This window comes from Scardinius erythrophthalmus (genome assembly GCF_964197995.2).
Source record: "Scardinius erythrophthalmus genome assembly, chromosome: 2".
Lineage (NCBI taxonomy): Eukaryota > Metazoa > Chordata > Actinopteri > Cypriniformes > Leuciscidae > Scardinius > Scardinius erythrophthalmus.
The window spans coordinates 44,942,038-45,057,352 of record NC_138222.1 but is presented as its reverse complement, the minus strand read 5'-3'; the positions used below and the strand labels follow the sequence as shown (position 1 = coordinate 45,057,352).

At 34.4% G+C, this 115,315-nt stretch overlaps 1 protein-coding gene across 1 annotated transcript; it reads left to right on the top strand.

Annotated features, from left to right (window-relative positions):
- Positions 1-33,628: 33,628 nt before the first annotated feature.
- On the top strand, positions 33,629-80,200 carry dok4 (docking protein 4). The gene is made up of 9 exons (XM_081348999.1): positions 33,629-33,945; positions 61,127-61,442; positions 68,626-68,733; positions 69,203-69,317; positions 69,560-69,679; positions 71,141-71,330; positions 71,761-71,899; positions 72,804-72,921; positions 77,476-80,200. Exons 2-9 carry the CDS (start codon positions 61,377-61,379, stop codon positions 77,616-77,618), a joined length of 999 nt encoding a protein of 332 aa, XP_081205125.1. The 5' UTR covers positions 33,629-33,945; positions 61,127-61,376; the 3' UTR covers positions 77,619-80,200.
- Positions 80,201-115,315: the final 35,115 nt, after the last annotated feature.

The window sequence follows — 115,315 nt, the reverse complement described above, 5'->3', positions numbered from 1 at the left end:
TTATTATTTGTATTATTATTGTTATTATTTTTATGGGTTAATTTGCACCTGAAGTTGCAACAATCCTTTAGATTCCAAATGTATTCTGGTTGGGCTGTCGTAATGTGGCATTACTTAATATGTGCTTGCAAAATAGCTTTAGTGGTCGTACTTGCAGATAATCTGATTTGCTTGAATGAATTTTCTAGTGCTTTTCATCCATGGTTAAGAAATAATTTTTATCATTTTCTTCAAGGAAATGAGTTAAGCAAAGACCCCCTGGTACTGTGAAACTTTGAAAATGACAAATTAAACCTTAAAAAAATGTTTTGCCTTTAAGATGCATGCAAATTTACCACCCACGGGAAGTTTTTAAATGTCACCATTTGTCCTTTTCGTGACAGTTCTTATATTAGCTGGTGTCATCTCAACTGAGACGCACACCTATGGTGAAATCCAGATGTTGTACTGAAGGCTGCAGGCTCACTTACACCCTTGACTCATTCACAGGATCATTTCAAGTAGGTGTAAGAGTGTTTACATAGTAAAGGTTACACATCAGGGCCATGAATATATTAAAGCCATCTGTGTTTAAGAGCCAGTGGACTGTGGTGCATTTAAAGAGACATTAAATGAATCCAGTGCAACCTAAGAGTCAACCATTATTAACTTCAATTAAATCGTCAAATAAGACGTCAAATTTTTACAACCCAGTAAATGACCTTGCCACAATTATTTACTTTGACTGATCCATCAAAGTGCATCCATCCATGATAAAAGTGCTCTACGCGGCTCTGGCAGGTTAATAAAGGCCTTCTGAAGTAAAGCGATGCGTTCGTGTAAGAAAAATATTCATATTTAAAACTTTATGGACTAAAATAACTAGGTTCCGGCAGACGGCCGTACGCAAGTCGTGTGTGTAAATATATATGAATATAAGCAAGTGTGTGTGTGTATGTATGTATGTATGTATATATATATACCCTTTCCAAACAATTAGAATATCATGGAAAAGTTTATTTATTTCCATAATTCCATTCAAAACGTTAAACTTCCATAGATTAAAGATTCAGGGCCCACAAATTAAACGATTTCAAGTATTTAGTTGTTTATTCGTACATAATTTGGGCTTCCAGCTTATAAAACCCACGAAAGCAGGATTTCAAAAAATTTGAATATTACATGAAATCACACAGTAATTACACAGTGATACCATGGTCATTGAACCAGGTTTTGGTTATTTTGGCAGTGTGGGCAGGTGCAAATCCTGCTGGAAAATGAAGGAAGCATGAAGTGCTCTGAAAATGTCCTGGTAGACGGCTGCGTTGACCCTGGATTTAATAAAGCACAGTGGACCAAAGTCCTCTTTTCTGATGAGAGCAAATTTTGCATCTCATTTGGAAACCAAGGTCCCAGAGTCTGGAGGAAGAATGGAGAGGCACACAATCCAAGATGCTTGAAGTCCAGTGTGAAGTTTCCACAGTCTGTGTTGGTTTGGGGAGCCATGTCATCGGCTGGTGTTGGTCCACTGTGCTGTCCACTCAACGCAGCCGACTACCAGGACATTTTCAGAGCACTTCATGCTTCCTTCAGCAGACAAGCTTTATGGAGATGCTGACTTCATTTTCCAGCAGGATTTGTACCTGCCCACACTGCCAAAAGAACCAAAACCTGGTTCAATGACCATGGTATCACTGTGTAATTACTGTGTGATTTCATGTAATATTCAAATTTTTTGAAATCCTGTTTTCGTGGGTTTTATGACCTGGAAGCCCAAATTATGTACAAATAAACAACTAAATACTTGAAATCGTTTAAGTTGTGTGCCCTGAATCTATAATCTATGGAAGTTTAAAGTTTTGAATGGAATTATGGAAATAAATAAACTTTTCCATGATATTATAATTTTTTGGAAAGGGTCTGTTCGTTCGTTCGTTCGTATATATATATATACATACATACATACACACACACACATATATATATATATATATATATATATATATATATATATATATATATATATATCCACTAAACAGTGTATATATATACTGTATAGTATATAAATATATTCAAAAATTATGTATATTGCCTGCAAACAAAAAGTAACTAGCCTACTAACTACTGTACTTGTGTAACAAAAAGTATTTTTTGTAACTTGTAGTCTAGCTGAACAGTTTTAAGGTAGCTTTCCAAAATTAGTCAAATTTGCTCTTACATTAAACCCCAATTCTAACCTAAAAATGACTCAATCTGTGTGAGCAACCTTGTTGATTATTTTTTGGAAAAACATGGTGGTGTTCTGTTTTTAATCTGTTAACTACTTTAGCATGTGCAACAGATCGACAGAATTAACCCACTGGAAACGGTCTCAAAAAGCTGAGATTCCATCAGTTTGGTTAAAAAAATGGATTAATTTACCAATTAAAATGAATCACTCTTAATTACTGATGCTAGGTGAATAAAAGCTCAGAGTGCTGCTATTGTTCTAGGATGTTAATGAGAAAAAAGCAAATTCAAATTGCTGAATTGCTTACAAGCCAAGAAGATTAGAGCTAGTAATTAAACTCTTGTTCTCCGTATTAGGCAGTTTAGTCCAAACAGCTTTAAACTGTTTTGTGGAGTTTATTCGTCCTTTTAGGGTTCCAATTATCATTTCATCACTCATTTTATTTAGGGAAAGATAGTCCCTTTTTCAGTGAATGAAAAATCTTTCTTTGTCATGTCTGTCAATGTACTGAGAGAGGCGAGCTGAAACAAGTGAACATGACAGGATCATCAGCTGGAATCTGCGTCATGACTCCACTAGTGAGTGTGTGCAACCCCTTCACTGTGCTGTCAACTTCAAATGAAGCACCTGATGCCAACCTTGTCAGTGTGGAGGAACAGAAAATAAACAGTTATTTCAGAGAACAGGACTTTAGTCCCCCATCTCTCATTTAAATTTCCTTCTCTCCCTTAACTTTCGCAGAGCTGTCTTTCCAAGCGGAGACATTTGACAACAGAGAGACACTTTTGTAAGCCTCCACTGGTGCAGATGCTATTTCCTCCATATCGCTCCCCAGCACGCTGTGAGAACTAAGAGATAGCATAACACCACGTCTGTGGGAGAAAGGAATTGGATAACAGATTCTCAAATATCGCTTGCTTGTAAAGCAGAAAGTCTTTTGATATTCATCTCACGGTCAGCTGTCATTTCAGAATGCATGTCTCTGGAGGCAGGTTGGTGTGGGCATAGTGTATCTACCCCATGTTTTGCTTGTTTCATATAATGGCTGTTCTCGGGTATCTGGGATGTATCTGTCATTCTATTACAGCTACACAAGCAATCATGAGAGATAATGGTTGGGACGCTAATAATTCTTACCTTGTTTACTGGAGTTATCTGGCCAAGCCACAGGTTTGTTCATTCATTGTTGCTCTCAACAGGCAAACCATTGGTGGTTCAGTTTCACTGGCATCAGATAACTGTCAAGGGGGGGAAATGTGTTAATGCATACATTCTGCGTATACACATGTATTTATCTTTACCAATGCCTCTGAAATATTATAGATTTATATACAGTGTTGGGGTAACGCATTACAAGTAACGCAAGTTACGTAATCAGATTTTTCCAAGTATTACTTCTGAATTTACGACAAAATATCTTTTTGATTCCCCATTTATTGACTGACAGCTCTCCTGCCCCCATGTTGAGAGAAATCAGAAGTAAAGGCGCAGAGGCGTTGTGTGTGCTGTGTAAATATGATGGCTATTGTAGTTGTAGTCTAAATGTGAGCATTAACTTTCTCATCTCAATTGCACAAAAACAGATTCAGTATTCCTCTAAATGAATAAAAACAGTGAAATACAAACTTATATAACGCAAACCTGCAATAATTAAACATGTTAAATAACACAAATATACTTAATGCATTTAATCTCACTTTATTACCCAATGTCTTTGCTGCTGACCTTCGGTGATACAGTTCAACCATATTAATAAGCAACAATGACTTTAGATAAACATCACATTTGTGCTTCATTTTTTGTTTTTAATGCTGAAGAAAGTGTCTTGAACTTTCTTCTCCTGCGTCCTATTCTTCTGAGGCCCTGTCCCAAATGGCACACTCCGGACTTGTGGACTTCCTCAGAGTCCACACTTTGGTGACGTCATGTAGTGCAGACCTATAGGGCCCTTGGCGCGAGTCCACGAGGGCGCATTGAGAGGTATTTTTGGGACAGACTCGATCGGCACGCCGGAAATAACGGCCTGGTTGTTGTTGGACAGGAGAAATCACATTTTTGCACTACGACGTCTTATCTGCATGTCCACTACACATCCTAATTTTACAGTTCTATATTTTGATATTGTGCATATCACCTGGGCATTAAACAATAGATATATCATGCTTATTTAAATGATGTATACAGTTGTACATAATAATACATATGTTCCATTTGAACTAAGATTACAATTTTAAAACATAATTTAAACATAATTTCAATTAGTAGTTTCAATATTCATACTGTTTAAATATATGACTCAGTAAAGCCCTGCCATTCGGTTCTATTTATTTAATGAATCATAATGCGATCGTATTATTAAACACGCTATTATTATGTTTGAGACATCAACCACTGGTCGATGACCATAATGTTTGTATAAACTGTAGGTAACAACTGGTAAAATGTACATTTAGGTCATAAAAACCGTAATATTTTCTTCTCAGACTTATGTCAACAATTATCCGTAAACGAAATCTCCTCCCATCCGTTGTCTGATTGGCCTTTCGCAAGGATTCCTGGGTAGTTAAAGTGCGTGAAGCCTGCTTCTATGCGGGCTTCGTGGAAGACCGCTTCAAGGGTGTAAAGGGGGCGCTGCTGAGCACACTTCAGAGCGTTAAAGTGCTGAATGGGACAGCCTACGGACTCGTAGACTCAGCGAGCACGCGCAATTCAAGTCCACGAGACCGAAAGTCCGCATGAAGTGCGCCATTTGGGACAGGGCCTGAATTTAGAATGGCAGCACAGCTGAAAGGTTTGTTTGAGCTGTGCCCTCTACTGTTCAGGAGTGATTTTACATTTCCTTCAGCCTGAGGCTTATTCATTTCACTTTTGGTGTGAAAGGGCCTTTACAAATTTACAACAAGCAAGCCCAGCCTAGGTGAGAAAAAGTAATGCAAAAATAGCGTAACACATTGCTTTCCATAAAATGTAACTAAGTAACACAATTAATTACTTGTTTAGGGAGTAATGCGATAATGTAACACGTTACTTTTAACTTTCCCAGACACAGCACCAAATCAATTAAAATGATTTCTGAAGGATCACGTGACACTGGACACTGGAGTAATAGCTGTTGAAAATTCAGCTTTGCATCACAGTAATAAATTACATTTGAAGTAGTCTACATATTTAAGTGGAAAATGGTTTAATTTGTAATATTTTTTTATATGTCAGTGTTCGTATAGTAGGTTTTATTTAAATGTTGATTATTATTATCAGCCTATTATTATATATCTTATGGAATCTGTTGCAGCTTTTTCAGGTTAGTAAATCTATATGAATAATTATTTTTACATAACACGTATTTACTTAAATTCCAATGTGTTGACTGGAGTCTGTCTACAGCTTTTAATGATAGTTGTATGTGGTTTTCAGTTTTCCTGAGCTAAGTTTTAAGACATTCTCAGATATCATCTTGACCAAAAGAAGAGCTAGAGCCATCACATCGATGACATGTATACAGTACTACAGAACTAACCTAATCATTTAGGTAAATGGACGGTCACACGCTGAATGATGGGCTTAAGTCAAGACACATTAGCATAAATGTTCTCCACTGTACAAACCAGATCTGACTGCACAGTTGCTGTGCTAGATTAGAACTACTAGAACAGTAGAATGCAAAAGTCTTTCTTGTTGTCTACCCACAAGCTAGCTACCTTTAGGTAGGATGTTTCTTTTTCATGTCAAATGCCATTTTTGTCAACAGCAGGAGTTTGCGCTGAAACACTGTTCTGGCTGAGAGGACTGAAGCCATCTTCTGTGCCTCTAAGCCCTTAAGCTCTCTACAAATCCTCAGGTATATAGTGCAGGTTTCTTGATGTTTTGAGCCTACACTGTTAGAAATTTCTTGTAATTTTACAGGAAATTCCTGGCTAATAGTTGCCGTAAATTGACTGTAAACGGTATACAGGACTGTTATTGTAAAATAACTACAACAAGGTACTGTACTTTTCCTGTAATTTCACAGGATAGAATACTGTAAATATTACAGCAAAATTTTATATTTACGGCAACTCAGTAGCCAGGAATTTCCTGTAATTTTAGGGATTTCCTGTAATTTCACAGGACAGAATATTGTAAATATTACAATTAAATGTTGTAACTTGGATAAATGTCCTCTTTCAGACTTCTGCAAAGAAAAACAAAACACTTAATATTTATTTTAATATATTTTTATTTTCTCTTAAAACTGATGAGAAAACAGAGTGCACAATGCACAAACAAGCAATCTATTACTGTACCAAACTGGTTGAACATGAGTTGTCAAATATATTAATGTCCCCTGCCCACTAGTGTCCCATAATGTCCCCTGCCAGCAAAATCCAGCAGTTTCCTCAAAAGTGTGCAAACTGGTGCGTTCAGCCCTCGTTTTTTCTCTGCCTTGCTGCCCGTCTGGGGATTTATGCCGCAAAAGGCTCTGAAAACAGGGGGAAAAACACACTTATCAGGTAACATTTAAGACTGATATGACATGGTCATAACCATGACATGAAACATTAAGGGATCTTTATGAATGAATGAGTGCTTGTGTGTGATACTGAGAGTCATTGTAGGCAATATGAGTATGTGTGTGTCTGTGTGTATGTGTCTGTGGCTTGGCATGATCGATGCAAGGGTCTGTGATGTGAGTGCACCCGTTGGAGTGATGTGGATCGGATAGAAATTGGACTGAAACCGTGATGCATATCCCTTTAAAAGCTTTGCAACGGTAAAATCTGATTTCCTATTTTATATAGGCCTGTATATTTTTTAATTATTATTTTCATTCAATTTACTTTCATAATTATCTCAGCCATTTCCCAAACGAGCAGACTATTAGATGCGGAAGGGATTCAGGTCTAAATTCATGAGCATTGTTTACAAATAGAAAGATCTCTAAACCGTGATTCTAACACCCGAGATTTTACAGATTTTACTCTAAAGCGCAACTTATGCGTACGTAATGCAGCGTACTGCTGATATTTACACTACGCCATGACGCTACTTCTGACGTTGTGAGTTGCGTAAGTTGAACTTTAAATGCAAGTAGACTGCGTATGGCCGTTCGGCCGTAAGCTAGAATTTTACTTTGTAACGTGCTAAATATGGATATTTTTCTTACACAAACTCTTCGCTTCAGGAGGCCTATTTTAACCCCTCAGAGCCGCATGGAGCACTTTTATGATGGATAGATGCACTTTTTTGAGCTTCAAACTTCAAGTTTTTTTTTTATAACTCAGATTGTATTTGTCTGAAAGAATGGCTTGAAGGCAAGTAAATCATGGGGTAATTTTCATTTAAAAGTGAACTACCCTTTTAACAAAATAACAAAATAAGGGAAGAATATACCTTGTACAATTAAGCAAGGAGTGCTTGGTAGGGTCTCACTCTGGATATCAGCAGCTGTGGCAGAGGGCTAGGGAATAAAAAATGTAAACATTACCAAATGTATTACCAATTACACAACAAATACCAATTACAAATCTATTATTATCTATATTATTATTTTAATATTCCATACAGTCTGCCAGGCAGCCACATATAATTTGAGACAAACAAAATGGTTAACTTGATTTTAATACTCCTGATAATTTGCTGCCTTTTCTGAAGACAAAGAGAGCAGTGAAAGCCTTTCAACAGAACCCAGGCTCCGAAAAAATATTTAATGACGATGCTGGTTGGTTTAAGTTGCGCACGCGAGGTTTATTTTAGATAAAGACAGATTACATGACTGCTCTTTCACCCTGGTTGGCCAAGCACAAAGTAAAGTTAACATCTGAACATACCAGATGCTATATTCAGCTTTTATCACAGTTATAGCTAACTTACAGAATTAAATGAAGAAGATACCTTCATTTAATTCTGTAAGTAACGTTATTCAGTGACCGTAAAATCTACAAGCTACATTTATGCTAGTGTGCAAACCACGATTTCAAGACCACCGATTACAAGACAGCAAAACAGAAGTCCTAATAACATTACAACAGCCTGTCCGGTAGCACACAATCAATAATAATAATAACCTGAGCTAAGGAAGCTTACCGGGCTAACGTTAATGCTTATTTTTCCAGTCTGGGATAACGTTATTTGAGCTATCGTCATTGTGGTGGTTTTTACGTTACAAGCTCAGCTCGACTCAATTCTACTCACCATGTTTGTTTTTCCATTGTGAATATCTAGTGTCTTGTACCTGATGTGGTAACTTACCTTTTTCCTTATGGATTGAGTAAGACGCCGCCACTTCACCGGGGTCAGTACAGGTTGTTTATACCGGGAGTGAGCGAGTCGAGTCTGGGCGAGTTGAGCTAACGTTATAACTTAGGGATCTAACGTTATATGGATCTAAGATAATGTCACTGAAATATACCAAACGAAAAATTGTGAATATCTCGTACCTTGCACCTGCATGTGGTTCCTTTTCCGTATGGATTGAGAAAGAAGACGCCACTTCACTGCGGTCAGTTCAGGTTGTTTTTAGTCGACTCGGGGCGAACGTCACTGAAGCTAATGTCACTGAAATATACCAAACGAAACAATCAACAGCACTTACTCATATAAACGGTATTAATATATCCATATACTTATAAAATAGATTTCGTGTTAACGTTTCATACCTGAGATGTGTTCTTCCAAAAATGTTTGATTCTCATGTACCGTTGGCCGCGCAATTTCAAAATTCAAACAGCAACGATCCCACAATGCTATGCGGTGGCTGTAAAATAATGCTTCTACAGTGTAGTTACAATAAAATTACAGGACTGTCCATAAATTTCCCATCATGCATTTGCATTTACAATAAAAACATGAATACAACATGTTGTTGTAAAATTTATTGTAAAAATTACATCAATTGCTAACAGTGTAGCATAACCCGAGTGAAGATGTTTGAAATTATGGGTTCTGTCACTGAGATGTCTGGGGTTTTAGCGCCCACAAGGTTCAGCACACTCAACAAATATGGCTGACACTTGCATCACACATGCAAACTGTCCAGTATGTTTCTGTCTCTATGACGATGGAAGCACTCACTTCAAGTAATGATCACGCATGCTTTTTGCACCATATCATGTGGAGATACCAATCAGACTGTAGGGAACTGTAAACAGCCGTAAGAGACACAGAACACAGTTCTCTTCAATGGACCTCATCCACTCACCAGGGTCGCTAATGAGTTAACCATGGCAACCACGCTGCTGAGATTATTTCAGAATGACAGTAAAACAAAGACAGCTATTAGGTGCGTTTGTAAATGTTCCCTCTCTGCAAAACCAGTTGTCTGATCTCCATGGTGATAATTGCAGGCCGTGTCACCTGACACCTGGTCATTACAGCCCGTGTGGAGCTTGGCACGGCATCGCATTCAATATTGAAGCGACAGAAGATGAGTGTTACCTCTCCCTATCCCCACCTTCCCAGAATTAATGACAGCTCTATTGGTTCATTAGGAATTCTGCAACCTGTGCAAGGTAATGGAGTCTAATGGAATACAATCACAGCTCTCTGCAGCTGTAATGAAATCTAGCCTCTTGGTGCATGAAGATGCATCGTGACCTTGATATTGTAATTGAAAACAGCAGATACAGATGGAAATACAGACAGAATTAGAAATAAATGGAAGAGTATGAGTACACTACAAAGACTTGCACTATAAAGAAAATGCATTCAGATTTTAAAGGTCTTAAAACATGATTTTATGTCAATTTGTTTGTTCAGAAAACTGTTTTTGACTGGTCGGTTTCATCTTGTTTGTCTAACAAGGAACTTACATTTCTTAGTATTTGACTCAAAAGGTCCCGTTAACTGGAAAATATGTACAGTTTTTTTTTTTTTTTTCAGTGTGTGAAAACTTGAAGAGCATGAGAGATCTCTTATGTTAGAACAAATTTTAAAAAAGGTGGTTTTTTTGCCTTTGCTTAATCAATTCACATTCTTCCATTCTCTCCTCCCTCACTCCTGAGGACAGGGTGAAAATGACAAGTGGAGCTATACTGGAGAGTTGCTGGAGAGAAGTGGTTATGGAGTGGCTCTGAGTGTCCATTTACAGACTATGTCTCAGAAAATGCACTGCAGCCCTTAAGAAACTGTTGAGTTTTTTTCCTCTCCCAGGAGAAACCAAGCATTTCGTTTCTTAACGTTCCAACATATCTAGGGGAACCAAATGTGATCAATCCTAAAATGTAGTTTTCAGTACATTTGGCCAATCTATAGAAAGTTCAAAAGAAAAGTTCTTGATAGCAGTAGATAATGATCCCTTAGAGCATAAAGGACCGTTTCAATCACTACTGTTTCTGTGAGTGAATTCATAGTTCAATTTGGCAATTTTTAAAATACATTTCTGATTTACGATCTGAGATTCATATCATGTTCTGTTTAACAGACAATTAAACTAAACCAGAAGCTAATGGGAGAATCTATTCTGCACTTAGATTCTTGCTGCCTCACCATCTGTTACATGCAAAATAATTAAATATTAGATGAAATAAATGCAATTTACTGTTTCTTATTGCTGGCGTGGGCCTGTGTGGCCCAAAAAAATGAAGGGAAAAAAATGCATCTGTCTCTCTGTTTACATCTAATTTGCACATTAAATGGCCAGGCAAATGGGAGGCAATGCTAATGAAGTTGTTAGACTGTTTCCAAGCTCTGACTAATACTGCCTGTTTGTTAAGGTGGGATTTTGTATTAATGTAACTGAGCGTTAATTGTGTTTGGATACAATATGATAATGTTTTCTATGCCTCATTCACTGTGACATGACCAAATGAAATGATAAAATGGACAGCAGATTAAAATCAGAGAACAGAAATGTTTTATTATGTTATCAAGCTTGCATGAACAGGCGTAAAGGTTAACAAAGAATATGATAATAAAAAAAACTTTTTAAAATTATATATACGTATATATGTATAAGCATAGCGTTTTGTTCTATTCAAGTGATCTAAAAAAAAATAATCTGGGTTTAGTCTGAGATGTGGACTGGCTGACCTGCACAGGTTTGAATCTGTCATTTCACAATTTCATTAGTAACAGTAAATTTACTTTATGGAATTGCCTGTCTGATAACCCTGTTTAAACATCACAAATTCTGTTCTTCGTTATTCCTCATCATTCAGCATCTAAATTCTGTTCTGAGAGGATCTATAGACATGTAACTGTGTTGGCAGAAAATCAGCGTAGAGTCTGATTTCATCCAGTGTCTCAATCGTGTTGTTCAACTCAAGCAGGTCTCATGAGAATCTGGCTGGATTATAAATAAATACAGGCTCCATATTACTGGGATTTTAGAGCACTTCTAAACATATCTTTGTACTAACTCTGAGTAGGCCGTAGCGAGGCCTGTTCCCTGTGTTTTAATGGCTTATGACAGGCCGGTCTGCAGTGGATTAGAAGCTGTTCTTTATTTTGTGAGACTCACCCCTGTGTTTTCGAAGCTTCAAAAGCAAATGACAAATCTTCATTACACTCATTTTGGCTTAAAATAAGTTATTGCAACATAATTCTAGAACATTTGTACATTTGTGTATATATACAGTATATATATATATATATATATATGGTATGTTGTATTAATATTTTAATAATGTGTCAAAGTAGAATGATTTGATCTAAGCATAGGCAAAATGGTTGAAAAGGTTTTATTTATTTAAACTGGATTTATTTAAACTGTATAATAAAGTACATTTAATGGGTTTATTTAAACACTTTAGATACTTAAAAAATTGGCCTATTTTGAATTACAAAGAGAAAAATATCTCACAAGCAGATGTTTTCTTTAGGACTAATTGTGAGATTACGATTTCTTTGAGCTTTGAGAACATTTCAGCCTTCAAAAACTATTGCAAACAATCAACTGGAACATGCAACTGCACAGAAAAGAGAAGTCATTAAAGCACAGAGATGAGATAGAAGCACGTTTTTAACTGGCAGGAGTTCAGGGGAGTTGCTTGTGTCATGAATCAGAGCTGTCAGAACTGGTCCCTCTAAACCAGCAGTGCTAGAGTAAGTTGAAATCGATGCATAATTAAATATACGACTCACGTCTTTTGTGATGCCAAAAAGCCTGCATACAAACTGAGGAATTACAGCAGGGAAAAAACAGCAGCTCTTTTTTTCTTTTTACTTTGCTTTATGTGAGTGAAAAGAACAAACTGGATATTAAATGGAAATGCAATGAATGGAAATGCACAGAAGGACAAAGTAAGATGGAAAAAATGGTTGAACGGATATAAACTGAGAACTTTGCTTTGCGTGGGGTGTTTGAAAGGATGAAATGATGCAGTCTATTCTCCTGCACGATGGCCACGCTGACAGATGGCAGAAGGCCACGTCAAGAGAACCATTTGCCACGCAAATAAAAATGGAAGTGCAGCTCTGCATCGCCGATAAAAGCACGTTTAAACTGTGCTTAGAGGGCCCTTAAAGTCTGGCACTATCCTGAATGGCACAGAGGAAGGCTGAGCGAAATCCTAAAACTGAAAATTGAATAAGAAAATATTCAATGGACATGGCAAATGTACAGTATACCACTATAGGATTATGAATAATTTCAGATGCATTCTACATCCATTGTTCTGCTTTTTAATTGACTGATATTATTTCCCGTCCTTTTAAAACTTCTTAAGGGGATTCAAAAAATCCAATTTATGGTTGGTTTGGTCAGTGACATTATTTATGTTTGGTTTCATCTTGTGACAACGGTCATGAAAATCGACACTAAAATGTAAGCCTACATCTCTCTCTAGAGTTGGGGCTGTTGAATGCTGCCCTCATTACATGCTTTTTATTTGAGAGAAACATGTACTAGAAATACACATGAGACAAGTGGGTAAGGAAGACGATGGTTTAATGTCCTCCAACAATCTGAGAATTATATTTATGATGATTTTACTCATAGCACACACGTCTGCCGCCCATTTGATCAAAATTGTATTTGAGAGCACTTTTTCCTTATGCTGATGTCAAATGCCAAAATATATACAATGAATGGTGGGAAAGAGGTAGAAGGGCTGAAAAGCGAAATGACAGAGAGCGAGTTATACTGTCCCCAGTGAGTTCGCTTTCTAAATTGCTCTTTTCATTCCAGTTATTGTGGGTTTATTAATGTGGCTGTCTTGTGTTTGTGCCGCGTGTGTGTGTTTGGAGGCTCTGACAACTGTTTGACTTTCTGCTAAATGTTCTTGGTATCATTACTGTCTTTTATTCCCCGTGCAATTCAACAGAACAGTGTTTTCTTCAATTAACAACAACATTTTAATTTGAGGTCTCTTAGGTTTTCATGTCATTGCTTGTTAGCATGAATGCAGTGTTTTAGGTAACTAACAAAAGTATACAGAAACATCAACCCATTGTTTTGATCTTTTGTCATTTTTCTTTTGTGGTCACTTTTGTGGTAATTTGTTTCCCCAACAGCTTTTGCAATAATTCTGATGTAATTTATGTTTTAGTTTGTAGGGAAAAGATCCCCCAAATTATGCTAATTTGAACCGCATTTGAAACCAACATAAGAAAACAAGGACTTATGAAACTGAAAACATTACACATATATCCTATAACCTGTGTGACAACTAGCCCCGGTCTCATCTGAGTGCATGGCTGTTATCTGTGGTAAAATAAGCAAACACGGTCATTGTTACAGTGTAATTATATATTTAAGTACTGGGTAATATTAATTAACAACATGTACTTACTAGGGTTAGGGTAGGATTAGGATTTGGTTGAGGGTTAGTTGCATGTAATTATGCATAATTTACTGTTATCACTGGTAAGTATATGTAACAAGGACACTGTCAAATAAAGTGTTACCCAAACACTTTTACACTCATCTTTGAGATTTACTATAGCGACACAACTAATTTTTAGCAGTATTACAGTAGTTCTTATTGTTTTGAAGGAGCAAAAATATGACTCTAATTAAATGTTTAATTATATATAGGCTATATATAATTGTATAGCTATTAGCTAACTACTTTTTAGGAGTTTGATTGTGTAGTTGGTTACATGATTCAAATTAGGATTAGCTATAGCTTGGCAAGCTACACATCTAAAGTCCCCCAACACTATATGAGTAATAAAGACTTAAAGGGTTAGTTCACCCTAAAATGAAAATTCTGTCATCATTTACTCACCCTCATATTGTTCTAAACCCGTAAGACTTTCGTTCTTCTTCGGAACACAAATGAAGATATTTTTAATGAAATCTGAGCTATTTCTGTCCCTCCGTTGACAGCTATGCAACTACCACTTTTGACACATCAAAGAGTTAATAAAGAGATAGTAAAACTAATCCATATGAATCGAGGGGTTTAGCCCAAATTTTCTGCAGAGATACGATTGCTTTATATGATGAACAGATTTTTCTATGCTTTTATTCACAAACAGTATAAATATTGATCAGCAAACATAAACAGAAGCTCAACCGAACCTGCCTGAGGCATTAGAACAAACCTCATTGGTTCTTGGCTTGCGGAGCTTGAGCTTCCGTTTACCACAACTGATGTGTGCTTTGGTGAATGTTTATATGTGAATTAAAGCCTAAATTAAATCTGTTCGTCATATACAGAAAATGTTTACTAAACCGCTCGATTCATATGGATTCGGTTTACGATCGCTTTATGATCATTTTGAAGCTGGTAGTTCCATATTGCGGAGCGGCTAAGTGATATAATCGTTCAGTTTATGATACAAGCGTGAAAATTGGCATGAGCAGTCTCCATGGGTCACTTGACAAGAAAATTGTCCGAGGCACTTGAAATTTTAAGATTTTTTATTTTTCAAGATGGCCGACACCTTAGTGGAGCAGTTAAGTGATATAGTGGTTTATTTGGTGATACAAGCATGAAAATTGGCATGAGCAGTCTCTGATGGTCACTAGACAATAAGCCACCCACAGCTACTTGAAATTTCAAGATGGCGGCCATTTTTCAAGATGGCCGACACCTTAGTGGAGCCTAATTGCTCCACTAAGGTGGTGGCCATCTTGAAAAATTGAAATTTCAAGTGGCTTGGACAATTTTCTTGTCAAGTGACCCATGGAGACTGCTCATGCCAATTTTCACGCTTGTATCATAAACTGAACGATTCTGCCAAACATAAGCACTTAGCCGCTCCACTAATAGCTGTCAATGGAGGGACAGAAATAGCACAGATTTCAGAAAAAAATATTTTCATTTGTGTTCCGAAGATGAACGAAAGTCTTACGGGTTTGGAACAACGTGAGGGTGAGTAAATGATGTCAGAACTAACACTTCAATAACATTTAAACAGCTGACTTGGCCATCCTTTTATTGTTAATATTGTAAAGACACAACTCTGTAGCTTGTATAATGAGCTGTAAGTCTACGCTGCCCACCATTGTAATGTCTAATTTCTATAACTCTGTTTCATTCAAATTTATTCTGCTTTCAGACAGACAATGCAGGATTTGTGGAATCAGCTTGTCAGGTTTAATAAACTGTATTGTGTCTTTGGGAGGGATGCAGTTTTTACCCTTCTGAGATGATTTAGGCTCCAGTCTGAATACCTGTACAAATACGTAATTACTCTATAAGACTGTGCCATTAGAGATGGAATCATAATAGCCATGTATCATTATTTCAAGACAAGGAGCATTTCTTACTGGCAAATGAATTATCACAGTGAGCATTTGTTTATTAAAAAGAATGAATATTTTTAACATGCTTCTCAGTTCTTAACACTTGTGATTAGGTGAAACAGCATCTTAAAGGTTCCAGGTTCAATGTAAGCATCCAATGAACGCGTCCAAGCTGCAAATTTGAAATAGTAATATGTAAACAATATCCTCTACACTAAATCCGGCAGCAGAAACTCCAGCACAATAGAGTTTTTGTGAATTTTTGTAGGCCAAAACCTAGAAACGAGTTCACATTTTGGTACTTCTGGTTCCATTGTCCTGAAGGTGAATGAATTCCTAGGTCTGTGGTTAACACAAGCTCAAGAAATTTTCATGTTTTATTCTATTACATAATATACATCAGTAATACCCTCTACTGATCTTTAAGTTTTTACTTGTCTTGAAAAAGGTGGTTGTCAGGGACATTCAATGTCATCATGCCAAACAGGTACTACTCACTAGTCTTTTACAGCCTCATTGTGTTTATAATCACGCTCTTGCAAACTATTCTAACTCACATTTTCAGGGATTTTTTTTTTTATTTAAATAAAGACTGAAAGAGTTGTCTGAAGCTTATTGGTGGTGATGTTAAAGTCATACTACTGTGATGTAGGTAGTTTATAGTCTATATTTTTACTTCTGAAAATTCAGAAAAGTTGTGTTAATTTGTGAACATTTATAAACAAAACATGTAAGAATCATAAACTTGTATTGGTCACAGAACTCATTTTCTGCACTAATCCAAAATCCAATATAAAAATCCTATTCGTTTTTTGTCGGTTAAAGTCCACACCTCACAGTGATTAACCTACCTGGTGTTTTTCACCCTGACATTTGCATAAAGTTGAGCATGTATCAACCTTTGCACATGTGAATCCCACAATTGACTGCGTCAGCGTGTCACTCGGGATGAATTGAAAACGGCCATTCAGATCCGCTCACTCCGTGCAATTGGGCACATATCGTCACACAGAATTCTGCGATTGACCAATCAGAATAAAGTATTCAAAAGAGCTGTGTAATAAGTTGCTCTATTGCAGTTATCTGAAGTCTAAAACCTGCATGTTTTTTTTTTCTTTCAGTTTTATTTTCGTTTTTGGTTATATTTTGTGTATGTACGACTTTGACTAACGCCCCTGTTAGTCCACTGACCTTCCTCATGACAGCTATTCTCTGTCTTCTCCCTCAGTCTCCCTCTCTCTCTGTATCACAGGGGACCTGTTAACCAGGCCCGAACTGCGTAAAGGCTGATGTTCGGAAGCCAAAGCACACTGGCTTTGTTTCATATTAATCACCAGGTGCCTGGGGTGCAGTTATTCTATCCACACAACAGCACCCGGCACTGTGCTCTACCCGGCCTGACACAACCCCACAGCAAGTTGCCAATCACTGACAGAGATTGAGAGAGAGCGAAAGAGGGAGAGCGAGGGACTAGGAACAAGTAAATGACAGGCTGATGCACTCCCTTAGCTCATGTAGCAGAGATATGAGGGCTGTCTGTTTCGAATAATAATAGAAATCAGCAGAAGAAGCGAGAGCGTCGGCACACTGATAGGAGGGTACAGGGAGATGAATGAGAGTTGCCATCAGTGCAGGACATTCATCTGGTTTAGCCATTTGGGTGTAAAGAACACATTTTCACTTAACTCAGTTTGAAATTGCAGGTTTTTAAAGGGTTTTGGTATAGGTAAAAGATGGTTCAAGATCAACATGACAAGGCATCTTCTATCTAAAGTTAGAGAAGGGACAGCTCTCGGTGATGCCAGTGATTGGTAGACGTGCTGTTGGACTGTGTCCATGCAATAGGGGACAGAGACAGCTGGGGGCTAGTAATAATGATCTGCTGTGGAATCATTATGTCGGACAGTGGAGATGGAGCAAAGGGAACAGCACAGTGGCAACAGCACACATGTAGAGAGGCAATTACGTTATTTCCAAAACTTTACTGCAGAAAACAGTTTGCCATACTCCCCAAGACTAATGAACTATAAAAATCCACTGTACAAAAAAAGATTTGCCATTATGATATTTAAAGCTGAACATTACAAAAGGATGGATGGAAATTGTGCTTCACGTGGAAACATATAGATTTCAAACAGAGATGAACATTATTGTAGATTTTGCATACTGCAAATGTGCCCTTTTACATTGTTTTAGTTTTAAAAAAGTTACAAAAATGTCTACTGAAGAGGCACTGAATATAGAAAGCTAGATACTTCTGCACACCTCTTACCATGTGCAATTTTCTTCAGACAGGGCAGCCTGTGGTGAGAGGTGTTAAGAAAACAAACCGTGGCCAGAACCTAATTTTCTGCTGGTAAAATAATAATGTGCACCTCTCTGTATGCATGTGAAAGTGTGAATTTGAATCCGTATGTGAATGTTAGTCTCTTTGTGGAGAACAGCAGTTTGCTCTTAATGAGAAGCGAGAAGGAAGAGAAAGATTCAGTGCCAGGATCTAGCATTGAAGCCAAAAGGGCTTTACCCTGATTCATTCAGCTACAGGAGTTGCTTTCTTTTTTACTACTTCCATCCATCATGCACACAGATAATAGATGCTCTTATTATCACTGTGAAATGTGCTATCTCGCTACAAGATTACCAGAGACAATGCCAAGATACAATAAATACATCATAAATATCCAATTTGAGCTCCATTCTCAAGACAGTTTGCACATCATTCGGCTGGCTTTTAGGTGCACCTCATCCCATCATTTCTGAACAGCACGCCAACTGATATGGCAACATTAACCATCTGGCAATAAATGAGGAAAGAATTCTCAGCTAATTTATCAAGCAGCGGGGATGTTTTTCTCCCCATTGATCCACTTCTATTCTTTCTTCATTTGCATTGGAGCTGTTTACAATGTTTTCTCTCTCACCTCTGAATGGTAATTTAGGAGAATTATTCTAGCAATTAATGTGTGCGAAACACATCCTCAATTCTTTTGAATTCTTCTTAATATATATCCAAAAACATCCCATCTCTAGTTTGCATAAATGCTCAAGTTCAAGTTTATTGATTATTCCATGGAAAAAGTTCATGGATAATGGATCCCACAAAAAAATGTGAAGTGGGTGTGCTCTTCTTGTGTTTTTGAATTCTTTTTGTTTGTTTCCTCTTTAGAATTCATTCACACTATTCTCTCTGACATTATAAACTATTAATTCCATAACCCAGCAGCAGTGAACACATTTGCGTTACATGCAACTTGCAGCTTTTGTCTTTATTCAATATTTATCACGCTTTCCAATTCATTTGCAAATTAATTCAAATTTGATTTCCACTCAAACTGAATCGGCTCCAAACAGCACGATCTCCATCTCTGCGGAAGCATTATGCAGTGACATCAGAGAAAATATTGAAACAGAGTGTTCTGTGAAGAATCTGGGGACAGATAGTGAGGAGGAAGCTTATGACAGGTTGCTGGAGACTTATTAGTTTGTGAAGCGGGATGGAAGAGAAAAACATGTCAAAGTATTGCACGTGCAGTAGGATCTCTATTTAAAAGTTACTGAATTGAGAATGGCTTTAAAATTCCAATTCACTTGCTGAATTTGAACTGAGGTAGCAAACAGAATGCAGGGTTGTCATTTTAATTAAAAGGAATTATTGTAATTTTAACTACAAAAGCTCATTTTGCCATGAAAAACTTTGAATGATGGCTTTACTAGCTTACGGACAGATCGATATATAGAACAATAGAACTTATTTTCCCCGAATGCATCTTTCTGTCAATCCAATTGAATCCCTGATCCCTGATTTGAAGACAAAAGAACAACATTAGATAGTAAGATTTACACAAATATTATAATATTATCCTTTTTTCCCCCTCTATTGCCTCTGTTCTGAAGACAGAAACAGAAAGAGTGAAGGTAGAAAAAATAGTCTTATGCTTAAATGAAGATACCTCGCTGTTGTTGCACGGAACTGCTTCTTTTGTTTACAACAATGGATTACAAAATTCTTTATATAAAAACACTCCTCTGATGCCTCTGTTTTTAAATGAGGTCATAAATTGCAAGCCGCTCTGCTTTATGGTGATTATTATTTCAATTTTGTACGCCTGCATGCAGGTTTTTTTTTTTCTTGATAACGTTGAGTACTAAAAAAGACCGCAAGTTGCGAGGCTTGCGAAAACATTGGGCTTGGACCAGTAAACAGTACATTATAGGACTGCTGTGACTGATGGCATAATTAGCAGTGACATGAAACTCACTGGATCTATAGCACTCCTATAAAAGGTTGTAAATAATTACGCCATGCTAAAGGCAATGAAAAGAGAAATATGTTATTTGAGAAGAATACAGAGAGAAGAAAGGCTTTGATAAAGATTGTATGGAATTGGTGTCAGAGGATTTAAGACATGATGCAAGATCAGGGCATTGATTTTTCTTCTTAAGTTTTGGTCAGCTATATCAAAAGAGTGGCGGTACTTCAATCAAAATCTATTTGTTCAATATTTATTGAAAATGTAGGTGTGTGTTTTTTTTCCACTGTAGACTTTTTTCAGCTTGCTCACCTTCCCACAATCCCATCTGCAGTTCTAGCAATTTACTATTTTATACAATGTTTTATTTAAAAAACACATGTAATCCTATGTGTGCGCGTGCATACGTGCACACATGCGTGCGTGTGTGTGTGTGTGTGTGTGTGTGTGTGTGTGTGTGTGAGTGTCTGAATTTACATACAAATCAGGCATGCTGTGATGTGCAGAAAAACAGGTATTAAGTGATTCAGGAGAGCTGGGCTGGCAGAGCTGTGTGAAATGAGGAGTCAGTGATATTTTTTCCAGACATGTGGTTCAGGCTCTCAGAAGCTGCCATATGGCCACGATTACACTCATTTATGAAATGTCTTTCACTGGATGCTTTTAGACTGCTGCTGTGTCTCCTAAGTGTTTGTCCTCTGCACTCAATTAAACTATAGAGGGCTGTGTATGTGAGTTTGTGAAATACAGACAGAGAGAGAGAGAGAGAGAGAAAACATAGAGGCGTGTGGAGTTATGTAAAAAAAAAAAAAAAACACTATGTAAAAAGACAGCCAATCTCTGTGCTTACGCTATTGTTTAGTCTTTCTGCTTATTCTGAGGTTTACTGTCAGCTGGATCCGGGCCGTATCCAGATCAGATGGTGGACCTGCGCCTAGACACGACCACAATGCATGATGTAGTCAGCCGGATCCGGGCCGTATCCAGACCAGATGGAGGAGCTGCACCTAGACAGGACCACAACGCATGATGTAGTCAGCCGGATCCGGGCCGTATCCAGACCAGATGGAGGAGCTGCACCTAGACACGACCACAACGCATGATGTAGTCAGCCGGATCCGGGCCGTATCCAGACCAGATGGAGGAGCTGCACCTAGACAGGACCACAACGCATGATGTAGTCAGCCGGATCCGGGCCGTATCCAGACCAGATGGAGGAGCTGCACCTAGACACGACCACAACGCATGATGTAGTCAGCCGGATCCGGGCCGTATCCAGACCAGATGGAGGAGCTGCACCTAGACAGGACCACAACGCATGATGTAGTCAGCCGGATCCGGGCCGTATCCAGACCAGATGGAGGAGCTGCACCTAGACAGGACCACAACGCATGATGTAGTCAGCCGGATCCGGGCCGTATCCAGACCAGATGGAGGAGCTGCACCTAGACACGACCACAACGCATGATGTAGTCAGCCGGATCCGGGCCGTATCCAGACCAGATGGAGGAGCTGCACCTAGACACGACCACAACGCATGATGTAGTCAGCCGGATCCGGGCCGTATCCAGACCAGATGGAGGAGCTGCACATAGACAGGACCACAACGCATGATGTAGTCAGCCGGATCCGGGCCGTATCCAGACCAGATGGAGGAGCTGCACCTAGACAGGACCACAACGCATAGAACTGAGCTGGACGATGACATCACGGTTTACTCCAGAGTGGCTATATTATATATATATGTATATATATATATATATTTATATATATATATATATATATATATATATATATATATATATATATATATATATATATATATAATGAACAACAATAACTTTTTTAAAACAAAAATGAAACATCACTGAACTTGCTTAAAGGAGAACTCCGGTCAATTTTAACATTGAGCTCATTTTTTTGTAAATGTGGAGTGCTGTCAGTACAGAGAACAACAACAAAAATCGGTGTTGCCTACACCGTGTTATCCTCTTTTTAAAATTTTGAAAACTCGATTGCCGAGTTCACGCACGTGATCATACTGTAGGTAACTAAACCTATGCGCGTGAACTCGGCAATCGACTACTTTGGACTTCAACCGAAAACAGGATGTAAACACAGGTATTTGCGCTGGCTTAAATAACATCATTTTTATCCATTTCTTTCACATCTACTGCAGTCAGATTGACCCGCGTTCACTCTAAAGGAATCACTCACATGACCTGTGCACTTGTAATGACACATCAAGGATGTTAAGAGGCTAAAAGCAGGTTTAGTACTTGCCCCATTGAAGTCAACAGGGTGCAAATTTTAAAAAGAGGATAACACGGTGTAGGCAACACCGATTTTTGTCGTTGTTCTCTACTGACAGCACTCCAAATTTACAAAAAAATGAGCTCAATGTTAAAATTGACCGGAGTTCTCCTTTAAGCTAGACTGTGGCGCTATTTTCTTCTGGAAACAAACTTTTTTGCATTATTTTCCTGTTATCTCTGTAAAGCTGCTTTGAAACAATCTGTATTGTAAAAAGCGCTATATAAATAAATGTGACTTGACTTGACTTGTACTAACTCTGACAATATAAATTTGTACTAACTCTGACAATATAAATTTGATCATTAACAGAGTATAATGATATTTGCTGTATTTCTGTACAGTATTGTTGTAATGACTTCTACATTTACATTTAGTCATTTAGCAGACGCTTTTATCCAAAGCGACTTACAAATTAGGACTAAAGTAAGCGTTCAGGCATTATTCAGAGTAGCATAAGCCTCGATAAGTGAGGTTTTAAAGGGAAAGTGAAGTTTTTTTTTTTATGAGGTTAAGTGCTCACGGAAGAGATGGGTTTTCAGTTGTCTTTTGAATGTTGTCAGGGATTCTGAATTCCAGATGAGGGTGGGGAGAGCGTTCCACCAGCATGGAACTGTGAATGAGAATGTTCTGGAAAGTGATTTTGTGGCTTTCTGTGATGGCACCACGAGACGTCGCTCTTTGACCGATCGTAGGCTTCTGGTAGGGATGTAGGCTCGTAGGAGTGAGTTAAAGTAGGAGGGAGCTGACCCTGTGATAGATCTGTAAGCAAGCGTCAATGCCTTGAACTTGATGCGAGCAGCGAGAGGTAGCCAGTGCAGAGAGATGAACAGAGGAGTGACGTGGGCCCTCTTGGGCTCGTTGAAGACAAGACGAGCTACAGCGTTCTGAATCATTTGTAGAGGTTTAGTTGCACATGCTGGAAGTCCGGCCAGAAGTGCATTGCAGTAGTCATACCTAGAGATGACCAGGGCCTGGACGAGAAGTTGTGTTGCATGCTCAGTTAGGAAAGGCCTGATCTTCCTGATGTTGTGCAGTGCAAACCTGCATGATCGAGCTGTCTTTGAAATGTGATCTGCGAAGGTCAGCTGGTCATCAAACGTTACTCCAAGATTTCTGACCGACCTTGATGGGGTGATTGATGATGATTCTAGCTGGATAGTGAAGTTGTGCTGTAGAGACGGATTGGCAGGGAGGACGAGAAGCTCAGTCTTTGCCAGGTTGAGCTGCAGGTGATGTTCCTTCATCCATGTTGAGATGTCCGCCAGACAGCTTGAGATCCGTGCAGCTACTGTGGGATCATCTGGTTGAAATGAGAGGAAGAGCTGTGTGTCATCAGTATAGCAGTGGTAGGAGAAACCGTGTGCCTGTGTGATGTGTCCCAGTGATGTGGTGTAGATGGAGAAGAGGAGGGGACCAAGAACTGAACCCTGAGGAACATTATCATGTTAATGTATAATGTTCTAGGACATTATCTCAGTTGGACAACACAGTGGATCAATTTAATATCTATTTATTTGACTCAACCTTACAAAATTAACCAAGGGAATTAAAAGGGGGACAGTTTGATATCTGTATTAAAAGTCAGCAATTTCTAAGTGAATGTTATTGAACTTATTGATTTATTTTTTTATTTTTTTTTACCTCATAATTCTTAATCAAAATAAGTCATAACTCGATCTTCCGTTGAAACGGCAGATTTATGTCTGGTTACGTATACCAGACTTCTCCAAATATTAAGGGTACTACGTTTACATGACAAAGTTTTTCCAAAGGGATACCGTTGTAAAAGAAATCCCACAAAACAAGAATCCGCAAAAATGACTTAATGCTGCATTATGCATGCCAGGCCAGTAGTTGGTGGATGTCATGTAAAGGAAAACTATACTACTGAACAGATTTATAATATAGATATAATAGATATACAGATATATATATAGACTGAACACGTATATAATACGCATGCGCATGACGTCACCGGTTTCACAAATTTGCGTTTTTATAGTTACAACGGTATTGTTTTCAAAAACGTGCACGTTTTCAAAAGTCATGTAAATGAACCGCCAAAACGCATACAAGGTTTTCCGTTTTTTGTTGAAAATGGTGTCTTGTTAAAGGCCCCTTAATCTGCTTAAACACAGCCCCTTTCTTAAAATCAGGTGGAAACTCGCATTCAGATTTATTTCCATACAATCAGCAACCGATGGACTGAGCCAGGTCTCTGCACAATGGAAGAAAGAATCTGTCGCTACTTCCGTTTTATTGTCACTTGAAGGAAAAACACATTGCAGGAGCATCACAACTGGGGTGACCCTGCATGTGCAGTTATGTAACCCTGTCAAAATAAGAAACATAAACCATTATTTTCACGTTTTACACTACTCATTTTTCATTTAATAAAAAAAATGTCAGTTGTGAGAGTATAAAAACCACAATATAGACACTTTTTAAGCTTTAGAACATAAGCATTATGTGTGAGTTCATGATCCATAGTTGGAAGGAAATAATGTACATGTCTTCATAGTTCTTTAAGTTTAGTTGCACAAATGGTATCTGCACTTCGTTTCTGTGTATGTGAATAAATGCAAGTGCATGCGGGCATGAGCCTCTGCTTGTCATCACTTGCCCTCATGTCTGCCTCTTGTCCCCTCTGTCAACGTTATCACAAACTCTTATCAGTGTGGCGGCACCATTTTTTGGAACAAATTCCGGGCCTCCCGCTCCTCCCCCATTCATGGTCCTGCATTCTCAATCACCTCTCATTTACTTGCTTTTCCTCTGAAATAGAATAAGCGATGTATGAGTTTCTCTTATACATTCTCAGTTGGCACCAGAAATGCATTGTTATTTAACTTCTGGCCGATAAGCAAAAATTATTTTTATGTTAGTGTCGATAACGGATAAATGGCCAAAGAGTTTTGGTCTGCGATCTCTAACCCAGAATAAAACCATACTCCGGAGCAGGTTAGCCGTGTAGCGTCAATTACCATGGCGATGAAACCCGCTAAAAACCAATCCACCTTCTTAAACCCGAAAAAACAAAGTTTGCTCAAACTTACTTTTTACTAGATTGCTAGAGATTGCAAACTAACAAACTAGATTGCTAACAATCTAACAAACTTGCCTGGGTAGCTACTGAAGCCGGCTTTATGCAATAGGCCACTGAACTAAAATAAACAATATTAATTTAAAGCCAAATGTGCTAGTCTGAATTAGCACGACTGATGTTGCCAAACGTACAATGAACCAAGAAAAGCTTAAAATTGTATGGAACGGAGAAGCAAATCCAAGGAAAACAATGAGGGCAGAAAAAAGACTGCAATCAAAAAACTTTACAGAACAAAAGAAAACTCATAGCAAAGAAAGGCTGCAGACATCATCAGTGGAATCAAAGGAAATCTATTTGTTATTAATTCAATGCAAGTTAACACACTTCTACATGAATAATACAACAATTTCAGATAAAATTGAATAATCAGCTTTATTACCTTTCTGTTTTGTGAAATCTGTGGGTTGACACTACAGTAGCTATGGAAGAATATAAAAATAAACCACAAAAATGACTGCTGCTGGCGCCCCGAAGAGAGAGGTTTAAGACTGGCGGAGGACCTGCAAAAAAAGATACTGACCAGTTGGATGAAGAATTACTGGCAGGTGTAAAACTGAGAGCCACAAACTTTGGAGAACATACCAGATGACCATGATTTCTTGGAGGAAGACTATACCCAGGGGCCGGTTGCACCAGCTGTGCATGAGTTACAACTTAGCTTAGTTTTGATGTAAATGGACTCTAAGTTACTGCTTGCACACTACAAAATATTTGTGCGTTGCACCATTAAACTTAGTTGAAGCGCAACTACGTATAAACTAAATATTTACGGAAGCCTCCAATCAGGAGTAACGGTTGGACTAAAATAGCAGACAGACTGAACTGCATCAATAAGCTCTTCTTTTACCTGACAGACTTCAATTCTTTAGACATATGATGATGCTGACATTTACACTCGCTTACATTTTAAGAGAATGAACATTATGTGAAAACATTAATTTGTTAGCGGCTCATCAACACGAACCCGTCCTAAACATGGACGTGCATGTCCAATAAAATCAGTCATAATAAAGAAATGTAATTTTTAATTTTTTTTTATCAGTATTTATTTATTGATCCTGATTAATTTTGTTTCAAATACAGTTTCTGAATGTTATTTAACCTAAATATAAAGACAAATTATGTTATTCATGTCTAAGTGGTATCGTATTTAAAGGAAACTTATTTTTAGTTACATGAGGCAAAAGAAGTTAGAATGAAGGATACATTTAAATTCACAGCATTTAAACACAACATCTGCTCACGTATTTGAAGGCTGCTATTGGAATTTTGAGGGTGAAATGCGGAGAGTTTAAGGCCTACGAGTTATTGTGCCTTAAGAACAAATGGTGCAACCGAATAAAGGGCAGAGTTAGTTACAAACTAGCTAGTAGTTACTTAGCCTCTGTGGATTTACCTTGGACTAAATAGAGGCTTAAATGAAACCGATCAGGAGGCAGGCTTAACTTCAGATTAATGTTGTGTTTCAAAGAAGAACACCTACACACACACACACACACACACACACACACACACACACACACACACACACACACACACACACACACACACACACACACACACACACACACACACACACACACACACACACACACACACAATACTGTATGTAGGCTATGTGTGTGTGTATGTATGTGTATTTGTATATATATTGATCTGACATAGTCCTAGTAATCCCATGGGCCTGGTTTCACAGACAGGGCTTAGATTAAGCCAGAGTTAGACCTTAGTTTAATTAGGACATTTAAGTAACTTTTATAAATGTGCCTTAAAAAAAACATCACTGGTGTGCATCTTGAGACAAACCAATGGCACTGACATATTTTAGATATGCCAGTGCAAGTTGCTTTCACTAAAAACAGCTCAAACTTGCATTGTAGTTTAGGAATAGGTTTAAGCCTTGTCTGTGAAACCGGGGCATGTGTCTTTAATCACACTCCTGGGACCCAAGAATAGACTTTTGTCCACTGTAGTGGACATTATATTTTAGTTAATTTCTCTGACATCATACATGTCACATGACACAACCTGGGTGTCCTGTAAAGAGCACATTCAGGACTTTTCAGAGATACCAAATGTTTGGAGGTTTCACCATGAAAACAACTTTTCCTTGGTCTTTAAAAATGTCTGACATTAATTTAGTGATCAAATGTAGCATTTTTATGGAAATATGAAAAAATATTGTAATTATAATTTAAATTGGACTACTTTTCAAATTGTATTTCATGAAACAACATCTCAGGAAAATGTTAAGGGGTTTCAGAACAGGGGCATTGATTTCATACATGTCCACTGTAGAGGACATCAGGACTTAAATCATGTTTATCAGGCATTTTGTGAGACACAACAAGTGAATATGGAAATAAATTATACAGATATCATTAGATATCATTATTAAAATGTTGCCAATTATTACACTTCTTTTTTCATTAAATGTTGCTCCAAGAACACATTAATCTGCAAATTATACAGTGTATAGATACATTGCATTGAATGGGAATATTAATTTATGGCCATTTTACCCACATATTGCATAAATTAAAAATGGTGTATCAATTCCTTCCATTATTTCTTTCATAACATAGTTGAGAATCATCTTTATACAAATTTTGGTAAAAAAAAAATGTTTGTTTTTTTGCAGTTACGCTCATTAAGATAATAGGGACAACCCTTTTAGACCATGCGCAGGGCACGCCGACCATTTTCCCGTCTTTAAACCAGCAAAAATGGATTCGGACACGCCCTTGTTGCACTTCCGCCTAATATGCTTAATATGCTTTAAGACAAACTCACAAATTCACAATTGTGCAAATTCACAAGTCAGCGATATTGCTGAGCATTTTCTCCTTAAAACTATGTGAACCAAAGAAAGTTAAAAAAAACCCGCGAAATCGGTTTTGTTTCTGACGTCACAAACAACCTTGTAACCAGGGCTGCGTTCAGCCCTGACAAAACGTTGCACAACGTTTTTTAAACAGAAACGGTGATGCATTGAACACACTGTTCTGATGACGCAAGAGTTGCAACTATGGCAGCTGAGAAGGCCATTCTTTGTGTTCTTTGTGAAGAATTTTTGGAGCCTGATGAAGTCGGTATAAATATGTGTTTAATACTACAAAATATGCCCGATGTTACGGTTACTGCACTTGCCGCCCAGAACAAAAGAGAACATCCCAATCAAGTGAAGGGATTGCTGAAACTGAAATGGAAGCACACATCTTACCTAATTCAGACTAAAACACATCTATTTAGCCTCACATACTGACTTTATTTGTAGTTCATACTGTTTTAATACCCTGTATTTTCTTTCTCATTTTTAGGAAAAGCACTTAATTACCATTGTTTATTTCTATACCAAATGTCATACACTTGCAATGAAGCTAAAAATGTAAACAACTACATCATTGTTGATATCCTATATTTTTACAATAAAACTTACGACAAACATGTCTTCTAATATCCTCAGTTGTTGCGTAGCCTATACCGAGCTGCATCGAACACATTTGTAAATTACTTTCTGATTGGACTGCAGTTCTGACACACCGGTGCACGCCGTTTCCAGGAAACATGACGTTCAACCCGGAAACCGTAGCAAAACGTTGCGTACCGTTTTGAACTTGAACGTGCCCCAGGTCAACGTGTGGATCTCTGAGCTGGTGTGAGTGAGTGGAGGCGGGGCTAATTTACATATTCATAGGACCGTTTATACTAAATGAGGCAAGGATGTTACATTCAAGTTATTTTAAGACATGAAGAAAAAAATTTCTCGGAAAAAACTTTTAAATATGTCATTTTGGTGATCAAAGATGAGAGTTTTAAGCCATACAATTAATGACTACAGGGGGACTTTAAATTATCAGTGTTTTGAAGGTTAACTTTAAAGTATATTTGACAATAACAAAGGTAATCTAAATGTTAAATAGTGGAACTAAGCAAGCACAAATCAGTATCCAAAATATTTTCAATCTGATGTAAGTTGACAACCTGATTCTTTTGCAACTTGCTATAATAGCGGTTTATGCCTCACACTGGTGCGTAATCCTCCGCTGTCATTCTTCTCTACTGCTTTGCTGTGCATCACTTTTCCTGACTCTGTTTCCATGAGAACCGAGGACATTTTTTTGCTGTCACAAATCTAAGATAACCCCAAGTGGTCCATATGCGTGTCCCACTTCAAACCAGCTGGGGGCAATCAATTCTGACATCAAAACTTAAAATGACACATGATTAGAGACTAAATGTTTAATGCTGCTTCTTAATGACTTAGAACTGTGAGTTTCAACATCACCAAAAAATATTTGGTGTTCAGATACCGTTTTCTCAAATGTTCATAACTCATTTTTTAAAAAGACTGATCAGCATTCATTGTGAGTGATGATGATGACGTATCTAGCCTAGAAACTCCAACATCAGCAATAGCAGACTCACTTGAATGCTCCCACCAATGATCCATCATTTACCCTGCAAGTGAGTGGCTCTCTTGGGCCTCATGCAGCACCCGAACGCCTCTATCGTGAAGTCTGTGAGAATGCACAAAACATCCATATTTCAAATTCATCATATCCACATAATATTTTGATACCAAGAATGATTGCACTGATCATTTGAATGCAAATAAAAGCAGTATAATGGCAATGGTTTATACTGAAAGCTTTTACTAGCAAATAGATTCATTTTTTTGACACATCACAGCATCTTCTACAAGCAACTTAATTGGGTTTATGTGCCTTGCTTAAGCGCTCAGTGATGATAGTCTCAGCCTCAGTCTGACCGTTCAGTCGACTGAATATTGCACATAAAAACAGAATGCACTTTTTCAGTCAAGTGAACTCTAATCTGTTTGGCTGACTTTAGGCAATTTCCATGAGTACATGAGTACAAGCACACAGGTTTTCTTCTCAGTTCCAATGGAAACAAAGATGTCTACAAGGTACCAATCTGGCTGATACACTACAATTTGCCTGGTGTCAAATATTTGAAAGTTATTCATTGTTTGTTTTTTTCCACAGATTATAATAATAACGGTTCCAAAAGGGGGCTTTTCACAGTGATGCCACAGAAGAACCATTTTGCGCTCCCAAAAGAACCTTTCAGTGAACAGTTCTTAAAAGAGTGGTTGATTATGATTTAGTTAGTGTGTAATGTTGCTGTTTGAGCATAAACAACATCTGCAAAGTTACAAAGTTCAAAGTTCAAAGCAAAGGGAGATATTTTCTTTTAAAGAAATAGCTTTTTAAGGACTACAACAAACGGCTGGTGGGAACTAACATTCCTCCAGGGTTAGTGACATCACCAACCCTAGAATTTACATAAACCCCGCCCCCTGAACACAATTTATAAATTATCAAGACAGAATATGCTAATCAATGACTAGAAGACAACTACACATAAGCTACATAAATTCATTAACTAACCATTCAGAAATGTCCTGTTGTATTCTACATGTTGTCACTTCTTCTTGAGTCTCTCCATCATACCTGTCATCACTCCCGTTTTCCCCGGGAGTCTCCCGTATTTCACACCCATCTCCCGCCCCCCTCCCGTTTTGTTATTTCTCCCGTGAAACTCCCGTTATTTGTATAGCCCAAACGTCGTTATATGAATAATCACATCAATATATCAACACATCATACAAATTTCAACCCATTTGTGAGCTCAACCTGGCAACCTACAACCCAGTTGTGCCGTCGATATCTGCGCAGGTAACGTTAGTAGGCCTAGACGCGGGAAGTTGAATACTGGTAGAAATGGGAAAAGACTCAGTAAGGCTATGTTCACACTTAACGTCTTTTTTCAAACTGCCAGCGTCTGTTCTACATTATAACCCTATGGAGTAAACCTTTTTTTCAAAAAAGTCCTGAGCGCTTTTTTAGACGCCACCGCCGGCGTCTTTTTCTGCAGCTCAGAGCGTCTTTTTAAGTTGAAAAAAGTTCAACTTTTCTGAAAAGAACGCCCTACGTCAAGCGCCTTTTTGACAGCTGACCAATGACAAGCGAGTAGCGAGACCTGTCGTTTCCATAACAACAAGAACAACAAGAAGTTTACAGTTACAGTTTAACAGTTTCCTTCCCCGTATAATGTCGTGCACCCACAAATGTCTTTGTGAACCGACATTCTCCTCCCCGTTAACTTCAAAAGCCAACGCAAGAGCCAACTTTCTCTTTCTTGACATTTTTTTGCATCACACAGCACTAGGCTACTGTTGCAGCTGTTGTTATAGCAACAAAAGACGCGCTCGGCTGCTATTTGTAACCGAACGCTGCCAGCGTTTTTTTTTTTTGCTAAAAAAACGCCGTTGTCAACTTTTTCTTGTCAAAAAAGACGCTAAGTGTGAACATAGCCTAAGTAAATATTTAACGCAATTAACGCAGCATCCGTTTTTTTCTGTCATCCTTTGGCTGCATGGCGTTACATTATATGATGCGCTTTTATTCTTGCTAATGCTTTTAAACCATTCAAGACATAGCCTATCTTAGGCTACTTATTTTATAAAACTTTAAAAGCGGAAAGCGCATCACTCACTCCTGGGAATACATTTGAAATCGCAGCCTGACCTTGACGGAAATAAATATCCTACGCCAAAAGTAGGCTATAGGCTAGGCTACCAGAGAAAAAGTCTCAGCTGTGCTCAGATTTGTAAACCGTAACGTTACAGTTAATATTGGTTTTTCAAACCGTACCCGTTTCGCCCCGTGGCTCAAAAGGGACACAACAAAAATAGGGACACACAAGAAAGCCAAAATAGAATGCAAAATTTATTAACAAAATAGAACTATACAGGAAAAAATAAAAAAATACGTACAACGGTAACAGTGAACAAATTCATAATCCGTGCACGCTTTCTCAATCGTTGTTTTGTAAATCGTCATTTCACAATAGTTGTTAGTAATATTCAGTTCCTGTGAAAAATTGTGAAATACTGTTCCAATAGGTGAAGTTACACAACAATATGCTGATTGATTACATAACAATATTTGGATGTAATATTCAGTTCCAGTGAAAATCTGTTCCAGTTAATGGAGTATAGGCTACACAGGTGATGTGTAATATTCAGTAGCCTACCAGTAAACTCCACCCGCTGGAACAGTTTCTTACAGTAACTGAATATTACACAACATCACCTGTTCAGTTTTGAAAACTGTAGCCTACTCACAGATTTGTGGCCTATACCTTATTTTAGATATTAGTTTTTCTGAATATTGATTTGTTGTGTATTGTTAAGATGAATACAACTGTCTTAACTGAAATTTTCAGTTAAATTTTAAGTAAACCCCCCCCCCCCCCCCATTTGACATATTATGCTCTCCATCATTGTCGGACTCCGGTTTGAACATAAAAGGCTGAACGTTTTTGAAATGTTCAGTGCATGTCTGTGTGAGGTAAAAGGACACAAGCTGTTGAAGCTCCGCCCTCTGTGCCGGGAGCAGCAGCTCATTTGCATTTAAAGGGACAGACACAACAGACAGACACTGGGGACATCAAAGACTTATTTTACATGTTGTGAAAAGGGCATTATACCACCCCTTTAAAAGAACCATCCTTTCTCAATTGTGAAGAACATTTTAATTATCTAAAGAACCCTTTTCCAGTTCTTTATTAGTATCTATGGTTCTGTTGATATCTATTTTTAAGAGTGTATGTCTCCATAATGGCCTTATAAAAGAGATTTCTCCATTACAGATTTTACAGTTCTCTCTCAACATTTAATTTATCATTAATACATTTGACCAAACTATAATTTAAAGAATTATAAATGATAAAAAATGTATGTTACAATAAGGTTCCATTTGTTAACATGAACAATGAACAACAACTTCTACAGCTTAGACAGGCCCTATTGCAGCATTTACTAATACATTTTCAAAATCTGAAATTGTATTTGTTAACATTTGTTGTAGGCTACTGTAAAAACTAGCATTTTTTACGGACATTAATAAATCCTTTAAAATATAGTTTGCCCTTTGTTAGGCTTATGTTAGCTAATGCATTAACTAATGAGAACAAATTAGACTTCATTGTAAAGTGTTACCAAATTATGAAATGTTTCTTGATGGAGACAACTAGTGACAACGAATAAATAAATAAATAACAGCAAACCCATTCGTTATTTTGTGTGCGCTCTTCTTCAACACACTACGGTAAAGGGTGGACTTTTGTTGTCTGCGAGCTGGAGACAGACAGCTGAGAGTGAAACAGCCGTGTGTGTGTTTAGAGCTTGAGATTCAGACGCGCTGCACAGCGTCTCGTCCCGAAACCCTAGACGACAACCAAGAAGAGTCACTTGGAATACTGTCCGCAGGTCTAAATGTCCGAACACATTTCTTTTCTAAGAAAACTTGCGTTTGTCTTTTTTTTTCTTCTGTTAGGGCACAAGCAAAAACATCGCATTTTCACATTTTAAAAGCAGCTGTCTTCTCGGAAGGGGCCGCACCTTCAGCTGAACATCATCCAGGTAGGTTTATGAAAGTTCATGCGCCGTATCGAAGCCGAGATCATTGCTTCAGTCACACAAACAAAATACTAGAGAAAGAAAGGGGTAATTTGGAATGGTGTTGTTTGAATTTGCAAATTTTTTATCTGCAAATTGCTTATTGAATCATGTTCATCACTACATCTTTACTCCTTTGATCAACTTTTTGTGCAACAACAGCATCCCATTTTTTTTTATGCTGCGTTTGTCTGATGTGAGTGTGTTTGAAATGAAGCATATAGTTTAGTTGAGAAGTGCATCTTCAGACCCAGGATAGCTAACTAGCCTGCAGGTCCATTCAACTACTCATATGATCTTGCTTTTTATGTGATAATCCCAGGTCTTTAAATGGCAATTCTGTTTTTGTGTTATGCACTGCCTTTGTTGTTATTGACATTTTTAATATATTACTAGTTTTTAGTTATTTATTGCATGACTCTAGAATACTTCATTCTGATTGGTCAATGAGCAGTCAAATATGTAATCTATATTTTATATGCCCTACCACTAAGCAGGTGGTGAAGAGTCCCATTGTTTATAGTTAATCTGTGCAAAAAAGTCTTTCATACCAGTGTCAATTAATATTTTTAATTGTAAGATTTATTAATGTTAAATAATAACTGGTAATTATCTGCTGTAGGCTACTAATTGTTATGTGTTGTATTCCACTCTGTGTGCTGTCATTTGTCCAAGACAAATTTAAGTAGACTAACTGGATATTTCACCCTTACCTACGACAACACACTAGCATTACTTTCATGTCACAATGTCACTCCTCAGTCTCTTTTCATCATAACAAAAGTTAGAATAGTTAACTAATGTCAAAAACAGTTTCTATCAATATGTGCTATAATAAAAATGGCCTCAGAGACATTATTAATTTTTTTATATATTTATGCTGCACATAAAACTTTTGAGAGATAAATTAGCTTAGAAGTCCAGATGAAAAAGATAACAAGGCATCATCTTGGCTGGGATAACAACAAACCGATTAGAGAAGAGCTAGAAGAAAGAAAACCTAAAATATTCTGGCTAACTAATCCATATGAAAAGTAACTTCAATTAAAGATTAATAATATATAAATTGCAATATTGTTGCAGTGCTGGTGTTCATGACTGATTGTTTTCTACGTAGCAATGGGCCATTTTTCTTGATAAGCCAATAAAAGGCATTCATTCATTATTTTCTAGGGTCATCATCAGGTAGCACTACTCGACTCACTCGATCATGGCTACATCAGCATCCGAATTCATCAGCATCCTTGCTGGCATAGTGCACATAACCACCACATACTATGTAGGAATTTGTGGATGGATGATTTCAGACACAGCTTATATCTCTAAATCTAGTGATTTATATTTTGGGTTTTATAGGCGTGTGCGGGGTTGGCTCAGCTGACTCATCTGGTGCCTAAAAAGCTGTCTAGGTTGACAGAACAGTAGATTTTGAGATGCAGCTAGAGGTAAAAAAGAGCTCTGTTCCTGGATATGTTCCCATTTACTGTCCTTATTGTCCATATTTTCACACGAATGTCTAAGTATGGAAAATAATTGCCTTGCACCTTGTCTTCTGGGCAATTAATTAATTGAAACAGTGTCTTTTGAATGTGCTGCATGCTGATAAAGGACAGCGTTTAATCTGAGCCTTATCTCTCTGAGCATAACCAGCTTCACTAAAGCTCATAATAAATTAGTCTGCAAATCCTCCTTGGCTGTAGAGAACATAGAAAGTAAAAAAAAAAAAATAAAAAAAAATCATCCTATCGGTCAATGTGATAGCTTATTACCATGACGGTGTTATCACAGGTAAACTGCTTTCGAGCACAATAAAGATTACGGTGGATAAACATTTATTAACCTATAACCCCTTTAAACTAAACATGACTCTGCTGATTTAATGCTTGGTAGTGATTGAATGAAGCCCATTAGTTAAATGTCAGTCTTGTCACTTGAGTCAACTGAAGAGGTTACACTTCTTTTGGATTTTTGTTTGCAGAATTTTTGCTGTAACATTTTTGCAACAGAAGCATTAATAGGCTATAATCGTATTTAGAAAAGACATTAGCAAGTAAGCAAACCATGTTTGCATGAGACAGCAAGTATTGGAATTAGCACTTCATCTCAGTGAATGAGGTCTGGCAAAACCTCATGTGCAAAACAGTTTGTCTTCCATCCTTTTCTCTCTGCTTTCTTAATTTTAGTCTCGTTCACATCTAAAAAGCTGTGACGTTGAATTTGACCACTGAGGGGGTGGATGTTTCCCTAAGTGAGTCTAGGCTCTTGTCCTGCTGACCTTGGGTTTCTCCAGTATAATCCAACTCATGTAATTAAACGCAATACCATTAGTGGGCAGAATGGACACTGTTGGTGTGGAGGTGCCTAGTACACAATGCATATGTGGCAGAATTTAATACTTTTGTGTGGGTTTGCTTCTTTGGTAATGGGAGTGTGCTTGCATATGTGTGAATAATTGAGACACAAATGGATGGATTTCAATGAATTCGTTCACTATGAAGAAAGGCATCAATACACATGCCATGACTGGAGAGATCTGTGCCATCCAAGAGAGCATGCTATATGACCTGACCAGTAGCTGCTAAAAAAAAAACATAACATTTGAAGATTCCAGTCAAGAGAGATGAATTGCCTTATAAGTACTGGCAGTCCATTTCCAGTGGCTTTGTAATGGGGTCTATTACAATGCTCTTTACATACTATTAAACCTTTATGTGGGCTTTTTGTAGAGTGGATAGTCACCTGAGTCATAGATGTTATCCAAACAGCTGTCCTGGTGTGTGTGTGTGCGTGCACTTCTGCATTTTGTCTGAAGGTTGCAGCTGACAGCGGAGCAGTGTGGGAGTCGGCTGGTTTTGGTCGGCTGGCTCACAGTCAGAAAGAGAGAGAGAGGGAGAGATGAACACTCTGTAATTAGCACCCGCGGCTGCATGCTGCATTCCACCTCTGTAAATTACAGAGTGGCCTGCCTGCACTGCCAGACCCAGCAAACCTGCCTGTGTGAGTCTATCCAGACCCCCCTCTTCCCCTCCCTCGGCCTCACGCACATGCAAAACTACAGCTATACCTGCTAGCAGCAGACTTTGCCTTCTCTTCCAGTTCACTTCCACTGTGTTTGTTTCTGCGCTGCAGTAATTGGCGGTGGTGGAGGCTCCCGTCTCTCCGGGGCACGGCCTGCATTGATTTGTTTGGATTTCTGTTCCCCTCCCCAGAGCTTTGGCATACATATGCGCCACAGACTCCCTACACTGCTGTTTGTCATGTCTGAGCGGCATATTTAAAGAGTTTGGTGGTGTTTATCGAAGTGCACGTACTCTGAAATGCACGGCATTTCCATAACACAAGGGATTTCAACATTATGTTTTTTTTTTAATTAAGAATTTAAGCTTTTGGGTTTTGAAAATATGCTTTGTTTTGAGGGTTTAACAGGGTTAAAGGTGTCAAAATATGCTCTGAGACTGCAAAGGGGTCTTTATTCAGAGTTTATGAGTGGGTTTCGACAGGGGGGGACGAGCCCACCCCCAATAATCATATTTGGCTAAATTGTACCTACCAATGGTTACTATGCTGCACTCCATTACACACTGCTGTGTTTGTTGTTATGATCATAGATATGCATAGAGCCTTATTAGCAGCAACTTTTTCTATGGGCCACCATACGTAAGCTATCCACCATATTGGAATGATCAAAGCTAGTCCGTGAGCACTTCAGACAAAGTTAACACGTACGAATATCTGTATTTTCAGCAGATGATTTTAATAGGATTTAGTTTATCATCAGTGTTAGATAATTCTGCACGTGCTTAATATATTGGTTAAAGCTCTTCATAAATATTAATACATTTAATAATAAATAATTGATAATCAAAGAACCTTACAGCCAAATTGCTTTTAGTCTCAAATCAAAGAAGGCGGGATATGTATATATACTGTTCACTCAAGCTGAGCAAAAATACCAATCATCTTATCGGTCATCTTACCAGAAAGTGTGCGTGGTAAGATGTAAGCAGCTAAACATTTCATGTTTGACAACTGTTTTACGATAAAAATGGGAAACGACCAACGGTAGTATTCAGTGATGCAAACTACTACTTTTTTGCAAAATTTCGGTATTTCATGTAATTCATAATTGAATTAATTCAACAAATAAATGTTTCTACATGCGAATGTGTTCATTGGTGTTTGTGAGAACATATCTGAGGCTAAGAGCTGTGTGTGTTTGTGAGGGTCGGTGTGTGCGTAACGATCATGTGTAGTCTGTGCTGATGGATGGGACCGAGTAAATGGCTGTGACCCTGACAGAGGTGAGGGAGCTGAGGGACCAAATGAGCTTTGTGACATTGTATGTGTGTGTGTTTGTGTGTGTGTGTGTGAGAGAGAGAGAGAGAGAGAGAGAGAGCGATAAAATGTAGGTTTGTGATTTTGTGCCTAAGTACAGCACACCATATAGGACAAGTGGCCTCTCTTCCCCTCTCCTTCTGTCTTGTGCCTTTTGCTGATTTGATCTTGATAGATTGATAATACTTTTTTTTCCAAATTTCACCGTTCAACTAATACGCAGACAGTGTCTCTATACATCCAATGGTATGTCTATCTGTACGATATATATTTAGTGTGGTTGTCTATACGTCCAGCTGAATATAGTGTTTCTATATTGTATGTCTGTGTTTAATATTGTGTTTCTATAGTGCATGTCTAAGCCTATACTGTGTGTTCCAGCTGAATATAGTGCTTCAATAAAGCTTTCATAATAATGTTATTTCTCAACGGTCTCATCAGCTGACTCTGCTGTAAGAGGATTTGCCGAACAGCAGTTTCCTGTTTATGTCAGTGCTTCCTGTGTTGAAAGTTATATTGTCACTGGGTTAGTTAATGTAAAGGACCAGCTAATTATAAACAGTGATGCTTTAAAATGTCATCAGAGTCTACCAAATTATAATGCTCTTGCCAGGGTACAACACTTCTGATGGCATTTTCTTATAAAACTTTACCTTCATTCATGGCCGTTTCAAACTCATCACCGTGATACTATTGTGTGTTCTGAGTGGTAACCAGTACTGGCACTTCTATATTTTAATCTGTAGTGTACGTACCCTCACTTTTTCCCGCATACCGGCACATGTTGACAAGTATAAAAAGTTTTGTGCAATAGTTATAGTGATATTTGCCTTAGCAAGGACTACTAATTATAACGTAAAGCATATGCATACAATGAATAAAGTGTGCTGATCTTCCAGTAATGTTTTACCACTGCTGCACCAGTCCATGACCCGTGCTTCTGAACGGCACTCCCTGTGCTGGAGCTGACATTGAGAGGGGAAGGCTCTACATTATAAGTTCAGCTCTTCCGCCACTGAGAAGACCCCCTGAGAGCCTCACAGCAGTTAGGAGACATCAGACAACATCCATAATTTATGACAGAGATAGAGATGCGGCTTGCGGCTTGTTTTTGTGTCTAAGTTGCGCCCTCGTGCACTCCCTCTGTAACAAATGAATAGCGAACGCATTTCCTGCTGTCTTTCCCTCTGTATCTTTCTCTCTCTTTCCCCTAATGCTCAGCTGTTATGCTGCATCTCATAAATCAACTGGGAAGTTATGAGAGCGGAATTTGACATTAGGCCCTCTTTTCTTCAGAGTTTTTAACTTTATGTAACTAAAGTAATAATGGGTCACGGTAGAACTCTAGCAACAGGTTGGGGAATCGTTTCTGGTTTTGTCGCTTTTTTCATGTTACCTGGGGCTGGGAGTCTGTTATATTTTATCTTTTTATGATGAGTCTGGTTCTTCATCTTGTAGCTAAACATAAGCTTTTTTGTTGTTGCCAGAGTGCAATTCCCTCCCATTTTCTGTTAAGGTACTTTGACACAACACGAATTGTGAAAAGTGCTGTACAAATTAAAGCAGGCTTGACAATAAACTGTCAGAGCTTACGTATAAAAGTCTACTGTTCAATTTTATTTGAGCACAGTAAAATAATCCTAAAATATGCTGTACTTTTTAGCACAAGTTTCATTTCAGTCACCTTAGTATATGTATAATTGTTTTTATTTTACATAGAATTATTTTTCAATCTGTACATTATGCTTCTTTAGATTCTACCAGTTAGCCCATATTGCTAATTTGATTCAAAATGTTTAATGTAAATTGAGCAATGTAAATACTGAATGTAAAGACATTCTTTCACATTGCTTGCTTATTAAAAATAACTAAATGAACAGATTTATTTTGTCTTGATTATATGCACAAAAATGAAAATTCAATGTAATTAATTGAAATATTTCCTGATTTTTAATCTGAAGCCTGAATTTAATTTAAAAAAATTCAGGGCAGTGTTGAATCAGAGTTTTGAATTAATTAATTGAAAAAGACCATTTATGCCATTTTCTACCTAATTTTAAATCCGAGACAATCATATCTGCAAGTCACAGGGCAAGATTTTTAAGAAACCTGATGACCAAAAAATTTGCCCTCAATTTCCACAAAGTGTCTTAATTTTATACACATTTTTACCAATTTGTACATGACAGCTGCAGGTTCAGATAAGGCTAGAGCTGAGGTGTTGTTAGCAGCTGCTGTGAAGTAGATGCATTTGAAGCCTGCGTTACAAAGCTAAATGATGAGCATGTAAATGTCTCCTCTTCTCTTTCTCTCATGCATCTTTCCCTCATTTCTCCGACACACTGATTTATAACAAATTGTACGTTTTTCTGTACAAGGCGTGCCTGTCACTTCAGCCTGCCATGAGAGAGACTCTTCAAAGCCAGAAAGCTCCAGAATGCTGACGTGAACAATCTCCCAAGCTCTGACATCCTCCCTCAGCCCTTGTTTCTGTATCTCTCGATCTGTCTGTCTCATTTCTGCTTCCTTCATCTTCTCCATCTCTTTCTCGGTTCACCCTCAGTCATGCAAGGCTGTCAGGGCACATCTGTGTGAGACAGAGAGCGAACAAGAACGACAGACAAAAACTCTGTTTGAGTAAGAGAGAGATTCTTGGAAACCATGACTAATTTGTTGCCAAACTCATCAGAGCTACCTGAAAAAGAAAGTTTAGTTTAAGGTCCCATTCACACTATTAACTAGTTGCTAATTAGCATGCATATTACTAGGTTTATTAGCACTTATAATGCACTTATTAATGCCTTATTCTGCATGACCATATTCTACCCAGTTCCTAAACTTAACAACTAACTCACTATTAATAAGCAGTTGTTAGAAGTTTATTGGGGCAAAATACATAGTTTATAGTTAGTTAATATTGAGAATAGGACATTCCAATACTACGTTTTTTTTCTTTTTTTTTCTTTTTTTTCTCTTTTTTTTTTGAGTATATCATTAGCATACCACTGTAAAAATACCATGGAGTAGTAATGCACCAAAATGTAAATTACTGCCCAAAATCATAAATTTTACTTTGTTTATAATTTTATTTTTTTACATTTTTTATAATGTTTAGAATTGCTAAGCAAATTCTAGATAGCCTATTATAATATTTTTTCAGCGATTATGCTTGTTCTTTCTTCAAGTGGCATCATTGGGTAAAATATTGCATAATAGATGAAACAGAATTTTGGCTAAACAAGCAAATTTTTGCCTATAAAGAGTTACAATGGTATACCTGTCTTATTCCATTACAGTTTTGCAACTTTTTTTGTAATGGAAAAGAGGCACTAAAAACCCCATTATGTACTATTGTCTTTTTAATGTTTTTTTGTCATCATTGTCCGTGTGTGTGTGCATGTGCAATTAAGTCTTAATCTTTTATTATTATTCCTGTATAATGTTGTGCTATTTATAAACATATGTTTTTGATTTCCAACAATAAAAACTCTTCATTCATAAAAGAAAGATATCATAAAAAACAAGTTGACATACTTTGGCAGTTTCTAGTTTGGCAGCGGCTGAACATGTTGCAGTGGTGCCAAGAACCTCAGAAAAAAGTTTGAAACTTGACTGTAGAAATGCACCGAGGGAAAAGTTGTTATATTGAGGTGTCTTTCAAGGCGTTTGGCTGATGCTCTGTGAGAGTGAAACCAGCCGTTGACTCATCAGCAGCTTCTCTGCAGTCTCACAAAGTGCCCTACAAACCTCTGCCTTCGCTCATCCTCCCCGTAGAGCCGACAAAAGGATAACTCTTCCATTAGGCTTAGTTAACTAAAAATGTCCCTTGGAATTTGCTATCTGAGCTGGCCTGCCTCAGTATTCTTGACTTATTCATAGCTTGATCATAAATACATGACTGGTAGAGGCATGTACTTTGTGTACAAGGCCATTTTAATGAATAAATCTAGACTGAGTTGTGTCTCAACTGTCAAAGCAACATGCTCACAGAGATGAGAAAAGGAAGCGACAGAGAGACTTCAGACAGACTACCTCAGCTCCACATTGGCAGCTCCACGAAGCCAATGACCTAGCCAAATGCCTGCTTTGTGTGACAACAATGCTGGGGATTTGGATTCATCTGAAATATGCTTTCTCTCTCTCTCTCTCTCTCTGTTTCTCTCTGAGTCCAAGTCTCTTTCTCGCTGTCACCTCTTTGTTCATTCATCTCATGCTGTTTGTGCGATGACGTGATAAATTCTAGGCTGTCATAACACCTTCATTTGCCCCTTCATTAGTTCTTTCCAATGAGAATAGGCTAAACAGAACGAAGCGGAGATGGTTTCTGTCGAAATTGGTTTCTTTGTGTTAGAAGTGCAGTCATGAGATCGAGATTAAGAAAAAGGGCAAAGATAAAGCCATGGCTAACAAATGTTGTAAATATTGTTGTTCTCTTTTTCCATGTATAATGACATTTTCTTGAATTGAAGTAGGCCCAGGTACATTTGAGCCTAAATAACTTGCGATAATCTGTTACTTGCTGTTCAATTACAGGCGATTCAGATATTAATGTTCTTATACTGTATAGTAAACTCTTCCTACATTTCCGATGCCTCAAAACACTCTAGAGCTGCACAATTGAATTGAAACATTACAATTTTGATTCAAATACCCACACAATCCTATTCTTAGTTGACATCAATTCGGCTATGTCTTAACCTTTTACAAGTGCGATCACAGCGAACATTCAAATCTGTGTTGATGCTGCCGCTGACCCAGAGAGAGCAGTTGTCATGTATTGAAACAGCTTCACAAACAGTCTTTTCAACCACATTATTTATTTCTTTATTTGTTTATGTCCCCGAAGGGAAATTGGTTTTACAGCAAGACCAGCATACAAAAGAAGACAATTTCCAATACATAAAAAATTACCTACTTCCACCTACTCCCCCCATGCCCAAATTTAACAGAGAAATAGAAGTAGGAATAACTGAATGTTTGTACCTGTTACTCCTAACAGAGGGAAATCTTAACCGAGATCCTGAGGATAAAAACTGAAACTCAGAGTAGAGAGGATGGGAACTAACCATTAAGATGGATTGGGCTTTTCTACTGTAACTACCTGGCGATTAAACAGGATGGGTGACTCTGCGGAATTCCTAAAATCGTACTACTAGTATTAACTATTTTTGCCAAAGCAGTTCTTTGCCTTCACTTTAAGACTGCCATACCAGCATAACAGCGAATGTTAAAACAGACTCAATATAAGATTTGTAAAATAAAATCATCAAGGACCGATCAACGTTAAACTTCTCTCTGTAGACGTTGCTGGCCCTTTTTACAATTCAGCTTATCAATCACACATCACAAATACTTATATTATTCAACAACCTCAACCTCCTACTCTTTAATAGTTGTTCTGGATTTCTGGATCCAAATTTTATAATAAATCAATTGTCATGCCTGCTCCTGCAATCATCAGTGTATCACTCTCAGAAATAAAGGTACAGTGAGGGTACAATTAAGTACTTTAAGATACAAATTTCACAAATGTGCCAGCAAAGGAACAAACATGTATCCAGCTGAGTACCAAAAAGTACCTTTCCAAAGAAAAGGGGTACACAATGAAATATGCATGGTGAAAGGTACATATATGTACCCTTTGAAAAGGTACATTGTCATATAAAGTAATAGTTAAGGTACAACATTCACAAATGTACCATTAAAGGTCCTTTCGTGTTCCCATGGGTACACATCCTGTAGGGTACAAAAAAGTACCTTATTCAAGTCAAAGGGTACACTTCCTGTGGGGTACTAAGAAGTACTTTTTTAAGTTACAGGGTACACAATCCTCTGGGTAGCAGCTACTGATGTGTGCCTTTTCTAAGACTGATAGAGCCTTTGTCATAATTTGTAAATGTGGTATGCTGAATAATCCTCTGTGATAAGTGCATAATTATTATCACTATCAGTTTTCGTAAGTATTTTCATTTGTTTCTGCTAAGGGATTATTTACAGATTTATACTCAATTTTTATAATTAGTATCATTATTGTTTTCATTTAAATAATTGTTGCATATATTTTGCATATATTTTGGCTTCTATAATAAGCACTATTGGTTCGAATTAATTCAATATATATTATTATATTTAAAGGGATACTTCACTTTAAAATGAAAATTTTGTCATCATTTACTCACCCTCAAGTTGTTTCAAACCTGTATGAGTTTCTTTCTTCTGCTGAACACAAAGGAACATATTTTGAAGAATGTCAGTAACCAAACAGTTAACTGGAACCATTAACTTCCATAGTACTTTTTTTTCCTACTATGGAAGTCAATGGGGTCCAGTCAACTGTACTCTTCATTACTAAGGAAGTCAGAGCAACTGGCCTAAAATCATGGATGATTGGACTGGAAGCTTCAGTCCAGTTCATTATTTGTCTGTTACAATAAGATCACAGAAGTACTGAGATAAAAGTTTATAGTTCGGATACAAACACTAATGTCTAAGGTTGCGATCAAAATAGAGTAAAACACCTTTTGAAAGTACTTTGAAGCTGCAAAACATTTTTTTTATCATTACATCATTCCACCAGTAGGTGGGGAGGAGTGACTGGGTCCTATTTTATATTAAGTGTATTAATTTATATTAAGTGTCTCTAACTACTATGTACTAACATTGAAATGAATCATTTGATACAATGCACTTATTGTGTACATACATGTTTTTACATTGTTCTTATATTTTGAATATTTTGAATATACCTGCATGTAACTACAGCTATAATTACTTTCTGTAATTACATCTATAATTACACTGTTGACCCTTCCCTTACACCTCAACCCACAGTTAAACCTACCCATACCACCAAACCTGTCCCTAACCTTACCCGTCTCCCACCTCAGTAGCAGAAAAAGTGTTTTGCAATACAATATGAACACAAGAAATACATTATTTTTTTATGTAAGTACATAGTAGTTAAGGACACTTAATATAAAGTGGAATCTCTATAAAGAATCTCTAGTAAATTTCATGTTTTTTTGTTTAGTTGTCTATTCAGAATTGTGGGAGAGTCCTAAGAATTCAGAATTCAGAATCCAGAATAGTGCAGCTCTCAAACACTCACACGCAAACCTGTGTAAACACCTCAATGTTTGTTTTTACTGTGGCACCAGGAAAAAGTTTGCTGTGGTGTGGCAGCAATTTGTAAAACGAAACTTTAAAAAAAATTATGTTTGGAGCTGGAAATATTAAATGGCCAAACAAGATCTCTCATTTCTTTCTTACACAACACAGTGACTGCTTTTACACTTTCTCTTCCCTCACTATTTATATGTAATGTCTATACACTGGAGTGCTGTTAAGGAGAGTAGGAGGACCGGGATAGGCCTGCATGTTATTGAAACGTCTCTTTGCTCTGCAGAATTAAAAATGTTTAAATGTGTTTAATGGTTCACAGGCATAAAAAAGCCCTATAAAGTTAAAAACCAATAAATGTCTCTCAGATGATATCTTTTCCTCTCCTTTTATGCCTGAGGGAATTTTATGAATTAAATGTTTTTATTTGTTGTTGCTCTGAAGCAGTGTTTGTGTGTAAGAGTGTGTGTGTGTTTGTCCCATTTTTTGGAGGCTGTCTAAGACAAGAGAGACACTTGAAGTCAGATGGGCTCTGGCTCTGCACAGTGTCGGAAACCAGACAGCCACTCATGATAGACGCTGCTGTGTGAGCCTTTTCATTCTCATTCAATAACTGGAATTCAACTCAATAAGATCTCACTCTCAACTCAAAACTTCACTTTCTTACACGCACACAAACACTGAAGGTTCATGTCTCGCTTTTTTTCTCTCGTCTCTCATGATATCGAGAAAATTATCAACTTAAATTAGGGCTGCCAATTGATATAAATATCAAATATTATAATATAAATTGTAATTCAATGCATATATTTTGACTAATCAAATTAGAATTAAAAATAGATTATACTTTATAAAGCATTAGCATATAATTAATCAAATTAGTATGGTTAGTTGTAACTAATCAAATTCTTATTCAAATACAGCATTCCTTCAAAAATCTATACCTTCAATGCAATGCAGTTGCCAAATGCATAAAAGTAAAAGTAATCACAGTTAAAAAATGTTCAACATCATTGTGGCTACCGATAACATGGAAATCATTGAATAGTCATTATAATAATTGGTCTTAAAATGCATATATTTTGTTTTATTTCCATATCACTGAAGCCAATCACTGGCCTACAGTCCACAGCAATCCATTGAATTTGTCATTCTATCTGAGGCAGACTTGGCAACCACTGTGTTTTAAGTTAAATGTAATTCAGTATTTAAAAACGTTTCTCGAGACTACAAATGCATGGACGTGATGCTTCAAGCATGAATTGCTCCAGTATAACTGTAGGAAAATTCCTTATAACAGAACTTGCCACGAGGCATAATTAGTTAAATTGTTTTTTTATAGCATTGTTTTTTAGTTTTAGAAGTAATCCCACTAAATGAATGCATTAAATGGACAGACCTAATTTAGGTAATACTGTAACTGAGAGGCTGAGATTAATCCTCCAAATATCACCCTGACCCTACTTTTCAGTCATGTAAAAGTTGGGGAGTGTGCATGCCTGGAAACCCTCCCAAAGCTGAAAATTCACTTCAAAATACTTAAACCTGTTTCTTTTCCTTATTCCCATATACCCAAGCAAGGGAATCCATTTTTAAAATAATTCTTTCCTTTCATCATATTCTGATTATTACCTTGCCAGAAACAAGTGCATGAACAAGCATAAGTGTCTCTGTGTAATAAATCTTCCTTGCTTTTACAATGAGTGTGTATTTGCATACTTGTGTGTTTTGTTTGCTTTATCTTTGTCAATCTGGTAAAAGGACTGGAGACAAAGTGTCGCGTCAGGCTGTAGGAGGGGTGCTGAAACCAGTTGTCTGTGTTTATAGCTGCTCTGTTATCTTTGTTAGATAGAAGTTTGCAGACATCATGTCTCATCTGCTTGTGCTTTAGTTCTGGGGGTATCTGTGTGTTTGTTTGAGATTGTTGTTAGGACTATGTAGAAGTGAAGTCTGGAATTTTTCCACAAGAGGTCAAAATCAGGGCGTATAAACTAGAGTGAGGCGTCTTCATTCTGTCCCTCAAGCTGTCTATTCCTTTTTTTTCTCTTCTTATTCATCTTTTTTTCATCAGCATTGCAGCCCGTTTCTTGATTATTGTTCGGCCTTTTCCTGTCTGTTCTGAAGGAAAGTGGCGCTACTCAATGTGATTTCAGAAAGACTGTTTCTTCCATCTCATTTCACTGAATTGTGTGGTACATTTATGTTTCTCTGAGTGTTGTAATATGCATGTCGTTTCTGATTATTGCTTGTAGGGTGGTTACTAAAAGGTAAAAATAGTTTTTTTGTTGTTGTTGTTTTCTTGTGGTACAAAACAATATTTTGAGAATATAATGCCAATATGCAGTCCTGTGCAAAAGTCAACCAAAATCTTTAAAAAAAAAGCTGATTCACTGGGTTATTACAATGAATGTCAAAATGAAAGTTTGGAAATATAAACTGATATTTCCCAATGACATAGCAAAAGAAAAGATATTAAACATAAAAATGGTGAAAAATCTAACATGCCTAAGACATTTTCAAAGTACCGTATAAATGTCAAAAAAGCAAATAAGATATTCACAAATTGTTGAATTTAAATTAGCACTTTTTTTGACACAATATTGACTGAAAAATCCCTAAAATTATTTTAAAACAGTTCCAGCCAATGCTGATAATTGTCATGTTATGGCCAATGTTAAAAATGGATGTAAACCACTAAAAACTTCAACATTTTTTAATGTCAAACCAATGTACATTGCAACTTTTGATTTTGAGATGAATACTGTAATATGTGATAATTAAGAAAAGCGCTCCAGAAAAAGTCTTAAAGAAATCGCCTCTTTAAATGTGTGTATAATATTAATATCAGCTTAAAAATGCCCATTATGAACATATAAAAAATAATTTAAAAAAACAAATACCACAAGAAAACCAATAATGTCCTGATATGTTGTGAATTTCTATAACCACTTTGTTTTAATCAGACGCTATTTAATCTGTGAGTTTTCATTCAATAATGAAAATCTGATAATCTTAAAGGCCTGGTCAATATATTGGTGTGGAACATGGGAAACCAAGAGACCACCCACTGTCATGTAAATGAATTGTCGTGCCCGCTCCGTACTTATTTGATTAAGTACAATGTAACTATGTCACCTTAAAATAAAGTGTAACCCAAATCGAACTTGTTTATAATACTGGTCTCATTCACTTATGTACAGTATGTGGCAGTGTGTATTAACATTTGTGTGTAGGTGGTGTGTTTAGCTTTGTTGGTCCTAAAATTGATGATGATTTTGTGCTTTTTTGGCATTTCTAGAGGAAGAGTTAAACTGTTGATGTAGCTAAATGCAGTGGACTTTGCAGAATAAAGGCAAGAGGTAGAATAAAAAGAGAAGAATAATAGTTATTTTCACTTTCAGAAACTGTTAGACCTTTATTGGCCAAGTGTGATCATAAAATCATCTGGTTTACAGGAGCTCTAATCACTTAAATGTGTAAGAGAAAATACATTACAAGAATAAACATCTAAATGAAAAAAAAAATATGCACAGATTCGGTATAGTGTATTTTCACTATTGCATAAAGTACATTTTTGCTGACACATGAATGGTGCCAAATACACATTGTATCCATGAATGATGAATATGCCATACCCCTCTCTCTCTCTCTCTCTCGCTCTCTCTCTCTCTCTCTCTCTCTCTCTCTCTCTCTCTCTCTCTCTCTTAAGGGGGCGTGTCTGCTGTGAGACTTCAGTGTAAGTAACGGCCACTGCTTTGATTGGCTAACATCTTTGCGAAATAGCTAAGTATTATATGTGTAATTCTCTCAAAAACTTTTAGCACGTTTTTACTATTACAGTTCTAATCTAATTTAAATAAGATTACTAATCGTGAAAAGTGTAGATTATAGCATTATATTTTAGATTGATTGTGGCACGAAAGGTTGCAGTGGATGAGCATTGTAGCCAATCACAGACATGTTGAGCGCATGAATGCAGCGACCTCGTCATTGTAACTCGAGTTCTGCACACTAACGAATGCTTTCATCATAACTAACTGTGCAAACACATTGTAAATAAGAGATGCATTGATTCTAACGGGAGTTTTAGAGAGAGTCCAGAACACTCACGCTGTTTGATTGACAGCTCCAGCGATTGTAAAGGGAGCGTTCTTTGATTGATCTCTATATATAATTTAAAGGGCACCTATTATGACTCTTTTCACAAGATGTAAAATAAGTCTCTGATGTCCCCAGAGTATGAATGTGAAGTTTTAGCTCAAAATACCCAACAGATCATTTTTTTACAGCATGTTTAAATTGTAATTTTTTGGGGCTCAGAAAAACGCGCTGTTTTAGTGTGTGCCCTTTAAATGCAAATGAACTGCTGCTGCACGGCACAGGGGGCGGAGCCTCACGAGCTCATGCTCAGAAGGACAATCTCATCTGATAATATCAGAACAGAAACTCTCAGTTGCGGTGTTCATTTCGACTCGGAGTCGGACAATAATGCCCACAGAGCCAGAGAATATATGCTGTATGGACATAGAACAGGTATAGTTTAGTTTAATTATGGTTATAACTTATTTGTCGTCTGCTTTTATCCACTAATACAAGCCTGCTGTAGCAGAACCCGTCCGAATGATGACCAAAATATACTGACGAGTTCAGTGAAGTTTATTGTACATCACACAATAGATGAGCGTTAGTTTTACTCCAGAGAATCTCTGTAAGAGCTGAATAAACATAGTATAAGAAGTGCGCATTAAAGTCTTATCCATAAACTCTCTCTCTCTCCCTTTCATTATCAACAACATACACAGCGAAGTACACAAAACACTCGTTACAACTAACAGTAAACAAATATACACACCTTTTCAGTGGGTGGTTAATAAACTGGTAAACCTTATATCCGTAAAATGACTCGAAGAGCTGTCATAAAGAGCGCGCTCGCACTTTCATTTCTTCCGTGTCCAGTCACGTTAGTCCTGTCGCTCCGGAGAGTGTAAGCTTGATCACAAACAGTACAGATCCATCCTCGAGTAACAACGAGAGTAAATGAAGACTGCTATGTTCATTCTTACATCCATCAACAACACACCTCAATCGCTTAGGAGACATTCTTGTCTACAGCTGCTCAAGCGTCGAACAATGGCGGACTCTGTGTCCAGCTCACTCAGGGCAGGTCTCGGCTCAAACTGTGTCTCAAAAGTGTCAATCAATAGTCGTGGGAGGGGCCAGCTCAATTCTACGTCACATTGCGCCGAATCTGAGAACAGCTCATTCTGAGACAGTGCTTATGATTTATTGAGATTGTAAAAAAAACCACTGCGTGAATTTTTATCATTCTAGGGTGGTTTTGCTCACACACTGCCAACACACATTTATGTTCAAACACCATGTAAAAGTGAATTTTGCATAATAGGTGCCCTTTAATATGAATCATTACATATCAGAAACATATACATTTTGGTTAGACATGTACACATAATCTGTACATATCAAACGATCTGTAACAAAGCAATTGTGACACAGTAAAAACTTTTTTTCTCACATAAGCGTGTTGCGTCGTTCCTGTGAGATCCAATATAGTAGGCACAGCATAGTTTTTTTTAATTTCAGGCTCACTGCGAATCCAATGCAACTGTGTTTTTCCACAGCCTGGCACTGCACAACATTTTGCACTCTTAAAAGGCACATTTATCGCTTAATTGCTCGATTCACAGTGGGCAGCAAGGCTGCTGAATTTTAGGGTTTGTGATGTCACCAACCCGGGAAGAAGCTTGTTGTTGTCTCTACCAGCCGTTGGTTTTAGTCTTTAAAAATCAATTTCTGTAAAATAAAATACCTCCCTTTGCATTGAACTTTGAGCGTCGAAACTTTGCGGATGTTGTTTATGTTCAACAACATTACACACAAACTAAAGTTAAAGAAGTTAAATCATAATCAACTACCCTTTAACTGAATGAGTGATTTTGGATGTCATTGTGGCAGAGCCTGAAAGGACACCGTTGGCCTTGTGGGTTGTATGGAGGGCTTTATGTGAGATATGTCAGCTGGATTAAGAGTACTGTATAAAAAGGACAGAATGATGGTAAGCAAGAGGTGGAGGGAGACCGGGACATGTCCTTGCACCCTCCTTAGGTAGTCAGACAGCAATAAAAGCCCTTTAATTCAGTGTGAAATTGGGTTTGAGTGCAGATATGTATGCAGTGGATTTAATATACTTCATTAGAATGTGCACTGCGGTGGGGGCTTTCCATTGACTTCTATTGTTTTTATGCTGAGCTAATGATATTCTCGATCCATTTTCATTTACATTTTCATTTAAAGAGAATTTCATTCAAGAGATTATTTAGTGTATTTATTAAGCCAATTTCCTCATGGAAGCTGTTGGCCAGTCTCCACAATGTAGGTGATTTCAGGTTTTACTATCCTTGTGGCAGACTAAAGCTGACCCACACATGCAGACAGTCAGGTGTGGAGGTGGTTTGCACATAAGTTGCAGCACCACAGGAGATGAAATCGGCCAATCATGAAGCCAGCTGAGCCCCCACTGTGTCCTGTCGTCCCCTCAGCCCCATCCCTCCCATTCCCTCTTTCTTTCTCCTCGTTTTCCTTTACCTAGTGGTAGGGGTCATGTCACAGGCTCTGAGTAACTCTGACTGTGCTGACAATGTGGACGAAAACCATAAAAAAAGTCCATTCAAGAGAAATCCATCGTCCTTGAACGATAAATGAATGACAAACTCCACAAAAGAGAGTTTCTCTTTTACGTTTCTTGAATTCCAATCCAGTCTTTATTTCGCTTAGCCATTTTTACCTCATTTTTGCTCTTGTTAAATTTAGTTTGTTAAAATGTATTTTCAACAATGTTGTTCTCTCACTCCTGACCTTCTCTTAGCATGGCATGAATAGAACAGTTCTATATTCTGTGACAATTATGTGGGTAAGTGACTTCTTAGATATTAATACAAGTTAATACTACAGAAGCAATATTAACTTTAGTCAAATTTATCTCTTTCAATTATTCATGTATTTTCTTTCTTTATATTTCATTTGCATTGTGGTTGCAAAGTGAAGTGTTGCAAAGCCAACTCTTTCTTTCCTCTTCAGTTATTTTACTCTCTGTGGTAGAGGTGGGCGATATACCAGTAGACACGATTAACCGGTAGAAATTTGTCAACCAGTAGAGATTTTGGACCATCTTCTCTATTGCATGCTGCTGTGCTGCATGGTCACCGAAGCTTATCGTTTGCATACGTTTTTTAAAACGAGTGATTTTGAACCATTGAAACGCAATAGTCAGCATAAGAGAACTCATTTCGTTATATGCGTGCGCTGATGGTTTCTGAGGGCTGTGAGACGTGCGCACATGAAGCCGCTGCTCATAGAGCGTAGTACTGAACTGAGTTCTTTTTGCCCCTTAATTGGGCTTCAACTGTTATAGGCATACTTGTGTGTCAAAATGTCAGTCTTAGCAAGTGTCCTTGTAAACACAATCATTTATGTCTCAAGTGAACGTAAACCGTGCATTTGAAACAGTATGGTGGATCCGTGTATTTGGTCTTAATGAGACAGTGGCCTAATGATCCTGCTGGCATCTGTGTCATTAATGTTAATCAAACAAAAAAAAGAGAACATTTCTCAATGCTCTTGAAATGCAGCTGTTCATTGTTTGTTCATGTTAGTTCACAGTGCATTAACTAATGTTAACAAATACAACCTTTGATTTTAATGACATATTAAAGATTTCATGTTAACTAAGGTAGTTAACTATGAACCTTATTGTAAAGTGTTACGAATAAATGTATATTTAATTTACACAGTGAAGGTAGTGTTTTTATATACATTTGATTACTTTATACAATTTATTTAGGCTAGTATTTGTTATTTCTATGAAGTTTTTCAAATAGGTCGGTTTCTTTGTTCTATTGTAGTTTGTTGTCCTATTGCTTGTAATATTATTATTAGTATACGTTTTTTGTGACATTGAAATTGGTGATAAGAATTATGAAATTTCAATGGTATACATTATTTTGATGATATAAAAACCTTATTTAAAGCAAAAATAATTATATTGTGATATATATCGTTAACGTGAAATAAAATGACTCGTATTTTAAGTCTGTACTATTTTGTTTGAAAAATTTGGAAATAAAACCCTAAAAACTAAAATCAATCATTATATATATATATATATATATATATATATATATGAAGAGTTCAGATGCAAAAGCCTCTAAGTGCCATCTGAATTTTTTTTCTAGACTGATAATTTTTTATCAAGCTTGTATATTTAAATTAAGTAATTTCACTTAAATGGCAATGAAAATTACCCATTAATTGTCATTTAAGTGAAATTACTGTACTTAAATATACAAGCTTGATAAAAATCATTCTAGAAAAAAAATTCAGATGGCATTTAGCATCTTTTGCATCTGAACTCTTCATATATATATATATATATAGATATATTATGAGAGATTTTATCCATCACAACTTTATAATGTACAGTATGAAACAGATATTTATTTTGAGATTTGCTAAAGCAGTGTTGTTAAAATATTGTCTTGAAAGATTAAAATTGGGGAAATGAGTGAGCACAGGCACCTTTATGTGCTTGGCTTGCGCTCACCAATCTATGTTGTTTGATTTTCAAGAGTGTTTTCGATTAAATCCTGATCAATTCTTTAATTAGCGATAGGCACTGAAAGTCAATGTCTTTTGCTTTGCTGTGTTAGTGCTGGTCCTGTCATTAAGTCTTGCCTGACCCTTTTGTGCTATAGTCTGAACTGATTTCACTATAATTTTGTTTTCAGAGGAAGGGATACAGCTTGCTCATAATGGTTTTGACAAGCAATGTAGACTCAATTCTGAATTTTATTTAGGCAATTTGCATCACTAAATCATTTATATGATGTTGTTATTTCCAGACCCACAAAAAGGCTAAATGAGCTGCTTCTGTTATACTGTTGAATATTTGATGATGGAGATAAAACACAAAAAAAAAAAAATGAAAGTGTCACTGGCACATTTTCTCATTCCTCTTTCTCCAATTATTCTCTCTACCATTTAAATTTTTAATTAAGCTATAAAGTATGAGAGATTGTGCAGTTTTGAGAATGATAAAAGTACGATAAATTCTTTTTCAATATACAACAGTCCAGCAAACATTGAAGCATGGCAGTATCATTCTGCTGGAATATCATATCGTGGAGTTTATATAAGGTGACACTGCAAGGTTGAGTCTGTTGTTATAAGCCTATCAAGACCTTATTATCAAGATCTTATTGCTTACATGCACTTGCAGGGAATGATTAAACTGAACCAGGGGGCTTTCCGTGCCAAATTTTTTAACGTGTTAATACGGTATGTGGTTTGCATCCATTTGCTCTCTTCAACCGCTCTCTTTTCTCTATTCATGTATTGCGTTGCGTGTCGGCTGCTGGTTACCCTAGGTGTTCTACACAGCTGTCACCCCTCAGGAAGCAGAAAAGTAACAGCGTGTCCTATTGGGCTTTTCAACAACCGTTCTCACTGTGTTAATGCTTTTCAGATAATGTATGTCTTCACTGAAACCTTATGGAAATGGGATGTCTTCCTATCGGGAAGTGATATTATGAGATGGCATGATAGACTACTAGGAGGACAAAAGGTTAAAGAATAACAAGGTTTGTTTTAGACCAGTGGCGTGTGGAAGCCCGTCTCTTGTTTTGTTCTGTTTTCTGTATAAATCCATGTTGCAGATTCATTTGATATTTTTTAACCATGACTTTTCATCTGCACTTTCCCCCATCACATTCATGCCACGTGACCTCTGTGAAACCGCAATGTTCTCAAGGGAGGTAAAAGAGACGCTACCTTCCTATGAAACTTTATCTGCTAATGTGGCCACTGGACAGCGTTACTTGATAAAAATGTCATTTTACACACTATATGAGCAATGTTTTGTTTTTATTTTAGTACTGACAATTATTGTTCTCGTTACTTATTTATTTATGCAGGGACTGCCTCCTTGGATGAAACACCCCTGCTTTAAGGTAAAGTCACACTAGTGAAAAATTCTGTGAAATTTTTTAAATACATATCCAAGTCAATACTTTAGTGAAGTCACCTTTTTTAACCCAAGCAGCTTTCTGTTGGTAAACGGCAAATCTACAAACCCATTGCAAAATCAGCGTGAGGAAATCTTTCTCCCTCCTCACACGAAATACCCAACCACGTGTTTTCCAATTGAAATGACCAGAGTTCGCCAGTAAAAATTTGTTGAACAACAAGAAAAATGGATCATTGCTCGGATGGCTTTGTTTGTGTGTGCCATTTTACCTCTTAAATTTAGTCTCTGGCCAATATAAGTGACCCCTGAAATATACACAACTGCAACCAATGACCTTTCTTTCTCTCTCACTCAAGCACACTTGGTATTTCACTGTCCACTGTAGCTACTGGCCTCCTCGTCTGTATGAGTCACAGCAAACAGGTTCAATTTTCAGTTCACTTATTCTTCTGATAGACTCCAACTGTGAGGGTTCATCTGAACTGACAATCAGTGCACCTCCTCTAACCCTCCTGTTCACTTTCTTTTCTTCTTTAATCCTCCTAGGGGAGTTTTGCCAACTCTGACCACAACCTTGAAATTAAGCTCCCACCACCTAATGCAATACCTTTCTCTAGTCAAATGTGTATAAAGGGCAACCCAGGGCATTAAGGCATGAGGTTTTGAAAAAAAAAAAAAAACTTTAAAAAAACTCCTTAAAAGTTGAGAGAATAATATAAATATAAAGCCTTGTATTCATATTATTGGGCAGTGGTACGGTAAACACTGTATCTTACCATATTAGTTTCTACAATCTTTCAGATTTTAAAGTAATATGTCTGTTTGCGTTTCACAAATGGAAAATATTGCACTAAATGATCACATATTTAATGTTAAATATTACGCTAGATAGAACTGTTTTTGAACCGATGGCAATTTTCCTGTCAGAAGAAGCAAAGATGGAAACCAAGTGACGGACAAAATTTTCGGTCGCTTTCCGTGGCTGGGTGACAAAAATCAGATTTACATGGAAGAGATAACTTTTATTGCTTGATGCTTTGTCCTAATCAGCTGTGAAGAAATAGTGTTATGCAAGTATCGTAGTACTCCGTCTTGAAAAGCTTTATCCCTTGCTAATAGAAACCAGAAATTCCACTGTAATTTCTCTCATCTCTCATTATTGTTTGCCACTCTCAAGATTGCTGTTTATCAAGATTAAAGATAAGTGGAAACTGATAGCATAACACTATCATTTATTTTCATCCTTAAATCTTGTGAACTTTTATATGTAGTAAGACAGGATGGGAAATGAAAATATACTGAAAAGTAGAAATTGTCCATGCATTGATGAGTGGTTCACAAATTTCAGTGGTGCTTTAATGTTCTTATTATTTTTGTAATAATAAAAGGAGATTGTATAATTGTTTGCATTGTCATCGTACAGTTGTCACCCTCATCATCGAAGGTGCATTTTTGGTAACATTGAAACAGCACAATTTATCATCACTTCCTCAAAAATAAGATGTGTTTGTGAAACAAAGCAACCAAATTGGACTTAAATCCATAACAATATGGTGTACCTGGCCAATTCTCAGGGATTACGAAGACTTGGCGACAAGGCATTGCAGGCTATCATTAGCCAGGCGTTCAACAGAGACGTGTCTGTCTGCTGCATGCTCTCAGCTCCCTGTCAATACCTGCACTTAACAGTGAAAACAGATGTTCTTCTTCCATTCCTCCTCCCACGTTGAGTGTCACCTGCGTCTTAACAAGCTGTTTGTCGCTAGTGCTGCAGGGGGCTGGGTGGGATAGTCTGGTGTCTGTGTTCATTAGCTGCCTCTAAATCTTGCTCACACCTGGATTAGTCACCACTGTTTCTCTGTGTGACAAACATAGAAGAGAAGTGAGGCTTCAGCTCAGGCAATGACAGGGCTTCTCGGCTAATTTCTGGCTTGGTAATCTCAAGATAGAAGTGATTGGCAAAGATTGGACCTCAAGTTCATCCAAGAAATTACTTGGAATTAACACTCTAAATACAGTAATGCTGCCTACTCACTGGCTTTGAGTGTGTGTGCGTCTTATATATTATGTGTAGGCTGTATATTGTTAAAATATATTGATTTTTAAATATTATTTTAATTATGTGTGTGTATACACTACCGTTCAAAAGTTTGGTGTCAGTATGATTTTTAATGTTTTTGAGAGATCAATGTTAAATACAATACTTTAATTATAAAATAAACAAACAACAATACGAAAGTAAAGCGGCAGCTCCTCACGGACGACTGGATGTTTATTTCCTTGGCTAATATCTTTGTTTGTTTGTTTTTTTGTACTTTTTGCTGTGGTAGACTGAAAACCTTTGCATGCCTATTTACTGCACATGACCTTATACTTAATTCAGCGCTGTTGCTCTTGGTTGAACATACCCATTCGTCATACAGCAGAAGGCTCTTAGCAGCTCTTATGTTAAATTGTTACTTTACATGACGTGACGTGATGTGAAGGTAACCCATGCTCTGAATTTGTCCTCTGCATTTAACCCATCCATGTTTGTGCACACACATTAGCAGCAGTGAGTAGTGAACACACACACCCGGAGGTGCCTTGCTCAGGGGCACCTCATTCGTCTCGTGGGTATTGAGGATGGAAGAGAGCGCTGTTCATTCATTCCCCCACCTACTTTTTCCTGCTGGTTTTGAGAATCGAAGTCTGACTGCCCCAAAGAATTTATAGCTCTGATTTGTTTCTTCCTGCTGAACAGTGATAATCATAATACACTAAATCCAGACATTGTCACTATTGGCCTATCATATGTATTCTGGGGCAATAAAGGTGACTGATGCTTATACAGATTTACATTAAAACAACAGCATCATGTTCTTAAACTCTCCTTCTATCTAAGGGATTTGACTATTTATACGAAAAGGCTCACCTGACACTTAAGTCTTGATTTTTCAAGCGGTTGTGATTTGTTTTGAGCCTTCATTATGCTGTTCCATTGAGGTCCTCTCAAAACCTTTTTTTTTTATCGTTCATATCCTTCTTCAACTGTTCTTGTTCTCCCTTTTATCTTTATTTCTCCATTCACTCGACTGACAAGGGCTTTTGAAGCTAGGTCATGAGAGCATATAATAATGCCATTATGATTCACTGATCTTCTACTGGAGCAAATGGCCCCTCCTTCCCTGAGCGAGCCACTTTTTAAAACCAACAGCGCCGACGACGATTAGCCTGGCTCTGTCCTGTCTAATGAGCTCCTTGTTAAAGTTTAATGTCTGTGTTCCACTGCAGTCAAGAATTTTAAGCGCCGACTCCGACTCTCTTCTGGGGAAGTGTGCCACGTTGGGCTGTTGTTCGAGAGCATGCTGATGATGCTTTTAGTTTTGCACTTACAAACATGTCCCAGTTCTTTGGCCTGAGGGCTACAGCTTAGACGAGGATTATTATGAATGCTTAGAAACTTTTAATCTCAAACTGTGTGTTAAACACACTATTCCTCTATTACTTATAAGTCAGTGATTCTTTTTGTTTAGTTGTAAAGCCTTTCAAGATTGCATATGTGGGTAAGATAACTCAATTTGATATTCTAAAGGGAGAGTTCACCCATAAATGAAAATCCTGTCATTATTGTGTTATTCCAAACCTGTATGACTTTGTTTCTTCTGGCGAACACAAAGCTGTTTGCTTGTACAGTGAAAGTCAATAGTGTCTAAACAACATGGCATCCCACTTACAGTTATGGTCAGAATTATTGACACCCCTGGTAAATATGGTCAAAGATGGCTGTAAATAATAATTCTGCAATGTTTATCCTTTTGATATTTCATTAAAAAAATCCACAAAAATTTAACCTTTCATTGAAGTAAAAGAATTAAAAAGCAGGGGGTAAGTCACATTTTGAAATAAATGCTTTTCTCCAAAACACGTTGGTCATAATTATTGGCACCCTTTTATTAAATACTTTTTGCTACCTCCTTTTTCTCCAATAATGCCTGATGAGTTTGGAGAAAACCTGACAAGAGATCAGAGACCATTTCTCCATACAGAATCTCTCCAGATCCTTTAGATTCCCAGTTCAGCCCAATCATTTTCTATAGGGTTCAGGTCAGGAGACTAGGATGGTCATGGCAGAAGCTTCATTTTGTGCTCAGTGGCACATTTTTGTTTTGGATCGTTGTCCCGATGGAAGATCCAACCATGGCCCATTATAAGATTTCTAGCAGAGGCAGTCAGGTTTAGATTTTTTTTATCTATTGGTATTTGCTAGAATCCATGATACCATGAATCTGAACAAGAAAAAATAGGCCGACAACATTAAAGATCCAGCCGTATATTTAACCGTGGGCATGGGGTACTTTTGATGCCTGTTTACACCAAACCCATCTAATGTGTTTGCTGCCAAAAAGCTTTTTTTTTTTTTTTTATATCTGACCATAGAATCCGTTCCCTTTTGAAGATCCAGTCGTGTTTGACAACGTTTTTGGACGAGCGAGGAGGATTTTTCTTGAAACTGTCCCAAACAACATGTGCTGATGTCGGGTTTGTTTTATTTTGTTTTTATTTATTTCTTTATGCTTTCTGACCTCAAGACTCAACTAAACTCTGCAATTCTCCATCTGTGATCCTTGGAGAGTCTTTGGCTACTCAAACTATCAACCTCACCATGCATTAAGGCAATATAGACACACGTCCTCTTCCAGGCAGATTTGTGACATCTTTAGTTGTCTTAATTATTGCCCTGATGGTGGAAATGTGAATTTTCAATGCTTTAGCTATTTTCTTACAGCCACTTTCTATTTTGTGAAGCTCAACAATCTTTTGCTGCACATCAGAACTATCTTCTTTGGTTTTACTCATTGTGATGGATGATTAAGGGAATTTGGCCTTTGGGTTTCCTCATATTTATACTCCTGTGAAACGAGAAGTCATAGCTAGAAGATTTCTTGTTGCTATAGTCACCCTGGTGTTCTAAAAAAAAAAAAAAAAAATGAATGGGAATATAAATTTTACTCAAAGAATTCTAGGGGTGCCAATATTCATATATTGGCGGCACCCCCCCCCCCCCACACACACACACACACACACACACTTTCAATTCTTTCACAATGAAAGGTTACATTTTTGGGAATTTCTTGAAGGAAAAGTCAAAATGATAAACAATGCGGATTTATTTTACGGCCATCTTTGATCATTTTTACCTGGGCTGCCAATAATTCTGACCACAACTGTAATTTAATTTAATGCAAACAAAACACAGAGACATTTTTTCTATGTTTGGGTGAAATATCCCTTTAGGGATTGTCTAACCAGTTTCTAGTCTGCTACTTTGATATGTTTAATCTTTGTCATCCTCAAAATGAAGCTTGAGCTATTTAGTGCGGAAATAATGTTTGCAGTCAGAGTGCATTTTAATTTAGGCCAGTATGGCATTTGAAGCAGCCACTGGCTGAAAACATGTCATATACAACTTTAATGTTTATTTAACTCTCAATTTCTCAAGTTCAGCTGTGAAATTTTCCAGTAAAGTTTTCCAGTCAAAAAGTATATGGAAAGGTGGGCAGATTTTACCCAAATGAAGGTGTCTGACAAGTGAATAATCTTTTGCATGTTGGCACAAACATTCAGTATTCTCGTAAATGAATAAAACGTGCCCTTTTTTTCATCTCTTAGTGATCATGCTGGAGTGAGGGGACACAGAAGATCTATATGGTCTCTTGGATGTGAAGTTCCACAAGCTGCTGAGTAGACGAGATCAAGGAAGACTGGAAGACAAGTGAAGAAGTGAAGGAAGGAAGGAAGGAAGGAAGGAAGGAAAGAAGGAAAGAAGGAAGGAAGGAGTTGGTTGGACTGGCTGAAGGGGGAAAAAGAAGGGCTGGATGCTAGCCTCTATTTATTCTAGAATTTCCCAGTTTCCTCAGAGATGGCCTCCAACTTCAATGACATTGTCAAGCAGGGCTATGTCCGCATGCGGAGCAGGAAACTGGGGGTGAGTAGTAATTAATAGCTTTTAGTGCACATGATCTCGATTATTTATTTATTTATTTTTTACTTGTCTTTTCAGGTAAAATTCTATTTTATTTATGTCCTATTAATTAATTATTTCAGAGTTTTCTTGTTTTAGTAATAACCAGTTTGGTGTAGGATTTTCTTTGAAACAATTTCAATGAATATAAAGAAAGTAATACGATGTAATACAATAATACAAAGTAATATGTTGAATTAAACATGAAATTTTGAAGTTAAAAGTGTAAAATATAATATTTTGATGTAAAATGTACTCCAATAATATTTTTGTTTTGTTCACAACAATCTTTTTTTTCAGTGTAGTGTTCAAATTTCAATCTTGTAGCATTTAGTGAATTAGCTTATTATTGTCTTATAGCGTATTATTATTATGCCATGTACAAAAATGTATTTTAGTTTAAGTTTTTCACAATTTGATGTTATTTTTATTTTTAGATTGATTTTTTAAAAATATATTTTCCTGTGTTTGTTTTAATTTCTGTTAATAATTATGCTGGAGCCAAACATCATATATCAGTTTGTGTGTTGGTCAGCATTTGCTTTAATGGTGTGTGATAGGCAAGGCAATGAAAGCATTGCTGTATGTGGCATCAAAATGTCTAAGTATTGTTTATCGTTTTATCCAGATCAGACTAGACGTCTTGCACAAAATAATTTTACTGGGTAATTGTATGTTTTTGAAGAGATTGAGCAAATGATTCCCTTGGAATAGGCTTTGTGAACCAATAATGCTGCAGGACGTAGGGGGACTACATTCATACTACTAACTTAACTTCATCTCTGGCCCGGAGACCTCATTACAGCTTTACAATCTTCCGCTGACAGGAGCTTCAGCCTCACAGGGTCTGAGAGCATCTCCTCTGCTGTCCCAGTTAGTTACACTTACATAAGTTTTTTTTTGTTTGTTTTTTTTCGCCTCTGGAAAAATCTCATTCTTTCTTCATTTTCTTTTTGTCATTTTACTTGTCATTTTTCATTAGTATTTCATTGTGTTTGTCTCTTGCTTTATTTGCATTACAATAACTCTCCATTACGAGTTTTCCTGCTCTGCATATGCTTTTATGATTACAAGCATATGTTTTTAAACTATTTCACTGCTGAAATCAATCTGGATGAACCGCATTGATGTTTCAGAATGTCTAAGAAGTTCCAGCATTACTATGTCTAGTGGCTTTCTGAGTGCCTCTCGAGCTCATGCACAGGTCGATGGCTGAATTATATAGTCAGCAGGATTGTGGTTATCGTGGCAGCAGTGGGGTTGTGACACATGGTCCCCCTGGGGAACGCAGTGCTAAATAATCTAAGAGAGGAGTTTATATTTTACCATTTCCTTCTCTCTCTCTTTTTTTTGGTACCCTTTATTTCTCCTCTCCCTACAGTCTCTCTTTTATTTCTCTTTCTTCTTGTTCCTTTTGCACAGAAACATCTTGTATCTGCACCTATGCTTTTCTTTGTCTCTCCTTTTTGCTTTCCTGTGCTGTGCAAACTCAAAACGGGCACCGTTCCTCCATCATTGTTTAACAAACGGCTTCCCTAATTGTAAGTCAATTTCCTTCGTCTATTTAATATTATGCTAGTGCACGTAATGCAAGCACAATATCGTAAATCCCCGCTTATGCGCAGCTAATACTATTTACATCCATGCTGCTGCCTCTGCTCTGATTTGGCAGCAGCAGTGAGTGTGTGGCGGCATTTGCATTTGTGTCTGAGCTGTGACAAAGCCCTCTCTCTCTCTCTCTCTCTCTCTCTCTCTCTCTCTCTCTCTCTCTCTCTCACACACACACACACACACACACTCTCACACACACTTTTTTCTGGCTGTAGAGGAACTAGCCTCCACAGATTGGAGGAAAGATTGTGTTCTAATCCATTTTCATTGGCAAAAATATCCCACATTACAGCATTTTCATCGTATTGTCCATCTGAGAGTTGTATTGAATGCGGGTGGTAAATATTTTGTAAGGCTTTGACCACCCAGGTTTATTTAGTCATTACCGTGTTTGTTAAAGAAGTGGATTGTTTAGCGATTGTTTTCTTAATCATATTTGGTTGTAACTTTCTGCAAGACCTGGCTGATGCTTCTGGATTCTGTAAACACATGCATTAGTGAACACATGCACACACTATAAAAAAAAGTTGCTGCCTTAAATTTTTAAGTACAATCTACTTGGATGTTTAATTCATTTCAACTTAAATTACATTAAACCGAGTTTAAAAAATGAGTTGAATCTTGTATAAATTATAAAAAAGTTTAAAATTGCTTAACTTATTTGGATGTAATGTAAAAACATGTCAACTTATTGATCATATATTTTTTACAGTACATGCATTGTAAGTCATACAGTATTTCAATAAATAAAAAAGTAATTTACCGTCTTGGTGGTATGGTGTGGTGAAATTTAACACCATCATTGATGATATTAGGACTGAAAATAAATTTTGTAAAGACAATTGAAATTTTTATATATTTATAGTTTTGTATAATTTCCACACACACAAAAAAATTAGGCAGACTACTGTTTTTAACACTGGTAATAATAAGAAATGTTTCTTGAGCACCAAATCCGTATATTAGAGTGATTTCTGAAGGATCATGTGACACTGAAGACTGATGTAATAATGCAAAAAAATTCAGCTTTGATCACAGGAATAAATTACATTCTAAAATATATTATATTTTAAATTGTAATAATATATTTCACAATATTACTGGGGTTTTTTTTGTATTTATTATTAAATGAATGCAGCCTTTGGCAGCATAAGAACTAAATAATTTACTAAATTAAGTGCATATACGTTTAATAATTTTCAAATTTTCACTGTTTGAAATGTATAACTTGAATGCAATGTTACACCATAGTCGCTTTACATGTTGCCATAAAGCAGCTGGGTGAGTCTCATCAGCCTTTCATCACACCGTTCCAGACCACTGTCTCCATATCCCTTCCCCCTCCCTTCCGCTTTACGTTCTTCTTCACCTCCCTCGCCAAACTCCCTGTGCACCTCTAGGGATGCTAATTAGCCAGACTACATACCTCTCTATCTCTCCCTCCCTTTTTCACTGTCTATCTCTGCGGCCCACTTAGGGACCAAGAACCCCAATCAGACTAATCAGAGCTCTGTTTAGCATTCTGCTCGGGTATCGGCAGCCCAGGATCGCCGGCCTCACTGCCATGCTGGAATTACCCTAATTGCTCCTCAGCCACTGCCAGCTCTTTTGAGTGCATTTGCAATCGTAAACGGGCCAACACCAGGCATCACATTTATGAAACAACCCCAGACATTAGATTGAAAGGGTGTTGGTCGATGCATGTGACAAAGACCAAAAATCAAATGGACATACATTGTAATGCCGCGCTTAGCCCTCTTTTTTGCTATCCACCTCTAAGGGATAAAGCCCACATCTGAAGCTACTGTGACGCTGACAGACAGGACCTGAATTTTAGGATAGTTTCAGAAAATCCCCAACAGGTTTCAATGGACACAGCCATTTTAAATTTAGTCTTGCCTGAGAGGAAGTGGTTTAATTTTAGCTTTAAGCGTAGCAGCAACTGTTGTTAAAATAGTGTCATTATTGCTTTGACTATCTTAGGATGCCAAGCTGAGTTTTGTCAAAGGAAGAGAAGATGAGAGATGAACAGCTGACAAAAATGCATAAATGGATTCATACCAAGGGCAAACAGCCTCATTAGTCATTATAGGCTTATTATCCTATGAAATGTTGGCACATTCTGCCTCTGTTTTATCTCTGCTTCTTCCTTCCAATAAATGAGCCTTTCACTGTTTCAATTGTTAACTCTCCCTCTGCCTTGCTGTTATTGCGTCCTTCATTCTATTTCTCCTGCCTCTTCTCATATATTGACCTGAAGTAAGCAGTTGAGAAGTGCTTTGACAAGTTAATCTCCATGTAGAGGTTTAAGGGTTAAAAGCAAGACAATATAAGGATAACTGTGCATGTTAATACACATTCACGGTGTGAGAATACTGACCCTGAAACAAAATTAGCTTGGTTACCATGGTTTCTTCCAAAAAATAAGGAAGAAGCTCATTATGCTGTAAGCCATACAGTAATTGAGCAAAATAATATTCAAAATCACACTGTTGTTGTAGCCTTGCCAATATTCAGTACTGTGGTATAATTGCGAGTGAGATCATTTCTTTCATACAGCAGCTAAAAGCAATACATTAATATCAATTATCTGAAATTTCAGAAACAGTTTGGCCATTTCATTAATGTTTGCCTTGGAAAAAATGGATTTAAAAAAAAACAAAGCAGGGTTGGAATTGGAATTGCAATTGCGTGCAGCAAATGCAAACAAGTGGAGTCATACAAGCTGTTGCTATACACTGCCATTCAAAAGTTTTTAATGTTTTTGAAAGAAGTCTGTTAAGCTCTCCATATATTTGATCAAAAATAGAGTAAAAACAGTAATATTGTGAAATATTACAATTTAAATGTTCTATTTTCATATATTTTAAAATATAATTTATTCCTGTGATGACGAAGCTGAATTTTCAGCATCATTACTCCAGTCTTCAGTGTCACATGATCCTTCAGAAATCATTCTAATATGCAGATTTTTATTGCGGCTTATGTTGAAAACAGTGGTGCTGCTTAATACTTTTGTGGAAACCATGATACAATGTTTTTTAGGATTCTTTGCTCAGAAGTGACAGTAAAGTCACTTTATAATGTTGCAAAAGATTTCCTTCTCAAAAACTGCTGTTCTTTTGAACTTCCTATTCTTTAATTTAACACATCCTTGCTAAATAAAAGTATTAATTAACAATTAACAATTCATACTAACTTTTGAACAGTAGTGTAGGATCTGATTCAAACAGTATAAAAAACTTCTGTCTACTTTCATTCATTTCAATTTCTTTTTGCTGACAGTGGTGGCTATAATACCAAGTTAATTGTAGTCATTTTTACACGTTACCATGATACCTTTTTGTTTTGGTGTGTGTGTATAGGCTATGCCTCTACGTCTGTGTGTAATTGTTGTGCGGACAGATATACAAACAGTAAAGCAGCAGTGAGAGCACGTCTCACCCACACACACACACTCGGTCGCTCTCTGCTGTGATGCTGTTGCTCAGTCTGTTTACAGAGGATTAGTGGAACCTCAGGGGACAATATGATGCAAACAAGGGATCAATCTTTTACCTGCTGTGAATGGAAAACCATGCAGCAAACTTTCTCCATTTTTCCATAAGATGGGTCCAAGCATTCGAGTGGCAATAACATTAAGGTCAGCAGCTTAGATGACAAAAACAAAAGCTCATCGACTCAGTTCAGATTTCTATTAATCATCTCGGCAGGAAGTCGGACACGCTGTAAGATGCATGAAACTTCCTAAGGTAAGATTTTTTTCATTTGGACTCCAAACCACCTATTGATATGTTCATTAATGGACAATAGGGTTAAAAGCACGTGGACTCGGTTGTTAAGCCTCTCTGTTGTATTTGAGGGGCAATGCAGGCCTTTCATTATACAAGCTTGATGACTAATGCAATGTTTATGACTGTGTGAGTCAGAATGTAACTTCATTTAAAAACAGTCTAAACACCAGGGAATTTGATCAGAGTCTAAACACGTTGACTTTAATTCGCTCTTAAGGGTTACTGAGGCAAAAACAATAAATAATTCCCCCGTAAAGAATAAAAATCTTCCTGGTTAACTCAATTCAATTCAAATGTTATAGTTTCTCTCTTGCCGTTCTTGTCATCTTCCGACGCTTAAAACACAAAGGAAAGTGTATAAAGCTGAACTGCTGTTTCTCAGAAAGCCTATTCGGTACAGTCTGGCTGTTTTGACAAAGGATTGTAATGCTTGTTGAATAGATGATAAAGAAATAATATTGCTCAGGAACAATTTCCAGTAGATTGCAGTAAGATGGGTGTACGTGATGACGATAGAGAGCGGAACTGGCCTTGGGATAGCTGGAGCACTTGCCTAAATGGACTGGGGTTACCGTGGCAACTGTAGGATTTGTCATTGAAGGACATCAGAGGTATAAACAGAAAATAGCTTTTATGGCAGGAGGTCGATCGAGGGAGAGAGAGTGTTTACAAAAGAAAAAGACAGATCACAACTGGTGTGGGTTTAATTAGGAGCTTTCATATTGTACAAATAACACATTTGTCTAGCAGAATAACTTGTTTTAGCTTTGGAATGAAATGTTCTTCTAAGCCGGTATTTTACTTTTGTTTTTACCCGTATATTTGTAATGAAGCGCAGGTCTCTGTGCCACACGCAGCATCATACTGTACATTAGCCAGTTTCTCAGTGTAACCACCTGACAAATCCCATTGATTTTCAGTGCTCAAATGTTTGTTTTGGAGATGTTTTTATACTTTTATTTGCAAGGTGGCATTACATTTATCAAAATTGACAGTAAAACATTTATAATGTAAATTGCAAAATATTTCAATGTCATAGCTATGCTTTTGAACTTTCTATTCATCAAAGAATCCTGAAAAACATCAAAGTTTAAGCAAAACAGCTGTTTTCAGTTTAAAATAATAAGAAATTATTCTTGAGCATCAAAGCAGCATATTAGAATGATTTTTTGAATGATCATGTGACACTGAAGACTGGAGGAATGGTGCTGAAAATTTAGCTTTGCCATCACAGAAATAAATGACATTTTATAATAGATTAAAATAAAAAAAATCACAATGTTATTTTTTTTTATTTTATTCTTTTTTTTTTTTTTTTTTATAAATGCTACCTTGGTGAGTATGAGACATAAAAAAATCTTACCGACCCAGAACTTTTGAACAATAGTGTATCTGTATCAGTCAATAGTTATATTTTACAAACTTTTTACATTTAGATTGCTTTTAGAACACAGAGTTAATCTTTAAGAGCACTTATTTAATAATCCTGTTATCTTACAAAACAAAATAGTGAAGATTTTTAACATTGGTCAAATATTGATTCTCTGCATTAAAAATTATTGACATATTAGTTTCAGTCAAAATATCAGTATATATTTTATACCATGCTGCATTTTTATTTTAAAAGTTCCTTAACACTGAAATCATTGATTTACTCACCAAGGCCAATTTCTTGCCTTTAGCACATGATGTCGTGAGTGTTATTTTCGGACCTCATGTGGTGATGTGCTTGCGTGTTTCAGATCTATCGGCGCTGCTGGCTGGTGTTTAAGAAGTCGTCCAGTAAAGGACCTCGTAGACTGGAAAAATACCCTGATGAGAAGTCAGCCTACATCAGAGCCTGTCCTAAGGTACACCTCTCACTGCAACAGTTCAGTTAAGGTCTAATCTAAGCTGTGAAAATGTCACGGGGCATATGAAAGATTCGAGGAAAACATTCAAGTGTCACTTTAGTTCTCCAATTATACTAACAGCCACGCAGAGCGCATTCATACCGCGAGGGCTGGCTGGCAAGATTACGAGACGGGCGGTGTGTAAACATACATTTTTGAATAAAAGTATCAATATACAAAGACTCTCACGAATTGCTCTAACTTTGCTGACTCACGGTCCTCCGGTTTCTGCGTGTTTATCGGTCTCATTTGCCTTTCTTCACTGCACTCTGCTGCTCCCACAACCGGCTATAGATCGTGAAAGATAATTTAGATGATTAAGAGACCGCAAGTGCCTTTCAAATGATGCGAATGAAGTTTGTCTGAATAACTAGGCTCTGTCAGTACTTCTGAGTTTGCATCGGTTGCCTTTTCTATGTTCACACAGGTGACAGAGATTAGTAATGTGAAGAACATCACAAGATTGCCTCGTGACACGAAGCGGCAAGCTGTGGCCATCGTCTTTACAGACGACACCTCTCGAACCTTCACCTGTGAATCAGGTACATCATCTTCAACTAAGGCTTGTTGTGCTGCTGCAGCAGCTGATGATGATGATGCTTCACTTAAAGAAGCTCTCATTCTTGACATTAACATGGCATTAGCAGTCTATACAGTCTGATGATGTGCTGCTCTCAGGCACGTTAACATACTGCATCTCCGAGTGTATGTTTTATTCATAGAACATATTCATTTAAAGAACATGTTCATTCATCGACATCATTGAATCTTTCTGTTCTCCCAGAGCTGGAGGCTGAAGAGTGGTTTAAAACCTTGTCTATTGAGTGCCTGGGGACACGTCTTAATGACATCAGTCTTGGAGAACCAGACCTCCTTGCTGCTGGAGTTCAGTGTGAACACACAGGTGAGAGACTAAAACCATTTGCCATTTGTGACCCTGGACCACAAAACCAGTCACATAAGTCAATTTTTTGACATTGAGATTTATACATCATCAGAAAGTTGAATAAATAAGCTTTCCATTAATGTATGGTTTGTTAGGATAAGACAATATTTGGACGAGATACAACTATTTGGGAATCTGAGAGTGCAAAAAAATCGAAACATTGAGAAAACCGCCTTTAAAGTTGTCCATTTATGTTGGCGATTGTGCAGCATTCACTCACAAAAAGAAATGTTTATATTTACGGTAGGAAATTTACAAAATATCTTCATGGAACATTATTTTTGCTTAATATCCTAATGATTTTTGGCATAAAAGAAAAAGCTATAATTTTGACCCATACAATGTATTGTTGACTATTGCCACAAATATACCCGTGCGACTTATGACTGGTTTTGTGATCCAGGGTCATATTTGTACTATTGTTTACCTAGCTGGATCCATGTAGCTTTTTTGCTACGGGAATCCAATATGGCCTCAGATTTGTGGTTTACTTAAGTGACAACATGGTAGCATTAGTTTAATCTACACTGTCAAAAAGTATCCTGTTAAATTTACGGTATTGATGGTATATTGATGCCTGTGTATTTTACTACTTGAAACAATATATTTCAATATACAACAGTTTGTTCTGGTCCTTGATTGGCTAAGAAGTCTTCCAGGAGTGCTGATATATCACCAGTATCAGCAATGGGACTGTTCATCACTTGTCATTACTGCGGTCTAGACAGGCAGCGTTTCTCTCAGCAAGCGGCAATGATGGAGGAAAAAAAGCCACAATAATTCTTTAAAATACTACCTATTGTTTAGTCACGGATTGTAGTTTTAAGAGTTTTTCAGTTGAGAATGTTATTGTTTAAACCTCAAATATGTGGTTTATTGATAAAGATGGCGCCAATTTGAGGTTTTCGGAGTTGTGAGGTCCAGGCGCGAGCACCGGGCACTGCAGTCAGCACTCATGAGAACAGTCTGATCTCTGCAAGTCCTTCTGATATTTGCCGCTGGCTTTGATGTCTCTGTAGTGGTTCAACATGAGATTTAATTTGTTTTGCAATCTTTGGTCAGTCTAATGTATATTTCTGATAACAAAAATCAGAAGAAACTTGATTATTAACTAGAAACTAGATTATACTCCTATGTGGTGTCAGGGAATATCTACTGTTTTCCATCATGAATTGTACGGTAATTCATAATTTTTTACCTGCAAAAACAAACATTTGACAGTTTACGGTAAAATATAATGCAATATTAAACCATTTACAGTTTTCTTTTACCATATATGGTATGGTAACTTACAGATAACCAGTTAACAGGTTCTTAATATAGCCTTTTTTAGTTATTTTTTTCAGTAAGAATTACAAAACATAGGAACCAAACTATTAACCTTCTTGACTATCAGTCTCTTATTGTTTTTTCTCACAGAGCGCTTCAACGTGTTCCTGTTACCCTGCCCTAATCTTGACATCTACGGAGAGTGTATGATGCAGATCACGCATGAAAACATCTACCTGTGGGATATTCACAACCCTCGCACCAAGCTAGTAACCTGGCCGCTTTGCTCTCTGCGGCGCTACGGACGGGATGCTACACGCTTCACCTTCGAGGCTGGCAGGTAAAACCTGTTCAAGATATCATCAAAATTTAAAGCCAATAACAAGAACCATTCACAGGAACTTGTGAAATTTGTAATGTGTACTTCACTTTGGTGTGGTCATGTATATGTAGGAGAAACATGGAAGCAGAGGAGGGAGCCATTGAACTGTGGACCTCCTAAAAGGATTTAATGAGTGGATTACAAGGAGTTCAATGGCAGATTAGGTGTTCTTTATCTCTCTCACTGCTTTGATCAAATAATAAAAGAAGATTCGCATCGCCAGCTGGATGCCCTTTGAGAGAGTTTTAGAGAGAAGTTGAGTCTGGGGTAACACTGACCCCCAGTGGCTATTTTACTGTAACACACAAAGCATGTGTAGTGTTCTTTGCAGTACATCACTTTTGCATTGCTTGATTGTGTGTTACTATCTTGTTTGATTTTGTGTCAGGATGTGTGACAGCGGGGAGGGCCTGTACACTTTCCAGACACGAGAAGGAGAGCAGATCTACCAAAGGGTTCATTCTTCCACTCTAGCTATAGCTGAGCAGCATAAGAGGGTCCTTATGGAAATGGAAAAAAACAGCAAGGTAATGAAAGCATACAGTGGGTCCAAAAGTCTCAGACTAGATTAAAAATCTTCATTTGAAAATCTAATTTAAAAAGGAAAATAGAAAGTTTTGACACTTTAAAACCAAGGCACATTTCAACAAAAAAAGTGTCTGCACTGTTTCTAGGTCACTATAAACTATTTTTTTTCTCATTAACCTTGAGAATGTCTTTGTACAAAAAGCATTCTTTGAAACAGCAGTCTCAAATAAATGATATACCCTGCTGTTCGTATTTATCTATACCGTTCATTTATTTGATCAAAAATACAGTAAAAACAGAAATATAAATAAAATAACTTTTTTAATTTTAATATAATTCAAAATGTCACTTATTACTGTGATGGCAAAGCTGAATTTTCAGTCTTCAGTGTCACATGATCCTTCAGAAATCATTCTAATATGCTGATTCGATGCTCAAGAAACATGTATTATTATCATCAATGTTGTAAACAATTGTGCTGATTAATATTTTTGTGGAAACTGATACCCTTTTTTCTGGATTCTTTGATGAATAGAAAGTTCAAAAGAACCTAAATTATTTGAAATAGAAATTACTTGTGACAATGTGTGTCTTTACTGACATTTTTGTTGAATAAAAAATGAACCTTTGAACGGTAGAGTAATTTGTAATGACTAGCTAAATAAAAGCATCATCACTAGAGGTTTCAGACACTACTGTAGTTATATGCCCCCCCCCCCCCCACACACACACACACACACACACAGTGCTAATTAAAACAAGGCTGGAGAGATTGCAGTGCAAATAATCTGATTTTCTTCCTGTTATAGAACTTTCAAAACATCAGAACTAATGCCATAATTTTGTGTTATAATCAACCTAATTGAAATTCTTTCTCTTCTCTCCTCTCACATCTGTCCCCAGCTTTTATCTAAGGGTTCAGAGGGGGCGTCCTACCCCTGCACACCGACAGCAATCTTACCACGAAGTGCTTTCTGGCACCACATCACCGGATCTCAGGCTGGGGTGGACTCTGCCAACGGTGAGACTGAATCGCATGCATGAGTGTGATGTATTTGTTTCAACGGACAGTATGGCATTTTTCGCCACTAGGGGTCGCTAACCTATTTACAATAACAAAGGCGTAGATTGACGACGCAACATTTGCTAAGAATTATGGATCTTGTCGTCAACCAGGGGCGTCACTAGGCCCTTTTTAGGGGGGCTTCAGCTAAAATAATGATCTAATAATGTTTATGGATGACTGAATACATCAATGTTTTTATCATGACTGTGATATGAAGCAGTTCGGGATTGTTAAGAGACAGCTATCAGCTCCACACGCGACGCGAGTCCCGCAGATATAAAAGGAATATGGACATTTCATTCTACCGAACTACACGCAGAATTACTACTCACAGGTCAGTTTATTAGACAAATTAAACTTGTGAGGTAACTTGTGAAACTTGCTGTTTCACCTGGTCTAACATTACACTATCACACTAAACTACATTTGAGTATGTTTAACTTTGTGTTAGTTTGTCTGTATGAGACTAGCAGTAAGCTAGATCAACATTAGAATAACATACAGATTAGGGTTGTGCCGATAGACGATACCCAGCAAACACATTTACGTTGTGGCAACGTCTCTGGCACGTTGCATTTCTGCTATGGCAACGTCGCTGTCTACGTGCTCGCAACATTGTAACAACGTACAATTGTAAGACGAGACAGGGCTGTAGCAACGTTGTTGCGCGACATTCAGCAACTGAGAGACGACATTCTGACAATATTTTTATATGCTGCTATATCCCCCATTATACTTTTTATCGTTTATTGTGTATCTATATTATTATTTAATGGGGCTATCAACACCTGCAAGTGTACACTTTGAAGAGTAAAAATGACAGAAGGTTTCGTTAATTCAACTTTATTAAAACTGCATAATAGAATCAAATTGCACTTCCAAAAGTAATACATTTGTGAGAAAAAAAGAAATAAATAAACGAATATACAAATTTATTTTAAGTAGGCTATAATAAATAAAACATAAAAAGCAAAGGCAGATCAGAACATTTAATGAACAAAACCGGGTCTGTATGACAGACAGTAGCCGAAAGCAGGTGTCACCGGGGAAACATCCACAAATCCGGAGGAGCAAAGAAACGAATGAGACTAAATAGCAGAAAAATCAAATTACTAACTAAACAGTGCAAGCGAGGCATTAATCACATTAGAAATTAAAGTTGTGTTTGATAGCTGAGGAAGGCTAAATTAAACGCAATACTCACGTATCCTTGCTCGATGATGAATGAGAACACAATGAGCCCAACAGGTGGTTGGAATTTAAAAGGCTGATTTTCCCGCTTCAGGGCACTGACAAGTAGCCTATGTAGTCCAGTGGTTGTCCTGACACCCTAGGCACAACCTTAAGCAATGGCCCTGAACGATGGTTTAATGTCAACATTGCGACAACGCTGTAACAACCTTCATTACACAACGTAGTTATAGCAACCTTTTGGCCATGTTGTTAAAACGTTGTTAGAAGGTTGGCTACGTTGCGCCAACGTTCTGTGTTTGCTGGGTAGTATCGTGTATCGACGATAGACAGAGATATCGCCGATGACAGATGCCTTTGACGATATCAATACGATAATTGGCTCGTTTTTCCATTAATGTATTAAATCATTATTATTATTATGAAGCTAGTATAGTTATTCAATTAATTAGGAACTACAATTATATTTGCCTTGCCTAAATTCATAACGACATCACCACATAACCACACTTGCGACATCACGCGCGTATGAGGACTCCTCAAAGAAAATGTTTTTAAAACAGACAAAAAAAAAAAAAAAACTACATCCCACAACGAAATTTCATTGCAAGGTGATCCATTCACAAATTGTCAAGAGTACTTGTTTTAACAGACGCATCATTCTTATACAGAGCAAAGATGAAGACGCGGCATCGTTGTTCGTCAGTATTTTGTTTCCATAGCACTTTAACAAAATATTTAATGACACTAATAACACTAAAAACAATACAATTACAAAATATTAATTATAATAATAATATCAATAAAATGATATAGGCCGCCTAGGCCTAATAAAAGTCTTTAGTTCACAAAGCATCTGTGAAACTCTGCCATCTGTGAAAATCACAAGCAACTTCAAACTTGTTTAACAAGAAATATTCTTCTAATTTTTTCGCTGTCAATTATGTAAGTCCACAAGAGAAATATTAAGCCAGTAAATTAATATAGTTGCTGTAGCCTACCGTTATCCACCGTCGTCTCTGAGAGAACGCGCCGTTAGTGCAGCGAAAGCGCAGTCCGTTTCTGCTTTCACTTTCAGGGAATGATCGCGTTTACATGCACGTTATTAACTCGATTATGCTGAATAAACTGACAATGCATGTGGTCATGTAAACGGATTAACCCGTTTTCCTTAATCAGAGTCAAGTCATAAGTTTAAGTAGGCGTATAACCGATCGACTTTTAGATTTTTGCCTCTGATTTCTCCTGCCATTTAAAACACAATAGGCCTAACCTGTGTTATTGAAGTGCGGTGCGCATAAGTGAAGTGCATCCAGACAGAGAGAACACTGGTAGGAGGACATATTAGTGATGCGCGGGTCGTCTCATAACCCGCGGGCCCCGCGGGTAGCCCGCGGGTCGGGTTGGGGCGGGTAAAGAAATTGTCACTTTATTTGCGGGGCGGGTCATTAAAAACAAAATAAAATAAAAATCCATATATGTTGCATGCAATGTCCAGCCTATATTAAATATTTGGGAATATCAATCTAATCATATTTTAGTAGGTTCTTTGATAAGGCCGTAGCAATGCAACTTGCGTGATTTCCCCAAACCTTTGGCGTCACGTGACACAGCTCGCGCAAAGCAGCTCCCGCCGCCAGCCACAACAACAAAGACGGAGAAATAAAAGTGAAGATGGAAGATGAGGTGCGGGAGAAATTGAGGTCGGGATTTTACATAATTAAAGAAAAAAAGGTGAATGATGAATTAGATGAATACAAACGCTGCTTTGTAAATATTGAAAATGTTTAAATCATTATCTTATTAATATGACCTGATTTATGGTTCATATTCAGAAACGTCTGTTATTGCCAGTTGGCAATGTTTCCAAGCACTTTCAGGCTGAAATAAAGGCTGTTTTCATTTACATTACAATGCCTAATATGTCTATTTAATGGTCGCGGGTGCGGGGCGGGGCGGGGCGGGTTGTAAAAATAGATACAGTGGTGCGGGGCGGGCTGGGGCGGGCCAAATAATTTCATAAAAGCGGGACCCGCGGGTTGGAAAAAAAGCCGACCCGCGCATCACTAGGACATATATCGCAGACTCCGACTCTTTCTTGACCCAAGAAATTAAAACGTGTTCACATCTCGTGCAGAAGCCTACAGTCAAAATACTGCAGATCTGTAACGGCATGAGAGGATAGTGTGTCCGTAAATTTCCTGCTGACATGTTGAAATACTCCGAGTCAGATACAAGAATGATTAGGATCTTTTTTACCTCACTGTACCAGGAAATAACCTGATTTAGCCTATTAATAAACACTCCACCTTTGCTAGTACAAAAGAAAAAGATTCTCATTTAAAACGAAGTAATAAAACAAGCAAATTGATGAGTAAGCCCCGCCCCTTCACGATAATATCGTGTATCGCCGATCTCACAGGCTGACGATAGGACGATACGAAAATGGAGCATATCGCGCAACCCTAATACAGATCATATTCTAACATTTTATCATTGTTGAACTATATAACATTGATTAGTTTTATGTAAATGTGCTCACCTGTTTAATAAAGTACATGTAGGAGTGGTCAAAGTCTCGGACGTGGAGCTCTCGTTTATATACTGTCTATGGGAGCTCTAGGCATCTCGAAAACACCGCGCTGATATTGACATTGCGAACTACAAAGTTGTCCGCGTCAGTCGCCTTGGTTACTATCAGACGGCTCTGGTTCATAGCTCTGGTTGCCATGGCAGTACGAGGGGAAACCAGGGACAACGCGGATATGACGGCATTGGCGGCAACAAAACGGAAATAAAGAAACGGGACGTTTCTCGAATTAAATTACAAATTTCTCCTGGTTTGAAAGTTGTTGGAAACAGTCGGGATAATGTAAGTACACAACTAAAAAAAATATATAACATAGATATAGTGATTTTTGCTATTTTTTGTGCCTTTCACCAGCCATCATAATAGTCTGCCAGAAGGATTGTTGTTTGCAAAGAGCATGTCTCGAGAAAAACAATTCAATTCAAATTTATTTGTGTAACACTTTTCACAATACAGATCCTTTCAAAGCAGCTTTACAGAAAATGCATGTGTCTACATTATAAGAGAATTCTTTCAAAAACATCTTTGGTAAAAAAAAAAAAAAAGGTTCCTTGTGTTAAGTTAGAATAACATCTGATGGCTGTTTTATAATGGTTGGTGTTATGAAAAGAGAAAATCAGTGTAATAACCCAGAAATCACTTCATTTTCTGTGTAAAGCAGCTGCATGTGCATGCATGGCTTTTGTGCTATTTAGACCGTCCTGTTAACACTTCTCATCTTCATTCAGGTGACATCTATGGTGATACCCAACCAGGAGTGGACACTGACCTCTTCTCTAAACGCCTTCCTCCAGAACGACACTCGACCCTTCCCGTGGGGCACGGCTGCCCCCAACCCCCGACGCACTACCCCACGTACCCCAGCGAGTGAGCGGCTTAGCAGTGAAACCTTCCAGTTTTTCACCTCTTGACCTCCCTCCACACTGCACTCTGCCCTAAGTTTTTCCATCAGCTCTTCTTCAGCAGGGGAGGATCCATGCTGCCTCAGTTCCCCCTGAGCCTGCCAGCGACGCTGAGGGCACTTACTGTGGAAAGAGGGAAACGCACTGTGAAGCTTGAAGCGCTTCGATTGGAGCAGGGCCCACAGACCCTTAAAAATGTTGGAACTGGCTCAGTCGCCTTCACAGTGCAATATGGTCACTCATGCTGGGTTTCTGTGGGAGTAGAGACTATACTGTAGGTTCTTAATACTTCTCAGCAGTATCTCTTATTCTAACTCTAATCTCATGCACGCTCTTCAACCCTATGCATGTCCCCCAAGGTAAACAGCTTAGCTACAAAGGAGTTTCTTAGACATCTGTAGAAGCCCTTACACACTAAGAAACCCCGGTGGAAGGGCCTTCAGAGTTTCAGCTTAAACGCTTCTGGGCTTTGTTATAAGTAATCCAAAGCGTGTTTTGATCAGATGCTTTGATCATAATTTGATTGGCATGTCTGTAAGACTTCGCAAGCGCTGAAGACTCTGAGGAACCGGGAGCACTTTCTGAAAGGGGCATTTTTGTATGGTCGTGCATTTTGTTTCTCCTTTTCCCTTACTTTAAAGTGACTAAAATGAACAGTTAAATTGTACAAAACTGTCTCTGCCAATTGGACTGAAGTGAGGGTTAGTACTCACTCGCTCGCGTGCTTTGTGTTCGTTTCAGAGAGACTGGTCCACCGTTTTATCTGGAAGATGTCTTGAGGGTCAGAGATCCAAGTACAGAGGGAAACAAAGGTTATGAATATACCCCGCTGAGGTGGTCGAATGAATTATTTATTTATTTATTGAAGTTTACCAACAAAGCACAAGACAAATTGCAGTGTATAGTAGTAGGTTTTCTTTAGCAGTCCAGCAGTTCTGTATGTAAAAGGGTTTATACTAGAACTGAGATCTTCAACACAAGGTGGTAGGCCTCACACAAGACATGTTTCTTGCTTTCCATGCTTGTCAACTATTTCCAGTCATTTCCATGAAATTGGTGAAAGGTACCATAATTCTCAATTTAAGACCCTCTGCGTTGGAGCTGTGGATTATCAGTTAGCGCACGTTCATAATGAGCTGGGTTGCTAATGCAGACAACTGGAGCTTGATCAAGCTGATCGACCAGCATGGTGAAGCTGGTTGACCAAGGAAGTCTTGCTGTTTTTTAAGCAGCGTGGTGGGAACACCAGCATGCTATTCTGGCCATTTCACTATCATTCCTTGTGCTCTCTCAACCATCCATATAAATACAAGTGTCATAAAGGCCAAAAACTAAATAAAACAGCAGATGTGCAGTCTCTGTGAATGATCTTATCAAACATTTAGTCTGACACAGAATTATTTCGGTTGTATTCTCCAATTGAGCTGCAGTCCTGAAGGTTTGACTCCCTGTTGCTTTATACATTTTATACATAAATAGTCATTCAGTGTTTGGATTTATTAACTCACGTCATGTATGTACCATTAAAAAACGCTTTAGCTGATCTGATTGTCATGATTGTACACTTTGATGATAAAAAGAAAGTGGATTTTATCAGGTGCCCTTGCAAACTGTTTAAAAAAGTGTGAAAATGGTTTGTTTTATCAGTATACATTTCAACAGTGACACAGCCCTGTGAAGATAAGCACCTTTTATTTGAACTTTAGTTATATTTGCCATGTCTAATTATCAGTCGAATCAAATAAATACAGCTTTGGTGAGCATAAGGAAAATTCCTTCAAAAACAAAAATCTTACCTACCCCAAACTTTTGAGAGGTAGTGTTTGAGTTGTAGCTCATTGCAGAAATGTTTCCCTGTATGTCCCTGTTTTGCAGTTGTTCTTATTAATTGCTTTACAGTGCTATCCATTAAAAATTACACCAAATAATAGCGCACACCAGTAATACACACACCAAAATAACTACTTATGATTTATTCTTCTTCCCTATTTAACTCATTTGTTTGCAGGAGATATAATAATTCAACATTTATGTAATCACCCTGAAATGAGTTATATATTTGTACATAAACAGCCAATGGGTCCCTGGAGAGATTCTTGACCTGAAAGTATCATGCATTGACATTGTGCTTAACAGAACAATCTGTTTGAATTATCAGTGTATCATTCCCATCCCTTTGCAAGACAGAAGCACTAATGTGAAAGTTAATGCTGACATGCGAAATGACAGTGGAAGACACAAGCAAATCGTAAACCATAAGGAAATACTAAAGGCTGTACATGAAATCGTGTGGAAAAAGTGGTTATGCTAAACTTAAATTGCAGTACTCTGTATTTGTAAAAGATCTGTGACCGAGAAGAGTGATAAACATGCTGTTTTGGAGGCTTTGCCAGTTCTTCGGCAGTTCAGATTGACCTCTGAGCATGTTGCCATGAGTAGGAATCCTTTGCATGAGTTTTAATTGCTAAATGACGTGTGTTCTGTATAATTTCTGGTAAAATATTTTGCAGGGTTTTTCTTTTTTCAATAAAACAAAGTTTTATAAAAATCGGATGTCATAATGATCCTTTTGATGATGATGATGATGATGATGATAATTATTATGATCCCTTTAATCAAGATGTAGGCAGTTAGTTTTTATATTTTTTTTTTTTAAACTGTATGCGTTTCCTGAAATACTACCCAGCCAAATTAACCATTTTACCAGCCACTCACCATTATTCATTTTTGTATTCCAGAGTTGTCATAATCACATTAGCCAACAATTTTTTTAACTAAAATGCAGAACCCATGGAGAATGGATGCTATTAGGCATTAAGAACTCCTCCCTTTCTCTGTAACATTGTTTCTTCATCAGTTCCTGCTAACCAAAATCAGCCAACAGCCTATGTGTCAGGTAAAACTTTCCTTTATTCTTTCTTACCTACAAGCTCATTATTAATGTTTGAAAGGGTTTATTTTTTGAGGATTCATACATGTAGAGTTGTTTTAAATATTATTGTTAATGTTGTTTGGAATATTAATATTACCTTTATGATATTATTATAGTTTTATAGATATTGTAAATAGAAAGTCAATATGTTTTTTTGGGGGGAAAAAAAACTTATACTATAAAACTATACAAGCAACAAACCAGATTTGTATTATTATCAAAAAATAAATGCATAGAATATATTATTTTTATTCCATTCCATTTCTGATTTTGGCAAGCAGACTTTTTGCATTTTACACCCAGCGTTTAATTTTTGGGTTTAATTTCTAAAGCAGCATTATAGTTACGTTTATGAAATTTAGGGTTAGGGTTAACCCATGTTTATGATGTTTCTAGTAGCCTATAGCAATGTAGCAAATTCTAGTCATGTGTTTCAGCAAAAAAGGAGTGTCACTTTCACAAAAACTGACAGGACGGAGAGCATTCTACACCACAACGTACAATTAAGGTATGCTTATATATTTTATTTTGCATAAAAATAATAAAATGTAGATATTTAATCGCAAGTGATTCACTGTACATGTAAGGGTGTTTTTTTATTATTTTATTAGCCAAAATTAGCTATAAGTGTCTTATTTTGCCAATGTATCTAATTAATGTATCTAATATGTTACATGAGCTTACAATACAGCATACAACTTAAATGAATAAAGTAAAATACATGAGTTTGAATCGAAAACAGATTTGTTTGAACATCCTAATTTACAGAACATGGCCTACCCTGAAACCTCAACCAAGATGACAGAAGTAAACGATTTCAATTGGTTACTGGGGGACTTCAATTGGACATTTGTGAAGAATGTTTTCTATGTGTCTCCATCTGAAATGATGGCTATATGGATTATTTTCTCCATTGAGTTTCTTGTCATGTCTCTGGCACTCTACGGACTGTGCTGTCTGCTTAGGTCTGACAATACGGTTCCTGTATTTGTCATAAACCTTTTTGTTTGTGATATCATACAGATCTGTGCCAAGCCTATTGTGCATGTTTGTACACTGAATGTTCTAGTCTTTTTTGTCTTTTATGTTTATGTCATGAGCGTAAAAGTTAATATTGGCTTCATGGTCTGTATCTCTATGGAAAGATACATAATGATCAAATACCCTGTTTGGTACAGACTTCATCATACTTGTAAAAAGTCAGCTCTGATATGCTTGATAGTTTGGGCAGTATCATGTGGATATATGGTGATTGAGGTGATTATTGCACTTAAAGGCCATAGGGAATTTGCATTTCTTCTAAATGTATTTCTTTTTTTGCTGCCTTATCCACTGGTTGTGTTTTCCTTCGTGGGTTCGTGGAGGGCTCTCTCTCATTCAGTCGCAGTCACCCCTGATGAACAGAAGAGGATTTTGAGGATTCTGGCTCTTGTGCTTTTCAATTACACTGTGTTGTTTCTGCCAACCATTGTTCAAAATGGAATTTTCGCAACGTCCTTTAAGAGCGGAATAAGTGGTTATTATGATTGTTTTCGTTCAGTGTCAGGAATCATGTTGTATTTAAATCCACTCGCTGACTCTTTGCTCTATGTTTTCATTAGGAAGGATGCTAATAGCATGCTAAGATGTTTGTGTTGTAAGAAGCTACATGAAAATCAAGTGTAGCCCTTCTATTCTCCAATTCAGAAACTGCCATGTTAAGTTACTGTGTTTTTTGTAGGGATCTACAAAATCATTTTACTATTAGATCACAAATAGCCATTAACTAAATGTGTATAAAGTTACATTTGAGTCATTGAACAGTATCAAGGACAGAACAGGAAGCTATTTATTGCATTTTAACTACTTTACCGAGTCCTCATCATTACTCACATTTGAAATGCAACAACATCTCTGTCAATCCCTCTGAGTTTAAGTGATTTCAGGAAATGCATGGTCAAATGTTAATCTGATTGCATGATCATATGATAAAAACGCAGAGCTCCTCCCTCTCTGTGTTTCTTCATCAGTTACTTTCCACCATAATCAACCAGCAGCAGCTATAGGTAAACCCTTTTCTTTGCTCTTTAGAGTCATTTTTCATTGTCTTGGGAAATATTTGTTAGAATGTTAATCTTACTTTGAATTAATTGTGTATTAAAATGTATTCACATGTAATTTTACTAGGCAATGATTTTACTATGCTTTGTAAAAGTATAATAACAGATTAGCCTTTGGGAATTTAAATATTTTACTGTCAAGAATGAATAAATGAATGAATGAGATCTGATTCTATAATGAGAATGTAGCAAAATTCTGTATTTCAGCTCAATAGGAGTGTCACTTTCACAAAAGCTGATAGGACAAAGTCAAATAATCACCATAGAAAAAACAAGGTATGTTTGGACATGTTTCTTCTGCTCTATAAATTTAAATGGCAAGTTTAATTAACAATTTACAGTGAACTTTCATATTCCATGCTTATAATGAGATGATTCAATGATGAATACATATATCTCTTTGTGCACTTTTATAATGCTGCTGAAGCCTTTTTGTGTTGTGTAGGAGTGAAGCTCTAATCTGTTTCACACTTTTTTATTATCAGTAAAATCTCTATTGAAATTGATCTTCATGTAACATGTTGTCTACACAAAACTTGCATTTTTCTTTACTACATTTCTATTATTTTTGTCTTTTTTTGACATAAAGAACTGAATAATGAAACATGTTAAACTATAGCTGGCAATGATATTTGTAAAGGTGGACTTTGATGGCATTCATCTGTGGACTGGTGTTAATTTCACAAAATTGTTTTTCCTTAACAGATCAAATTCAGAAATCCAAAATCACTTTGTTTTTGTGAGTTGAACATCCAGAGCCCATCCAAGACGCAGAAAATGGTTTATACTGGAAGATCAACCAATAGTGCTTTCCAACTGGAAATAAGCCAATTTCCATGGGAAATTTGTGATTTTCATTGGACATATCTGGAAAAGGTGTTTTGTGTCCCTCCAGTTGAAGCTGTGGTAATCTGGATTATTTTCTCCATTGAGTTTCTTGTCATGTCTCTGGCACTCTATGGATTGTGCTGTCTGACCAGATCTAACCATACTGTTCCCATTTTTGTCATAAACCTCTTCATCTCTGATGTCATTGAGATTTGTTTCAGACCCATCATGAATTTTTGTTTATTCAATGTTATAATTCTACTTGTCTTCTACATTTATTTCATGAGCATAATAGCTAATATTGGCTTCATGGTCTGTATCTCTTTGGAAAGATACATAATGATCAAATACCCTGTTTGGTACAGACTTCATCATACTTGTAAAAAGTCAGCTCTGATATGCTTCATAATTTGGGCAGTATCATGTGGATATATGGTGATTGATGTGATTATTGCACTTAAAGGCTATGTGGAATTTGCATTTCTTCTAAATGTAATTATTTTTTTGCTGCCTTATCCGCTGGTTGTGTTTTCCTTCGTGGGTTCGTGGAGGGCTCTCTCTCATTCAGTCGCAGTCACCCCTGATGAACAGAAGAGGATTTTGAGGATTCTGGCTCTTGTGCTTTTCAATTACACTGTGTTGTTTCTGCCAGCCATTGTTCAGAACATAATTTTGTCACTATCCTTTGAGCATGGTCTTTATGATAATTTATTCACAGTGGTAGGGATCCTAGTATACTTAAATCCTCTCGCTGACTCTTTGCTGTATGTTTTCATAAGGAAAGATGCTAAAAGCATGCTTAGATGCTTGTGCTGTGAAGAGCTATGTGAGAACCAGACACAGATAGAAAACTCCTCCAATTTTAGGAGAGAAGTACAAATCAATGTCCAAACATACAGAGAAAATACCGTACTCTGAGTGGGTTTCATTAATCGGTAGTTTTGTTGAAACAAATGAAATATGGACTCTTATAAAAATGTAGCCTATAATTTGCTATAGGCCTAAATAGATTCTGCACTGGCATACTATCATCTATACATATATATATACAATAATAATCTTCTATTATATAGATTTCTCTGTATAAATTGTATCCTTAACCTACTACCCATTGTGTTATAAAAACAATAAGTGAACATTTATATTCCACTCAATTTGTCTTCATTAAAAGCCGATTAAATTTGTGGCTTACAAACTAATTGTTAGCATCTGTCTTTTTTTAAATGAGAAATAGGCCTAAAATATATTTGGGAAGCGTTATCTTTGAATTTGTAATCTTTTTCTAATATTTTCTGCACTGACCTACTGTGAAAAAACAACGTCTTTTACTCTACTTTGTTAATCTATAGACCTTATTCAAAGCAGCGCCATGACACAAGCGAGGGATACCCAGATAGCACACCTACATCATGGAGACGTCTATTTGATGTGCGTGTTTACATCTGGAAGACGTATTTTTAAGAGTGTTTGCTCATCTGCAATACGTCTATAGGACGTCTATTCCTGTCAGATGTCAAATAGACGTTTAGAAGATGTCTTTAAGATGTAATGATTTAGAATGATGTTAAACTGACATCTTAAAGACATACGCTATCTGGGAGTGTTTTCAATGGCATCTGCTGAAAAAAGCTGTATAGTGCTCATATCTTATACATCTCGTCTGGGTTTCTCGTAAAGATATTTTGCAGTGTTTCGTAAGCAGAACAATTAAAAAACACCTTAAATAACAGGGCAACCCACTGAAGAGATGTACGTCTATCCCTCACAGTGCACATTATTGTACATACTCTGCACATAACATTATAGCACAGTATTTCCCCTGAATAATTTCCCTGAATTCCTCTCTCTGCTCTGGTTTTGGTAGAATACCTAAACACTTAAAGTACTAGCAGAGGTAGAGTCACGGTTTCTTCACGATTCAGTAGCTGAGTGTATGCTAGCTGCCACCTGCCTGCCAACGGAAGATTCAACCTCTTTTACTGTCTATGGATTCAACTGCTGCCTCTTGCACGAGCAAACAAAGTGGGTGTCGCGGCCGGTCTCTATGGAAACCAGGCAAACTTCACGAGCTGTTTCAGCATACTAACGGAAGTTTACAGTTGGTCGGTGGGTGCGTTCATGTATCTCTTTAATTTTGGTTTATATTGTTTATCATTTCGAAATGCAGACAGAAATGACTAAACTATCAACAACACTGAACGGGGAGGAAGGAACATGGGTTGAATCTGAAGAAAAAGACACGAGTGAAGGTGTTGTGTCTTTCGCTCCAGGTAACGTTAACTTACCTTCTGAATGTGAACATTCAACGACCATCATCAAAATAACAGACTTATCAAAAACAACAACAGCAAATATCAGTTGTAAATCATTTTGGAAATAGTGCAAGGTTATCGTTAAGTCCTGCTCTCTCCAGGTTATATCCCAGCTGCTTTTTTACTTAACATTACATTTTCATCAAAAATCTAATATTTAACCCTTTCCATCATTTTATACTCAACCCTGCTACTACATTATTTCACATTCCTTAAAATGTTGAACAGGCTAAACATTCCCTGTTAAAGGTATAGTGGAGGATCTTTCCGAATTTTAGATAAGACCCGCCCTCTCCACTTTTTGAAAAGTTTGATTGATTCACCAGAATGATTGACAATTAGGAGGACCAATAGTATAGGTGATCCACCCAGAAGTAAAAAATCCTCCGCTATACCTTTAAGTGCCTCCTTTTACTGATAATTTCTTGAAAAAAAAAAAAAAAATGTAATGTCCTATTTTGTATCCTTTTGTGGAAAATATCAAACAGTAATATCAATTTCTTTCAAAGGTCAGGAGTCTCAGAGTGGAGCTGCTGATGGGGCAAAGGTTAATGGTGATACAATAGAGCTGGTAAGTCCCGCCCATCCTTAAAACCCCACTGGACCTCTAGGTTGAAAAATCATCAATGCAAGTGAATGTGAGAAAATTATTATTTTCTGGTCCCATTTGAATTGTGCCATGAATGTGAACATATGTTGTCTGTGAATTTTTTATATACTTTTTCGTGTGAAGAATGCTACAATTTAGCGGGTAGAAGTTTGATACGGTTAGACTTTGTGTGAGAGCACTTTGTGGACTACAACTCTTCGCTGCTTTCAGACGGGAATCTGAAGAAAGAACTGCCCATTTGGTTTGAATGGTGACATTTTGGGTACAAAAGTACACACAGGCATTTCGATCTGTCTCCATAGATTATCTCAGCATTAGCACCGTGATTTGACAAGTGGAGGGAAAATGTGTTATGGGGTGACGTCACATAGGCGACATGTAGTCTTTCTTGTTAGGCCTATGTCTTTTCCACAACTGCTAGCCAAAGAATCATACAATATACTGTCAAACTCGTAACATGAAAAATTATATAAAAAATTCACAGACAACATATGTTCACATTCATGGCACAATTCAAACGGGATCAGAAAATAATTATTTTTTCACATTCACTTGCATTGACGATTTTTCAACCTATGGTCCAGTTGGGTTTTTACCAACCCGTTCTAAGTAAGTCCCGCCCATCCGTATCTCAGGGCGTCATATAAGGCCGTTTTCACGGCCTTCGACGTTTTGTCCCCACGCATATAACACCCTTTTGCGTATAGATGACACGCACATGGCTTTCAACCAACTTCAATGTAAAACCATCCGCAATGTAATTACACGCTCAGGGCTTCGCCAGTCGCCAATTCACCTCAACATTGACCGACTGCACAGACTAAAGACGTTTTCAGCAACAACTAATGTTTGCTCTATGATTAGGATTGCCTACACCTAATATAGGAGGTCATTGTTTTCCATTATTTATCTTTCAAGAGGAGTCTATTTGCCATTTTCAACACCCTTATCGTCTGTGAGAGACGCTCGCGGCTTAACCACCTCCAATGCAACCCACCCGCGTTTTACAGGACGCAGTTGGACTTTGCTAGCCAATCCAAGTGCGTGATATCAGACGCTTTTAGCAACAGTAGCATGCGTGGGCTACAATTTCGTTTAGTTTTAAATTAGCCTGTGGTAGCCTACTCAATTTAAACGTGAATGTGTGCTAGGTATCCTAACTAAAAACACGACAATATAGGTTCCATCATACAATTGCCCGCAGGAGTAGCCTATATTGGCCGAATTCAACACACACCCTTTATCGTGTGTGAGAGACGCTCATGTCTTTCAACTATCAACGGGCGTTTTACAGGACGCAGTTGGACTCGTCACATATGGACGCTTGGCCAGGACCCCTTGGCGTCACTTTTTAACGCACTGGGTATACCTTTGGCGTCATTTTTCAACATGCAGGGTAGTCCTATTGACTTCTATAGAACTCTGAACTGGAGCCTGCAGCGTTGAAATTTGATGTCTGTGTATGGGTCGAGGCTAAAATAAATAAAAATAAAAAGGAATAGATTACAATAAATGATCTATGCCAGGGCTAGTCAAATGGCGGCCCCCAGATGATATTTATCTGGCCCTTAAAAACCCTCGCAATCTGATATCAAAGTGCCCTCTCTGCACAAAGGTTTAGCGCGTTCAGGCAACCGCATTCAGCGGTGAGTTTAACAACGCACAACTGCAGGTCAAACGGCATTCAGAGGTGAGTTTAACCAAAACAACGCTCAACTGCAGGTAAAACTGCATTCAAAGGTGAGTTTAACAACGCTCCACGGCGTGCAAGTAAGCAGTTTAACCGTTTTCTTGTCATGGGTACTGGTACATAGGTACACTGCTTTAACTAGAGCATGCTGGGTAACGTATTTTTATCGGAGGTTTGTTGATGTTAATAAATATATATAATATGCTACGATTGTGTTCAATTAATCTTTTTTTTTTTCTTTTGATTAAATCTTCTAAATTAATAACGCTGACGTCACTGTATGGGGCGATCCCAAGGTCCATTGCGATTTTCCACTTGGTAAGTAGAAGAGTTAATTAATAGAGTTGGATATTAAATTTACACATCTAAAAACTGTTGAATCAGGACAGGAAGTTGTGTTTAGAACCTTTAGATGTGTAAGGTGGCAATTTCGTATGACGGTAAATAATAGAAGGCATTATAAAAATATAGCTTGCTGCACCAAATGTGCAAGCTAGCAAAGTTAGCTAATTGAATTCAAGTTCGCATATAACCATGTATCATAGGGGAATGTAATATTTTCAGTATTACATTAGCCCACAACTATTATCCAATATTAGAAATGTTCAGATGAAGAACAGTTGCCAGATTGGTTTGTTTTACAGCCTAATTGTTTAAAATCCACGCAAAATTATATAATTAACACCCAAATAAATCTATAATAAATAATACAAATTAATTCAATGCTGCCATAACTTATTGACTGATTAATATATAATATATATATATATATATATATATATATATATATATATATATATATATATATATATATACAGTGGTTAAACTGGCTTTTGTAGGGAGGGGGAGCCCTTATCGCATCGTAAAATGACTTAATGTGTTGAGAAATGTGGTGATCAATGTATAAATTCACTGTAATAAAGGTATTATCACACTTTAATAAAGGTATAATTACACATTTATATTACACTGTAATAAAGGTATAATTACACAATGTATTACATTGTAATAAAGGTATAATAACTAGGGCTGTCAATCGATAAAAAAATGTAACAGCGATTAATCGCATGATTGTTATGAGTTTACTCTCGATTGATCGCAATTCATCGCACATTTTTTATTTGTTCTAAATGTACCTTAAATTAAAACTTTTCAAGTTTGTAATACTCTAAATCAACATGGGCATGGATAAATATGGATGCTTTATGCAAATGTATGTTTATTATTGAAACCATAGTCAACATAGAGCATGAAGACAAGACATGTTTCAAAGGTCATAGATGTTTTTCAAAGAACTTGTTCATGTCTATTAGACACATGTAGAAAGAACAAAGAAATACCAGATTCTAATTATTCTCTTTCTTTGCACTGAGCAATTTACTAACACAAACATGCTTAGATTTTTGCATGACAGGGCAGCTCTTCTGAAAATGCTGAATGTACATTTATTATTTATTATTACATTAGTTTGTCTGTCTCTGTGCCCATTTTAATGAAGCTAAATTCTGAATAAAACTGTTTTCATTGGTATATTTTACTGTTTCTTTTGTCAAACAACGGAATGAATATGAAATAGTGACTGAAATGCAACCCAATAAACATAACCAGCTCTCCCTTCCAAGACGTTAATCTGCACAAAAATCCTGATAATCGAGCCGTCGTCTGATGAAATCAAATACACATAAGATAAAGACAATATTTGTGTTGTGATTTCGGCTATACTTGCATGTAAAATTAGAGAAGCAACATAATATCTGTGTTTAACTGAAGTAAAGATACTACGAGAGAGAGAGAGAGAGAGAGAGAGAGAGAGAGAGAGACAGAGAGAGAGGGAGAGGGAGAGGGAGAGGGAGAGGGAGAGGGAGAGGGAGAGGGAGAGAGGGAGAGAGGGAGAGAGGGAGAGAGGGAGAGAGGGAGAGAGGGAGAGAGGGGGAGAGGGGGAGAGGGGGAGAGGGAGAGGGAGAGAGAGGCGCGCGCATGCTGGGAGAGCAGTACCGGCGATTCTCAGAAACTAAATAAGGTTTGGGCGCTTTTTTTGAAGGGAAAAAAAATGGCTAAAGGGGTCTGCAATGACGCTAAATTGGCAAGACTGTGTATCTCCATTTCTTCAACTAGGGGTTGGGCCACGGGTCAAACAGAAAATATGCGCTGCGTTGATATGTTTTTGCTGTAATATGATTTTGCGTTAACGCGTTATTAACGCAGCACTAATAATAACACAATATATTATTACACTGTAATAAAGCTATAATTACACAATGCATTATAACACTTAAATAAATGTATTTAAAACACTGTAATAAAGGTATAATAACACTGTAATAAAGGTATAATTACACATGTATTATTACATTGTATTAAAGTTATAATAACACAATGTATTATTACATTATAATAAAGGTATAATTTCAAGGTATAATAACACAGTGTATTATTGTAATAAAAATATAATTTCACAATGTATTATTACACTGTAATAAAGGTATTATAAGACAATGTATTACACTGTAATAAAGGTATAATTACACAATGTATTATTACACTGTAATAAAGGTATAATTTCACAATGTATTATGGCACTGTAAAAAGGTAGAATTACACAATGTATTATGGGACTGTAATAAATGTATAATAAGAATGTATTATTACACTGTAATAAAGGTTTAATAACACAATGTATTATTACATAGTAATAAATGTATAATAACACAATGTATTATTATATAGTAATAAATGTATAATAACACAATGTATTACTACATTGTAATAAATGTATAATAACACAATGTATTATTACGCTGCAATAAAGGTATAATAGCACAGTGTATTATTACACTGTAATAAAGGTATAATACCACAATATGTTATTACACTGTAATAAATGTATAATAGCACAGTGTATTATTACACTGTAATAAAGGTATAATTACACTTTGTATTATGGCACTGTAAAAATGTATAATAACACAATGTATTATGGGACTGTAATAAATGTATAATACCACAATGTGTTATTACACTGTAATAAAGGTATAATAGCACAGTGTATTATTACACTGTAATAAAGGTATAATTTCACAATGAATTATTATATTTTAATAAAGTAGAATTTCACAATGTATTACATTGTAATAAATGTATAATAGCACAATGTATTTCATTGTCATAAAGGTATAATTTCACAATGTATTAGTACATTGTAACAAATGTATAATTACACAATGTATTATTACATTGTAATAAAGGTATAATTTCACAATGTATTATTATACTGTAATAAAGGTATAATAACACAATGTATTTTTACATTGTAATAAATGTAAAATAACACAATGTATTATTACACTGTAATAAATGTATTATAAGACAATATATTATTACACTGTAATAAAGGTATAAAAACACAGTGTATTACACTGTAATAAATGTATAATAAGACAATGTATCATTACACTGTAATAAAGGTATAATAGCACAGTGTATTATTACACTGTAATAAAAGTATAATTTCACAATGTATTATGGCACTGTAAAAAAGTAGAATCACACAATGTATTATGGGACTGTAATAAATGTATAATAACACAATGTATTATTACATTGTAATAAATGTATAATAAGACAATGTATTATTACACTGTAATAAAGGTATAATAGCACAGTGTATTATTACACTGTAATAAAGGTATAATTTCACAATGTATTATGGCACTGTAATAAAGATATAATAGCACAGTGTATTATTACACTGTAATAAAGGTATAATTACACAATGTATTATTACACTGTAATAAAGGTATAATTTCACAATGTATTATGGCACTGTAATGAATGTATAATTTCACAATGTATTATTACATTGTAATAAATGTATAATAAGACAATGTATTATTACACTGTAATAAAGGTATAATAGCACAGTGTATTATTACACTGTAATAAAGGTATAATTACACAATGTATTATGGCATTGTAATAAATGTATAATTTCACAAGTATTATTACACTGTAATAAAGGTATAATAACACAATGTATTATTAGATTGTAATAAATGTAAAATAACACAATGTATTATTACACTGTAATAAAGGTATTATAAGACAATATATTATTACACTGTAATAAAGGTATAATACCACAATGTGTTATTACACTGTAATAAAGGTATAATAGCACAGTGTATTATTACACTGTAATAAAAGTATAATTTCACAATGTATTATGGCACTGTAATACATGTATAATAAGAATGTATTATTACACTGTAATAAAGGTATAATAAAACAATGTATTATTACATTGTAATAAATGTATAATAACACAATGTATTATTACACTGTGTTATGTGGTGGTGCTTTAAATTGCTGAATGTTAATTGTTCTATCTGAGATCGCAGGTGCAGTCATGAATGACGTCATGGGAAACCCCGTATTTAAGCCGGTCCGGAATTGAGGCGGGTCTCTCTCGGTTCTCTCAGCTCTCGCGACGCTCGCTGCTCTAGCTGCCTCCACCCTTCTGATCAGTGACAGCTGGGGTTTCTTGCCTCATGGCGAGCAGTCCACGATCTTCGCCTCGGCTGTTCCAGATCATGGACTGAGTTTTTATTTTGGTTATTTTCAAGCCAGGTAGTGGGTATTTTCTTTAATCACTTTTATTATTTAGTTAATACAGCGTAGGAAAGCAGTGGCCCGGAAGACCCACTCTGTTTGTTTTTTTCTTCGGGAGCAGATAAGATCTTGCCTACAGAGTTAGATAGTCAGGCTTTCTGTTTTCCTTTTGCTGCCCTACCTGTGCTATTAGTTTGATTTATTGTTTATTGTTGGTGCGCTCTCTCATATGTTTCATTATAAGAAACGATGTACACTTTGAAACTTCACCCAATCGTCTGTGATTCTTAATATGTACGGTCCTTGTCTTACATGTGTTTTAACGAGCCAAATTAGATAAAGGGCCGTAACACACTGTAATAAATGTATAATAAGAATGTATTATTACACTGTAATAAAGGTATAATAAAACAATGTATTATTACATTGTAATAAATGTATAATAACACAATGTATTATTATACTGTAATAAAGGTATACTACACAATGTTTTACTATACTGTGATAAATGTATAATAGCACAATGTATTATTACATTGTAATAAAGGTGTAATTTCACAATGTATTACATTGTCATAAAGGTATAATTTCACAATGTATTAGTACACTGTAATAAAGGTATTATCAGACAATGTATTAATACACTGTAATAAAGGTATAATTTCACAATGTATTATGGCACTGTAATAAATGTATAATAAGAATGTATTATTACACTGTAATAAAGGTATAATAACAATGTATTATTACATTGTAATAAATGTATAATAACACAATGTATTATTACATTGTAATAAATGTATAATAACACAATGTGTTATTACACTGTAATAAAGGTATAATAACACAGTGTGTTATTACACTGTAATAAAGGTATAATAACACAGTGTGTTATTACACTGTAAAAAAGGTATAATAGCACAGTGTATTATTACACTGTAATAAAGGTATAATTTCACAATGTGTTATGGGACTGTAATAAATGTATAATAAGAATGTATTATTACACTGTAATAAAGGTATAATTACACAATGTATTATTATACGTAATAAAGGTATAATTTCACAATGTATTATTATACTGTAATAAAGGTATAATAACACAATGTATTTTTACATTGTAATGTAAAATAACACAATGTATTATTACACTGTAATAAAGGTATTATAAGACAATATATTATTACACTGTAATAAAGGTATAAAAACACAGTGTATTATTACACTGTAATAAATGTATAATAAGACAATGTATCATTACACTGTAATAAAGGTATAACACCGCAATGTGTTATTACACTGTAATAAAGGTATAATAGCACAGTGTATTATTACACTGTAATAAAAGTATAATTTCACAATGTGTTATGGCACTGTAAAAAGGTAGAATTACACAATATATTATGGGACTGTAATACATGTATAATAAGAATGTATTATTACACTGTAATAAAGGTATAATAAAACAATGTATTATTACATTGTAATAAATGTATAATAACACAATGTATTATTACACTGTAATAAAGGTAGAATTACACAATGTATTATTATACTGTAATAAAGGTATAATTTCACAATGTATTATTATACTGTAATAAAGGTATAATAACACAATGTATTTTTACATTGTAATAAATGTATAATAACACAATATATTATTACACTGTAATAAAGGTATAAAAACACAGTGTATTATTACTGTTACGTTCCACGTGTGTTTTGTCTTGTCTTCACTGGTCTGCGCACGCTAGTATACTTCGCACGTGTTGATTGTTTGTCCTCATTATCTCTTTCTGTTTCTAGCTCGCTCTTGGCTCGTAGGCTGCTGTGACTGGCCTAGCGGGATGTCACTCATCATTGGGGCGGCGTCCGGGAGCCAATCAGAGTTGTCCAGCTGGGTTCAAAGGGATGGCGTGCTCATTCATGCGCTCTCTCTCGGAAGCGCTCGCAAGCTCGTGTAGCGGAATGAGTTATATAGCGAAGTCTTGCTCTTTGTAGTGGAATGAGTTATATAGCGAAGTCTTGCTCTTTGTAGTGGAATGAGTTATCTAGTGAAGTCTTGCTCTTTGTAGTGGAATGAGTTGTGTGCTTTGTGCTTGTACCTTTAGTACTTGTTATGTTTCAATTCTAGGGATAACAGCTTCGATGTGTATCCTGATTCAATGTTATGGGGTCCTGTAACACGGCTCTTTGGGAAAGAGAACGACAGGTTAGTATGCCGCGGTATACATATTGCCCGTAGTATTGTTTACTTGTTAGATACACTAGGTTAGGAGTGAGCGCCACTCTGTGTATGTTTTGTTTTAGTAGCTAGTTTATTTAGGTGCCGGATGCACCGAAGATTTCGGTTTTCTTTCTACCTTTTACTTTGGTTAGGTTTAGGTTTAGTATAAGGATTGTTTTGTCATATTCTGTTCTTTCTTTTGGCGCCACTTTTTGGTTCCTTTCCCTTTCATTTGTTGTCTGATTTATATCTTTCACATTGTACATAGCGCACTTCATTATTGTTGAGAACTGGATCTAGTGGCTTCGGCTTTTTGTCAATAAAAATCCAGTTTGTCTCTGTAAGTTGAGTCTGTCATGTGTCTTTTCCTCTTCATTCAGCCATCAGCAGTGATAATAAAATAAGTGTTGCGAAACATCTCCTAGACCTTAAAAGTTCGTAACATTTAAACTGTAATAAATGTATAATAAGACAATGTATCATTACATTGTAATAAAGGTATAATAGCACAGTGTATTATTACACTGTAAAAAAGTAGAATCACACAATGTATTATGGGACTGTAATAAATGTATAATAACACAATGTATTATTACATTGTAATAAATGTATAATAACACAATGTATTATTACATTGTAATAAATGTATAATAAGAAAATGTATTATTACACTGTAATAAAAGTATAATAGCACAGTGTATTATTACACTGTAATAAAGGTATAATTACACAATGTATTATGGCACTGTAATGAAGGTATAATTACACAATGTATTATTACACTGTGATAAATGTATAATAGCACAATGTATTATTACATTGTAATAAAGGTATAATTTCACAATGTATTAGTACATTGTAATGAATGTATAATTACACAATGTATTTTTACATTGTAATAAATGTATAATTTCACAATGTATTATTATACTGTAATAAAGGTATTATAAGACAATATATTATTACACTGTAATAAAGGTATAAAAACACAGTGTATTATTACACTGTAATAAAGGTATAATACCACAATGTGGTATTACACTGTAATAAAGGTATAATAGCACAGTGTATTATTACACTGTAAAAAAGTAGAATCACACAATGTATTATTACATTGTAATAAATGTATAATAACACAATGTATTATTACATTGTAATAAATGTATAACACAATGTATTATTACACTGTAATAAAGGTATAATAGCACAGTGTATTATTACACTGTAAAAAAGTAGAATCACACAATGTATTATTACATTGTAATAAATGTATAATAACACAATGTATTATTACATTGTAATAAATGTATAACACAATGTATTATTACACTGTAAAAAAGGTATAATAGCACAGTGTATTATTACATTGTAATAAATGTATAATAACACAATGTATTATTACACTGTAATAAAGGTATAATTACACAATGTATTATTATACTGTAATAAAGGTATACTACACAATGTATTACTATACTGTGATAAATGTATAATTTCACAATGTATTACATTGACATAAAGGTATAATAGCACAATGTATTATTACATTGTAAAAAGGTAGAATTACACAATTATTACACTGTAATAAATGTATAATAAGAATGTATTATTACACTGTAATAAAGGTATAATAACACAATGTATTATTACATTGTAATAAATGTATAATAACACAATGTATCATTACACTGTAATAAAGGTATAATAGCACAGTGTATTATTACACTGTAATAAAGGTATAATAACACAATGCATTATTACATTGTAATAAATGTATAAGAACACAATGTATTATTACATTATAATAAATGTATAATAACACAATGTATTATTACACTGTAATAAAGGTATAATAGCACAATGCATTATTACATTGTAATAAATGTATAATAACACAATGTATTATTACACTGTAATAAAGGTATAATAACACAATGTATTATTACACTGTAATAAAGGTATTATAAGATAATGTATTATTACACTGTAATAAAGGTATAATACCACAATGTGTTATTACACCGTAATAAAGGTATAATAACACAATGTATTATTACATTGTAATAAATGTATAATAACACAATGTATAATTACACTGTAATAAAGGTATTATAAGACAATGTATTATTACACTGTAATGAAGGTATAATTACACAATGTATTATGGGACTGTAATAAATGTATAATAAGAATGTATTATTACACTGTAATAAAGGTATAACAACATAATGTATTATTACATTGTAATAAATTTATAATAACACAATGTATTATTACACTGTAATAAAGGTATTATAAGATAATGTATTATTACACTGTAATAAAGGTATAATACCACAATGTGTTATTACACCGTAATAAAGGTATAATAACACAATGCATTATTACATTGTAATAAATGTATAATAACACAATGTATTATTACATTATAATAAATGTATAATAACACAATGTATCATTACACTGTAATAAAGGTATAATACCAAAATGTGTTATTACACTGTAATAAAGGTATAATTTCACAATGTATTATTACACTGTAATAAAGGTATAATACCACAATGTGTTATTACACTGTAATAAAGGTATAATTTCACAATGTATTATGGGACTGTAATAAATGTATAATAAGGATGTATTATTACACTGTAATAAAGGTATAATAACACAGTGTATTATTATACTGTAATAAATGTATAATAACACAATGTATTATTACACTGTAATAAAGTTATAATACCACAATGTGTTATTACACTGTAATAAAGGTATAATTTCACAATGTATTATGGCACTGTAATAAATGTATAATAAGAATGTATTATTACACTGTAATAAAGATATAATAACACAATGTATTATTACATTGTAATAAATGTATAATAACACAATGTATTATTACACTGTAATAAATGTATAATAAGACAATGTATTATTACATTGTAATAAATGTATAATAACACAATGTGTTATTACACTGTAATAAAGGTATAATACCACAATGTGTTATTACACTGTAATAAAGGTATAATAGCACAGTGTATTATTACATTGTAATAAATGTATAATAACACAATGTATTATGACACTGTAAAAAGGTAGAATTACACAATGTATTATGGGACTGTAATAAATGTATAATAATAATGTATTATTACACTGTAATAAAGGTATAATAACACAATGTATTATTACATTGTAATAAATGTATAATAACACAATGTATTATTACACTGTAATAAAGGTATAATACCACAATGTGTTATTACACCGTAATAAAGGTATAATAACACAATGTATTATTATATTGTAATAAATGTATAATAACACAATGTATTATTACATTATAATAAATGTATAATAACACAATGTATCATTACACTGTAATAAAGGTATAATACCACAATGTGTTATTACACTGTAATAAAGGTATAATAGCACAGTGTATTATTACACTGTAATAAAGGTATAATACCACAATGTGTTATTACACTGTAATAAAGGTATAATTTCACAATGTATTATGGCACTGTAAAAAGGTAGAATCACACAATGTATTATGGCACTGTAATAAATGTATAATAAGAATGTATTATTACACTGTAATAAAGGTATAATAACACAATGTATTATTACATTGTAATATATGTATAATAACACAATCTATTATTACACTGTAATAAAGGTATAATAAGACAATTTGTTATTACACTGTAATAAAGGTATAATAACACAGTGTATTATTACACTGTAATAAAGGTATAATAACACAATGTATTATTACATTGTAATAAATGTATAATAACACAATGTATTATTACACTGTAATAAAGGTATTATAAGATAATGTATTATTACACTGTAATAAAGGTATAATAACACAATGTGTTATTACACTGTAATAAAGGTATAATAACACAATGTATTATTACATTGTAATAAATGTATAATACCACAATGTGTTATTACACTGTAATAAAGGTATAATAGCACAGTGTATTATTACACTGTAATAAAGGTATAATAACACAATGTATTATTACACTGTAATAAAGGTATAATAACACAGTGTATTATTACACTGTAATAAAGGTATAATAAGACAATGTATTATTACATTGTAATAAATGTATAATAACACAATGTATTATTACACTTTAATAAATGTATGATAAGACAAAGTATTATTACACAGTAATAAAGGTATAATACCACAATGTGTTATTACACTGTAATAAAGGTATAATAACACAATGTATTATTACACTGTAATAAAGGTATAATACCACAATGTGTTATTACACTGTAATAAAGGTATAATTTCACAATGTATTATGGCACTGTAAAAAGGTAGAATCACACAATGTATTATGGGACTGTAATAAATGTATAATAAGAATGTATTATTACACTGTAATAAAGGTATAATAACACAATGTATTATTACATTGTAATAAATGTATAATAACACAATGTATTATTACACTGTAATAAAGGTATAATAACACAATGTATTATTACATTGTAATAAAGGTATAATAACACAATGTATTATTACACTGTAATAAAGGTATAATAACACAGTGTATTATTACACTGTAATAAAGGTATAATAAGACAATGTGTTATTACACTGTAATAAAGGTATAATAACACAGTGTATTATTACACTGTAATAAAGGTATAATAACACAATGTATTATTACATTGTAATAAATGTATAATAACACAATGTATTATTACACTGTAATAAAGGTATTATAAGATAATGTATTATTACACTGTAATAAAGGTATTATAAGACAATGTATTACTACACTGTAATAAAGGTATGATTACACAATGTATTATGGGACTGTAATAAATGTATAATAAGAATGTATTATTACACTGTAATAAAGGTATAATAACACAATGTATTATGGTACTGTAAAAAGGTAGAATTACACAATGTATTATGGGACTGTAATAAATGTATAATAAGAATGTATTATTACACTGTAATAAAGGTATAATAACACAATGTATTATGGGACTGTAATAAATGTATAATAAGAATGTATTATTACACTGTAATAAAGGTATAATAACACAATGTATTATGGTACTGTAAAAAGGTAGAATTACACAATGTATTATGGGACTGTAATAAATGTATAATAAGAATGTATTATTACACTGTAATAAAGGTATAATAACACAATGTATTATTACATTGTAATACATGTATAATAACACAATGTATTATTACACTGTAATAAAGGTATAATAACACAATGTATTATTATACTGTAATAAAGGTATAATAACACAATGTATTTTTACATTGTAATAAATGTATAATAACACAATGTATTATTACACTGTAATAAAGGTATAATTTCACAATGTATTATTATACTGTAATAAAGGTATAATAACACAATGTATTTTTACATTGTAATAAATGTATAATAACACAATATATTATTACACTGTAATAAAGGTATAAAAACACAGTGTATTATTACACTGTAATAAATGTATAATAAGACAATGTATCATTACACTGTAATAAAGGTATAATACCACAATGTGTTATTACACTGTAATAAAGGTATAATAGCACAGTGTATTATTACACTGTAAAAAAGTAGAATCACACAATGTATTATGGAACTGTAATAAATGTATAATAACACAATGTATTATTACATTGTAATAAATGTATAATAACACAATGTATTATTACATTGTAATAAATGTATAATAAGAAAATGTATTATTACACTGTAATAAAAGTATAATAGCACAGTGTATTATTACACTGTAATAAAGGTATAATTACACAATGTATTATGGCATTGTAATAAAGGTATAATTACACAATGTATTATGGCACTGTAATGAAGGTATAATTACACAATGTATTATTACACTGTGATAAATGTATAATAGCACAATGTATTATTACATTGTAATAAAGGTATAATTTCACAATGTATTAGTACATTGTAATGAATGTATAATTACACAATGTATTTTTACATTGTAATAAATGTATAATTTCACAATGTATTATTATACTGTAATAAAGGTATTATAAGACAATATATTATTACACTGTAATAAAGGTATAAAAACACAGTGTATTATTACACTGTAATAAAGGTATAATAGCACAGTGTATTATTACACTGTAAAAAAGTAGAATCACACAATGTATTATTACATTGTAATAAATGTATAACACAATGTATTATTACACTGTAATAAAGGTATAATAGCACAGTGTATTATTACACTGTAATAAAGGTATAATAAAACAATGTATTATTACATTGTAATAAAGGTATAATACCACAATGTGTTATTACACTGTAAAAAAGGTATAATAGCACAGTGTATTATGGCACTGTAAAAAATGTATAATAAGAATGTATTATTACACTGTAATAAAGGTATAATAAAACAATGTATTATTACATTGTAATAAATGTATAATAACACAATGTATTATTACACTGTAATAAAGGTATAATTACACAATGTATTATTATACTGTAATAAAGGTATACTACACAATGTATTACTATACTGTGATAAATGTATAATTTCACAATGTATTACATTGACATAAAGGTATAATAGCACAATGTATTATTACATTGTAAAAAGGTAGAATTACACAATTATTACACTGTAATAAATGTATAATAAGAATGTATTATTACACTGTAATAAAGGTATAATAACACAATATATTATTACATTGTAATAAATGTATAATAACACAATGTATCATTACACTGTAATAAAGGTATAATAGCACAGTGTATTATTACACTGTAATAAAGGTATAATAACACAATGTATTATTACATTATAATAAATGTATAATAACACAATGTATTATTACACTGTAATAAAGGTATAATAGCACAATGCATTATTACATTGTAATAAATGTATAATAACACAATGTATTATTACACTGTAATAAAGGTATAATAACACAATGTATTATTACACTGTAATAAAGGTATTATAAGATAATGTATTATTACACTGTAATAAAGGTATAATACCACAATGTGTTATTACACCGTAATAAAGGTATAATAACACAATGTATTATTACATTGTAATAAATGTATAATAACACAATGTATAATTACACTGTAATAAAGGTATTATAAGACAATGTATTATTACACTGTAATGAAGGTATAATTACACAATGTATTATGGGACTGTAATAAATGTATAATAAGAATGTATTATTACACTGTAATAAAGGTATAACAACATAATGTATTATTACATTGTAATAAATTTATAATAACACAATGTATTATTACACTGTAATAAAGGTATTATAAGATAATGTATTATTACACTGTAATAAAGGTATAATACCACAATGTGTTATTACACCGTAATAAAGGTATAATAACACAATGCATTATTACATTGTAATAAATGTATAATAACACAATGTATTATTACATTATAATAAATGTATAATAACACAATGTATCATTACACTGTAATAAAGGTATAATACCAAAATGTGTTATTACACTGTAATAAAGGTATAATAGCACAGTGTATTATTACACTGTAATAAAGGTATAATTTCACAATGTATTATTACACTGTAATAAAGGTATAATACCACAATGTGTTATTACACTGTAATAAAGGTATAATTTCACAATGTATTATGGCACTGTAAAAAGGTAGAATCACACAATGTATTATGGGACTGTAATAAATGTATAATAAGAATGTATTATTACACTGTAATAAAGGTATAATAACACAGTGTATTATTATACTGTAATAAATGTATAATAACACAATGTATTATTACACTGTAATAAAGGTATAATACCACAATGTGTTATTACACTGTAATAAAGGTATAATTTCACAATGTATTATGGCACTGTAATAAATGTATAATAAGAATGTATTATTACACTGTAATAAAGATATAATAACACAATGTATTATTACATTGTAATAAATGTATAATAACACAATGTATTATTACACTGTAATAAATGTATAATAAGACAATGTATTATTACATTGTAATAAATGTATAATAACACAATGTGTTATTACACATAAAGGTATAATACCACAATGTGTTATTACACCGTAATAAAGGTATAATAACACAAAGTATTATTACATTGTAATAAATGTATAATAACACAATCTTTTATTACATTATAATAAATGTATAATAACACAATGTATCATTACACTGTAATAAAGGTATAATACCACAATGTGTTATTACACTGTAATAAAGGTATAATAGCACAGTGTATTATTACACTGTAATAAAGGTATAATTTCACAATGTATTATGGCACTGTAAAAAGGTAGAATTACACAATGTATTATGGGACTGCAATAAATGTATAATAAGAATGTATTATTACACTGTAATAAAGGTATAATAACACAATGTATTATTACATTGTAATAAATGTATAATAACACAATGTATTATTACACTGTAATAAATGTATGATAAGACAATGTATTATTACACTGTAATAAAGGTATAATACCACAATGTGTTATTACACTGTAATAAAGGTATAATACCACAATGTATTATTACATTGTAATAAATGTATAATAACACAATGTATTATTACACTGTAATAAATGTATAATAAGACAATGTATTATTACATTGTAATAAATGTATAATAACACAATGTGTTATTACACATAAAGGTATAATACCACAATGTGTTATTACACCTTATTACATGGCTTGGCTGAATTCCAATATAGAATGCGGTCTGTTATTTCTTTATAACAGACCGCTGCGAAGTATAACAGACCGTTGCCATGAAAAACAGCGCGTTGCTATGGACGCGGAACGGACTATTTTCTTTAGCGGAAGCAATACAATCGTTTTTAAATCAATAACCCCTTTTTAAATCAATAATTCGCGGCAAATTATTTATTTATTTTGTAGGTAGCCATGTAATAAGCGGGATAATGTATAGTGAGCCGGTTGTTATAGTGAATAACAACCCCTTCAGGCTGATTCAAGATCCCTCCGCTTCGCGTCGGGATCCCGTTCAGCCTGTCGGGGTTGTTATTCACTATAACAACCGGCTCACTATACATTATCCCTTACGTAATAAAGGTATAATAACACAAAGTATTATTACATTGTAATAAATGTATAATAACACAATCTTTTATTACATTATAATAAATGTATAATAACACAATGTATCATTACACTGTAATAAAGGTATAATACCACAATGTGTTATTACACTGTAATAAAGGTATAATAGCACAGTGTATTATTACACTGTAATAAAGGTATAATTTCACAATGTATTATGGCACTGTAAAAAGGTAGAATTACACAATGTATTATGGGACTGCAATAAATGTATAATAAGAATGTATTATTACACTGTAATAAAGGTATAATAACACAATGTATTATTACATTGTAATAAATGTATAATAACACAATGTATTATTACACTGTAATAAAGGTATAATAACACAATGTATTATTACATTGTAATAAATGTATAATAACACAATGTATTATTACACTGTAATAAAGGTATAATAACACAGTGTATTATTACACTGTAATAAAGGTATAATAAGACAATGTGTTATTACACTGTAATAAAGGTATAATAACACAATGTATTATTACATTGTAATAAATGTATAATAACACAATGTATTATTACACTGTAATAAAGGTATTATAAGATAATGTATTATTACACTGTAATAAAGGTATAATACCACAATGTGTTATTACACTGTAATAAAGGTATAATAACACAATGTATTATTACATTGTAATAAATGTATAATAACACAATGTATTATTACACTGTAATAAAGGTATTATAAGACAATGTATTACTACACTGTAAAAAGGTAGAATTACACAATGTATTATGGGACTGTAATGTATAATAAGAATGTATTATTACACTGTAATAAAGGTATAATAACACAATGTATTATTACATTGTAATAAATGTATAATAACACAATGTATTATTACACTGTAATAAAGATATTATAAGATAATGTATTATTACACTGTAATAAAGGTATAATACCACAATGTGTTATTACACCGTAATAAAGGTATAATAACACAATGTATTATTACATTGTAATAAATGTATAATAACACAATGTATTATTACATTATAATAAATGTATAATAACTCAATGTATCATTACACTGTAATAAAGGTATAATACCACAATGTGTTATTACTCTGTAATAAAGGTATAATTTCACAATGTATTATGGCACTGTAAAAAGGTAGAATTACACAATGTATTATGGGACTGCAATAAATGTATAATAAGAATGTATTATTACACTGTAATAAAGGTATAATAACACAATGTATCATTACACTGTAATAAATGTATAATAACACAATGTATCATTACACTGTAATAAAGGTATAATACCACAATGTGTTATTACACTGTAAAAAGGTATAATAACACAATGTATTTTTACACTGTAATAAAGGTATTATAAGATAATGTATTACACTGTAATAAAGGTATAATTACACAATGTATTATGGCACTGTAAAAAGGTAGAATTACACAATGTATTATGGGACTGTAATTAATGTATAAGAAGAATGTATCATTACACTGTAATAAAGGTATAATAACACAATGTATTATTACATTGTAATAAATGTATAATAACACAATGTATTATTACACTGTAATAAATGTATGATAAGACAAAGTATTATTACACAGTAATAAAGGTATAATACCACAATGTGTTATTACACTGTAATAAAGGTATAATAACACAATGTGTTATTACACTGTAATAAAGGTATAATTTCACAATGTATTATGGCACTGTAAAAAGGTAGAATTACACAATGTATTATGGGACTGTAATAAATGTATAATAACAGAATGTATTATTACACTGTAATAAATGTATGATAAGACAATGTATTATTACACTGTAATAAAGGTATAATACCACAATGTGTTATTACACTGCAATAAAGGTATAATTTCACAATGTATTATGGCACTGTAAAAAGGTAGAATTACACAATGTATTATGGGACTGTAATAAATGTATAATAAGAATGTATTATTACACTGTAATAAAGGTATAATAACACAATGTATTATTACATTGTAATAAATGTATAATAACACAATGTATTATTACACTGTAATAAAGGTATAATAACACAATGTATTATTACATTGTAATAAAGGTATAATAACACAATGTATTATTACACTGTAATAAAGGTATAATAACACAATGTATTATTACATTGTAATAAATGTATAATAACACAATGTATTATTACACTGTAATAAAGGTATTATAAGATAATGTATTATTACACTGTAATAAAGGTATAATACCACAATGTGTTATTACACTGTAATAAAGGTATAATAACACAATGTTTTATTACATTGTAATAAATGTATAATAACACAATGTATTATTACACTGTAATAAAGGTATTATAAGACAATGTATTACTACACTGTAATAAAGGTATAATTACACAATGTATTATGGGACTGTAATAAATGTATAATAAGAATGTATTATTACACTGTAATAAAGGTATAATAACACAATGTATTATGGTACTGTAAAAAGGTAGAATTACACAATGTATTATGGGACTGTAATAAATGTATAATAAGAATGTATTATTACACTGTAATAAAGGTATAATAACACAATGTATTATTACATTGTAATAAATGTATAATAACACAATGTATTATTACACTGTAATAAAGGTATTATAAGATAATGTATTATTACACTGTAATAAAGGTATAATAACACAATGTGTTATTACACCGTAATAAAGGTATAATAACACAATGTATTATTACATTGTAATAAATGTATAATAACACAATGTATTATTACATTATAATAAATGTATAATAACACAATGTATCATTACACTGTAATAAAGGTATAATACCACAATGTATTATTACAGTGTAATAAAGGTATAATTTCACAATGTATTATGGGACTGCAATAAATGTATAATAAGAATGTATTATTACACTGTAATAAAGGTATAATAACACAAAATATTATTACATTGTAATAAATGTATAATAACACAATGTATTATTACACTGTAATAAACGTATAATAAGACAATGTATCATTACACTGTAATAAAGGTATAATACCACAATGTGTTATTACACTGTAATAAAGGTATAATACCACATTGTGTTATTACACTGTAATAAAGGTATAATAACACAATGTATTATTACATTGTAATAAATGTATAATAACACAATGTATTATTACACTGTAATAAACGTATAATAACACAGTGTATTATTACACTGTAATAAAGGTATAATAAGACAATGTGTTATTACACTGTAATAAAGGTATAATAACACAATGTATTATTACATTGTAATAAATGTATAATAACACAATGTATTATTACACTGTAATAAAGGTATTATAAGATAATGTATTATTACACTGTAATAAAGGTATAATACCACAATGTGTTATTACACTGTAATAAAGGTATAATAACACAATGTATTATTACATTGTAATAAATGTATAATAACACAATGTATTATTACACTGTAATAAAGGTATTATAAGACAATGTATTACTACACTGTAAAAAGGTAGAATTACACAATGTATTATGGGACTGTAATGTATAATAAGAATGTATTATTACACTGTAATAAAGGTATAATAACACAATGTATTATTACATTGTAATAAATGTATAATAACACAATGTATTATTACACTGTAATAAAGATATTATAAGATAATGTATTATTACACTGTAATAAAGGTATAATACCACAATGTGTTATTACACCGTAATAAAGGTATAATAACACAATGTATTATTACATTGTAATAAATGTATAATAACACAATGTATTATTACATTATAATAAATGTATAATAACTCAATGTATCATTACACTGTAATAAAGGTATAATACCACAATGTGTTATTACACTGTAATAAAGGTATAATTTCACAATGTATTATGGCACTGTAAAAAGGTAGAATTACACAATGTATTATGGGACTGCAATAAATGTATAATAAGAATGTATTATTACACTGTAATAAAGGTATAATAACACAATGTATCATTACACTGTAATAAATGTATAATAACACAATGTATCATTACACTGTAATAAAGGTATAATACCACAATGTGTTATTACACTGTAAAAAGGTATAATAACACAATGTATTTTTACACTGTAATAAAGGTATTATAAGATAATGTATTACACTGTAATAAAGGTATAATTACACAATGTATTATGGCACTGTAAAAAGGTAGAATTACACAATGTATTATGGGACTGTAATTAATGTATAAGAAGAATGTATCATTACACTGTAATAAAGGTATAATAACACAATGTATTATTACATTGTAATAAATGTATAATAACACAATGTATTATTACACTGTAATAAATGTATGATAAGACAAAGTATTATTACACAGTAATAAAGGTATAATACCACAATGTGTTATTACACTGTAATAAAGGTATAATAACACAATGTGTTATTACACTGTAATAAAGGTATAATTTCACAATGTATTATGGCACTGTAAAAAGGTAGAATTACACAATGTATTATGGGACTGTAATAAATGTATAATAACAGAATGTATTATTACACTGTAATAAATGTATGATAAGACAATGTATTATTACACTGTAATAAAGGTATAATACCACAATGTGTTATTACACTGTAATAAAGGTATAATTTCACAATGTATTATGGCACTGTAAAAAGGTAGAATTACACAATGTATTATGGGACTGTAATAAATGTATAATAAGAATGTATTATTACACTGTAATAAAGGTATAATAACACAATGTATTATTACATTGTAATAAATGTATAATAACACAATGTATTATTACACTGTAATAAAGGTATAATAACACAATGTATTATTACATTGTAATAAATGTATAATAACACAATGTATTATTACACTGTAATAAAGGTATTATAAGATAATGTATTATTACACTGTAATAAAGGTATAATACCACAATGTGTTATTACACTGTAATAAAGGTATAATAACACAATGTTTTATTACATTGTAATAAATGTATAATAACACAATGTATTATTACACTGTAATAAAGGTATTATAAGACAATGTATTACTACACTGTAATAAAGGTATAATTACACAATGTATTATGGGACTGTAATAAATGTATAATAAGAATGTATTATTACACTGTAATAAATGTATAATAACACAATGTATTATGGTACTGTAAAAAGGTAGAATTACACAATGTATTATGGGACTGTAATAAATGTATAATAAGAATGTATTATTACACTGTAATAAAGGTATAATAACACAATGTATTATTACATTGTAATAAATGTATAATAACACAATGTATTATTACACTGTAATAAAGGTATTATAAGATAATGTATTATTACACTGTAATAAAGGTATAATAACACAATGTGTTATTACACCGTAATAAAGGTATAATAACACAATGTATTATTACATTGTAATAAATGTATAATAACACAATGTATTATTACATTATAATAAATGTATAATAACACAATGTAGCATTACACTGTAATAAAGGTATAATACCACAATGTATTATTACAGTGTAATAAAGGTATAATTTCACAATGTATTATGGGACTGCAATAAATGTATAATAAGAATGTATTATTACACTGTAATAAAGGTATAATAACACAAAGTATTATTACATTGTAATAAATGTATAATAACACAATGTATTATTACACTGTAATAAACGTATAATAAGACAATGTATCATTACACTGTAATAAAGGTATAATACCACAATGTGTTATTACACTGTAATAAAGGTATAATACCACATTGTGTTATTACACTGTAATAAAGGTATAATAGCACAGTGTATTATTACATTGTAATAAAGGTAAAATTACACAATGTATTATGGGACTGCAATAAATGTATAATAAGAATGTATTATTACACTGTAATAAAGGTATAATAACACAATGTATTATTACATTGTAATAAATGTATAATAACACAATGTATTATTACACTGTAATAAACGTATAATAAGACAATGTATCATTACACTGTAATAAAGGTATAATACCACAATGTGTTATTACACTGTAATAAAGGTATAATAGCACAGTGTATTATTACACTGTAATAAAGGTATAATAGCACAATGTATTATGGCACTGTAAAAAGGTAGAATTACACAATGTATTTATACACTGTAATAAAGATATTATAAGATAATGTATTACACTGTAATAAAGGTATAATTACACAATGTATTATGGCACTGTAAAAAGGTAGAATTACAAAATGTATTATGGGACAGTAATGTATAAGAAGAATGTATTATTACACTGTAATAAAGGTATAATAACACAATGTATTATGGCACTGTAAAAAGGTAGAATTACACAATGTATTATGGGACTGTAATAAATGTGTAAGAAGAATGTATTATTACACTGTAATAAAGGTATAATAACACAATGTATTATTACATTGTAATAAATGTATAATAACACAATGTATTATTAAACTGTAATAAAGGTATTATAAGATAATGTATTATTACACTGTAATAAAGGTATAATACCACAATGTGTTATTACACCGTAATAAATGTATAATAACACAATGTATTATTACATTATAATAAATGTATAATAACACAATGTATCATTACACTGTAATAAAGGTATAATACCACAATGTATTATTACACTGTAATAAAGGTATAATTTCACAATGTATTATGGCACTGTAAAAAGGTAGAATTACACAATGTATTATGGGACTGCAATAAATGTATAATAAGAATGTATTATTACACTGTAATAAAGGTATAATAACACAATGTATTATTACATTGTAATAAATGTATAATAACACAATGTATTATTACACTGTAATAAAGGTATAATAACACAATGTATTATTACATTGTAATAAAGGTATAATAACACAATGTATTATTACACTGTAATAAAGGTATAATAACACAGTGTATTATTACACTGTAATAAAGGTATAATAAGACAATGTGTTATTACACTGTAATAAAGGTATAATAACACAGTGTATTATTACACTGTAATAAAGGTATAATAACACAATGTATTATTACATTGTAATAAATGTATAATAACACAATCTTTTATTACATTATAATAAATGTATAATACCACAATGTATCATTACACTGTAATAAAGGTATAATACCACAATGTGTTATTACACTGTAATAAAGGTATAATACCACAATGTATTATTACACTGTAATAAAGGTATAATTTCACAATGTATTATGGCACTGTAAAAAGGTAGAATTACACAATGTATTATGGGACTGCAATAAATGTATAATAAGAATGTATTATTACACCGTAATAAAGGTATAATAACACAAAGTATTATTACATTGTAATAAATGTATAATAACACAATCTTTTATTACATTATAATAAATGTATAATACCACAATGTATCATTACACTGTAATAAAGGTATAATACCACAATGTGTTATTACACTGTAATAAAGGTATAATAGCACAGTGTATTATTACACTCTAATAAAGGTATAATTTCACAATGTATTATGGCACTGTAAAAAGGTAGAATCACACAATGTATTATGGGACTGTAATAAATGTATAATAAGAATGTATTATTACACTGTAATAAAGGTATAATAACACAATGTATTATTACATTGTAATAAATGTATAATAACACAATGTATTATTACACTGTAATAAAGGTATAATAACACAATGTATTATTACAGTGTAATAAAGGTATAATTTCACAATGTATTATGGGACTGCAATAAATGTATAATAAGAATGTATTATTACACTGTAATAAAGGTATAATAACACAAAGTATTATTACATTGTAATAAATGTATAATAACACAATGTATTATTACACTGTAATAAACGTATAATAAGACAATGTATCATTACACTGTAATAAAGGTATAATACCACAATGTGTTATTACACTGTAATAAAGGTATAATACCACATTGTGTTATTACACTGTAATAAAGGTATAATAGCACAGTGTATTATTACATTGTAATAAAGGTAAAATTACACAATGTATTATGGGACTGCAATAAATGTATAATAAGAATGTATTATTACACTGTAATAAAGGTATAATAACACAATGTATTATTACATTGTAATAAATGTATAATAACACAATGTATTATTACACTGTAATAAACGTATAATACCACAATGTGTTATTACACTGTAATAAAGGTATAATAACACAATGTATTATTACATTGTAATAAATGTATAATAACACAATGTATCATTACACTGTAATAAAGGTATAATACCACAATGTGTTATTACACTGTAATAAAGGTATAATAGCACAGTGTATTATTACACTGTAATAAAGGTATAATAGCACAATGTATTATGGCACTGTAAAAAGGTAGAATTACACAATGTATTATGGGACAGTAATGTATAAGAAGAATGTATTATTACACTGTAATAAAGGTATAATAACACAATGTATTATGGCACTGTAAAAAGGTAGAATTACACAATGTATTATGGGACTGTAATAAATGTGTAAGAAGAATGTATTATTACACTGTAATAAAGGTATAATAACACAATGTATTATTACATTGTAATAAATGTATAATAACACAATGTATTATTAAACTGTAATAAAGGTATTATAAGATAATGTATTATTACACTGTAATAAAGGTATAATACCACAATGTGTTATTACACCGTAATAAATGTATAATAACACAATGTATTATTACATTATAATAAATGTATAATAACACAATGTATCATTACACTGTAATAAAGGTATAATACCACAATGTATTATTACACTGTAATAAAGGTATAATTTCACAATGTATTATGGCACTGTAAAAAGGTAGAATTACACAATGTATTATGGGACTGCAATAAATGTATAATAAGAATGTATTATTACACTGTAATAAAGGTATAATAACACAATGTATTATTACATTGTAATAAATGTATAATAACACAATGTATTATTACACTGTAATAAAGGTATAATAACACAATGTATTATTACATTGTAATAAAGGTATAATAACACAATGTATTATTACACTGTAATAAAGGTATAATAACACAGTGTATTATTACACTGTAATAAAGGTATAATAAGACAATGTGTTATTACACTGTAATAAAGGTATAATAACACAGTGTATTATTACACTGTAATAAAGGTATAATAACACAATGTATTATTACATTGTAATAAATGTATAATAACACAATGTATTACACTGTAATAAAGGTATTATAAGATAATGTATTATTACACTGTAATAAAGGTATAATACAACAATGTGTTATTACACTGTAATAAAGGTATAATAACACAATGTTTTATTACATTGTAATAAATGTATAATAACACAATGTATTATTACATTGTAATAAATGTATAATAACACAATGTATTATTAAACTGTAATAAAGGTATTATAAGATAATGTATTATTACACTGTAATAAAGGTATAATAACACAATGTATTATTACACCGTAATAAAGGTATAATAACACAAAGTATTATTACATTGTAATAAATGTATAATAACACAATGTATTATTACATTATAATAAATGTATAATAACACAATGTATCATTACACTGTAATAAAGGTATAATTTCACAATGTATTATGGGACTGCAATAAATGTATAATAAGAATGTATTATTACACTGTAATAAAGGAATAATAACACAAAGTATTATTACATTGTAATAAATGTATAATAACCCAATGTATTATTACATTGTAATAAATGTATAATAACACAATGTATTATTACACTGTAATAAAGGTATAATACCACATTGTGTTATTACACTGTAATAAAGGTATAATAGCAAAGTGTATTATTACATTGTAATAAAGGTATAATTTCACAATGTATTATGGCACTGTAAAAAGGTAAAATTACACAATGTATTATGGGACTGCAATAAATGTATAAGAAGAATGTATTATTACACTGTAATAAAGGTATAATAACACAATGTATTATTACACTGTAATAAACGTATAATAAGACAATGTATTACACTGTAACAAAGGTATAATACCACAATGTGTTATTACACTGTAAAAAGGTATAATAACACAATGTATTTTTAAACTGTAATAAAGGTATTATAAGATAATGTATTACACTGTAATAAAGGTATAATTACACATTGTATTATGGCACTGTAAAAAGGTAGAATTACACAATGTATTATGGGACTGTAATAAATGTATAAGAAGAATGTATCATTACACTGTAATAAAGGTATAATAACACAATGTATTATTACATTGTAATAAATGTATAATAACACAATGTATTATTAAACTGTAATAAAGGTATTATAAGATACTGTATTATTACACTGTAATAAAGGTATAATACCACAATTTGTTATTACACCGTAATAAAGGTATAATAACACAAAGTATTATTACATTGTAATAAATGTATAATAACACAATCTTTTATTACATTATAATAAATGTATAATACCACAATGTATCATTACACTGTAATAAAGGTATAATACCACAATGTGTTATTACACTGTAATAAAGGTATAATAGCACAGTGTATTATTACACTCTAATAAAGGTATAATTTCACAATGTATTATGGCACTGTAAAAAGGTAGAATCACACAATGTATTATGGGACTGTAATAAATGTATAATAAGAATGTATTATTACACTGTAATAAAGGTATAATAACACAATGTATTATTACATTGTAATAAATGTATAATAACACAATGTATTATTACACTGTAATAAAGGTATAATAACACAATGTATTATTACATTGTAATAAATGTATAATAACACAATGTATTATTACACTCTAATAAAGGTATAATAACACAGTGTATTATTACACTGTAATAAAGGTATAATAAGACAATGTGTTATTACACTGTAATAAAGGTATAATAACACAATGTATTATTACATTGTAATAAATGTATAATAACACAATGTATTATTACACTGTAATAAAGGTATTATAAGATAATGTATTATTACACTGTAATAAAGGTATAATAACACAATGTGTTATTACACCGTAATAAAGGTAGAATTACACAATGTATTATGGGACTGTAATA

Excerpts from the sequence above, each read along its gene's own strand:
- dok4 (XM_081348999.1), top strand. The coding sequence starts at position 61,377 with ATGGCCTCCAACTTCAATGACATTGTCAAGCAGGGCTATGTCCGCATG. Across the intron at positions 61,443-68,625 it reads TGCGGAGCAGGAAACTGGGG|ATCTATCGGCGCTGCTGGCT; the intron begins GTGAGTAGTAAT and ends TGCGTGTTTCAG. Across the intron at positions 71,900-72,803 it reads AAATGGAAAAAAACAGCAAG|CTTTTATCTAAGGGTTCAGA; the intron begins GTAATGAAAGCA and ends ATCTGTCCCCAG.